Source organism: Oxyura jamaicensis, chromosome Z (genome assembly GCF_011077185.1).
Source record: "Oxyura jamaicensis isolate SHBP4307 breed ruddy duck chromosome Z, BPBGC_Ojam_1.0, whole genome shotgun sequence".
Lineage (NCBI taxonomy): Eukaryota > Metazoa > Chordata > Aves > Anseriformes > Anatidae > Oxyura > Oxyura jamaicensis.
The window spans coordinates 68194208-68333904 of NC_048926.1; the positions used below are offsets into that span (position 1 = coordinate 68194208).

The 139697-nt window shown below is 46.6% G+C and overlaps 8 protein-coding genes and 1 long non-coding RNA gene across 11 annotated transcripts in view; 7 read left to right on the plus strand and 2 right to left on the minus strand.

Moving 5' to 3' along the window:
- The window catches only part of B4GALT1 (beta-1,4-galactosyltransferase 1), a 22513-nt gene extending 14461 nt beyond the window's left edge, over nt 1–8052 (plus strand). Inside the window, exons 3-6 of the mRNA XM_035310503.1 lie at nt 2000–2187; nt 2749–2871; nt 3998–4102; nt 4659–8052. Coding sequence (XP_035166394.1) covers nt 2000–2187; nt 2749–2871; nt 3998–4102; nt 4659–4794 — 552 coding nt within the window. The 3' untranslated portion in view covers nt 4795–8052. The remainder of the gene's footprint in view (nt 1–1999; nt 2188–2748; nt 2872–3997; nt 4103–4658) is intronic.
- A 17611-nt stretch (nt 8053–25663) lies between these two features.
- On the plus strand, nt 25664–38464 carry SMU1 (SMU1 DNA replication regulator and spliceosomal factor). The gene is made up of 12 exons (XM_035310114.1): nt 25664–25772; nt 25949–26159; nt 26246–26398; nt 26962–27072; nt 27997–28125; nt 29347–29466; nt 29861–29977; nt 30173–30300; nt 33693–33819; nt 35115–35282; nt 35588–35740; nt 36385–38464. The coding sequence occupies exons 1-12, from the start codon at nt 25747–25749 to the stop codon at nt 36481–36483; spliced, it is 1542 nt and encodes a 513-aa protein (XP_035166005.1). The 5' UTR covers nt 25664–25746; the 3' UTR covers nt 36484–38464.
- A 4094-nt stretch (nt 38465–42558) lies between these two features.
- Nucleotides 42559–49447, minus strand: DNAJA1 (DnaJ heat shock protein family (Hsp40) member A1). Its single transcript, XM_035310955.1, has 8 exons — nt 49240–49447; nt 48952–49129; nt 47812–47916; nt 47477–47704; nt 45549–45663; nt 44405–44520; nt 43759–43859; nt 42559–43518 (listed from the first exon to the last, which is right to left on the minus strand). The coding sequence occupies exons 1-8, from the start codon at nt 49369–49371 to the stop codon at nt 43300–43302; spliced, it is 1194 nt and encodes a 397-aa protein (XP_035166846.1). The 5' UTR covers nt 49372–49447; the 3' UTR covers nt 42559–43299.
- A 400-nt stretch (nt 49448–49847) lies between these two features.
- On the plus strand, nt 49848–59904 carry APTX (aprataxin). The gene is made up of 7 exons (XM_035310956.1): nt 49848–50013; nt 50954–51000; nt 53408–53737; nt 55277–55336; nt 58088–58314; nt 59158–59261; nt 59554–59904. Exons 1-7 carry the CDS (start codon nt 49884–49886, stop codon nt 59706–59708), a joined length of 1053 nt encoding a protein of 350 aa, XP_035166847.1. The 5' UTR covers nt 49848–49883; the 3' UTR covers nt 59709–59904.
- Nucleotides 59905–61302: 1398 nt separating this feature from the next.
- LOC118156749 (actin-like protein 7A) lies at nt 61303–62783 on the plus strand. The gene has a single exon (XM_035310954.1). The coding sequence runs from the start codon at nt 61408–61410 to the stop codon at nt 62653–62655; it is 1248 nt and encodes a 415-aa protein (XP_035166845.1). The 5' UTR covers nt 61303–61407; the 3' UTR covers nt 62656–62783.
- A 9-nt stretch (nt 62784–62792) lies between these two features.
- ELP1 (elongator complex protein 1) lies at nt 62793–95517 on the minus strand. Its single transcript, XM_035310949.1, has 36 exons — nt 95296–95517; nt 94141–94293; nt 92322–92403; nt 90597–90677; nt 90171–90256; nt 88773–88872; nt 87831–87921; nt 87207–87330; nt 86473–86563; nt 85807–86037; nt 85545–85715; nt 85072–85171; nt 84234–84416; nt 83326–83432; nt 82727–82830; nt 81850–81903; nt 81643–81748; nt 80862–80977; nt 80056–80129; nt 79338–79416; nt 79106–79185; nt 78072–78212; nt 76865–76950; nt 76119–76267; nt 75154–75277; nt 74598–74695; nt 73235–73436; nt 71799–71860; nt 71221–71283; nt 71016–71076; nt 70124–70237; nt 69293–69404; nt 67996–68123; nt 67451–67605; nt 66178–66256; nt 62793–65196 (listed from the first exon to the last, which is right to left on the minus strand). The coding sequence occupies exons 1-36, from the start codon at nt 95446–95448 to the stop codon at nt 65132–65134; spliced, it is 4005 nt and encodes a 1334-aa protein (XP_035166840.1). The 5' UTR covers nt 95449–95517; the 3' UTR covers nt 62793–65131.
- On the plus strand, nt 66942–70408 carry LOC118156752. Its single transcript, XR_004746418.1, has 3 exons — nt 66942–66952; nt 70095–70100; nt 70299–70408. It is a non-coding gene; the product is annotated as an uncharacterized LOC118156752 (long non-coding RNA).
- Nucleotides 95518–97316: 1799 nt separating the features above from the next.
- On the plus strand, nt 97317–116716 carry TBC1D2 (TBC1 domain family member 2). Of its 3 annotated transcripts, none has more exons than XM_035310952.1 (16): nt 97317–97410; nt 98529–98616; nt 99142–99637; nt 100286–100418; nt 100911–101052; nt 102873–103009; nt 103659–103846; nt 104976–105362; nt 106171–106281; nt 107903–108087; nt 109202–109672; nt 110954–111074; nt 114469–114654; nt 115294–115415; nt 116119–116333; nt 116364–116716. In XM_035310952.1, the coding sequence occupies exons 3-15, from the start codon at nt 99227–99229 to the stop codon at nt 116318–116320; spliced, it is 2796 nt and encodes a 931-aa protein (XP_035166843.1). In that variant the 5' UTR covers nt 97317–97410; nt 98529–98616; nt 99142–99226; the 3' UTR covers nt 116321–116333; nt 116364–116716. The 3 variants fall into 3 exon arrangements, with proteins under 3 accessions (XP_035166843.1, XP_035166844.1, XP_035166842.1); XM_035310951.1 differs by lacking the exon at nt 97317–97410 and adding an exon at nt 97721–97935; XM_035310953.1 differs by lacking the exon at nt 98529–98616 and having other exon boundaries at nt 97318–97410.
- A 5641-nt stretch (nt 116717–122357) lies between these two features.
- Nucleotides 122358–139697, plus strand: part of CORO2A (coronin 2A) — a 44032-nt gene continuing 26692 nt past the window's right edge. The window contains exons 1-2 of the mRNA XM_035310437.1: nt 122358–122442; nt 123336–123568. The gene's annotated coding sequence lies outside the window, so the exon portion shown is untranslated. The remainder of the gene's footprint in view (nt 122443–123335; nt 123569–139697) is intronic.

A 139697-nucleotide genomic window follows, 5' to 3' on the forward strand; every position in this document is an offset into this window, starting at 1 on the left:
GCTCCCAAGCCTCACCGGTGGTGCCGTGCACCTGGATGGGGCAGCTGCCTGGAGAGCAGATTTCCCAGCTTTGCTTATAGTTTTTATTTCACAAAGTTGGGAGTCAGTCAGAGACAGGAGCCTGCAGCACCATCTTCAAGTTTTGAGATTTGGATCCCTGATACTGGAGATGTGCTGGTGCTCCTGAATTGCCTTAGGTTAAGAAACAGAGATTTCTGCTAAAAGAAAATGCTCTTATGGGGGGGTTCTGGGAGAAATTTAAGAATTAAGCTCCTGGTAGAATTGTTAATCCCTGAGTGTCCCCTGGATGAGTGAGAGGCTGCCATAAGGCATGGATTAAATACGGCTGAGCCTCTGCTGATCACAAAACCCGTGTGAAGCACAGTGCTCACCTTGCAGTGTTGCTACAAGAAGAGCAGCCAAGGGGTATGAAACAAGCAAGTGCAGCACCTGGTGCAGGGAGAGGCCCTGAAAGCCGTTTTTGAGGACCAACCTCTGGCATGACCCAAGATCCTCCATATGGGTCAGGTCTCCTGGCTGTACGGGCTCTGCCGGGGCTCGTAACTCCAGCTGCAGGACTGGGGAGCGCGTGGGCTCAGCAGCCCCTTTGCCGACAGCCAAAAACCCTCTGTACCCACAGCCGCAGCCGCTCCCTCTCCCCATACCCTTTGTTCAACTTTCCTTCATCTTCTGTGCTCAAGTTTTCACAGCTCTTGCTTATGCATGACGGTGATCATCTTCCCACCACCTTAGTTATTGCGTGAACCCTTTTATTTCAGGTGAGGATGCTGAGAACTGGCTCAGATCCTCCTCCACTAAAGCTCACTCCTCCCTGTGAAGTCATTTAAGCCCCAGGCAGGTGCTGAAAGCTTTTGAAAACCTTGGTTTGACACTTGCATGTTAAATCCTTCATTTGAAAGGTACTTGTGTCTGTTTCACAGTTAAATTCTTGGCTCTCAAGCCACAGATCCATTAACCAGATTTGGTTACTAATTATTAATTGGTTACTAACTATTAATCCAAGTGATCGGATTAATCAGTTTCTAAAAAGATTATTTATTAACCAAACAAAGCCATTCAGGAGAGGAGGTAAATGGGATACTAAGGGGTGCTTCTCTGTATTTTATCTATCCTTAATTTGTGTCCCACACCGTCATCTCACAGCAGGGTGGGGAGCCGATTTGCATGTCTACACGCACGCACACGCAGCAGGAGCCAGGCACGGCAGGGCAGTCCTTTGGCTTGAGGCTGTGGAGAGAGGAGGGTGGGAAAGATTTGGCAGGTTGGGTCTCCTGGCTGGCAAAAAACTCCAGTCTCCTTCAGCACTGCTCCCCGTGCAGGGCTTGGGTTCGGTGCTGCTGCGGGGCCAGGTGCTGGATGAGAAGCCACCCCAGGCCACCAGTGCCCCAGGCACACATGTAGGGTCCTGTTGCTGGTTTTTGAGAGCACCCCAGCAATCTGACAGCCCGTGTGTGTGTGCCAAGGCATGTGTGCTTCTGCCCGAAGAGGCTGGGCCGATTTCTTGCACCCAAGACATTTAGCCCCACAGTCTTTACCCTGGCCACAGCCTGAAGCACAGCCGTGGTTTCCCTTCGCGGTGCTCAGAGCAAGCACCTCCTTCCAGAGCAGTCATTTGGGTTATGTCGCTTCTTTTTATTTATTTATTTATTTATTTATTTATTTCTGCTGTGAGAGACTCCAGCTCCTCGCCCTGCAGTCCGTGAGCTTCCTCACAAAACTCAGCCCTGAAATGCCCATGTGGGGGGTGGGATGGGGCCCTGAGCCCCCACCAAACCATTGTCTGGCCATTTTGGCTGCCACTGCAGCTGGGACCAGCTCAGATGCCAGGTCCCAGAGCACCACAGGAGCACTCGGTCCCCAGCTCGGGATGCCAGAGACCTGCAAACCCAGCGTGGCAGCACCAGTGACAGGTAAGAAGCCTGCTGATTTCAACTGTTCAATTCAAGTCACTTAACCACGTTTGTTTGTTTTAAACCAGGACGGAGAAGAAGAATTTAACCGTGCTAAACTGCTGAATATAGGATTCACGGAGGCTTTGAAAGAGTATGACTATGATTGCTTTGTGTTTAGTGATGTCGACCTAATCCCAATGGACGACAGGAACACCTACAAATGTTACAGCCAGCCAAGGCACCTCTCTGTCTCCATGGATAAATTCGGATTTCGGTGAGATGCCGCTTGGAGGGGCATTTCCTTCCTAATTCTGCCGCGAGCACCACAGGCCAGGTGCAATGTTACACATTCCCACCCACCAGCAAAACCCTGGGAAAACATCTCTGGAAAAACTCTGCCTTGGCATGCACATCCTCGTGGGAGCAGGCGGCTGGGGCAGAGGGAGCAGGGCACAGAAATGAGCCATTTTCTGAAAATGTCAGTGTCTGGGCAGGCAGGTGCGGGGCTGGGAGGAATGGGCCGATCATGCTGCAAGTGCCTGTGCCCCGTCTTGTGTTTTGCAGTGTAAGGGGCTGGTGTTTCGTCCCAGCCTAGAGAGCGAGGCACTCTCACACGACAAGAACTGTGCATGGAGTGGCTGCAGTTCTCCAAGCAGCCAGGTGATGTTCAGAGCAGAAATGCAGGCCCTGGGGGTTTCTTCTGCTTGCTGAAGCAGAACCAAGCCCTGTGGTAGGTCTCGGGGGTGGGTCAATGGCCAGGCAGTGGGCTGGGGTGAAGGGCACCGTGACCCCTCCTCGGGTCCATCCCCTAATGGCCTGTTCTCCCAAATTCTAGGTTACCCTACAATCAGTATTTTGGAGGCGTGTCTGCCCTGAGCAAGGAGCAGTTCACAAAGATCAATGGGTTCCCAAACAATTACTGGGGCTGGGGTGGCGAAGATGACGACATCTACAACAGGTAAATGAGTACCCACCTCGGCACCTGGAGCCATGGGAGCGGGAGGGAGAAGACCTTCACCCACAGAGCCCAAGGCAGCTCGAGGCTCGCCCAGGTCTGCAGCCTGGCAGTGCATCCCTTTGTTCTCAGGAGGGATTTGTCTGTCAGGTTTTAAGCAGCTCCAAACAATGCCCTGAGCACTTGCTTCCTGCCTGGAAGAAAACTGAGCAATGCTCAGAATTGCAAAAGAGGAGGAAGGTATTTGCACAGGGCAGACCAGGCCCTCCTCTGCCTGAAGGTGAGGGCAGATGTCTGTGGGTTTGTGTTAACCTTCATGTCCCCAGGAAGGTGGGGCGATCACTTTGAGAAATCATTGTAGGAACTCAGATTTGAGAGTCTCCTGCTGTTTCTTGACTGCAGAGCACACCGTGGTCCTTTCCCTGGACTTTCCAAGCTCTCTTGAGCTTCATGGAAGTCTTGCTGAGGCAGCTGCAGATTCTCAGCACATTTTTTCAATAGCCCAATTGAGGGACAACTTCTGGTGGGGCAAGGCACTCCAAGGAAGGTGGTAGTTGCCTCTCTGGGAACCTGTGTTTTGAGGGGCAGGAGGTGCTATATAAAAATTAAAAGGGAGACACAGGAAGGAAGAGATCTGACATTGGCATCCATGACCTGCAGGTGCCTTGCAGAGAGCACACAAATGATGATGGGCTGCCCCCCTCCCTGTGCTGCTTCTCCACTGCTCGGTTCAGTTTCCACCAGCACAGCACCTCCTTGCACTTCAGCTTTCACATCTTGAAAAATGAATGCTCTTCTGGCTGCTTTCCAAATGGGTTAAAAACTAGATGTCTGCCATTCAAATTCCAGTCTAAAGCCTCAAGCAAGGTTAACGCAGGTGCTGGCAGAGCAGGCTGGGGTGCAGGGAGTTAGCAGGGCCCTGGTGCAGGCAGGGCCTCCTTTCCCCAGATGTGCACATGTGGGAAAGGACTGGCTGCCCTTCCCTCTTGGCGCTAGCAAGCCTGCAATGCACAGCAAGGTGCTCAACTATGAGAACAAAGCAGGTAGTGGCCATTAGTGGGGAGCATGCTGGAACAGCCCTTGTCCATCACCTGTTGCGGATGTTTAATATACTTTTTGCTTTTGACAGGCTGGTGTTCAAAGGCATGGGGATATCACGGCCAGATGCTGTCATTGGGAAGTGCAGAATGATTCGCCACTCGCGTGATCGGAAGAATGAACCCAACCCTGAGAGGTGTGTGCCTGCATCCCTGTGCCCACACTGCCTTCTGCTCTCTTCCCCTGCACCAACCTGCCCCACTGCCCTGAGCCTGGGCCATCTACTGCCCACCTTGCTGTCCCCGTGCTGGCTACACCCTTCCCCTCACCACTGTGTTTCCTTCTCTTTCTCATCTCTGCAGGATTTCACCATGGCACCAATGCCTCTCACCATTTTATTTCTTTACCCCCTTTTCTTAAATATCCTGTGCACATCAAAGTAAGCTGCAAGTGGTTGTTCCCAGATTGGTCTGGGGGAATAAAACCCTTGATTTAATTCAGAACTGAAAGAAAAAGTAATAATATAATAAATTTTAAAAAGGCTGTTGTTGTCTGAAAGCTTGGCTGTTTTCTCCTGGCTAAAAGCCATCCCCTTGGTCTCGCCAAATGAAGGGTCCGATGGGGCCCACGCTGATACCCACGCTGTTCTTAAGGACCGGAGCTGAGCTGCTGTCCGAGAGGCAATGAAAACGTCACACCGAGTGGGGGTTGTTTAAAGGTTTTCTTGTTTGTTTGTTTTTCTCCTTCCGCAGATTTGACCGAATTGCTCACACAAGGGAGACAATGGGCTCTGATGGCTTGAATTCACTCTCCTACAAGGTGTTAAGGACTGACAAGTACCCTCTGTACACAAAGATCACAGTGGATATTGGCTCGCCGAAAAGCTAACACCGCAGGCACAAGAGAGACCTTGTGTATGTTGCCTGGGACATCTGGCCTCGCTGATGCTTTATATCTTCTGGTTTTATAACAGTTGCAATGAACAACGACAAAAAAGGCCTCATTTGGTGTGCCAAAGCCTCTCCAAACTGGGTGGAAAAGTGCTTTTATTCTCTCTTTTTCTTTTTTTTTGGCTTTTTTTTTTTTTTTTGACTTTACACAACCTTCCAGCTCTCCATTGTTTTTTAAGTCCAGAAGTTGTACGTAAGAGCTGTAAATATTTACTTTGGTGGAAAACATTGAATGTCATTTATCTGTGACAGTGCTCTATGTTAAGTTGATTGCTGGACCCAAGTTTTACTGATTACAACTGTGGTGCATCAGCAATTACTGCCCATGACATTTTGGTATTTTAAATTGGGTGGATGAAACCATTCCTTTCAATTCATTCCTGGTTTTACTTTATGAAGGACTGTAAAATGCTGCTAAAATTGTACAAGTTTACGCATTTCATTAGATTTTTTTAATGGAGACAATATCATTTTTTTTCCTAATGGTGACCAAAACATTCTTCTCTGTGTGCAGACCAAGTTTTGAATAACCAAGTCTGGATTCAGTGACTGTCACTATTTCTTTCTGTCTCAAAGGAGACTTTGAGTGAGTTGAGCCAGAATCTGCCACTGAGCTAGCTCTCTGCATAGGGTGGGAGCTACACAGGTGGCACCTGCTTTGTAATCTGCCAGTACTGCTGGCTTCAGATAATCACACTTCTGGATGTGATGGTGATATTTTGCCTAAGCAGAACATGACACTTGGGGAATATTTTGTTTGGTTGTTTTTTTTGGTGGATTTTTTTTTTTATGGTGGTTGGGGGTGTGCTTTTTTATTCCCCTAAAACAAAGATTGAGTGGGTTAAATTGCATGTTGAAATGATGGCCTTAAAATTTGCTGACACTTCATAACAGTGGTAGAAAACTACCATGCTGTTCAAACATTGTCTGAAGACAAAGAATGAAGCTTTGCTTGCAAGGTCATGCGTAAAACTTGAATTCACTTATTACGTTTGTTGTTGTAACATTTTAATATCTTTTAAAGTAATTTGTATATCATAAGCAGAATATTTAATACCAGATTAAACTAGGGTGCAGCATAATAGGATATGCTTCAAGGACTCCTTTCTCTCCAGGCTATTAGGCTTTTTATGGATCATAATGTATAAGCCATGTATTGTATTTGCTCTGTGTACTTGTCCACGGAACCTCCCGCAGTGCTGAGATACTTGCAGGACAGCAGGTATCCCATTTTGTTTTTATTTTGTTTTTATTTTTTCCTTAAAGCCTGTCAAGACACATGTCCTGTGTCGGGTAGCTCCCCCGTGGCTTTTGAGGCGGCGAGGAGAATGCAGGCTGCAGAGCACTACCTTCTGCTTGTGCGCCAGGGCACCAGCAGCACCCTGCTTGTCCTTCCCGCAGCCCTGTGGAAACCCTCAAGCGCTGACACCCTCGGAGCTGGGTTAAGTGATTTTTAAAACTCTCAGCCAAAATGGAGAGCTTAATTCCTTCTGGTGAGTAGTTACTTACCAGCTGTGACCACAGAAATTTGCACTTCCTTGGCCTGTGCTGAAGGCTGTTGAAATCAGGGACACTTGTTGTATTGGGGATCATCTTCAGCACTGCCTCTTTTTTTTTTTCACGTTTATTTTTTTAAAAACTTTTTTTTTTCTTTATTTTCTTCTTTTTGGGGTGTTTTGGACCTGAAGATTTTGCTGAACGGTTGCACTGCAGGGGTGAGATCCTGCGGGGTTTGGGGGCTTGCTCTCTAAGCTGCCAGGCTATGGCCTTGACATTTCTTCCTAGGCCAGCAGCAGTTCAAAGTAAGAGCAGAGACTTTACTCACTAGGGAGACACCGAGCTGCCTTTCCAGCTTCATTTTGGAAACGTGCTCATCCCCTTGAACACCGTTGCAGCCAGACGTGCTGCTCCAGTTGCGCTGGGTGTGGAGCGAAGGCAGGCTTGCAGGAAGCTGGAGTGGGGCATTCACTGCTGCATTAAAAACGTTGACTCCTTTTTGGCAAGTCAGGCTCCAGTGCTTGCAGACACAATGGAGTGCAAGAGGAGGTTGTGTTACAGGTCAGACACCTACCTGCAAAATCTTGGCGCAGCTGCAGTCTGCACCAGTAGCTGAGGCATAGGCAAGGGCTTCTTTTTTATTTTATTTAATTTTTCCAAAGGTGCCTTACAAGCAGGGCCCCATTCCCACAGATGGCAGGCAGGTCAGCACCAAGCCTCACCGAAGTTCCACTGAAGATCCTGGGTCTCTGCAGAGAGCACCTGGGTTTGGTCCTTAGCCTTTCGTGTGCTGGAGAGCTGGGACTTGCGGCTATGGCTGTGTCTGTCTGATAACTGGCTATGCAAAGGGGCTACCTGCTGTATTTTAGTGATTCATTGTCTGGCTTTTTTTTTTTTTTTTAGTTTCTTTATTTGTTTCTCCTTGACTGATGATTCTCTGGGGATTAGAAAAAGTCAGTGTAAGAACTTGTTCTCCTGTCTGCTGGAATCATGGAGTATCATGCAGGTGGTCTGAGCACTTGGTTCTGGCTGTTGCAATCAAAGCTCTCTACAACTGTGCCTTGAAAGAAGGGAGAGTGGAAACTGGAAAACCAGGAAACCTGAAAAACATTTTCAGCACAGAGACATACGCCGGTGGTGCCAGAAGCTGCCTCTTAGTTTCTCTCCCAGTGCTAAAGCCTCAAGCCATGTCAGAGCTGAGGATGCTGCTTACCCTTCGGTGCTGAACCTTCATGTCCAGATCTCACTGCCCCTGCGTTAAGCTGTGCTGGTCAAACTGGTGAAACACTCTTGGTTCAGCCTGGCCGTAAGATCTCTCCCCTTGGGATATCCAGGGGCCTTTTCTACACATGCTCATGTTACACAGAAGTGAGTTTTGACCTGTACTGGGTGGTGCTCTTTCCACTCCCGTAGCGACACTCAAAGTGATACCGTGCGTAACGGTTGAAACCTGCAACAAATAGCTGCAAAGGAAACGCTAATGCTCGGTTTCTTTGGGACTGCTGTTTGCCCGCTGGGATGAGAGGGGGTGCTGGCATGCAGCTTTCCCCCCGGATCTTGCTTATGTACTGGACTGCTGCTCATGGGTCTCCTGCAGGTGGTTTTGCTTTCGCATTTTTATCATTTATATACCAATGGGTGTATAGTCCGATGTTCCTACTTGACTGTTGGTGTCAAATAAAGTATTTTCAGTTACGGCGTTTGGCAGCATTACTCAGATGAAGTGGGCTTCCCAGCCTGCCACCCTCAGGGTCCCCCAGAGCGAGTTTCTCTCCCTGCCCTTGCAAAAAATCTAACAGCACGGGAGGAACAGATCCAAGAGTTCCCAGGTGCCACCAAAGGACCACAATTTGCCCGTGGGTCAGGGGACAGCATGCCACCAGGCTGCCAGCTGCCCAGGGGCAGCAGGTCACGGCTTGCTCCCTGGGCGCTTGCAGGCTTGGCTGGAGATTTGGAAATGGAGAAATCATTGCTGGGAAACTGATGCAGAAGCCTGCCTGCCTTACTTGGCACTTTCTCATGCAAGCAGTTTCTGCAGAGGAGATTATTCGATGCTTGGTATCTACAAGCAAAAAATGGTCTGAAAGGGACACAGGAGAGTCAGTGGGCTTTTCCACTTTCTGCCAATTCTGTCCCCAAAGCATTGAGCTTGGGTGGCTGAGCAGCGGAGGCAGTTCAGTCAGGAAGCAGCCCTGTGTGGAAACCTTATCCCTTGATGAAAGAAGCAGCTGAGACGCCTCAGTAGGGTTTCACCCTTTTCCCCACTGGTCACTAGTGCTGCAAGGCCTCCCTGGCCAGACCAGCGTGTGACTTGTAAAGGATCCCTTTATCCTTTTGTTGTGAGAACCGGCTCGCTCCAGCACTGCTTCCTCCAGCTCCACCTGCCTGGAGGGACAAGGATGGTTAAACAGAGATCTCATATTGTGTGTTACACTTGTTTACCCTGCTACACCTTCCTGTTCTCCAGTCCATGGGGAAAAAAAAAAGCCCACAAACAAACAAACATAAAAAACATGATGCTGTTGTTAGAAGGTAGAAAAGGACTTGGCTGAAGTTTTCTCACCCCTTTCACCCCCTTGGAAGGAGACTGAAGAGCATGTGCTTGCTGTCTGCCTGTGCTCTGTGTCTTAGCACCGTGGGGCTGACATTGGATCTGTTTTTATCTGCCTGCCTCGTGCTGGCAGGGTGTCTGTGCCCTTCGGGTGATGCACCCACACAAGACCTCTTTTTATCTGCCTGAGCTGAGGCAGCAGCCCTGCTCCTGTTTTCCTTTTCTGCCCGCTGCTCTCTGTATCACAACCAGGGAAGCAGATAGTGCACAGAGACAAGATCTCCGTGGAGCCAGTGGTAAATGACTCCTGAAGCCTGGATTAGGTCCTGATTAGTGAAGGAACCGAGTGGGCAGAGCATGGGACTGGGGTTCAGCCCAAAGTCAGTGGGCTCTTATTACCTTCCTGCCCTTCATATGCTTGACAGCTATCTCCGAGAAGGCTTGCTCCACGATCTTTCTAACAGCAGTCACCATGGTATTTCACCAGGACAGACAGCCTCAGCCACATCAACCAGGACCATTAGCTCCCGTGGGTCAGTGCCATCCTTCCTGGTGGATATGAATATATCCCCCTACTCTAAGAAGCCCTTAAACCCTGCCTTTGGCCCTCCATCTCCTTTCCAAACTGTGCTGGTGAGTGCAGAGGCCTGGGAGCAGACTTTGCTTGCAGAGATGCTGCAGAATTCCTTTGCTCACTGTAACAGGCTTTCCTGCATCGCCCAGCACCAGGCTGCCAGGCCTGACCCTGAGGACAGGAATTCACTGCCCTGCTGCGGTGGCTCCGATGATGCCGGCAGGCCTGGGGAAGGAGCAAGCAGCCAAATGGCCACCTGTCCTTCCCAAACCCAACCAAGCCAGACCTCTGCTCCATGTTCACCACCCTGAGCACCTGCCCAGCCACAAGAAGTGCAGGGAGGAGTGGTGAAGCTCTCCATGCTTGGGTCCAGCTCACCCAGAGCTGGCAGAGGGACACAGCCCGCGCCCGGGAGCATTGCCTCTGGCAGTGGAGGTGCTGGCTGCTGGCACGCGGGATGCTGCAGTAAGAGCTTGCTGATTGATTTTTTATTTTTTTTTCCTCCACCCTTCTCTGGAGAGGGAGAGAAATGGCTTGGTCAAAAAAAAAAATGCAAAAAATTGGCAGGCTCCTATGCAGAACAGAAATGGGCCAGAAAGTTGTCCCTGCAGTATCACCCCACCTATCAAATGCCCCAGTTTTCTTATTTCCCAACCACAATCTGGAACAGAAGAAAAATCAAATGAGAAACAAAACAAAACAAAACAGAAAAATGGCATTTCTGTCCTATCTCCTTTCTGTGGGATTTAGTTATTTAGTGCTGGCTCTTAGGGAAAAGCAGTGATGGGCCCTCACAGGGAAGAGCACCAAGGAGGGTTTGGGTCACACTGCCACTCCTGGGGCAGGATGCGCTCTGCCAGCCTGGGAGGAGACCTCTGCAGTACCTCCAGTAACTTTATCCTCCTCTTTCCAGAAACACAGAGATCTGTGGCCCAACAAAGACTGTGAGCCAGAGAGGAGACCAGCACTGGAGACCAGCATGCCACTCCTGCCACGTGCTGCTGCAGGTGCTCCCTACCCACGCTCTGTCCATACCTGTCTCAATATTTCTACTGCAATCCTTTGCAGGGAAAAAACTGGCCGCGTATTTCAAGCACGTAGATAAAAGAAGTAAGGTCAATGGAACAGCTGGCCACTAATCCAAGTGCCAGTTTGGCACGCAGGATCAACAGGCTGAAAACTTCTGTCGAAGTCAACTGTGTGAGGCATGGTATTGTCAAACAAGCTTGTTTTTCTCTGTTTTTCTTCCTTTTAGAAAACAACAACAACAACAACAACAACAAAAAGCAACAACAACAACAACAACAACAACAACAAAAAACAGAATGGGATTACTGCTTCGATCAAATAAAGGGAATGGTGTTTCAGTTACATAATCAGATTTCCTCAATGCATTTTTGATTTATCACCTGATGTTTTGGTAAGACCCATGCTTTATGCAAAAGAAACAGAGCTTGAAAAGCGGCTTGGTGACCTTTTGGGAAGTGGCTGTTACAAAATCTGCACGAAGTTTGCAGATGGCAGAGACACGGTGGCATAGCAAATAATAGCTCTCTGTTATAGGAGGCTCAGGGTCTGAATAAATCATTGCAGTCTGATGAAATTTACTTTAATAAATAAATGACAGAAATGCAGCCAGGGCCAATAATGCCAGATGTGAGATCTGCCTTGGCGAGCAGGGCTGCAGGCAGGCCGCAGCGTACCCGTGGGTAACACCATGAGCTCTTTGTGCTGCAGCTGATGGGGATAAGGCAACCCCAGATGTAGGCAAGGGGGAACAACACTGCAAACAGAGGGATCCTGCCCGTGTTCACAGGTCCGGTAGGACAAGCGCCCAGCTGCTGCCTGCATTTCCAGAGGAACGCAGAAACATGCACATTCAGAGGCCGCAGGGAGGGTTGAGGAGTGCCACACGTCCAGGAGGAAGGAGAGAGCATCGCTGAGCCCTGCTTGGGGGGCACGCTGCAGTGAAAGGGGAGGTTCAGCCTCCATCCCTCAGTCTTTCAGTCAATAAGGTCCCTGCTTTGCTCCTTTTTTGCCTGACACTCGGCATGTCTCTGGGGATGTGGTATTGACAGCTTTGCAGGTAACTTTGGCAGCTCCGTGTTGCGACAGTCTGTAAACCACTGCCCAGGCTGCAGAGCTGGTTGCCAGCAGGGCCAGGAGCAGCATCCCCTTCTCCGGCTGATTGCATTTTCTGTTTTAAGCCCTGGCACCCATTTTACCAGGGCTGACGGTGCTGAGTGAGTTTGGCAGGGCAGTGAGCTAAAATGACTGATGTGCAGGATGCTTGAGCGGCACAGGGTGGACACGAGCTGGGATGGAGCTTGTCCTCTGGGCAGATAGTTTCAGCTTAGAGGACTCATGCCTATCCTTCTTAATCTCACCTGCCAGATCTCTGTGCTCAGGGCATCCCCCTTTTTCTGGGTGCTCAGCGTGAGCCCTGTGCCCTGTGTGTGTCCGGAACACCCAGCTGGATGCAGAGCAGCCCTGGCCCTGCCAAATCGCAGGCCTCAGGTGAGGCAGCCCCATCCCGGGATCAGCCCAAGTGGATGCAGGCAGACATCTGGTTTTCCCAAACCCGTTCTTCCTGAACTCCCAGCCCGGAGCTAAGCCACTTTCTCTCTCCCTGGGAGGAGGGGAACAGCCCCCATAAGCATGTCGGAAGTTTTCCAGCAGAACATTTACGCAAGGCCCTCCACAGCCTGCCAGAGCCGTGCCACGTGGCCGGAGAGATGCTGAACAGAGTGGGTCCCTGGGGACACGGGGGATCTTGGCAGCCCGGGGTGGGGAGGAAGGCAGATAAGCCCCAAAAATGCCTGCTGGGCTGGGGGGAAGGCAGGACAGCTGCAGGGCTTTTGGGGAAGATGTCTGAGACACTGTGAAACACCAGGCTGGTGGGAAGGCCCCCCGGCTGGCCCCCGACAGGAGGAGCTGGCACATAGAGCAGCTGGGGAGTGGGAATGGAGCCACCCCAGCCCCACTGTGCTGCTGCTTCCCCCAAATTTGCTGCGGAGCCGCAGGGCCCAGGGCCAGCAGGCTGCTGCGTCCCATCCTGAGCTGGCTGGAGCCAGAGCCAGAGCTTGCAGGATGCAGTTGTCAAGTCCTTATCTCTGCTGTGATTATTCTCCCCCCCCACACACCTCCCCTCCGCATTCCTCAAATAGCAACATTTGTTTTGGAAATTCCTCTCCTGAGCAGTTTCGGGCTTGAAATCTGGGAGGGTGATGGTGCGGGATGGGGTCAGAGGTTGCGCTTGCCCTGGTCCTGTGTGCCAGAGTCCCCGTGATGGCTGGTGCCCGTTGGGGTGGATGAGGGACCAACATTGATGTCCTCTGCCCCAGCCCCACAGCCACCAAGCACACGATGTACATTGCATGTCCAGAGCTGAGCGGGGAAGGGGCTGCTGCCTGGTCACACATCTTTCACCCCGGGCAGCTGCGCGGTGTCATTGGCCCTGGAGAGATGGCTGCAAGCGAGGCATGCAGGGAACGTCCTGACCCGAAGCAGACGTGGCGGAGGAAAGGGGTTTTGGCACAGGACTGAGCAGCTGCGTTCTTAACCCCAGCCTGATGGCAGCTTGTGGGGCTGGGGAGCAGATCACTCACTGGGTAGGAGGAGCCTCGCCACGTTGACAGGGAGCAGGAGGCACCCAGGCATCCTTGTGCACAGGACAGAGTCATGGCACAGGGTGTGTAAAAAACCTCCCTGCCTCTGAAAGCATGGGCAGGCTGCAGGAGGGGTGCCGTCAGCCTGTGCATGCACAGAGCACTCACCTCATGCTGGCAGAGACCATGGGGTGTCCCCATGCCGGGGAGCCTGGGTGCGCTGGGACACCTGAGACCCGTGCTGCTCCCAGAGGGCAGACAGCTTTTCCTTTAGCAGCAGAGGCAGCTCGCCCACAGGGGAGGTCTGTAAGGTACGGGGATCTGCAGACTGGCACTGGCAGCAAGCAAGAGAAGGGAAATGGCCCATGGCACTCCCAAGAAGCCGGACTCCAGAGGGTTGCATCAGAGGCTGGAAACCCTTGGTCGCACCCATGCCCTCACCTGCCCAAATGCTGCACCCTGCCCTGGGTCCACACTGTGCCTGGAGGGACATCTCTGGGTGTCTTCCTCTGGGTCTGTCACATGTGGCATGAGCCCAGGCAAACCTGGGTGGTGGTGGAGCGTTGTCAAAGGAAACAATACCCTGCACAATGGGAAAATCCTACGGCAGAGGAAGCCTGAGTTGCAACATTTCTTGGGCAATATCCAGGAAATAAATTAGCCTTGCTTCACTGCAAACAGGGAGTTTTAACAAAAATATTGCGAGCCAGCTGACAAGTCTGGGCTGTGCTGGGGAGAGGACCCTGGGCCATCCTGGCCCCAAGCACGGGCTCTGCCATCATTTGGGATGACTGGTCTGTGTGGCAAGGAGACTGCCACGGGTTACAGGCATTCAGAGCAACCTGTCCACAGCTTTGGGCACTGAAACCACAGGCTGAGCACCACAGTCGCTTAGAAGTGAGGGACTGGTGTGTTTGTAGGACAGGGCATGGAGCACAGGGATGAGAAGGGCGGTGATGCCTTGGAGGATGGATGCAGGGCAGGCTTGTGGTCATTTGGGCTGGAGCCTGCAAGCAGCCCTGTGATGCGCCCAGAGGAAGAGCAGGACCTCCCTCGGAGAAGGCTCACATTTCAAGCACACCAGTATTTACACAGCACTTACTGGTCTTGAAACAGAGCACTTAGAGAAACGCTGGGGGACTTCCCCACGTCCTAGCAGTGTCATTTGTCACCCAGACCTGCTGCCCAGGTGGGATATTCGAAGCTGTTCACACAGCCTGTGAGTGGGGACTGAAACGTACCAGCAGGAAACCTATTTTGCTGAGTGTGTGGCTTTTCTTCCAAACTGCAGACTACTTTGAATGCCAGAGAGGTTGACAGAGTTCATGCGGCTGGTGTCTCTGTGTCATTTCTTGCTCCAGGCAGTGGAATAGCCTCTGCCTGTTTTTTTTCTGCCTGTGCATAAGGAGAAACACCCAATCTCCCACAGAAGCAGAGGCTTGCATCCCTGCTGCTGCCGGTAGTTTGCAGCTCCTGACCCTGTGCAGGGCCCCACCTGCAGCAGGACAGGCGCAGAGCGCAGGCAGGTGCATGCCAGCCCTCTGCATGGGTGGCTGCTGCTCCCGAGCTGCAGCTGCAGAGGAGAGATAGCGCTGTGCCCGGGCAGAGCCAGCACCTCCTGCTGCTCTCGCCTGCTGCTCTGAGCCGGTGTTAATCTGTGTGCGGCACACCTGAGCAGCCCCAGCCAGCACCGGGCAAGGACACAAGCAGGCGATGGAGAAACGCTTATGGGTTATGCTAAGAGCAGCTTGGCCCTAAGGGAAGCATGCGTCCTTCAGGTGGGTTTCCTGCAGGCAATCTCCATTTTGCAAAAAGGGATTCCCACATTTATATGGAAAATAAAATAAAATAATAATAAAAAAAAGGTGATTCGATTCCCTCTTGGGCAGGCTGCCTGCTCCCAGACCTGCTGCGTGCCCCCCACGGGCAGCAGTGCCCTTCCCCGCGCCGTGCCCGAGGGGTGTGCGGGCTCCCCGCGCAGCGGCAGGGCGGTGCTGACTCATGCCTGCAGGTTGCTGTGGAAACTGCAGTCATCACCACTGAAATATGCTGTCACACGCTCACTTCTGCAAACCGTGCTCTGCCAGCCCTTGAAAAAATAATTTAAAAAAAAAGCAGCCGCAGGCCAAGCCCCTTGGTGGGAAACGGTGCTTGATCCCACAGCGGTGCTGCAGGGAGAGACCCATCCTAGCACTACTGTCTGCACAGGGTGGAAGCCCAGGCTCCACCGCCATCCTCCCCGAGGGTCCTGCAGGGTGGGAGAGCAGCATCCAGGAGAACAAGGCAGATCTGACCTTCAGGAAGACATTGTTTTTTTTCTGTTGGAAGACATCAGTTCTGTTCCACAGCAGCCAGATCTGAGTTTGGGGTTTGCGTGCATCGAGCAGGAGGTGCACTGGGGGCTTCCAGAGCTCCCTGCCCCTCTGATCCCTGCCAGTGTGACCAGTCAGTTGCCTCACCGTCACAGAACATGTGAAGAACTTGCCTTGTGGAAGGTCCCCCTGCTCTACCGCCGGGACTGTGGCTTACCCAGCTGAGTCATCCCTCCTGCTGAAGCTCGGCGGTGAATAAAGGTGGTGTGTACCCAGGAAGTGAGTCATCTGCATCCTTCCACGAAGATGTCCCAGCAACTGACAACTCCCTGGTCACCTCTGAGGGTGACAATCACAGCAAACCTACCAGGAGAAAGGACATCAAGAGAGGCATTGGGTTATCCTGGTGGTTTTCCCCTGAGAGAGAGAAACGAGAGACACCAGCTGATGTCAGATGACATTACATATCGCTGCATGGGGATGTGGCCATGAAGGAGAAAGGGCTGGAGAGGGCATGAAGAGAGCAGGGCTGGCTCCTCACCCTGAGGGGGGGGGGGGGGGGTATGCTAGCACATCCCAGGCTGAGCCATCCCCATGAGCAGGGACAGTGGCTGGTCCAGCATCTCCATGGGGGCATCGCCAACATTTCTCTCCCCTTTGCTCTCCCACATGCGTGCTTCTGGGTGCCCACCCCAGCAGGAGCCTCACCGTGCCCCTCTGTTACCCCACCATGCGCCCACCTCGACCCATCTGGGGCCAGAGACCCTACTGCCATCCTCCAGACCCTCTCAGCCACCAGGTACAGCACCAACATTTCTCCCTGCCACGTCTCCTGCCCTCCAGCCAAGCTCTGACTCATCACAGTTTCCTTCCCTGCTTTGCATAAATCATGACTTTTTGGGAGCAAGGCTAACAATGGACTGGGCAAGCCTATGCCTCAGGGTGTGGAAGAGGGCCACATGTTTCCATCCCTCTTCCTAAAAAGCATCACTTGAAAACCTTGGTGTTTCTGACGGGGGGAGGACGCAGCTGACCCCCACCTGTCCTGCCCCTGCTTTGGGCTCTATTTTCTGGGAACCCTGGCTCAGTTCACCTCTGGGCTCCCCGAGCTGCGCAGGCGGATGCTGAGGCTGGATGTAAGTCATTCCTCATGTTGATTACAAACTCCTGCTTGACTGAAATCTCTGAAAACAAACGCACATCTGTGTTCACATTTAAAGACAGAAGCACTTTTCAGACCTGGTGCTAATAAAGGTTACTGATTTGTGTTTGGGAAAAGCAGAGGAAAATAAAAGAGGAGAAAAGCAGAGGCAGTTCTTGAATAAGTGAATCTTCTTGTCATAAAATGCCTGGATAGCTCTTGTGATAGCTCTTGAGTCCTCTTGGCTCTCTGAGCAGAGAGGAGACAGATGTTGCCGATGCTCTGCTGTTTTAGCTGCTGGTCCAAAATTTGTGCCTGGACCTGATTAAACTGAAATCCTCATCTTATATTTTCTCCAAAGTATTCCATCTATGGTCATGTGAATGCACTACACAAACGAGACCAAGGAAGAAAAATCTTCCCCATTGTAACATTTTTGGATGAGGAACAAGCACCTATGGGAAAGAAATCAGGCCAAGGTCCTTGTTCTAAGACCAGTATCTTCTATCTTCCATCCCCCCACCAGGCTGCTTGTAATGGAGAGCAAATACAAAAACCAGAACAAAGGGAGAAATTTAGTTTAATTTGTTTTGGGATTTTGGGTTGGAAAAATAAAACAGAAAGGAGTTCCTTTGTTAGCAAAGGCTGTGGCTTATTTTGTGAGCAACTTCCATGTGGTCACTGGTTGCACATGAGTAAGTGATTATCCTGTTTCAAGTAACATCCAGGAAACTGAAAACGCACCAGACATAATGGCATTGCAATGTCTTAACAAATCAAATTTCTAACCCCTGCTGTCAGAGTTTTAGCATTGCTGGGGAGACAGCACAAAATAAGGGCAGAGCTGTAAAGATCCTCCTTCAGGGGAAATAAGTAACTTCTGCTAACGTTTAAGCCCGCAGGCTGCTGTCGCACCAGCAGGGCTGCTCCATCCAGCTCTGCAGCACAACACGGTACCGTGGCTGGAAGCTCAGCCGCCGCCACGACTGGCACAGAGGGAATGCAGCGTGGCCAGGGATCCCGGGCCTCCATGAGAGCATCACCCAGCAGAAGGAAAATATTAAAGCAAGCTGGCAGAGAGCAGATGATGCCAAGAGGCTCCCCTTTTGGCTGAGGAAAGAACAGGCTGTGTTGCCTAACGCTGGCCCTTCACATGTGCTGGGAGTGGTGGTCCTCAGAGGGAGCAGAAGAGGTGGTGCTGTCTGCACCGTGCACCTCAGGTTCCCTGGCAAAGAAAATATTATATTAAAAGCAACAAAAATATAAATATTCCAGCTCAATCTACAAAAAAGAAAAAAAAGGAGTCAACAGGAGTCAGATTTTATTATTATTATTATTATTATTATTATTATTATTATTATTTTGCCTGTATCCCTTGTGATGCTTATAAATAATAACTTCACTGACGAGTGCTACTTCAAACAGCAGGGGTGTTCCTGAGACACAATGCTGACGGAGATTTGGGCAAGCAATGGAGAAGCAGCAGGGCTAATTCTTTGTGAAATATTTACCATAGTCATTCCTCCAACATTTGATATAATGCCCTGAAGCCAGCCTGTAACTGATGAATATCATCACTGGATGCATTCCTTGAGCCCTGGGCAGGGTTTGTAAGAGGGTAGTGAGATGGAGAGGGCCCCAGCATGAGCCTCCATGTGGCCAAGTGGGGCTGGCAGTGAGGGCAGGCTCTCCTCGGCACACATGTCACACCAGAGGCACAAAATACTTCTTTAAAGCCAGCAATGGGTCTCAGGGACCATCCCCAGACCCTTGGCCGAGTCCATAGCTGGTGTGCACTGGGGCAGAGCCATGACCCAAGACCTGGCCAACAAGCCCGAGCAGCTCATTGTGGCTGAGAGGCTGAGAGACTGACAGTGGTGGGTGACCTGCCCCACCAGTGCAAACCAGAAGAAATTCTCCCAAGGTAGCACTTAAAGTCCAAAGGTGACAAAGAGTCACCACAGACGGATGCTGAACACACGCCCAGACAATTCTTGTGATACCAGCAGCACCAACCGGTCTGCTGAAGAGCACTGTCTCACAGGATGTTCCTTGGCAACCGATGTCCAGAGCTCTCTAGAACAAAGAGAAGATGACCAACGCAGTGCGTTCTCACGCCTTAGGATGCCCTACCACCAGCCTGACCCCAGGTCTCAGCTGCATGGTATTGGAGCTGGCCTCAAGCACAGGCAGCCAAGCCCACAGAGCTGGGAGAGGCTGCGGAGCCTGTCGGTGCTGTCGAGGCCCTGACAGTGGGGCCCAGGGCCCCGATAGCAAGACCCAGGAGCAGCTTTGTCTTCGCAGTGGAGCTCGGGCTTCAGCAAATCTCCACTGAGATTTGTCTCAACAAATTCTTGTTTAGAGAAACGAGAACAAAAGCCAAGCAAACCTGCAGCATCACAGGGAAACTCAGGTTGAAAGGGACCTCTGGTGGTTCCCGTCTCCAAACCCTGCTCACAGAAAGGATAACTTTGACAACCTCCCAGGTCTCCAGCAGGGCTCCTTTATTTGTAGCGCTGACACCAGACCCATGACCAGGGTGAGGCGAGTTGGTCACAGACAGCAGAGGCTGGAGATACTTTAGTATGTTACTGGAATGCAAAATTCAAGGTCTGTGACGCACAGGTGAGTGTGAGGGGAGTTGCTACTGTCCCACAGCCACCGAGTGTGTGAGAAGGCTCCTGGGCTCTCCAGAGGAAGGCTGCCTGCCACCTGCCTCGGTGCCCGCACCAGCAATCGCCCCTCCTCAGCTACTTCTCACATTACCCTACCTTGCCTTGTCTGTAAAAAAGTCCAGGGGCCCAGCCCAAGGTTATGACTTGGAAATACACAATGGCCTGCAAGATAATCAGCCCCACTTAATGTCCCCAAAGAGTATCGTTGTTCATTATTAGTCTCCAGTTACACAGAAATTAGTCTTCTCACAACTCTGCCCTGCACGAAGTCCTTAAAAATGAAACACACATGTCAAATCAAATTCTGCCTGTGAACAACAGCCCCTTCAGCCTGATTTCTAATTTCACTTCTACCGTTGAAGTGGTTTTGACATGTGTCACATGGTAAAGTCACTCAGACTGGCTGCAAGGTCCGGCTTTGGAAGTAAAGCTGCGATGTAGTCTTCCCCTCCAGCAGCTTCACAAATACAGCCTCAGTACATCGTGCCATGTCCTGATTTTGCTTGAGATGGCTTCCTCTCCTCTGCCTGCACCCAAAGAAATGCCTGGCTGTCCCTATGCCACAAATCATTTAGGATTTCAGTAACCAGGCAGCTAAAGGAAATTGTGCAGGGGTGTCCAAGACTGCTGGTTTCGTGCACCCCAGTGCCATGCACAGGTGAACAATTGCACATATAGCTTCTGCAGACACGTTTCTCACTAGGAAACATTCCTCCTGGTGGGAGCAAGTCAGGGCTTTAGGAGTAAACAAGTGCATAAGTACTGGCATGGGCTGATGTGCAGCTGCACTGCTGCCCTGCTGGAGGTCCCTGGCACATGCCAGAAGCTCCAGGCAAGCCAGAGGTGCCAGCACCCAACATTTACATGAAACAGAGCTCGGGCCCCATCACAGTGAGATTCAGGCCCTGCCCCTGCAGCACGTGGGTAGATTTGTTCTGAAAGAGGATGTGAAACCTCCAGTTCAAGTGCTGCAGGTGGCCCATGAGCTAACGGAGGTGCAGAAAATCTCTGACTGCACTTGGGTAGTCCTTTCACCTCTCAAAAGGAGAAGTAAGAGTGGCTCCAGCTCTGACCACGCTCTGTGAGCTGCCTTTTACAGCAAAGCCACCTTCCAGGGAAGCAGTGGTTCCCACGGCTCTCCTGGGATGTCTGGCAAGTGTGGAGGAAATGCTGGGCAGCTCTTGGGACACCTTGAACAGCCTCTCCCATCCTCAGAGCACTGGTACTCTGCACAGGTGCCTGTTGGAAAGGTGGGTTTCAACCCATTCCAAGAAAATGTGAAAAAAACATTTGCAGTTAATGTCTAACTGCAGGAGTGGCCACGGAGCCTGGGGAAGCAGGGTGCCACTCAGTGTGATCTCAGCAGGCTGGAGGAAAGGGCCAGAACAAAGTCTGCCAGAAGCAGAGGCAAATGCAAAAGCCTGTCCCCAGGACAACACATCCCCATAAACCAGTGCAGGCTGGTGGTTACAGAGACACCATAGCCAGGCTCCTCTCAGGGGTGCACAAGAAAAGTACACGCTGGGGAAACAGAGAGGGGAAATCCAGCTGGGCGTGAGAAAGCTCTCCCACGTGAGGGTGGTGCACCGCAGGGACCCGGCCTCCATCCCTGGAGGTATTCAAAACTCTGCTGGAGGAGGCCCAGCACAACTGGGCCCGGCTTGGGAGCTGGGAGCTGGGCTGCAGACATTTTGGAGGTGCCTTCCTAGCAAGGCCTCTCCACAGCCCTGTGTTGTGGTGGGAGGCAGGGAGGGAGGGAATGCAGTTGCCTCCCTTTGGAGATTTTGGCTGTGCTCTGGTCTGAAACATCCCGAATGCCTGGGGCAGATCCAAGACACTACGTGCCTCCTTCACCCCTCCTGGTCTGTTCTCCGCCTGGCACAACCAGGGCGGATGCTGGGTGTCGTTTCTGCATGGCCTGGCAGAGGCTGGAAGCTCTGTGTCCCAGCAGGCTTGTCTGGAAAAAAGGTCTGAAAACCCAGGGCTGAGCTGAAGCTGGCCTCCCTGCACTGTGCAGCGCTGTGGAGCAAGGACTTGACATCATCTCCTTCCCAGCCAGCCTGGGAATTAATATGACTGCTGCAGCTCAGAGCCCCTTAACACTCTTTTGGAGATTTTCTCTGCTGCCTCTTCAAGTGCTATTTCTGCTTGTGCATTCATGATTTTATTGATGCAGAGCAGTGACTGAGCAGGCAGAGGAACCTGACGAGAGAGGAAAATGACTGCAGGCGTGTACTAAAGCATTCAGCTTGTCCAGCTGAAAGAGATTTCTGCTAAGCGATTTTGTAAGGAATGAGGCATTTTACAGGAAAAGCAGAGCCTCTGCTCTCATTTCCTTTTCCCTCTTCTCCATGAACTTCAAAGAAAAGAGGGGTCAAAACAGAGGCCAGGCAACTGGAACGGAGTTCCTGAGCCCTACAGCCTAATTAGTCCAAGCTATGTTTCATTGGCTCACTCTCAGAGACAGGCCTGAATTACAAATCCTCCCCACACTGTCACCAAAGTTCAGATAAAGCCAGAATACGGCCCACGGCTCGCAGGACCCCAGCAATGCCAGGTCAGGGCGGCAGTGGCTTTGCAGCAAACCCCCTCCCCAGGACAGAGACCATCCCTGCCTCCCCGTTGTTTTGTCCCAGGGCTGCCCACCCAAACCTGAGCCTGCTGGTGGCACACAGCGTGGCTGTTGCCCCCCATGGTACAGGCTGGAGCTACCGAAAAGCATTTAGCCATTGGCAACTGCCCTCTAAGTGGTCTTAGGCTGGCGCTAAGCCCATCTTGCTGCCCCTTTGCCTTCCAGCCCTGCTCTCAGGCCATGTGCCCCTCGGCCCTTCCCATCCTGGAGCTGTTTACTGCCCCCCTCCAACCTCCCCACATCCCTCCCCGATGCCCAGCAGAGGGGATAACAACATCCCCTGACCTGCTGGCCATGCACCCCTCACACAGCCCGGCATGCAGCTTGCCTTACTAGCCGTGAGAAGCAAAGCTTGTTTTTATACAAATTTAATGAGTCCTTAGGACCGCATGCCAATTTCAAGTCACAAGCCTCTCCCTGCAAGATGCAGGTCTTGGGGTTTTCTTTTTTTGGACCCATTAAAAATATTCTCAAGAACAGAGAGCCAGAAATGACACAGCCCATTTCTCCTGCACAGTCACTCTCAAGACACTGGCCTCAGCAGGGTGCATCTTATTTTGAGACTACAGTAAATGCACTTTGGCGGAAGGACTCATTTCCGGCCTTGTGGTCTGAAAGCTGAGAAAAGCAAAACCCCCACTAGATCGTAACTTGGAAAGCAGAGAAAGGACATCATTGTCGCCGTAAGTTTATGTGGCCTTCTGATGCTATAGCACTGCTCTCAGCCGTAGGGAACTAAGCCCTGCAGCTTGCCGGGCAGTGGGCAGTCGCTCACAAAACCAGGGCTGCAGGGAAAGCAAGGCCCTCACATGCATACGGCTGCCTTGAAGCTGTGGGCTGTGACTCTGCGGTGCAGCAGGCTCCTGCTGCCCAGCCATCAGAGCAGACTGGGACCAGCATAAGGCACAGCTCACTGCTGGCTTGGCCCTCAAGCTGTTCTCCCAGGGAAGTGAGAGCAGGAGGAACGCTGCAGAGGACTGCACAGAGTCATAAGAGCACAGTACTGCCACCAAATCCCCCAGCTTACACATGACTTCCAAGAAACGTCAGTGTTTGTCAAAGACATTGCTTGCAGACAAACCGTGACTGAGCTCTTATTTGCTGAAGAAAGCTGGCTACTTTTGAATCAGGAAGGATCTGCGCGTTATTTTTTTAAACCTTCTGCCAGGAGAAGAGGTAATATATCTTCCTGTAATTTTTTTGTCTCCAGATCACATGCTCAGCTTTCACTCAAAAGAGCCATTCTGAGGCTCATGATGTCTGGGTTTAACTCCCAGTTTTACTGGGAGTTATTTGCACTGCTTAACTGCAGCAAGATTATTTACCTCCTTTCGCATCTGTTTCTCAAGCCAGACAATAAATTCTCAATCTTTCATTTTCTCACGTAACATGCTGCAAGAGCTGGCAGCCAGCGCATGCTGTCTGCAAGGACTTCTGGAGGTCTCTAGACAAGCCTCTCTCAGCGCAGCCCCGCTGCCAGCTCAAGATCAAGTTGGCTGCAGTGGTGTCTCACCACAAAGCCAAAGTCTGCTTCAGGGAGCCTGCACAGCCCGAGGTGCATGGGGACTGCTTGTCAGCTGAAGATTTCTGAGAGCTGTGACCCACCTCACAGAGAGGTTTAGCTGCAGTGTCCATCCCCATCTGCCGCCACCAAGGAAGGAAGGCCAGATGGCGTACATGCCACCACCATCACCCAGTCTGTTAATGTGTTCCTGTGCTGGCCTCACCTTTCAGAAAGACGTCAGCCGGAGGGCTGTGGCAGCCAGGGCCTGTCTGTCTGTCTTTTTCTGCGCTGGGGCAGTAATGCATGAGACAGGGAGGGTATCAGCCATTCCAGCTGAATTCACCTACAGAATTGAGTCAGACTTCTGTGTGCTGCCAGCACAAAAATAGCTGCCACGTTTGGATTCTACAGCTTGATGTAATTCAGCGTGGCTGTACTACTGACAGACAACTGGCTTTGCTTTGTTACAGCCTCGACCAGGGCTGTTTTCAAAACAACTTTAAGCAGATACATACCCACCTGTCATTGAAAACAAACATGCCTGGCATGATTAACTGATAGTTCTCTACAGTAATCCCCACACCTCTGTAACAGCAGCTATGACAAAAGAGCTGGGATAGCTGAGAGAAAACAGCAGCATGCAAAACATTCACCCTGTGCTTTGCTCAGAATTTCTTCAACTTTATGCTATTGGATTACTTTCTTAAGCACTCTGGGGACAGAGACAGTAAAGAACAGCTTTCATTGGCAAAGGCAAGCAATTTCTCACACTGTTCTGTTTTCCATGGCTCATCCAGCGAATTGTACACCAAGCCTAAATAAACAGCAAGGAACAAGTCAGTCTAAGAGGGGCTGACTACAGCAGATTTCACAAGCTTTTGCGCTGGCAGCCTAGTGCTGGTATCAGGCCCTCGCTATAAGTGGGTGGGAGTGCCCCACGCCAGGCAGATAAGGGCAGCAAGACCCTCGGTGTGGCCAGCCACCCATGTGAGGAGCTTCCTTCCTGGCAACTCCACCTAAGCCCACATGCAGTGAGGAGGGCAGAGTCAGCTTTATTTGCCTTTTAGCATTAACCGGGGCTTCGGGACTTCTGGCCTCGGTCACAGTCCAAGCAAGCAGCATGGATGGACTCCCAACCACCCTTTGTGTGCTTAGCATGGGCGTCTCGTGTTCCCTCTCACCACTGGAGGGCTCTGCCTGGCACAGCAGCATCATTTTTCAGCTCTTACAGTACTCCATAATTAAAGCAGTCAGGATATGCTAATCAGTTCCTTGCTAATGAAATACTAGTGCCTTATACAGCATCATAGTTTAGTGCAGGTTTAGTGGGTGACAGTGGCAGTAGGGCGATGGCTGGACCAGATGATCTTGAAGGTCTTTTCCAACCTCAATGATTCTGTGATTCCCTAACGCACAACCACGCTCTCGACATGCAGAGCTCTCACTCAGTTGGCTTCAGGTTTGCGAACAGTGAGTAAGACCCTTTATCTGACATCCCCAAACCGGCACACGCAAGCTGTCCCACACCCAGGACAGGCCTGACCTGCACTCTGCTATTTCCAAGTGCCACCATGGGGAAACCCTGGAGAGGGAAGGCGTGTGGCTCTGCGGGAGTCGCAGAATCATTAGGGTTGGAAACAACCTCCAAGATCATCTGGTCCAACCATCCTCCACCACCAGTGTCACCCACTAAACCATGTCCCTAAGCTCCACGTCCAACCTTTCCTTGGACACCCCCAGGGACGGTGACTCCACCACCTCCCTGGGCAACCCGTCTCAGTGCCTGACTGCTCTTTCTAAGAAATGCCTCCTCATTTCCAACCTGAACCTCCCCTGGTGCCATTCCCTCTAGTCCTGTCCCTGGTTATGAGCGAGAAGAGGCCGACCCCAGCTCCCCACACCTTCCCCTCAGGTAAGAGTAGAGAGCAACGAGGTCTCCCCTGAGAAAGGGCAGAGTTTTGTGCTTGGCTGTTAAAATGGCCGCACAAGGCTGTGGCCATGGGTAAGTTCGAGTAGGCTTCCCTGGGTGCTTCATCTGTGCATCAAGTTATACTTTGAGGGGCAAGAAAAAAGACACCACCAGCAGCAGCAGCAGCCCCAACACACCAACTTTGATTCCACAGCACAGCCCCCCCCTCCAGCCCCCCCCAGCCCCCCCCAGCCCCGCCGCCATGACGGGGCGCCAGGGGGCGCGCGCCCCCCGCCGCCGTTGCCAGGAGACTCCGCCCTGCCTCCGTCACGTGACGCCGCTCCCTCCCCATCCCCGTCACGTGGGGCGGGGCCGTCCCCGGGAGGCGGCGGCAGCGGCGGCGGCGGGGCCTGGCGGAAGCGGCGTCGAGCGAGGCCGGAAGCAACGTAGGCGGAGCGGGGCTTCCGGTGGCGGCGGAGAAGCAAAGATGTCGATCGAGATCGAGTCCTCCGAGTGCGTGCGGCCGGGCCGGGGCGGGCCGGGGGGGCCCAGAGGGGGCTCTGAGGGGTCCTGAGAGGGGCCTGAGGGGGGGCCTGAGAGGGCCCTGAGGGATCGGGGGGAAGGTCCCGGGGTGCAGGAGTCCCTTAGCCGAGCCCCCCCCGTTGATGGTGCGCGTTTTCCCCCGGCAGTGTGATCCGTCTGATCATGCAGTACCTGAAGGAGAACAGCCTGCACCGCGCCCTCGCCACGCTGCAGGAGGAGACCACCGTGTCACTGAATACCGTGGACAGCATCGAGAGCTTCGTGGCCGACATCAACAGTGGGCACTGGGACACGGTGCTGCAGGCCATACAGTCGCTGAAGTTGCCAGACAAGACCCTCATCGACCTCTACGAGCAGGTGAGACGGAGCAGGCATTGCACGGGGCCCTGTGGAGGCACACTGTGCTGTCCTGAGCTCACCCCGTGCTTGTCACCCCTCTGCAGGTTGTGCTGGAGCTGATTGAGCTGCGGGAGCTGGGTGCTGCCCGCTCCCTGCTGAGGCAGACGGATCCCATGATCATGCTGAAGCAGACCCAGCCAGAGCGGTACATCCACCTGGAAAACCTTCTGGCCAGGTCTTACTTTGATCCTCGTGAGGTAGGCTGCATGCTTACTCTGTACCTTGTGATACCGCGCTGTCTTGTGTGAATTCCTAGCCTTGCTCCAAGTTGTCAAAGCCTTACAGCATCTTTTCCTTTTCACTCTGGGAGTGGGAGCATACAGATTCACAGTTTTAGATGTCTTATGAAGTGTCTGGGAAATAATAGGTAATACCTGATCACAGGGCAACAAAACAGTAATTTTGAAGTATATTGAAGGTGGATTTTAGGGAGTTACTCCTCTGTCCTGCCACAGGATGATGTGCTCATCACTTGACACTTCGACGTCACTTTAACTGTCTTATATATGTAGAAGAAAATGTCTACTTTGTTTGCAAAACTGCTGCTGTATAAGAGGAATAGTAAGGAATTATCTGATTATGAAAAACTGGCATTCTTAATGAAGGCATATCTGAAATGTCTGAAAGGTTGAAGATAAAAATGGGTTGCTTTGAAGGGCCTGATAGAAAATGACTCTGGAAGGGGATTCAGAGAGCAATTTAAAATTTTTATGAAAAAACATTTTAGAGAAATTACTTCATAAAGATAATTTCTCCATAGGCATACCCTGATGGAAGCAGCAAGGAAAAGCGGAGAGCTGCTATTGCACAAGCTTTAGCTGGAGAAGTCAGCGTGGTACCTCCATCTCGTCTTATGGCATTGTTGGGGCAGGTAATTATTGGAAAAAAAAACTAGTAGCACTCTTATTTTCTGTAGATATTCACCGTATAGAATTAATGATGTTGTAGTTGATTTTCCATTTCTATAAAAATAGAGCTTAAATGTTGTATATTTGCAAGTAGAATAGTTAAGTGACCTTTTCTCCATGTGGCAAGGATTTATCTGTTGCAGCCAAAGTCAGCACTCCAGAAATAGATTTCTTCCCATATAGTAAATGCTCATTGTACAGAGAAGATGTTTTTTCAAAACAAGTTTTAACACACAGTATTTTTGCTGTTGTACTTATGACTCTCTTCTGATTCTCAAACTACTTTCATTTATGGTTTACGTAGACAGTATTTCATGTATTTTGTTGTTTTGTGGCTTGAATCTTAGTTTTAAGTTTGTAAGTATGCTAGTTAAATTCTCTTGGTATAGCTAGGTCCTGACTGAAGGTAGCTGTTTTCTAAAGGGTTTGTATAAGATTCTGTCTTCTGAACAAAGTTCATCTGTGTGTTACAAGAAGGCTTAGGGGCCACTTTTAATTTTAATTTATGAAGTTCTAGGCAAATAAGTAACAGGTCAGGTAGTTTAAATGAACAAAAGATCAAACTCGTCACACTGATCGTGTACTGTATACTGCATACTGATGATCTGAGAAGGGTGGTTGTGAAGTCATTCACACCTTCAAAAACATTTGGGGATAGCATTCTCTTCTGTTTGTGGTCACGACTTGGGAAGCGTAATCTTGATAAGACTTGTTTGTGCTGGTCTTGAGTAAATTCTAGCAGTGTACTTCCCTCAGACTGTACAGGTGTAACAATTCATGAAGGTACAAGAAAGTACTGCTGTATAATGCTTATTGTAACAAAGTTTTGATAAAGAAGATAGATATTAACTGATAAACTGAAAGTATTGCTTTAAACTCCTGAAAAGGCGCTGAAGTGGCAACAGCATCAGGGCCTGCTTCCTCCTGGTATGACGATTGACTTGTTCAGAGGCAAAGCAGCTGTGAAAGATGTAGAAGAAGAGAAGTTCCCCACACAGCTGAGCAGGCATATTAAGGTGATGCTTCATTTGCTCTATGTATCTATTGCCACTGTTTCTTTCCTGTGCTTTACTTTAGAAGCTAAAAGAATATGCTCTGAATTCTTTTGTTAAGTAATATCTCTTCCTTTCTTCCCCTCTCCCCTTCTTGTCCATGCTTTGTCTCATCAGAAGTCTTTCCCTGAGAGCCTGAAATGAGGTCCCTTAACAGGACTGGGAGTTCATAATACTTGTGGCTGTCATTAATGTATTAAGAGTTTATTTGACTCCACAGTTCAGAATCATTCATCCTTAAGAAGTGATTTCCTTAGTCCTCTTCTTTGTTTCTGGAGGGAAATACCTTCCAGAAGTGTCTTAAGTTAATATGCTTGCACAAAATTTCAGTAAACAACTGAATATACAATCATGAACTCTACCATGTATACTAATGCGTTCAGTATCTTCTTCTTAAGGATTTTGCCATGCAAATTTCAGAAGAGAAAGAAAAGTGTGCTGTAAAGACACAGTTGTCCTGCAGCACTTAGTGTGGAATAGACAGTTTCTTCCTGTGAGGGTTTTCAGCTTCACCGTGCAGTGAGAAATTTCAGTTCATTGTAGTATCTTTACTAGTTCTCACAGTGAGCAGAAGGTACAGTTTTTCAGAAGTTGTTCAGTGGCAGCTTGCTAATGCTTTATTAGAACTTGTTTTCTTTTCCAGCACTGTTCTTTGACTTCTGTATTGATTAGCAAAAATATTTTTATACTTGGTTGTCATGTTCACTTAAGTTTATTTTTCCACTGAAAAACAAACTGAACATTCCCTGTGAAAATTTCATCTGAGAAACATCATTGCAAGTGAACAAACTTGTACTACTTTAGGAGTCTCTAAAACCTGCCAAGGATAAGTATACAATGATACACATACTGAGTACTGTGAAGATGTTTGTTAACATTCACAGTTCACTGAAGAACAAGCCAACCAGTCCTGCTGCTTCTGTGAGCAAGAAGTGTTTGGCTTAAGCTCAAAAGATATTGCTAGATGAATTTTTTTGTTGTTGTTTTGTTTTTGTTTATTTGTGCAAGTGGGTAATGACAGGTCTTTTTGTACCTTAATATTAAATATGTGAATGCATATCTCTAAGGAAGCATTGTTTTTTTTTTTTTGTTGCCAGAATGAGGCTAGAGTTTTGTTTCAATGTCAATAGCTTATTTTAATTTAGGTTTCTTGCTAAGCTAAATTTCTGTTCTTCTATAAAACAGTTTGGGCAGAAGTCGCATGTGGAGTGTGCTCGGTTTTCACCAGATGGTCAGTATCTGGTCACTGGCTCTGTGGATGGTTTCATTGAAGTATGGAACTTCACTACTGGAAAGATCAGGAAGGTAAGTTTCTTCTTAAGCCAAATGGATATAGGCCAGAGTACATGGATTTATTCTTTCAGGGTAGTCTGCATGTTTGTTTTCATTTCTTGGAGACGGAAGAATGTCTTCTTGGTGATTCAAGTATTGGTCTGGAATGCTGATATGTGTTTAATTCTCTGTTCTGTCATAAACTTCCGTCTCCAATAACACCTTCACCACCACCACCACCCCCTTTCCGTGCCTTTGCCTATAAAGCAGCGACAACAGCACTTCCCTATTTTTATAAGACTGTGAGATCTGCTTGATAGGCTATAAAATATAGCTGAAGTTAAAACTGCTAGTACCTTGGTCTAAAATTAAATTAAATTTCATGTAATGCACTGTTTTGACTGGTGTGTTTTCTGCTTTTGTTTAGGATCTGAAATACCAGGCACAAGATAATTTTATGATGATGGATGATGCAGTGTTGTGCATGTGCTTCAGCAGAGATACAGAAATGCTAGCAACCGGAGCACAAGACGGAAAGATCAAGGTAGGAATCTTTTTGTAAAACAGTATGTTGGAAGGGCTGGTGACTAGAGAGAGTCATTTAACATTGCAATAACATTTCTGTTGTACATGGTAACAAAGTAAGTTTAGCATGGCCCTGAAATAGTGAGTGAGGTCTGATGTGTCAGATCTCATAACAAAGTAACCACCTCTATTTTATTTGCTGTTTCTTTTTCAGGTGTGGAAAATCCAGAGTGGTCAATGCCTGAGAAGGTTTGAACGAGCACACAGTAAAGGTGTTACGTGCCTCAGTTTTTCTAAAGACAGCAGCCAGATTCTTAGTGCTTCTTTTGATCAAACAATCAGGTAAATTGAGAAGGTGTCACATATGGTTCAGGAGAAAAGAAAATAGTGTTCACATTAGGGAATTAAACTTTGATCTAGAGTTTGATCCTTTTGCATTGAGTTTTACTACTAATAGGAGAGCTTATTGCTGAGAGATGGAGAGGAGCAGTTTGGAAGTTTGATCTTTCACTTTGCTTAACTTGCTTTATCATAGAATCATTGAATGAATCATAGAATGGCTTGGGTTGGAAGGGACCTTAAAGATCACCTAGTTCCAGCCCCCCTGCTATAGCCAGGGATGCTACCCACTAGATCAGGTTGCTCAGGGCCTCATCCAACCTGATCTGGAAGGCTTTTTTCCAGCCTCATGGGCAGAGTATTTCATGTGCTCTATTGGTGTTTAATCTGGCCTTGAGTGTTTCCTTCTGGGAGATTCCTAGGCTAAGAAACTATTATGTCAACCTTCAAATATAACAGTTTTTGTAGTAAGCTTAGAGTAAGAAAGATACAAGGATAATAACACAATAATGTTTTTTTGCAATGACCTAAATGGCTTAATAACAAACACACATTAGCTCCAAAAGAAGTGAAAGTAGTTGGTTCCATCCAGATTATTTTTCTTCATTCAGCAGTACAATGGCCTCTTCTTTTTCTTCTACTTAAAGAAATCCTCTGAGAGCATCTTTAAATCTTCTGCTGCATCTTCTCTGCTTCCCCTCATAGTTGGTGAAGAGAGTAAAATTTCCCAAAGTGTTGGGAATACTTGGGAATCTCAACTGGCAGTACTCTTGGCTCTCCTTTGGTCTGTGAATGAGTGCATGTGTGTCTCCATGAGTTGCATGTGCATGAGGGAAGATAAGGTGCATCCCTGTGCAGTCAGGGACAGTAATTTTTGCTGCTCCCTGTCTCAGTCATGCAATACAAGTCCTCATCCTAAAAAGATTCTTGTCCCATTGTCCCAGTTTACAGCCTGAATCCATGTTATCCTCAAGTAAGTAGTTCAGGCCCTTAGATCCATCCCTCTTACCTCTTTTGGATCCAGAGGCCTCCTTTTGGAATGGGAACAAGAGGAAGGAGGACCCAAATAAAATGTTTTCTGGGCGTCTGTTCTTCCCAGCAGTCTGACATGGAATAGCAGAGATCCAGTCCTGTAAAAAAGCCAGGGTGATAGACCCGAGAGCTACTCAGGCAGGAATTGGAATTTGTATCTTGAAGAGCCAGTACAGCCTTTCTGGTGCTTTAGCTTGCTATTTTTTTTTGTCTGAGAGTCTTGCCAAAAGCACATGATGCACAAGGAAAGACTGAGAACTGGCCCTGATCAGCCTGGAAAACAGAAGGCTGAGAGGGGCACCTAGCTGTCTTATCTAGAACTAGTCATAGATAAGATGATGCCAGGCTTTTCTCAGAAGGGCACAATTCTTAAAAAGGGCAAAAAACAGAAAGGGAAATTCAGATTGTATATAAGGAAACACTTTTTTTTTTTTTTTTTTGAGGAAGAAGTAGTGCTTGGACAATGTGGAGAGAGTTGGATGAGGTTGGGCAGGATCTTCACTCTCAAGATAATTCCCATTTATCTATGTTGTCTCTGCAGCTCCAGTGTTGGGCATGGGAGATTTTCCTTTCTCGTCCAAACCACAGAGTGAATCTGCTCCTGCACCTATCTGGTGTCTTCTGTGCTGTTCTTGTTGCTGAGTAGAATTTGGCCACTGCTGGGTAGATTTCATTGGCAACAAAACTCTTTTGTTGATACATAGCCACTTTGTTTCTGTAGAAAGCAGCTTAGATCAGTTTTGTCTATTTCAGTTATTTTTCTTCTTTGGAATTATTCTGAGCTATACTTATTATTTTGTTTTCATATCTTTTGGCTGCATGGAGGACAGCTGTCAGATGCCCCTGAACTCATGCCCAGCCCTCTCAGCCTCTCCTCGTGCATTTAGTCTAGAGAAGAGGAGATTAAGAGGGGATCTTTTCAACCTCTGTAAATATCTGAGGGCACAGTGTAAAGAGGATGGAGCCCAACTCTTCTCAGTGATGACCAGTGATAGGACAAGGGGTAATGGGTAAAAATTGAACCACAGGAGGTTTCATTGCCATATGAGAAACAACAATTTGACAGTTTGAGTGACACAGCACTGGAACAGGCTGCCCAGAGAAGTTGTGGAGTCTCCTTCTCTGAAGATACTCAAAACCTTGGATGTGTAACGTGTTCTTCACAATGAGTGCCAGGTCTCTTTTTGAAGACTTCCTCGTCAGCCAGTCAATCCTCAGTCAGTTCTGAAGCCTGAGGTTGTTCTGCACTTTGCATTTGTCAATTTTCAGAATCACAGGGTTTTTCTTTGCCCATCTGTCCAGCTTGTCAAGGTTTCCAGTCTCCTCATCTGTGTCTCTCAAACCTGTATTACAGGATATAAGACTTATAATATGAATTAGAGTGATCCAGTGCTTGACAATTCTATACATTTAATTTAATGAGATTATGTAACATTTAATAGATTTAGCCTCTTGCCTGTGCTGTAAACCCTAATGGTACTGCTGTAGATGGAAGAAATGTACGGGTAGAGATCTGGAAGCAACTTGACAATGAACAGGCACAACAAAACAATGAGAAATATTAATCTGTTTAAATCATAGTATGGGTGAACTATAGCATAAGCATTTTAATTGAGATTATGTAAGGATGGATGTTGAATCAGTGCCAGCAAGCTTCAGACAAAATTAGGGATTGTCAAAGATTCTAACTTATGCTTGAAAACTCTCTGTAGACAGAGGGTATTGTAATTTAGTGGTGAAATAGATTGGCAATATCAATTTCTCATAAATTACTGAGCACATACATCATGAATTTGCACAGCAAAAAAGGTAAGAGGCAATGGGAACAGGCTGTAAAAGAGAAAACTCTTCTTGGGTGTAAGGGAAGATTATTTTCACAGGAAAATTGTGAGTTTCACACAGTCCTGGGGTAGGTCCCAGAGAAAATCTGCATCTGTGGAGATTTTCTTAGCTGGTCAAGGCCTTGCTCAAGGACCAGAGCAAACTGACCTCACTTAAAGGTCAGCTTGGCTTTGAGGAGTCTGAGTGAGAGACCTCCAGAGATCACTTCCAAACTTAGATCTTTCTGTAACATTTGTTTTGTCAGCATCATCATTTCCCATTCGTAGTCCTGTCTTCTAGTATGTGTAGAATATATTTAGGGTCCTTAAAGCTGAACGTTGATGACATTTCTCTAAGCTTTTTACAGAAACACATACTGCCTTTGATGAAAGGGGGTTGTGGTAAAGAATTATGGTTTGGAGATTTAGCACTTCCTATTGTTGCCTGTTAAAAGGTAGCTCAGATTTAAAATACAGTGAAGCCAAGGGGTGTTTCAGACTACTTCAGCTGCTCACTCAGTTGTGACCTCTATTGTGTGACAGGATTCATGGTTTAAAATCTGGCAAAACTTTAAAGGAATTCCGTGGTCACTCCTCTTTCGTCAACGAAGCTACTTTTACGCAGGATGGTCACTATATTATCAGTGCATCCTCTGATGGCACAGTGAAGGTAAGATAGTGCTTACCCTTTGTAAGTAACACATTCAAACCGGTTGCATGTTCTAGCTGGTGTGTTAACAACTGCTGCAGACCTTGTAGATGTTGTTTTTCTTTTTTTTGCATAACATGTCTTACTGCTTGTGCCCTTTGCTGTAGCTTGCTGTAAACGAGAACTGATGATGGTTCATAGTCCCCTCAGAGACTGCTGCAGAGCTCCTTTCTGCTGTGTTTATGAAAGGAGAACATAAGTGCATAGTTACCTGCTGGTTACTGCTTTGTTCTAGAAGAAGAATTGTCTGTGACACCTCTTTTCCTAGAATGTGGGAATTTCCCTGTCTGAAGTAATAACATTTTCTTGTTTACTCTGTTGGACATCTCCTTATTTCTTACTGCTTAGGAGTCCTTTAGTGTATAAAGGAGTGTTAATGAAACTGATTGTAGAGGTGATAGGTTTGCCTTCTAGTCTCAACAAAGAACGTAACTATGCTGTGTAATGTTTAGGAGTAGTAAGGTATCGTTCTGTACAGTGCCCTAATGCAAAAAAAAAAAAAAAAAAAAAAAAAAGAGAATGTAGAAACAGCTACATTATGGAGTGTGGGGGGTGAGTAAAGGTAAATGGTTTATAGGTAGGGGGAAAGTGGAGTGTGATACATCTTGCTCATATTAAATGGGGTGTTACTTCTAACTTGCTCTCTTTGCTAGATTGCTCCTAATAATGGGAATAGTTTAAGATGAGTCTCCCATTTTGATTGTAGTAGTACATAAACTGCCACAATATTCCACAGATAGTGATTTACGCTTCATTTTGAACATTAAACAAGCAATTTCCCTTCCTGTTTCTAAAAGGCAGGAACAGACACCTATTGTGCGTGAAGCAGCTCTAAGGTGGGGTATCATTCACACTGATATCAGAGTAGCTTTGCTTTTTCAGCACATTTTCATGTCTGTCTTGTGCAGGGAGATTGCATGTACAGAGGCTACACATATTTACAGATGCCAGCTAAAACCATAAAGCAGGTGTGGACTCGCCCCTAAGGGCAAATGCTTAATGAAAGGGTGCCAGGCTTAATTCGGGTAGTGGAAATTCACTTTCAGGTCAGTCATACTGCAGTTGTTCATGGTGTTCACGTGGTGTTCAGAACAGATCTGGTAATTTTATTTTTATTTTTTTACAATATGCTTCTATTCATATTTCACGTTGGGAGTTTTAAAAAGAATATCTGAATCCTATATCATGAGCTATATCCAAAACCAGTCAATTTTGTTTACTATTTTTTATAAAGTTATTTTTGTTCTTTGTTCTAGGTTTGGAATGTGAAGACGACAGAGTGCTCAAACACCTTCAAGTCTCTAGGCAGCACTGCTGGGACAGACATTACTGTGAACAGTGTCATTCTGCTGCCCAAAAACCCAGAACACTTTGTGGTTTGCAACAGATCGAACACAGTCGTTATTATGAACATGCAGGGTCAAGTATGTGATCTTACTGGTGTCCTTAGAAGTCTCTCTGTCACTTTAAAGATGTCAGAAACCTAGTTAATAAGCTAGTTAATTAGCTAGCCTGGGCTTAAACTTGATTTCTCCAGTTCACTCTCATGGCAATTACTCTGTACACAGTTTTATAGGATATCTTGTGTTACAGAAAGTAAGTATAGATATGGAGAGATCCTGTTTTCTAAACAGGCCTAGTACTGCCTAAATGTTTTTTTACTGTAAAGATAGTAATTATGTGCACACTTTAATCCTGTGAAATGTTTTCTGGGGGGTGTCTTTTACAGATTGTACGAAGTTTTAGCTCCGGTAAGAGAGAAGGTGGTGACTTTGTCTGCTGTGCACTTTCACCTCGTGGTGAATGGATCTACTGTGTTGGTGAAGATTTTGTGCTCTATTGCTTTAGCACAGTTACCGGCAAGCTGGAGAGAACTCTGACAGTAAGTTCTTAGCTGGAGCTGTTGCAGAGTTTTAAACACAGGGATGATCTAAATCCTTGTTTTTTTATGAGGTCTGTAAGGAAAAGTTTTGTACCAATGGGGCTTTCACTTCCAGCAGCCCTAATTGGTAACAAACACGTTCCTTTTATGTTTCAAAACGTGGAACACTTGGCTGTGGAATGTGACTTTTTCTTAGAACCATTTTAATCTTAGAAGTTCTGAAAATGTTTGTCACCAAGACAGGAATTCTTGGTTGAAACTATTGTATGAACTAGAACACATTTTAACCTAGGATGCAGCTAGTGGAGAACCTGACCAAGCTGTCAGATTTAAAACTGTCAGGCTTAAATTTGTCTTGGATTAAACTAGAGATGCCAGCTTGAATGTCTAAATTTAATGGGGAGTATTTCAATATAGTGGATTTCAGTTGGTGTAGGTGACAAAACTGTCTCTCTCCCCCAATAAAAAGTAACTCCTGTGTCACAAAAATTGGAACTTAATACCGTTGGGGTTATATTTCTCTGCTTTTGCTGAATGCACAATGCATGTTAAGTCCCCTTCAAGTACTGAAGGGAAGATAATATTTGGCTTGTGTTACCATGAAAGGAAAACTGTCCTGATGGTTCTTTCTGCTTTTTCTCTAGGTTCATGAAAAAGATGTCATTGGCATTGCCCATCACCCCCACCAGAACCTGATTGCCACCTACAGTGAAGATGGCCTCCTCAAGCTCTGGAAGCCATAACTTGATTTGACTTTAAGCTATGATGTATGCCTGTTGGTTGCAGGGTGTTGATGTTTGTGCTTTTACAAGGTCGAAATACACAGAGAGTGATAATGTGTTCAATTTTCAGTTCAGTTTTCCAGAAGATAACATTTTTAATTCTTGGTCTGAAGTTAGCTAGATTTATGCTAGGTGCAGCATCACTTAATTTCAAATACTTGTATTTTTACCAGAGTAGCCAAAGTAACTCCTATGGGAGTGGCTGTTCTGCCTCCTGAAGTGTATACTCTTCTTAGGCTGTTTATAAAAGTGAATGAGATACGAACTATACATACAACAGGCTGCTGGCTTCCTATAATACAGTCAAATCTTTTTTTTTTTTTTTTGAGTGAACAATGTGGGATAAGAAGGCCGTCTTCTGCGCGGCTGGAATGAAGGCACAGTTTTCCTGAAATGCAGATGAAGCTACGCTTTCCTTAGTGGGAAGGCAGAAGCTTTTCTAGTTCTAGTCTAATGTGCTTTGCTGTGTTTGATTTTTTCATTATACTTTGTCCATTTATTTGTATTAAGCATTTTCACACAGCTTCCTAAGAATGAAACATTTTTTCTTCCCCATTTCCCAGGACTTTCCTCTCTAAAACTGCCTAGCATGGCAGTGAGAGGTAGTTTGGTTTTTTATTATTGTTTTTTTGTTGTTGTTTGTTTTCATCTGCTTCCAGGCTAAAAGGAATAACTTGGGCTCTCTTCCTACTAATTCGTAATGTCTTCAAACCAGTTTTAACTGAAACAGGCCTCAGGGGATCAATGTTTTAAAACAGGCAAAAGCCTGTTTTGCACACACCGAGTTCTTAGCAGGTAATGTTGCACATTAATACCTTGAATTTCAGCTTACCTTCCTCTCTTAAAAGGGCATGGCATACTCAGATGGGTCTAATTAATGGTAACAGTGATGCTTAGGTCCTGCTCTGTGATAGAAAAGATTCTAGACTCTTCAGTTTGGAAGAGATGATGATTCTGTCTGAGATCCTGGCTAGGGCAAACCATTGTGAATGATCACCAGAATCTTCTAAAATCCGACTATAATTTTTTCTAGGATGTAGCTATAATGGAAGCTTTGTCTATAATGATGGGACAAACGTGCATGTAGATTTGAGTCTGCCGCGCTTCTAGTTTTTATCTCTTGTAGAATGCTTTCTTTCAAACAGTAATAACTTTTCTGTGACTCAATAAATTAGTTCCAGTTCAAGTAACCTCACAGTCTTTTTCAGCTGGTGGGCTTGATCCTAGCACAATTATTGGTTGTCAGCCAGTGACAAAACCCTTTTGGCACTGACCCGTGTATTTGGCTGGTCTGTGCTCCTGTTGGTCTAAAGAAATGAGAAAAAAATTAGCATAATTCCTCACAAAGCATTGTTTGTTCACTACAACTCCAGAATTTCATTCTATGTTACCTGCAATGTTTTAATTCCTAAATTGTTTTTTTACTTCCTTAGATACGGCAATAAAGTTATTTTTTAGATAGCAAGAAGTGATTATTTTTCCTGCCTGAAAATACACTGTTGTATTGGAAACTTCTGGCAATAATACATATGACAAACTCTATCTGACAGTTAGCACTTTTGGTAAAGGAGAAGATTCTGACAAAATATTTTCAATATTATGTATCTTCTGATTCACTTCACTTTCAGGTTACACGGAACTACTAATCCTCAATGTAAATGATACCTTACGTTTTTTTTTAGAAGAAAAATAGTTGTATCAAATGTAACTGTCTGTCAGAATCCTGAATGTCTATAGATTTTAAATACATTTTCTAGCTTTAGGATATGAGAGAGAAAATCTGGCATTTCTTATCCTTTTTATTTATGAGTTTTAGAGTTTGTTGCCTCTACTACCCAGGATGAAAGTGTTTATGAAAGGGTAATGGTAAGACTTAGCGCCTTGGCTGAAGCTGTAATTCGTAAAATTGCTGGCATGCGACACAAAAATGCAATGGTAATCTTGAAAATGCTTTTTTTTTTTTTTTTTTTTTTCCCTAATGTCATCTAGGAAGATATTTTATCTCTGGAGAATCAGCCAGGTATTGTGCCATTTTACCTGAACAAGGCAACATTTAGTGCTTTAGTTAGCATTAAAGAAAAATTGTTTGGCGTTTGCCCGTGGGCCTTACTTTGTTTTTGAATCATTTTGCTTGGAGTTATCCAGTTCAGTGATACACAGATGGGTGCAAAATGTTTGGGAGGAGTGCTGTGTAATGAAAGTCTCACAGGTCAGTTCAGATCTGGTTAAGTCATAGTGATTTAATCTTCCTGAAGTGGGAATCAATGGATTTCAGCCTTGCTTAAGGTGGAAGCAGCCACCCGTACTCATAGAATATATGGGGAAAAGCTACTGCTGTCTCAGCAACAAATAAGGAAGCTTAGGTTCCTGTACTGTTTTGCAAGTGTGCGTGTAACTTTTTAATACATTATTGAGGGTAATTGTTTGTTCAAGTGCCTGCACTTGTCAGATACAGTTCTGCTCTGGTACCATTACCAGCATGCCATCTGCAAAAAACAAACAAAAACAACAGACCCTTATTTTGACTTAATAAGATTTAGAGAGAGACCAGTTGAGAACTGACAGTTCGATCATTTCTACCAAAAATCTCATAAGGAGAAGGTCCTTTGTGAATATTTAATACAGCAACTAAATTCTCAAAGGGTTAGAGAGACTAAACAATCTCCAGAAGTGGCAGACTGCCACTGCAAATCTAATTCTGCATATTGCACAGGATTTTGAACCATGAGCTTGGGTGAGAGGGCCTGCCTGTGATTTGGGGCAGCTTGGTAACACCTGTGTTCGGTCTGAGATACAAAAGGAAAACACTTTGCAGAGATTTATGGGGAAGATTACGCTAAAAATCAACTATAAATGATCAAGTACTGCTTTTCTTCACTTCCTGCCTAGTGTCTGTATGATTTATGAAGTCCTTTTTAGGCAGAGTTACTTCATCTCCAGTTCCTGTCGATGATGTGGGCTTCAGGAACTGTTCGTTGGATGGCAGAAAATAGCCCTTGTGACCTTCTGGATCATGGCAGCTTATGGGAGGCAGGCTGAGTGAAACTCAGATCTGAATGCCCAGGGGAACAGCCCAGCTTTTAGGTAAGCTTTCAAGGAGAAAAGTGGCTGTGTGCTCTATTTCTGGCTTAGAGTAGGAATCATCTGAGGGCATTCTTCAGCTACCTGTGGAGCAAGGTACTAGGAGCTGGTGTTAAGGGAGCATAAAAATATTTTATTTATAGCATGCTGTTCACACTGTGAAACTGGGAGTTTCATAATGCAAACAGTTTGAAACCCTCTTCAGTTTCATTTTGTCAGTCTTTAAAATTGCTCCCTATGTAGCAACAAATTCCTCTGATACTGCCTGTGCTTTGTTGGGCAAGAAATGTCTAGGAGCTGGCATGTGCTGTTGCAAACTTGTTAAGCTTTTCCCATCTTTCCAAAATGGGAGCTTTGTAAACAAAACAACAAAGAGTTCTTTCAAGTTTTATTCACAGAATGGTTGTGGTTGGAAGAGACATTTGGAGGTCATCTGGTCCAACCCCCTGCTTTTCTCCAGGCTGAACAGTTGCAGCTCTCTCAGCTTTTGCTAGTACTACCTAATTCTTTGCCTCATGCAGCCAGGATACAGACACTTGTGGTCTGAGCTCTGCTGTCTGATGTTCAACTTGATACCTGCCAGGCCTCCCAGGCCCTTGTCTGCCAAGCTGCTTTCTAGTTAGGACAGTCCCCAGCCTGTGTTGCAGCCTGAGGTTGTTCCTCGGGTGCAGGACTTGGCTCTTTCCCCTTCTGGAACGTGAGGTTCCTGCCAGCACATTTCTCTACCCTATTGAGGTCCATCTGGATGGCAACATCTGCTGTTCCTCACAGTTTCGTGTCATCCACAAAATTGCTGAGGGTGTGCTTTCCCACTGTTAGTCTTTTGTGAAGACATTAAACCCCTTAGAGATATTGATCCCTGGTCAAAGTAGTTACTGGCTTCTAACTAGCCTTCGTTACACTTACCACCATCCTCTGGGTCCAACTATTGAGCCAATTTTCAATACATCTCACTCTCTGCCCATCCAGCCCATCCATCAGCTTCTCTTGGAGGGTCTTGTGGTGGATAGCATCCTAGGCCTTACTGAAGTCTGGGTATTCATCCTCTGCTATTTACTCATCTACCAGGCCAGTCATTTCATCACAGAAAGATTATCAAGTTGGCCAGGCATGGCCTCGTTAGTCTCCAGTCATTCATGTGCCTGGAGCTGGTTTCCAGAATTAGCTGCTCCATCACCTTCCTAATGAAGAAGGTGAGTCTAACAGGCCGGTAGTTCCCCAGGTCCTCCTAGCCCTGCCTGAAGATAGGAGTGATGTTTGCTTTCCTCCAGTCTTTGGGCACTTCTCCCAGACACCATCATAGATCAAATATTACTGAGTGGCCTTGCAGTAACATCTGCCGGCTCCCTCAGCACTTGTGCATGCATCTCGTAAGGGACCATGGACTTGCATGTCATGTTTACTTAAATACTACATGACTTTATCCTCTTCCTGTGAGGGTACAGATTCCTTGCTCCACATTTTCCCCCTGAACTCCAGGACTGGCATTCCCAAAGGCTTTTTTTTTTTTTTTTTCTCCCTCTTCTTCCCCTGACTTCCTAACTTTGTATTTATTGGAATAAACCTCAAACTTAGAAAGGGTGATCCGTGAATATTAACCAGTTCCCTCTTCCTGCTGGGGCTTAAACCTGCGGGACTTTTCCAAGCAGGTACTTGAAGAAGTCCAGGGTTGTCAACTTGCTTTTTATCCTCTCCCCACATGCCAGGATCCCATCCTATCCAGCAGTCCCCCATCTCGTGATCACTGCAGCCAAGGCTGCCTTTGACCACATCAGAAATGAGTCCCGGGGTGGTGGTGACTACAAAGTAGAGTCACAGAATGGCTTGAGCTGGAAGGGAGCTTATGGACAACCCCGTTCCACCCCCCTACCCTGACCAGGGATACCTCCCCTTTTTTTTTAATTCATAGCCAGCTGAAGCAAAGTAACATCCTCTTGTAAACCTTTAGGGCACTGCACCAAGTTTGTCAGGCTTTTGATCCAGCAGTTGATCCGAAAGCAAGTAACCTATCACTGTGCAGTTTGGGCTTGAGACAGTTCTGCAGAAGTCTCTTGGCAGCGGCAGGATTAGGTTCTATTCCCCCCCTTGACAAAGCAAAGGCTCCTACTGGTTACATGTACGGGTAGAGCTGACTAATGAGCTCATGAGTGCAATTCACAAACATGTCGCCTACAGAATTTGATTCCTGCTGAGACAAACAAATGGAAGAAGATGTAGGCAAGACACAGGTTCTCTATTCTATGTGTACCTGAAAGGAAGCTCTAGCTGCAGTTCAAGAAACACCTCATGAGCTGTATTTATAAAAAGAAAACCTACCTGTAACACAAGGGCAAGAGGTATTGTCTAACCTGCTTCCAGAAATACAACACACCTACTGTCCCCAGAGCAGTCTTTTTTCTGGAGGAAAGAAACGAGACAGTTCTCTTACTACTTTTGCTTCAAAAGTATAGTGAAAAACATAAGCTGTGTCCTAAGCCAGATGGTAAAACAAGACCATGCTAGAGGTTAAATCTGGACCTGTCTTCTCAGCACATTTTGTGAAAGATGGTTTTTGCTAGGATTTTTCTGTGAATAGCTGCCTAAAAAGAGGGGTGTGGTATCTTTAAACCAACATCTGGTCTCAGAAAAGAGGCAATGAACAATTTTGTAATTATATTGGAAATGCTTCATCTACAATAATTAAAACATTCATACAGAATTTTCAAGAGTCAGCTTAAAATAATGCACACAATACATTAATTTCAGAACACCCTAGATGTGTCAGTTGGGATACTCACTGACAGTAAGTTTCCTTTTTTCTGCAGGCTCACATATAAACACCAGTAGGGACAGTACTGCTTTCCACGACATACCCCATAGGGTATCTAATTTCGGTAATCAAGGGCAAAGTCAAGCTTCACATGCCAGCAGGGTGATAAGACTCCAAACCCCATGTGTGCTGATAAGGCCTGGAGGTTTTACTCATGCACAGTAGTGAAGGAAGCTCCTGCAGCAGCCAAGCAACCAGTGGCTCTACACACAGTATCATGCAGAACAGCAGCCAAAGAGCAGCCAGCATGAACCGAACAAAGCTTCACATCTAGCTCCAAGGTCAAGACCAAAGCTGGCATAAAGACTACTTGACCTTAAGTGCAGAAACTTGAGAGGAGTTATGGATCATGTGGCTTTAACAGGCTTGTGAAGATTGACCACATCCTTGTCAGCTTCATGTGTTATGAGGCCGTGTTAGAGCGAGTCCCTACCGATAATCCCCAGCGCAAGCCCAGAACATTAACATGTTATCCTAAAAGGTACAAAGATTAACTATATTTTACTGTGACTTATAAGTACTTGTGCATACTTTATCAGAGTATAAGATCTAGAATACCAAAAAAGACCACCACAGAATCTTAGTCTAAGCCTCAGCAATTGCACACATAACAGGAATTACAAGGCTTGAAATAAAAGACAAGCAGGTGAGGGAGTTTTCTGGATCAACAGGCAGGGTTGAAGTGCAATCAACTTGATTTGAGCTTGCATCCTGGAGCTTTATACAAGTTCCAAGTCCGTTTCATTAGTTTATTTCTTTATGCTTTAAGAAACAACTATGGCTGGATATAACAACAAATAGCAGGAAGTGAGGGTGAACCGCTTGTAGTCCTTCACTCATCCACTAATGCATACAAAACAAGCATCACAAGTTATTCACTGGCCCTTTTATGATGTCTGACATTGAACACCACCTCTAGGGTGGTGCTCATCATCTTCGTAGACTTCTCCATTATAGTGATGTTTTCTTTTTTGAGATGGATCAAAGTCCACTAAATCCACTTGCTCCATTTCCTCAGTTTCTTCTATTTCCTGCCTCGTAGGTAGCAGTTTTTCAAGTAAGGACAGCTTATCTGAGGAGAGGAAGCCACTCTCAGGGAAGTTTACCTGAAATCATCAAGAGCTGGAGTTACTCAAATATTCCTGAACTTCTCCCCATCCAGCCACTGGTCAATGATCTGCCAAAACCTGCTACAACACCGCAGGTGACTTAAGCCCAGTGCTTATATATAAGATTATAGACATGGTTGAATGGTGGCACACAGAACTTGTTGTCAGAGCTCCCAGCATTAGGTGGATGGACATTCAGTGCTGAACTGCGCCCTGGAATTACGTTGACCCACTTACTCTGAACTCGATGATAAGGCGTCCTTTCTCATATGGTCTGCGATAGATTGGCATGCCCTCATTCAAGACACACTTAATAGCCCCATGCTTGACAACCTGACCTAAGAAAGGACAAAACAAGAAAAGCAATAAAGGAACAGAATTTGGGCAGGCAGCAGAAGCGGCTTTAGTTTTGAACTCCCTTGAGTATTTATGTAGCCTTTTACATTGTTTTAGACAGCTACACTGGTATGCAGCAGTCTAACAGGGACTTACTGCCTGCTAACTCCTGAGTAGAACAGGCTGACATCTACATTACGTTCTTGTAGCCTTGTTATGCTTCCCAAAAGAAGCATACTTACAAGTATGTTATGTGCTCCATCACTCCCAAGGCTGAAGAAGTCATTTTCAGAGACCCACGGCCTTCAACTCTGAGAACTAGTACCCTCAGGATATAAGCATGATATAAGGTAAGGTCTGTTACTATTATCAAGCAAAGAGAAAACTACTGCTGACTACTATCCCAAATCCATTTTTTGTTTCAAGATTTGTACCGTGAAGACCAAGGAAAAAAAGCCTGGTACCAGTGCACAACAACATGATGGGTCGTTTCTGTTCCTTCCAACTTCCAGCTTGGACTTCTGGCAGAAAGCAAGCCAACACTTACCAGGATGGGAGGTAATGATAATGGTTCGATTATCCAGCGTTGTGATAGGCTTTTGAAAGCCACATAGTGCTTCAACCAGCTGTATATCCATAGACAGAAGAAGGTCTTCATCTCGTCTGTAGAAGAATCCATCAAAAACAGTCACAGAAATGGGGAAGCAACAAGAAGATCATGCCTAACTTTATTAATTGACTAAGGACAAGCTTTAATAGAAAAGTCTGGGCAATTAAATTATGTTGAATATTGATGCAGCACCTCGAGACAGCATTATGGGAAGTGTACCAATGCTGATAGCTGTTACTCATCAAATCTAGCTATCCAAAGTGTTGAAGTGTTTATTAAAAGGAAATAAATACAGTAAGGCTCATCTGCATTCAGTTTCACTTCACCAAGCCTTCCCAATTCTAGGGAAGAGCTGGGACAATTAATCTCTTCCTTTTAGGTATATTAAAACTTTCTCTGGTGTATCAGCCAGCTATACCTATTTTCTTAGCCTTGCCTTCTGACAGCCTGGTACTAGGGAATTGTAAGCAGGCTACGGCCACAATGGGTTCTGACGAAGGTACAACAAGCCACAAAGCACCTGGACATTATAATCATTTTAGTTGTCTGTTCTGACTTCAGTATGGAAGCACAAGTGATGTCTACAGGCACTGCATGTCCAAGGGCTAAGAAATCCTCGAGCCTATTTAAAGAACTTAGTTATTTCACTCACCCTATTTTAAAGGTCTCTGGAATGAGACTTGCCTGAACAGTTAATTTTAGACTATGAAGGGAGAGGAGGAACATTCCAGTTGTCCCAGAGGCAGCACGACCTCAGCAAAACACCACAAGACCAGTAATATCAAGGGTTATCTGAGGACACCAGAACTGATGGCAGTGGGCAGAAGGATGGACAAAAATAAGCCAGAGTTTTGAGTTCAGGTCCCAGGTAACCACTCTGATAAGCACAGTCTGACACTCAAACCCGTGGCTCTGACTAACTGCACCAGGGTTTCTGCACACATCAGTACTCACAGGTGACTTCCAGCCACCTGATCCTGTCTACTCACATTTCCAGGAGCTAGAAAGTCAGCAGTAACCAAGGAAGCATGTGAACAAGCAAATCAAGAGCTAACACTAAGGACTAACACTAAGATTTTACCTTGTAAATACAGAGTGGTCTTTTTGATCCAAGACAATAATAATATCCCCTGGTTCTAGTCCTGGCTCTTGGTCCCCTTCACCATGGAATGTTATTTTCTGACCATCCTTCATTCCTATTGTAGAAAAGCAAAAACATTTTCCAGCTTTTTAACTGAAAGGCAGCAACAAGAAATACTTTTATAGGCACAAGCTGATACTGGGAGATCATTGAATCTTGAGATTAGAACACTAGGAACTTCTTCCCTTGCAAGATTACTTCTCCCCTCAAATCAACTCACATGTCCAGCGGATCTCACTGCTGCCAACCTGAGCTACAGCTCAAAATCATTCAGCCTAACTGTAGTTTGGAACAGCTACCTGCCAAGATAAAACCTTTAAATCTTTAAAAAGCAACTCTGTATGAGCAAGCACTACAAAGAAAACAGTGCATACAAAATTTATTGAGAATAACCAATCAACCCTAGTTTTATAAATGTATGTGACAGAGAGACTAACGATCTCAGTGGCTGCATGGTGCAAGAATCACTTTCGCTAGGACTACAGGGCAACCGAGATGGTAAAGGGTCTAGAGGGCAAGACATGAGGAGCAGCATAGGTCCCTTGAGCAGCCCAGAGCAGAGCAGGCTGAGGGGAGGCCTCATGGTGGCCTGCAGCTCCCTCACGAGGGGAGCGGAGGGGCAGGCGCTGAGCTCTGCTCTCTGGGGACAGCGAAAGGACCCAAGGGAACGGCATGGAGCTGGGAGAGGGGAGGGTCAGGCTGGGGGTTAGGGAAAGGTTCTGCACCCAGAGGGTGGTGGGGCACAGGGACAGGCTCCCCAGGGCAGGGGCCAAGGCACTGAGCCTGATGGAATTCAATAAGTGTTTGGACAGTGCTCTGAGATACTGGGTCTGATTTTTTTTTGGGTGTTCCGAGTCCAGGAGTTGGACTCGATCATCCTTGTGGGTCTCTTCCAACTCTGATGTTCTATGATTCTATGATCTAAAACACTCATATCACCTACACAGAAGTCACTATACATAAATCCTTCCTGCCTCATTCTGAGTCCTTTTGTATGAGGAAAAAAAGCTCTTTTCAATGGTTTCCTTGTTTAAAGTGCCAGTAATATATCCCTCCTGACCTTCAAGTTTAATGTTACTGTAGGATTTTCCCAGGGAAAAATAAAGCTGGGCAGTATGTATAGTGTGGTTATACACACATGTAAAATAGTTACAGATCTGCAACAAATTATCTTCTGTAGAAGCCATGTGCTTGTCAGCATGGCTGATCTTACAAGCTACACTACTTCCAAGACTTCTCCCATTACCTTTTGAAGAACTTCAAGTATTTGTCACTCAACACTGCATTCTCCTATCACTGTGAGGGTTTGTGAATTGCATTTTGCCGTGCAAAGAGCACCTGCACTAAGCAGCACTGTCAGGGTAACCCAGCGAACAGTTCTAAGCATTATGGGCTTAGCACTGTCTTGGCATCCTGTTTCTGTAGCAGACCTGGTTCCCCTTCTCACTGAAACACAGTAGAAGTGATCGGAGTCTGCACGGTTTCCCTACACACAAAAAAAAAATCAGGGAAAATTCATCAGGAAAACTGAACCAACAAGTGATGGATTTTAACTAGCCCCATTATCTCACCAAGACCGGCACTTACACAACTGCTCTAAATAAAAACAATTCACTGCTCACAATACAGCACATTTCAGCATTCATTCTTGGTTATATGCACAGAAAGTAAGGTGCTAACACAGAAGTGATCAACCTTCCCTAAAAGCAGATCTCCTAGGTTTTGGAGCCAGCAACAAGCGACTTCATTATGTATTCCAGAGCATTACCAAATCAACACTGTGTACTTGTTAAAGCTTCTATTTCAGTGCTGCAAAGGCAGTGTGAGTACAAGCAAGTTTAATGCTTCACCTTAGCAGAACACCTCACCTTTGTCAATGTGAACTTCTAGTATTTTCTTCTCTCTAACAATTTTCCTGCCAGTGCAGCTTTTACATCGGTCCTTGGGGCTGATGCGCTCCCCATGCCCCTGGCACTCCATGCACACGGACTGGATTTGCTGCACCATGCCTGGCCCGATCTGGTGAATTCGGATTTGCATGCCTGTTCCTCTGCAGTTTGGACAGCACTCCACCGCACCTTTCTTACCGCCACGGCCTGGCGAGAGAATCGGAGATGAATGCATTGCCAGAAGAAACAAGGAAGCAGAAATTAGTTTTGCGGCTTTAGAATCAAAGACTACATCGTTTCAACTCCACAGTTACCTTCACATTTGTCACAGATAACGTTCTTTTGCAGCGCAAGTTTCCTCGTTGCACCATTATACATATCCTCTAAACTGACTGATAACTGATGGACCACGTTTTTGCCTGTAAAAGAAAATATGTATTTACCTGAGTGTCTGGACAACTCATTCTAAGTTTTAGCATCTTGTTTAGCTATGTTGCTGCTATTAGTCAATTGCTATTCCCTATTTGCAATTATAATTAGGTAACTGTTCTAATGGCATTGTCTGCAATGCTTCTCTTATTAGGTTAAGCCAGAGACCCTTCTCCGAAGGCACAAATAAAACATTAAGTTTTATATTTAAGCCTCAGGTGCAAAATTTCAATTTTAACTGTGACTAAGGAAGAAGTTTTATCTGCTACAAGGAAGTATGAGGCACTGCTGAAAGCCCGCATGGTACTTTTTTCCTTTCACGAGGGAACTTCTCGGGACTGAACCAAGTAACACGTCGGGAATTGATCACAACTTTAGCAACTGCAGAGTTCTTTCTGTGGAGTATAGCAAGTCCTGGTTTACTAGGGATACTCTGATACAAAAATGTAACATTTTGACACGTAGCCTTTTCCATTTTTTGTCACCTTGGATATCGAAACTAAGAAGTACTGCGGTCAGCACTGCTCTGAAACAGTTTAGTTCACTTTATTCTTTCCCGGTGTGACCCATCTTAAATTTTTGAGCAGCATTTTACTGCAGCTTCAGCCTGATTCCCCCAAACATCACAAGAAAACAAAAGTTTCACGGATTGAAAATGATGTGGCCATCTTAGATATAGTTACTTCTAATTAAAAAGGAAATTAATGTTTAAGGACTAACTTCTACAATAGGTTACTGAAAAATCGTCTTAAGGCACGTTACTATTCCTTATTCAGCCTCACGCTGCTTATGCTCAGCTAAAGCTTGCCCGCGCACACAGAATCTGGTTAGACATTAACACGAGACAACGCTCAGCAGATCGAGCCGCCAGCACGTGAACCAAGCGCCCTCTCTGCTCCGGTTTTAAAGAGGCTGTGGCACATCATCCCAGCAGATTTTGAGGTCCCTGCTCTAACTTCGCTTTGAGGTTACTCGGAGGTTTGTTGTGACGAGAATATGCCCCCCAAACCCTCAGTGGTTGCTACCTCGCCTCTCCCTCTGCATCCTCCCGCCGCCGCCGAAAAACATGTCGAAGATGTCCATGGGGGACCCGAAGCCGCCCCCGGAGCCGCCCTCCTTGATGGCCTGCTCGCCGCCTTTGTCGTACAGCTCCCGCTTCTTGGGGTCCGACAGCACCTCATACGCCTGCGAGATCTGCTTGAACTGCGGGACACACACAAACACACACATAGCACACCTCAGCGAGCCGCCCTGACGGGACCCAGCCACGGCGCTGCCCCCAGCCCCCACCAACCCCCCGAGCCCCCCGCCACCTTCTCGCCCTCGTTGGGGTTCTTGTCGGGGTGGTACTTCAGCGCCAGTTTGCGGTACGCCTTCTTCAGCTCCTCCGCCGACGCGTTGGGCTTCACGCCCAGCACGTCGTAGTACGTCGTTTCCTTCACCATGATGCCGGCGGCGGCAGGCCCAGATCCCTGTCAGGGTCCCGGTACCGGCGGCGGCAGCCCCCAACCCCGCTCCTCTCCCGACCCTTCTGGAAAGTTCCGAGCCGGGCCCGCATCCGCCCGCTTTTGAGCCGGCGCCGCCCCGCCCCGGAAGCCGTGCTTGGCGGGCAGCGCAGCCAGTCACAGCGGGAGGCGGGGGGTGCCTCGAGCCAATCAGCGGCGCCCGTCTTGCCGCCGCCCGCCCTGCCCACCGCCTGCTCCGCGCTGAGGCGCGGCCGCGGGGCGGGGATCACGTGGTGAGATCGGCGGGAGCCCATTGGTGAGTCGGAGTTGCCATGGCAACCGGGCATACCCCACCGCGGCCTAGTGAGGCCTAGCGGGGCCTGGTGGGGCCTGAGGGGACCTTGGGGGTCCGGGGGGGCTTCAGGGGACCGGGGAGGTCCTCGAGGGGCCGGGGGGAGGAGGGCGGTGATCGCCGCCGGTAACTCTGCGCTTCGCCCCACAGCACCATCGCCATGCGCGCGTGCTGGCTGGTGCCGAGGGAGGGCCGCAGCCATCGGATCCCGCTGCCGCACTCGGCCGCCGTGGTGGTGGGGCGCTGCCCGGAGACGGGGATAACGGACAGGAGGTGCTCGCGGCGGCAAGGTGAGGGCGGGAGCGGGGCCGTGCTGCCTGCCGGCCGCGGGTAGTACGTGTGGGGGGGGAGCCCGAGGCACGAGCAGGGCACTCGTGTTTGTTGGTGGGCTCCGCTATCCCGCACGGCTACCTCACGGTGAAGGTGACGGCGTTTGTGCGCCTGCCAGAGCAACGTGCGGGTGGGGAACCACGCTTTTGTCCTTTCCAGGGTTCCCTTAGGCTTGTTCTCACAGTCACTGGCTTACATCCCGTATCCGCATGAAAAGTAGCGTTGCCTGATCCCTGAAGCCATTGTACTCCTACTAAAAAAGCTTATTATAAAGATATCTGGATCCTTAAAAGTTACAGCAAACACACACAAATAGGAGGAACTTCACCTTCATAAACCAAGGCACTGAGCCTTAATATGAGTCCAAAACCCACAGTTCTTAACCACTGCCTTCCCACGCACCTTGTGAATCGCACATCACGTCCCCAGTCTCCACCAACTGTATTTTAGTGTGACTTCTGGTTTTATAGGTACATTGGGTACATTTTTGGGTACATTTAGGTACATTTTTACACATAAAAATACTTAAAATGTATGAAATACTCATCACATCTTCCTGGTCTTATCTCCCCTCCCTTCTGGACAGCCCTGTTCATGCCTGTGAGATCAGCGAGAACACAGAAGGTTTCCATAGATTTCACCCTTATACTGAACTAATTTTGCTGAATCATGAAGTAGAATACAGAGGTGTGACTGACGTGCATGGGTTAGTTCCATTTTGCCTGTGCTTGTTTAAAAACAGAGAATGAGGCAGAAATCTTCTTTAAACATATTTGTAGAAGTCAGCCAGAGAAGGCAGCTGGCACTTAAAATTCAGGAGTGTTTTCTGCAAAGGGTGGTTCAAAACAGTTCTGCCTGTTTTGTTTGCATATTTTTTGACCCTTTGTTCTTTCTTTTCAGTTCAGCTAAAAGCCGACTGTAACAAGGGGTATGTCACAGTTAAACAGGTATGTTTTTAAATGGTTGTTCAATATTTCTGGTACTGATAGGGTTGTTACCCCTGAAATCCACAAATAGTGCAAGCGACAGTCCTCATTGCAGGGTCTGGAGGTTCTCAAGCTGTTTTTTGACCAAGAAGAGCACAATATGTGGTCCTCAGAAGTGATGTGTCTTTCATTTAGGTGTCTCAGTGCAAAGACTGTGCTGCTTCTTCCAGTTACACTGCAGTCTTGGACAGCCAGAGTTTGCAGCATCAGGGAACACTGCTGCGAATCCTCAACCTGTTCTTCCCAGCTCCACGCTTTACAGATTTTAGAGTTTTCCCCCTAAACTTGCTGATCTTCCTGAACGTTAGTCTCGCCTTTCTAAAGCTGAGCCAGCTCTTCGCCAAGGGTCAGAGCGGTCCCTGTACTAAAGGGTCTGGGCAGCTGTTGCGGGTTTTTGTTTCAATGGCTGATGCAGCCAAAGATGTGGCCGTCTCGAGGCTGGGATGTGATGTCAGACATCAGAGCAGACATCCTCGTGTTACGTACTGGATGTGTGTAGGACTCCTCTCGAACTCACAATGACCAGTGTCCCCAAGGTAGTGTGAATGGAAAACTCTTTGTCCTCAGGTGCTGTAGCACTTGCAAGTGTCCATGGCAGCAGCATGCGCGTGGACAACACGTCAGCCTGATTTGTCCCCTTACCTTCCATCAAAATGTCCGCCCGAGCTCAGTAAGCCCCAAGACCCTGCTGGTCTCTGGTGAATCCTGCAGAAATCTCACAGACACGCTGTCACAGAAGTCAGTCCTGACCACAACTTGAATGCGGTGCTACTGGTATTTCAGGGCCAGGAGTTTGCACTGCCAGCTCTGGAGTTTTCTCCCTGTACAGGGTTCCAGTGGTCAGTTAAACAGCCCATTGGCCAGGGGTGTGTGAAATTTACTTGATTTCAGTGAAACTCTGTGGAAGTGTAGGCTGAAAAGGTGGTGCCTGGGATCAGGCAGGCGCTTCATCAAAGCAGACACCAGGTAGTGAGAGGCATGGTACCATCCTGTGAAACAAGCGGGTTTCCTAGGACAAAACTGAAGAAATACTGTCAGAGTTTATCAGTCACAAGCAAGAGCCGGTTTCCTAAAACTTATTTATAAACATTAACCAAAAGCATTTTGCTGCAACCAGGGACTCCTGGCTTCCCTCAGGTCACCCTCTTGATTGGGCAAAATCTGTCTTCAACCAGTCACTGTTAGATTGCCCACACAACTGTGTTATTGGTTAAGACTGAGACAGAGGAAAAATGCTGCTTTTCAGTTATCAGATGGACTTCAGGTAACTTCTCAGTCTTTAAAGCACTGTTTTGGGTGGAAAATGGTTTTAGAGTTGCATAGATCCATAAAATGATGAAATGAGTAGGGCAAATACATTTTGATTGTGCTGTCCTGAGCTTCTGCTAGAACAAAATCAATAGCAGAACTGGTTTAGTGAAAGCATAGCATGCAAAATGAAAAGAAAGGCTTTAAAATACACATAGACCTGTATATGTTTTGTACAAGCTGAGATGGATGGAGAGGTTTTGTCTCAAAGCAATAGGCAAGGGTTCTCACTCTCTCTGTGTGAACACAGTCCTCTGTGGAGGGGGAAAAGTTACTACATCTGCCTTGGGAAACAAAAAAAAGCCAGGAGCAAGCAGCTTATCCCTGCGTAGCTGAGCCCTCTGAGTGCTCAAATAACCTACTTCCTGGCTTTTATTTTTTTCCTTACACTGGAGGGTGTTGAAAGCTAGCAGGGTGCTTAGTGAGCCAGCTGTTCTGAGTCTGAGCTCTTAAGAGGAGCTTAAGAGTGAGATTATGTATTTGAAGGTGCATGTGTTGATGGAACAGTTTGGTAGGTGCTGGACACAAAACAAAACATAGTAAAAAAGAGAAGAAAGAGGAAATACAATAATCTGAACTCAGGAGGCTTTCTGTGGGTTATCGGACTGAAATAATTTCTTAAAACCACTGTTATTTTTTCAGAAATAATTGCTACTAAATTTGTTACTATTTTAACAGTAGGTTGTGTATTTTTTTTGCAAAGCCAGACACAGATCTTCCTGTAACTCTGTAGCCAGTTGCTGTAGAGCTGCTGGTTCCCTTCCACACCATGCCTCTGAGGGTTGTGTGCCAAAGGTTGTGATTGCAAGACTCGTAGCAAGTCCAGCTTTGAACTTTCATGATCCTGGGAGTGAGTCGCTGTGCGGCAGGCATGGGGTGAAAACAAAGCACGTTTCCTTTACTGGATAGTGATGTTCCAGGTCAACTGAGCAGCAGTTGCTGGTGATTTCAATTGCATCTTCATCTTCTGCTTTTTCTTTTCTTTCTTTCTTTCTTTCTTTCTTTTTCTTTTTTCTTTTTTTTTTTTTTACTTCCTTTAATCTTTTTCTCTCTACCAAAGATAGGAATCAACCCAACTAGTGTTGATTTAGTGGATGTTGGCAAGGATGAAGAGGTGAAAATGAGGCCAGGCCAAGTTCTGCACATTGTGAATAAACTTTACCCCTACACGGTGCACTTTGCTGAAGAATCGGGGAAAACTGTTACAGAAGCACAAGAGAAAGTACAAACTGAAAAGAGGCCATGTGAGGAACTCTCTGAGAACGATGATATAGAAAATGTGCCCAGAAAAGCAAAGAAAACGGAGGTGGTGGATACACAAGGCAGTTCTGCAGAGCTCAAGCTAAGCAAGACCAGTGTGTCTCCACACGAAGGGACTTCGAGCAAAAAGGCAAGTCTATTGGTATTAGTACTTCTGCTGTTCCTCCTGGAGTTCTCTCCTCCATCAGAGGGCTTTGGTCTTCACTTTTGTGGGTGCTGTCTGTGGCACAGCTTCTCAACTTGACGTGGGTCCTCAGAGTGTTGAGAGCACACGAGCTGCTGTGTGCTAAGGCAAAGACTCTGCTCCTGACATCACACAGCTCCTGACAAAGCTGCTTGTATCCATGCTAACCTGAGCTGGTGAGTGTGTGTGAAGGGCTTGCTTTACCAAGTGAGGGTTCGTTCTCTGCTTCCTGCTGCAGTTTGTGCTCGAAGGGCAGATCTCCACAGAGCTCTGCATAGTGGGAGTCACACAAGGATAGTGTGTTGGCTCTTGAGATGAAATCTGCTCTCTTACAGGCAGAGCAGTGGTTATCTAAAAGCTTGCGCACAGAGAACAGAACATCTTGACCCCTTTTCTTCCTGCGCTCTCCACCCCTGCCTCCCGGTTTTGGTCATTCCTTATGGTAGAACCAGGTTTACATTGATGTTACCAGCCAAAATATTCTGAAAAGAACTTTTTAACCCTGCTGACATGGACAAAATAATAAGAAGAATAAAGAGCAATGGATGTCTTAGTGCTTCTGGAACAGCAAAACTGCAGTTGCTGGAGGAGAAGGCATAAAAATGAAACCCTGAAGGAAGTTTCAGTCTCATGGGTTCTGGTGGGCTCTCCCCTTATTTCTTTGGTGGCTTCAGGCTAGTTACATTAGGGCCATATTGATGGTACGGGCAAAGAAAAGTGACAATTCATTGGTTCTCTGTCAGCGCTGGAATAATGTTTGAACATCAGCCTCTGTAAGAACGTGATGAAGATCATCATTGGCAATGCTTGTGGAGTGCTTGGAATAGACAAATTCTGTATTTTCAAAAGGTGCAGTGAAAGCATCTTCTGCTGGGTGTTCAGTAACAAAATAGAGAGATTATGTGATAGTGTTGGCTTTATCCTCCAGAACCTTTAATGTTTTTTATACAGTCCACTCTGGCCTGCACAATACTGGAGGATAAACACATCCAAGTAGGGCCCAGCATCACAGCAACGCTGCTTTATTCTGTGCAGAGCAGTGTGTGACAGGACAGCGAGCAGAGACCCTTGTACCTCCTTTGGCCCCCGTGATGCATGAAGCAGCAGGGCTGTAGTAAAATGATCTGTCATCAGTGGTAACCAAGGTCTGTGCCAAAACGTGCATGCAAGTTACTAAGTTCAAGCAGGTACAAAGCACCCCATTGTAACATTTCCAGCTTTGAGTCCTAACAGCATCTTGTTAAAGGCTTTCAGAACTAGCTTTGTGGGGACAATTGGAGTACATGTGTTGGTGTTTGTAGAAAGGAAATAATTCAGGTGTCAATCAGCTTTTGTTTTTCATGTTACTTTGTTCATTCTGTTATTTTGTTGCTATAGTTCCAATGAAAGTACATAACAAAGTGCTTTAAAATGTATCATTATATTCTTAATTCTCTTACAAAAACGTTTTTTTTTTTTTTTTTTTTTTTTCCTTCTGTGCTTTAGGAACATCTGGGACACTGGAGTCAGGGTCTAAAGAGTTCCATGCAAGATCCAAAAATGCAGGTGAGAACTGTACACTTGTGCTTCACAGTAGCTCCTGTCCAACAAAGCTAAATGAGCTTTTTTCTTTCATTCTGCAGTTTACTTTAATGATCAGATTAACTGGGTGAGCATCACACAAATTGTACATTCATCTCTGTCTGTAGTAGCATTAATCTGGGTGTCTTTACAGTCCCTTTGAGAGCATGCAGAATGTCAGAACTTCATTATCCCGAAGCTCCCTATGCTGTCAAATTTGGCCAGCAGTTACAAAAAGGTTGTTGGGAAAGCAGGTGAGCAGCGTGGCTGCTTTGTTTTCTCAGGGAAACTGACAAAGATGGGACTGTGATTTGAAGTGAGCACGTAGTGGAGACCCCTGTTTTCTGGAAGTCAGTACTATCGTATCTCCAAGTGCAGTGCAGCTTCCTGGTTTCTAGTAAGCTTTAACTTTGCTACACCGGTGCAGCAGCTGGCAGGATGTGACCCCTGGCTCCAGCTCCACACCATTTCCTTGTGCCAGCAGGGATTTCCTGGGTGGCTTCTTTTAACCTTCTGCAGAGGCTCCTGATGCACCTCCCTTCCTCTGCTTCCCTGTGGCTGCATCGTGCTTTTCCTTGGGCTGACTTTGTCTGCTGAAAAAAAGCAGCAATCTGACAGTGTCTTTTGTGGCTGCAGTGTATACATACTTTCTCATCGTTGTATCCTGAAAGCCTGAAGGGAATATTCCCCATCCCTGAGTAAAGTATACTTTAATTTTATTTCAGAGTTTTGCAAGTATATAGAAACTCCTTCCTGAAAATGAGATTTATAGCTTATCTCCAAAAGAGATAATCTGCATCAAACAGTACTTGTGGTGGAATTTTTGCCTTGAGAGAATTATACATGAGGGTAATCCAGAAATTAATATTTCTCAAAACTGTGTACACATTCGAACCATTTGTAAACATGTGAAAGGCAGGAATTTCTCTCCAGATTCCCTGAGCTTGATAAAAGCAGAAAGAGAGTTGGGCTCCAGTATGGCTACTTGTTCCTCCAGCATTGTTGCCACGAGAGGCATCATTCTGTGTGACCAGACCACCTTTAGCAAGTGTTGGCCAACTGGGAGAAGTGGATGGTGAACCTGGAGGAGGAACAAGATCTGTTCCTGCTGTGTTTTGACTGCTGCCCCAGTGTGTGGTAGAATTCTTTTAGCTTGGGTTTGGGCTGACTGACTGCTGCAGTGTTGTCCTAATATTAGAGACGTGTTTTTCCTTGGTAACCAATCAGAATGTCCCAATGTCTCTTTTTTTTTTTTTTTTTTTTTTTTTTCCATTTCAAGTATAAAGTATTGAACTGCCTAGTGTTTTAGGGAGAATTGGATGCCCTTTCTCCTGTCAGCAGTTTCAAATGAGTCTATTGCGAATGATGAAGCTATTGAAATACTCACTATGAAGCTTCATCTTCATCCTTTGAGCAGAAGTTCCCATAACGCTTACACCAAGTCAGTGTTTTCTTGTTTCTGTTCTTGGAAAGTTAGAACACAAATAATTGTTCGTGGCTTACTGTTAGTTTGCTAGTTGTGGTTCAGAGGTAAACACACAAACCACAGAACTCCAACCTTTGCTTCTTAATCAATATTAAAGACACGACAAGGTGTCTTTTTTTCTGGAAACACCTTGTCACAATTGTCTTTCTCTCTGGCTGCGTATGCAAACACCAAAGTGTGTATATAAAGAAAGATAGGACAGCAGTGTTTCTGCTGAAAGAATTAGTCTTATGATTTGTGTGCTGACAAAATTTTAATCTTCCTTCCCATAGAGCAAGACTGATCAGCTCTTTATATAAACGTATTAAAATAATTAGCAAAGATGACAAAGACACCATCCATCTCTCACCAACAGACTTGCTCCTAAGAGATCAGAGAGACAGCTCACAGTTTCTGCTTCAGAACCTGACACATTTTTACTGCCACAGACATGCTGTCCTGCCCAGCTCTCCACATGCTTTGCTTCTGTTTCTTCTGATGAGCTGCATGGAGTTGAAGCAGAGGGCAAAACAAAATGAAAAGACAGGGAGGGAGGGCACGAGAGACAGAAATCAGTTCTCCCTCATGAATGAATGGTCTCACAAAGTAGCACAAACTGAAATAGCTCAGATTTGAAGATTCTGACTTTGTAGTGCTGGAGGAGGTCTACAGTGCTGAGCACTCTGTTTGTAGCACCCCTGAGGCTTTCACTCCAGAAATCTGCAGAGGATGAGGCAGTCCAGTGCATTCCTACATGCTCTGTATTCAGCACAGTACCCCGATTATGGTTCAGTGACCACACAGCCTGAATGCAGCCTGATGGAAGCAGGGTTTCCTAGACCTCATGGCTATGAGCCCAGGTGATTTTCAAGAGTTTTCACATCCACTTGTAGCAATGGCCACCATACTCCTTGCTACATAAGAACAGAAGGCTTTTTCTTTAGTGTATAAAGAAGGATGCTGGAATGTCTCTCTCCATACCTGCTTGGTGTGGATGAGGGAACATGCTGGACCTCATGGTTACAGTCAAAGTCCTCCTTGACGTGGAGTGCCCTGCTGCTTGATACTACTTCCTATGTAGGAATTTTTTTCCTGGCTCTTTTTCCTGGCAGTCCCAATTCCACTAGCAACACAAACATGTGCTTGAGGACTGCTGCAACTGTGATGGGATGTGCACTTAGATAACACCTCAAAATTCACTAACTACAAAGGTTATAGGCATAAGACATTTAACTTCCAGTCAGCATCTAATCAAGTTTCTATTTTGCTAGGTTTACAAAGATGAGAAGACTGTAGTCATCAAAGATAAATATCCTAAAGCACGTTACCACTGGCTTGTTTTACCATGGGACTCCATTCCAAGCCTGAAGGCGGTCACCAGTGAGCATCTTGGACTCCTGGAACACATGCATGAAGTTGGGGAAAAAATGATTGAGCAGTGCCCTGCTCGAGGGAGTCTGGAGTTCCGACTGGGTTACCACGCCATTCCCAGTATGAGGTAAGGCCTGGGTGAGTCATCAGGTGGAGCCCCTGTTTTGTATTTACAGACTTGGGGCTAAATCTGTAACAGTCTGGCACTGCCAAAGGATAACCAATCCTCCTAAACTCCAAAAACTGACTGGTGTCCAAGTCGCTTGGATGCAGCCGTGTACGTGCTGCTGTGTATGTGCTGGTGGGCTACATGCGCTTCTGGAAACAGGTGGGCAGTGCCCGTTGGGCCCCAGCAGAGTTCTGGGGCTGGGGCGTGGTACGCTGTGCCTGGCCAGTGGAAGAGGTGGCACTGCCATCAGCACGGCGCTAGGACATCCCCCCTCCCAGGGTGCTTATCTGGGATCAGAGTGACTCTTAAGCCTGTCAAGTGCAGCCTGACACAGAGCAAGGATTTTAATTTCACGTGTAAATAAGTCCAGGCATTACAGTGCCCAAGTGCCTGCAGAGGATCTGGGTGTTGCAGTCAGGGCTCCTGAGTTTTCTCCGATTCTTGGAGTAGGCCTTGTGTGCCATTGAGACCCTCTACAAAGTTTAATCCTTTTGCTTATTAAAACCACCATCTCTGCTTTTCTGGAAACATGCAGGTATACATACTGTAGTTATGTGCTACTGGAACGTGCAGGGTGGTAACTCTGACTGTTTAAGTGAAACGCTTAGCTTGAGACAGTACGTTGAACACACGGACTGTGTATCTTCTGTAGCATGATTATGGGTCAAACATGATGAAATAAGGCTGATCCGTAAGTCTGACAGCTCTTCTCAACTGAACCATGCTTTATCTGATACTACTGCAAAAAAACTGCGCATTAACGCTTTTCTTCTCTCTTATCTATATAATATATTGTTTTAGTCACCTGCATTTGCATGTAATCAGCCAGGATTTTGATTCTGCTGCCCTGAAAACCAAAAAGCACTGGAACTCTTTTACTACAGAATACTTCTTAAACTCCCAAGGTAACGATTAAAAAAAGTATTTCGTAACATAATCGTGTTTGTGGGTTCTAGCTGTGGACTTTTTTTCCCCACAAAAGTGTAAGCCATACATTCTATCACAGTTAGCAAAAGGTTTTGCATGCTTTCAGATATTGGGGAACAGCATTAATTAAAAGTCAACCAAATTGTGTGGATGGCTTAAAATAAAATTTAGTAGTGACTTGCTGTGCTTGTGGTGTTCAGATTTCTTCAGTGTCACGCTTTTCATGGTATTACACAGTCACAATATCTCCTGTCTCTGATTTTATTTCAGATGTGATAGAGATGGTAAAAAGCAAGGGAAAAGTAACAGTGAAAGATCATGCTTCTGAACTTCTCAAATTGCCCCTCAGATGCCATCTTTGCAAACAACAGCTATCCACTATCCCACAGCTAAAGGAGCACCTCAGGAAACACTGGCCAAAATGACACTGCAGAAAATCATCTGACAACCCATGTGTTTGGATTTCAGGCTAAAGCAATGACCTCAAAATATTAAGGGACATGTATGTGTTTTGTTAATTGCACTGAGAAATGTTAAAGGGAAGACGGAGTCTGCAAACAGCAGGACGATAACTTTGTCAGAGCTTAGACAAAAATTTAATAAAGTGACTTCTGAAATGAAGGGTGTTTGCAGCTTTGTTGCAACACTGCCACACTAATCTGTATGTGAATGGAAGCATGGAAGAAGTGTTTTGTTTGGATGAACACATTTATTTTAATTCAGAAGTTGAGGTGCTAAACCCAGATGTAGGTTTCAGTAGTGAAGGGGAAGAAGCAAGGATTTAGAGGTCTTTCTCTTGATGTATCCTGCCTGTCACTGAGGTTTTTCTGGACATGCGGTACTGGAGAGGCTGGTCTGGCTGGCAACAAAGCTATCATGGGAGTGTACTGAGAAGGTGGGGGGAAAGAGCATCAGCTGCAGCAACCCAACCACACAGTGCCCCAGCACTGCTCAAAGGTTGCAGTGCTGTTGAACTGCCATCTACTGCTCAGACTTCAGGAGGGGCAGGTCTGACTTTTTCATGTGCAAGGACATATTTAACCATTTTTATATAAAATGCAAGTACACTACACAATGATCAGCTTAGCTGTCCCCCAGAGCAGTATGCTCTCAACGTTTACAGACATTGCAGTGTGGTTCAATGCTGCCACGATTCTCCACGTCTGCTTTATGGTGAGTCTTTATCCTCCAGTTGTTGCTAAGGTGTGAACTCCTGCATAGGCAGCAGATCAGTAGCAATGGAAATCTGTTCCTAGGTCCAGAACCGGTTTGTGGTTTTGAATTTAATGCTAAGCACAGCTTTGACTTGTTAAGTAAGATGCCCTCTGGGTGAAATGGCTTTCAGTGAAAGAGCACACACAGCTCTTTCTATACAAGGAAGATGTTGTTTGTAAATCTTGATTTTATATGTTACTCTGGGAGAGGGTGTCCTTTCCTTCCATGCTGCTGTTGCACGGCACTGTGTTATGGCATACGCTGATGGGGCAGAGACTGGCCTGTTGCTGCTGGAAAAGAAGGAAGAAGTTCCTTTTGTGAAATGGAGGACAACAAGGGTGAGGGGATGGCTGTGTCCTGATTTCAAACACTGCTCACATTTCCTTTAGTTCTTGCTGACACCTGTATTAACATACCTTCATCTGGAAAACATTTCTTAAAAAAAGGCAAGAGAATTACACAAACAGTGTGAGGGTTCACTTTTGACATGGTCAAACTAGGGATTCACTTGGCCTCCGAAGTGAAATAGTGCTAAAGCTTAGCAGTAGGACCTGGTTTGGAACAACAGCAGTTGTAAATGCTGGAGAACTCCAGTCTTACATGCCAGAGAATCCAGAAGGGAAATCCATCTGCTTTCACAGTTAAAGGCCCAGTTTATGCTCCATGGCCCATGAGTCACCACAGGGTGGGTGTCACGCTTTTAATGTGAAGCACAAACACCTGCAATCTACCTGTAGAGAAAACAGTGTGCAGCTGTAAGTTACACATGGATGCGGGGCTCGGGTGCCTGAGGAACAAGCCTACGCCTGATGTCACAAATCAGTGACATCAGAACCACTGCCACCAGGCCTGTGGGCAGGAATCCCTCTGCTTGCTTGTGCTGAGCCCAGGTGGAGCCGTGGCAGAGCGATGCTGCTGAGAAGCACATCCAGCCCTAGCTGTAAGCAAGTCACAGCTGCGCAGGAAGGGCCTGCAGCAAAGGCAGCACCAGACAAAAGCCATTCAAAGCCGATCAGGAACAGGCATGCATCACAGACCAAGGGTTACCTAGAGGTGGTGAAGCGAACTGAAGCTGTAGTTATAGACATGGGCACGGGTTACTTTAAGTGTGGCTTCGCAGGGGAACCGTGGCCTTCCCATATCGTTTCACCAGCTGGTAACCACGTACAGGAAACCAAGGGCAAACAAGAAGAAACCTTTATTGGAAAAGTGCTTCAGAACACCTGCATACCCTTAAAACTCATCAGCCCATTAACACACGGCATAGTGGTGGATTGGAAGTCTGTCCAAGATATTCTGGAGTGTATTTTCCAGACGGAGATGCAGATTCAGCCAGAGGACCACGCTGTCCTGATGTCAGTGCCTCCCCTGTGTTCCACTGCTGACAACAAGAAGTATGTGGAGATGATGTTTGAAGGCTTTCACGTGCCTGCTGTACACCTTGCCTACCAGTCCCAGTTATCCATGTACTCTTACGGAAAAACCTCAGGTCTCGTGGTGGAGAGTGGCCATGGTGCTTCGCACGCGGTTCCCATCTACGAAGGTTATGTTCTGCGCAGCATCACAGGCAGCGTAGATTATGCTGGCTTGGACATAACAAATTACCTCATGCAGCTACTACACGAGTCTGGATACACGTTCACGGAATACCAGCTAAACATCATAGAAGATCTCAAAGAGAGGTGTTGTTACACTTCTCTGGACCTCACACAGGACTTGAATTTGCCTCTTAAGAAACAACAGACTGATTACGAGCTGCCAGACGGGCACGTCATCACAGTAGGCAAAGAGAGATTCCTGTGTGCTGAAGCGCTCTTCAAACCATCCCTGTTCGGATCACAGCAACCCGGGCTTTCACAGCTGACACTCGGCTGCCTCAAGAACTGTGATGATGGCATCAAAAAAAGGCTAGTGAGAAATGTCCTGCTGTGTGGTGGCAGCACCATGATGGAAGGTTTTCCTGACCGCTTCCAGAGTGAACTGAGCAGGATGTGGCCTAGTGACAACGTCCTCATAATGGCATCACCTCAGAGGAAGTCTTCTGTCTGGATTGGTGGGTCGATCCTGGCCTCGCTCTACTCTTTCCAGAAGCTTTGGGTTTACAGGAGGGAATATGAAGAAGAGGGTCCTTCCTGCATTTTTAAGAAGTGCTTCTGAGGGGGACACTGGCTATCCTAAAACTATTTCTGAAAAGGGTATGTGATTCAATTCAAGAGCATCTCCCCTCTATCCCTTGCTGTAGTTATATTAAGAAATCTTTGCTAGAGCTGTATTAGTTTTGACAGTGTGTCTACTTTTTTTCTTTTGTATTCAATGAAGCAGGGCAGCAGATTGGTGGAAAACTACTGCCTGATGAGAGAAGCAGGCTTCAAGAGTCATATTTACTCAGAAAGTGGAACAGTTCTTATATTAACTGTTTTTTGCTTTACTGACTTACTTCAACTGCATCTGTTTGCAAGAGCCTCCACAAAACCTAAGAGCAAATTCAATGCATATGTAAAGACAGATGCTAAGGCACAGTATGTTTTAAGGCGAGGTGCATTGCAATGAAAGCTAAAGAACAGCCAAGGAGAAACCCAGGGCAAGGAAACTCCTGGTTGCTGCTGAAGCAGAAACAAAGGTTCAGGGACTGTAAAAGTAGGAAGCAGGACGCAGGACTTCCCCTGTGGTATGTTAAGGTGAGGTGCTGGTTCCAGCTCTATCACTCCTTTGTTGAAGTTCACTCAGGACAGAGCAGGTAAGGCGAGACAACCATCTCAGGTATGAGTTATGGTATGAATGATTAAGAAGATTGCTCTTCCTCCTGCATGGCAGACTTGAATTTATTTTGCCTTGATGGGAGAACAGGAGATCATGTCTAAGGAAAGGGCCTCCAGCTTTTACTATCACCATGAAGGAAAAATAAAAGAACCAACAATACAGACTTTAAAGGAATTTTTATGTTTGGCAGAAACAAATCATCATCAAACTAGCAGAAGATTTCCTTCTTGGGATCCTTAAGAAGCAAATCTTTTTTTTAGGCGATAGATTAGGCTGAACAAGACCTAAGCACTTTCTAGCATCAGATTTAAGTGTCAGGGATCAGCAGTGTAACTACCACATTTCAATTGCAGGGCCAGAACTGGAGGGGACTGCAGACTCCTCATCACTTGATCAGAAAGTGGTTTCCATATGTCACTTTGGACTAGATTCTGCTACCTGTTTGAAGACCCAAATCCAGTAAAAACCTGCTATCCACTACAGCCGTTGATGTTTTTTTGCTATCTTATGGCTTTGTGTTTGGACAATCTCCTTTCCAGCCTCATCACAATGCTTGAAAACAGGCTTAAGCCATCCCCACACCACCTAGCAGAGGCCATGTAACTCAGAACAGCTGGAAATAAAACTATCCCAAAGCTTATATAACACTGACAAAGGATTGCTTTACCACTGCACTCCAACCATCCCAAGGCAGTGTGCGCACAGTGCAGGCTCATAGACACCCCAGCATGATGGAGTCCTTGTGTCAAGAAAACAATAACCTGCAGCACCAGACATTTTAATGCCATGCATGAAGAATGCAGCCTGTTGCTGTGTACCCTGCAGATACCACAGACAGGAATTACGTTGTTGGTGCTGGCATTCTTCCCACAGTGCATAACCGAACAGGCCTGCATTGAACACAAAGCTGCCAGGCCAAAATTAACTGAGAGGAAGGGCTGGGGTGGGTGGAGCAGCGCTGCTTCCACTGAAAGCACTCAGCCTCGTCTGCAGAGCTTGTCCCCTTTCTCTGCTCCTCAGACTGGTACTGTTACTTCTCGAGACAGACTGCAGAAGTATTCTGTAGTAAAATCTAATTCTCAGGTATGAATTTACACATCAGTTACCATCTGAAACGGTTCTGCCATAGCACAGAGCATTACTGGGGCACAGCTGCTCACCTGCCAGTGCCATACAGTAGCATCAAACACAGGTAACTGGGGTAGCATTACCCAGCAGTGTGCAACACCAACACAAGTATCCCACACCAGCTTATTTGCATGTTCTCATGTACCCAGGATGTCCCTGGTGCAAGATCAGCAGGGCAGTAACGGCTGTCAGTAATGCAGGGTTTACTCTGATGCAAGAAAGTGATTCTGATGAAAATCCTCTATTACCAACACTCAAATTCAGCAGACAAAATTTAACTTATTTGGTTAACAGCTGCAGTTTGCTATTAGTACAGACTTACTGGTGAGATCTCTAAACCAGGCTGAGCAGCTTAAAAGGTGACCTGCCCTCATGGCAGGTACTGTACCATCCACAGGAGGAAGGGTGATGAAGAGAAAAGCACCCACTGGGCACTCGTGGGTTTGCTTCACCTGGAAGGGAAGACACAGCGGTGGCACAAGTTGGATTCAGTCAGCAGCATTCAGATCTGCACAGCCTGCTACTCCCCACCCTTGCACACAAGCTCTGCTGTGGGATGCAAGTGGCTGTCACCATTAGCAGGATGCAACATGGGTCACAGTCGCAAGTGCATTGCCTGGAGGGACAGCCCCATGAGCAAGAGAGCAGGAATGCCAGGACAACAATGGTTTTATATAAGGGTGTAATGAAATGATAATAAAAAGTAACAGTTCAGAGTCCTCTAGGATTCCTTGGCTTTTAATTACTAGAGAAGATGCAGTTTCCACTGTAGATTTTTATTGAGTTTTGGTGGAATGAGTAACTCTGGATCTGAAAGGCAAAGAGAACAAATGTCAGAGCAAAGGGTACCCACAATACAGTTTATTTGGAAACTGTCAACTAATTAATTTGCTTTCTTTTCCACCAAACAACACTGAAAAGTCCCAAACATTGTGTTCCCTTTGAGTGACTGATCACCAGACTGCACTGAAGAGTGCCCAGCAGAACTGCTTACAGAAACGAATCCCTGGATCGAGTCCCCAAATCGGGTACCCTCTCCGTAAGTGTTACCACTCAGAATGAAGAGCAACAACCTGTGGCAGAGAGCAGAACCCAGTTCATCCTGCAGTATCTGGGGCACCTCTGCTGTGCTGTCGGACACAACAGCCAGCTGGTTGTGTGGCGTCTGCGACAGAGGCAGAGGGTTTTCTCTGGAGTCAGCCCTGTCAAGGGCAACAGGTGGGTCACACCTAGGAGTTTGCTGCAGCATTTTTTCTGGCAGTTCCAGGACTAGTAAGGGAAGATGAGAAGAGAACTGAGGACTAACAGGGAAAAGGGAAGACAGATGGGACCGTAATGGTGTCCTCAGCCTTAAAACTGTATTAGCTATACAGACTTCAAGGTGGCAAAGCATCTTGAGGGCTATAGCCTCACCTGGTCAAGAGCCTGAGGCTAGCCACCAATGTCAGACAGGAAAACAATCAGCAGGTACCTTACAAGCAGAATTACCTGACACACCCCTACAAAAACAGACTTCCAATTCCCTCACAACACACAAAGGCTATACACACAGGAAGCCAGGAGAACAATTCAGGCAGTAGTTTTAACGCAGGACTTCAGAGAAAATAAAACCTTATTAAGAAGACTGCTCACTTGCCGTGAGGAAGATGACACTGTAAGGTAAAGCAATAAACTCCTATGGCTGAAGAAGCGCTGCAGCTGTTGGCAGGTATTAATGCTTGAAGAGCCTCAGTGCTCGCTGGCCTCGCTGACATCTCACACACCCACATCTAACCCAGAGCCAGAACTAACCTTGTACAACAGGAGCCAGCATCTTCTTCTGCTGATAGGCAGCCATAATGCTGTTTGCAGTTGAATTGGGACCCAGGACCTGTATGGAGAAGCAATACACATGTTCCAACCTGTACAGAGAAAGGCTGAGAGCATGGATGCTCTCAAAGGAACCTGCTGATAGGCTAGACTCCAAGAGCAAAAGCAGGTGGCTGCAGGAGACCCCACAGCTCAAAGCGATCAGGAATACCGGATCAAATCCCAGAAATGTCTCAGAAAAGCTGGAAGAGAGGCAGAAAAAACTGCTTTGGGACAACCTTTCAGAATACAGAACTTTCATCTCAGCACCTGCTTCTTTACAGCACTTCACGTGATGGAGTCACTGTGCCTGGGTGTGTTCAAGGAAGGGTTGGCCATGGTGCTTAGGGACATGGTTTAGTGGGTGACATTGGTGGTAGGGGGATGGTTGCACCAGATGATCATGGAGGTCTTTTCCAACCTTAATGATTCTATGATTTTAAGTGTCATGAATTGGAAGGACTACTTTCATTACAGAATCAGCAATATTTAAAGTTCATTGGGGAGCCTCAGCTCCTAAAACCACATTCAGCAGTTTTAATCTCCCCTTAAATGGACAGATTAATCAGTGGTAAGGGAAAAGATACTGGGGGTATCTTGTGTTCACCTTGAATGCTCAGAAACAACTTGTTTTATAGAAAGACTTTTACTTTGGAAGGGACCTAGTATAGTCCTCATGATTTCTTAGTTCTGTGTTAAGCTGAAGCCTAGAAGCTTGGTAAAACTCACCTTTTTGCAATATACTTTTTATGATACTCTGGTTCAGACCAAATTGACCAATCTGTTCACTTTTCATCTCATGATAACGGTATGGACAACCACTATTCCACTACATAAAAGCTATGCTAACACTTCAACCATTAGGGCTGGAAAAGTGTTCCTTTGTTCTGGAAATTGCTTAAGGTAGAGCTTATGAAAAGAAGTCGCTACGAGGACAAATTAACACATGCCCTATGGGATCTGATCATGTCCAACATGGTATTCAGTGGGACAGACACAGCAGGCTGTATCTGTCACACCTATCTAGGGCATACTGATTCAGAAGCTGCAGCACTCCTATAATGTACTACACATAGTATCTACCTAAAGTCTGTAGAAAAAGGGGCAGATCTGGAGTGCCAGGGAAAGATTGTGTTCTTTGCTGAAGAATGCAAAGCACTACCAATTACTTGGTATTGTACAGCAGGCATCATAAGCATTGCAGATGAGCACGGACCGGGTTGAGAGAACTCTGCTGCACATCTGGAGTCCAGATTTCTGGGATCGAGGTCTCCATCAGCTGCAAAACCTCTTCCAGGACTTGCTGCAGTCCCACAGCTTGCTCATCAAAACCAAACAGTACAAGCTGCTTCAGAAGGATGTGTACATCTCCTGGAGAGTGAACAGAATACCAAGCAATGGTATTTAACATAGGAGTGTGAAATAAACAGCTATATTGCTCTGGTATCATGATACAGGACAGGGAGCAACAAAACAGAACTGGTTCTTTGTCCCCACCTAACTGCTAGAGTGCCTGAGTACAAAATGTGAGCTAAACCTGTCATGGCAGTGATAAGTCCTCATTTACTCGCTCCCAAAATTTCAAATGAGGAGAGCTCACACTATTAGTTATTCCTCCTTGCAGAGGAAGATGAACTAAATAAAAGTCCACCACAGACAGTCTTACACACCATGAAGCTCCTCTCCTCAGCATACCTATGAAGAACAGGAGGCTGACTGTGCTCACAAGTTGGAGAGTGGATGAAGATCACTGCATCCTACCTTTCACATTCTCAACAGCACGGATGTTTTCTCCCAGGACTTCCAGAAGGGCCACATCTTCAAAAGGACTGCCCTCCTTCAAGCTGTATCTCTTGCGTTCAGCCTTGCGCCGGTTCTTTGAGGATCGCCTGGAAAAGAAGGATGCTTAATTCTACTGTGTGCAACAAGGATTAGCTGTAACAGGGTGAATTTGAAGGAATGTCAACAGCATGCATGCAAGTTGTTACCTAAGCCCTTAATCTCTCCAGTAAAAAGCGTCTGTATGTTAGCTGATGTATCTTTGCATCAGTGTTTAAAACACTACTCAACCAATATACTTTGTGGTCTGAAACACAAGTCAGTAGTTGGGCTGGGAAGCTGTCCTACAGTTTCTCTTCTACAAACACAACTGCTTAGTGTTCCAGTAAGGCCAAAGCATCATTCTAAGCACAAAGTAGGGTAAGTTGTTTGACAATGGTTGCTAGCAGGCAAAGCTCAACTCCACTCAGAACAATTTGGTGCCATGGTCTGTGCTCACCTGTGCAAATTTTAATTTCTGCTACCTCCACAAGCTGTGCACTAACACAGTCCAGCTCCTGGTCCATTACCACAGGAAAACAACTTCTAATCACAGGCCAGTATTAGTTACCTAATAACCCAAAACGATCAGCACACTTGACACAGGTATGCTGAATACTATGGTTGCATTCTCAATTTCTTTTTATCTGGGCCACAAAATGTGCCCTAAAAAAACCGTGCTTTTTCCACAGCTGTATCTTTTCAAGATTTCAACTATGGAGTCCAGAAGTGGCCCCACAAACTACACCAACCTTTAATGTAGCCTGCCCCACACTGCACCTTATATTATGAAGAGCACTCAAAAGCAATACAGAAGCTCACTGTGGGAAGAGAACAGGTATGAAATTATATAACGAGCCCCAACTATTAAAACGTAAAGCTTAAGACAAAGAGCACAAGCTGTTAATGTTTGAGAAACTCTGCCTACTTCCTGTGTCAAAACTCCCACAGCCAGCTATTTTGGCAATGTGCCAGCTGCCTACAGAGCCAGCTCCTGCACAGAGCCTGTGCTCATAGCTCCTCTGCTGGGCATTCCGTTCCTGCTGCACTACTAGCTTCTGGCATTTTCTGCTGTCTCCCCTCCAGTAACAGTTAAAATAACCAAGAAATGCCTGTAATTAAAACAATTTCAAGGCATGCACAGCTGCTAGGAAGAGCATGCCAAACATGAGCAAACTGCCCTCCCAAATAAAGGCTGATGCCAGGGCAGCCACCATCTAATTTGGAGGCAGATACCTACGCTGATATTCTTGAATTGCTGTGTGAGTATTTGCTGTTCATGTCACTAGCTGTCACAACACTGCTGGTTTCAGAGAAGAGATCCAGTTCTGGGCAATTTGGCATTTCATAATCTGCAAAACACATTAACAACTGTCACAGTATGGAAAAAGGTCATAGTTATTCCAAGCATTCTCTATGGGTAACCTACGTGGCTTTCTGCAAAAGCAGCTTGGGCAGATTCGTTCTACCTGTCGGTGCACCGGAGCCCTGCAGCTCTTAGCCCCCTCAGCCGGCACACAAGAAGAAACAGAAATTGTGAGAAGAGTACTGCTCCTCTGCCTTGGCAGGGACTGTGATTATTCAATGGCACACTCAGAGGGATGACAATCTCAGTGCAGCAAATCTGGACCAGGACAGAACGTTCTACTTTCAGAAAACTTTCCCAAGCCAGTGTATTCTTGCAGGTGAGTATGCCTAGTAGGTACTCAGCACAAAGGATGTGCTGAGCACGGTCTGACCCAGGCAAGCTGCCATTGTGGAGACAGCGCCGTCTCATTCTGAAGTGCTCTCAGTTGTGTTTAGCATTTTTATCCCAGGAGAGCTGTGACACAGATAGCAGTGAAAATAAAGCTCTTTATGGAATGGTCAAGATCAATCAATTGCACTTCAACTACGGTGCAAGGGGTGAGGTGAGAAGAATGCTGTTTCTGTGGTGGTAGATACCACTGGAGCTACAAGAGGGTACACTGCAGCTCCACCAGGGTAAATTAAATGAGAACCCCAGAATTAAAAACAAGGGATGATCACAGTTACTTATGCAGAAGAAAGTCATATGCATTTCAATACAAACCATGCAGGCTCTCACTAGCCTTCTCCTTCAGCTCTCGGACCACCTGCAGGCGACTCTTGTGGCGAAGAAATGCTGTTTTCTGAGAATCTAGGAAAATCAGCTGACTTTTCTGGGCTGCTCAATAAAAAAAAATAAATCAGATCCAAGGTAAGAACATGAACATTGTACAGGGGAGCACAGTCCATCAAGCACCTTGGAAGTCAGGTGTAAAGCACCCAAAAGGACTCAAGTGGAATTCAAAGCTAGTAATGCAAGAGCACACCAAGCTTAAATGCACCTGGGTGCAGAAAGACCTAACTGGCTAGACAAGCATCTCTGGAACAAGAGTCTGTTTCTAATACAGGAAGAGAAGAAAGCTCTGTGAACACATCTCTTTACATTAATTAGGTTCAAGCTAACTAAAAATATCCCTCAGCTCAAATAGCCTATTGCCCATAGCATGAGAACAAAGAACATCTGACAGCTATCAAACATTTTTCTGTACTGAAGAGAGACTACAGGTATCAAATAATATTTTCAAAAGAGCTTCTATAACAAACAGCAGTTTTCTTAGCCCATAAATCTGTCACCACACATTTGTGTGCTGGAACAAGGGCTGTTTTCCTTGTTCATAGACATGTAAACACCTACTCCTTTGCAGTCTGTGACTGTCAAGTCTGAAAAAGCTCAAAAGCTCAACTAAACTAAAAAGAGCCTATAGAAACAGCAGAGCTTCAAACGTTCAGTAGAATGCTGCCACATGCAGCTAACTGGACAACATCAGCTGTGCAGAATCAAAGCATCCTTCCATACAGCTTCCAGTACGAGTGTGCTATGGCTTCCCACAGACCCAGATAAGACCTTCTTCCACTTCCACAGCACAGCTAAGTGTCGTGTTCTTGCACAGATTTACCTTCTAAGATGGCGGGTTTGAAGTTGGTCTCCAAGATATCCAATCTATCATACTTGTGAATCTGGATCAGGAAAAGAAAGTGAGATATTATTTGAAGATCTAACCTGGACTCCATCCCTGTTCTCACACTCCAAAAAAAAAAAATTATATCCACTTCTTGCAATCCAGACAGTATTTCTGGTTCTTGAGATTTGAAATGCCTTACCAGTCTTAAAGCTTCTTCCCAGAAAGCCCCTTCTAGAAGGAGGAGAACAGCCTCTTCGTAGTCCTGGAAAGACAGAGCAACTGCTGCTACTGATGCTAGTAATACACATTTAGGTAGCACCTACATGACACATGCTTCTACTTAGCAGCATCAGTCACAAAAACACTGCTGTGCCCCCATACTTTGGAGTGCTGACACAAACGAAAAGCTCTCATTAAAAACAAACAAACAAAAAAAAAACACAAATGCAACAAAAGCCCCTTTTGAACGGAAAGTGCCTCTGGAACTCAGTCTTCTTTATTCCAGCGCTCATACTTCAGCTTTCTGAACAGAAACCTTTTCATACAAAAGCAGAGTTCTTCATGAGCAGAAAACCTGGGCACACATCATTCAAATACTCCCTGATTGCTGCATCACCCAGACCTTCTCTGCCCTCCCAAAAAGAACTCGTGGCACAGACTGTTCTCTAGTCAGCACATACGGAGTCACATGTGGCCCAGGAGAACAGAGAAAATAAAAGATGGAGCATATCTTGGACAGAGGATGTTACTGGGGCACAGACAGAAGAGGCACATTACCTGAGTGTACTGCTCCAGGAGCATGGCTGCCTCTGCATGCTTTCTCTGTTCAACCAGTTTTCCTATGAGAAAAGGTGGAGTTCAGCTTTTCAGGAGCAGCTGGATTTTCTACTACACAACAATGAAGTAGAGGAACACCCCACTCACTGTAGCACCTTCTACCTGCTCAGACGCTTATTTAATTTGTATGATAAAAAGAAGGGCTGCCTGATGTCAAGAATTCATTAACCTGTATCATCATCAGCCAGTTGCTTGTGAAATTGATGATTCTTGTCTCTCACAGCCACTTGAAGAACCTCTCCCCTACAGTATTAGACAAAAATAGTGAAGAGTCTCCTAAGTGGAGGAAGGCAGGATGTAAACAGGAAATCTCTCTTGAAAGCTTCAGTGTATCACAGTCTCGCTATCTGCTAGGAGAATTGTGTCTGTTGCTCTCTGTGTGGTACAGACAGGAAACATCAAATCTATGGGATTCAGGGCTTCTAGTCCCTTAAAACTCAGGACTAGCTTTGGCACTGGCTTTTCTGCTAGGGTGTGAGAAAATGATACACAGGGCCAGGAAAAAAAAAAAAAGGAGGAAATTAGCTAAGCAAATTGCATTGAAGACAGCTTGTATGTGCTCATCCTGCTAAATTACAGTTGTGATTTAAGAGGGGCGCTAGAAAGTGTTAAAGGCAAGTCATCAAGGATCCAAACTGCATTAAGTAATAGAAAAAGAAAATACTGAAATATCTAAAACTGGAAGATCACTCCCAGAAGCCATTCCCACTGTTTAAGGGGCTCTTCATAAACTCTGCCTCCGAATATGGCAAAACCCAGGATGATGCTCCACGTCTCTTGCTGAAATACATGCGAGGCCCACAACACATTTAATGCATGAAGCCTCATGTTTCCTAGTGAGCACAAACTCTACGACAACCCATCTTTTTTTTCCTGCAGTAGGACTCACACACAGCTTTACGTGTACCAGCCTGTACTAGCAGGCATTAAGGAGAAAACATGAAGATGGAGCACCGAATTCTCCAACAGCCTTTAAGGTCTGTGACTAGGTGGTATCTGTGTCAATGATGTCTGGAGGCCTCAGTCATATCAGATGCTTTAAAGAATCTCCATTCCCTGAGGTTAACCAAGGAAGCAATTTGGAATAGCAGTTCAGGAACAGGTTGCAAGGAAAGTAAAAGAACCAGTCAGCTCCATGTAGACAAGGCCACAACTAGCTCGGCAACTCCAGGGTGCCAACCAGCTCAGCCCCAGCACCTTTTGGTTCTTGTGAGAAACAAAGGTGATGTGCAATCACACAAACCCATGGAAATTAAAGTCCTTTAAGAAAAACACTGAAGACTGAGGTTTTCTCTGATTTTAATGAAAAATCAGAATGAATGAGAAATAAGAGCTGCCAGTTTTGGTCTGCTCACCTCCACCCTCTCAAGACCTACCTGCCATGCTCTGTGCCAGGCTGGACAGCTTATCCGTCGTGTAACCAAGCCGTGAAGCCATGCACAGGGCTTGCTGCCAGCTGCCACTGTTCAGAAACGCATCGAGTGCTTTTGCAAAGATGCCAGCCCGAGCAAATATCAGTGCAGCCTGTTCATAAAGCTGCTTCTGAATCAAATACTCCCCATATGCATCGCTGATATCCTGCAGCACAGGGACAAAAGAGAAGTAAGACATCAGCTGTGGAGTCAGCAGCAGTCCTACACTAGTGAGAACTAAGTGGACATCAACAAAAGCCTCTCTGGCTTTTTATCCCCTTAGGAACCTCCTGGCACAATGTCCTAGCTTATTTCAAACTTTGTATCAGCTGAAGGGTTGTCGATCAGCACATGCAGACTTTTCACACAGTACTAATGCAAGAAACATGAGGAAATACCTAACTTCCCAAGCTGGGTAATCTACAAACTGCAGGAAATTAGCCCCTTCTTCCCTACTCAAACCAGTAATTTTCGTTATGTCTCCTGGAACTGTATCACCATAGGAGTCAACAACTGGGGCAAGGCAGGGTGTAAGCCCTTGAACTCTGTATGCATAGGCTGTTCAAAATCAATACATGCAGCTCCTCTAGGCTGTTCAAAGCTCACAATCTCTACCAACAAGGGGATGATATATTTGACTGGAATAATACAGAAAGAATAAAAGACTCCATGTTAAGCCAGAAACAAATCTCTCTTGAGAGAGACCTTTCTACTTTCACCCTGCTGCAGAAAGACAAGTTTCTGCATCACCCTTCTTACTTCATCAACTTCTTTTACAGAGGCTTGTTTGTTATGTATTTTAAAAAATCTGAATTAAATTAAATGCATCCATTTACATTTGACTATAGCCTTGGGGAAGCTACAGTTCTTTAGTACTGAAATATACAAGGGACCCTACATGCTACAAAACGGCATGTCTAAGAGTGCCTCAAGCTTTCTAACACTCTCCAGAATAGTTTACAAACAAAATGCTCCCATACAACCTGCAAGTGCCACACAGAAAACCTGTATCACAAACATCAAAATGAGTACACCACAAGACAGTGCAGCAGCAACCAAACTCCCAGGTGCTCTCTCGGACATGAGATCAAAGAAGTAACACCCACTCACTCTTTCAGTGACCAGACCTAGTAGGCTCAGTGCTAAGAGTAATTCCATGTATGCTGGAGAAGGGTCTCAGACAACAAAGGAGGAGCAACGCCCTACAAAACCTGAATGCAAGTGACTGTTGTCTCACTCCTGCCCTCACTCAAGGTGTGGGGGATATGCAAACAACTATGTGGGAGAACTAAGAATTTGTATGCTACAGGGTCACATGTTTACACACCTTGTACTCCTGAGTGCTGGAGGGGTACAGCTTCAAGGCTTCACAATACAGATTCTGATCTTTCACCAAGTTCAGAAATTCAGAAAAGTGTTCAGGACCTGCAGAGATTTTTTTTTTTTGTAGCAACAAAAGAAAGCACGTGACTCTCACGGACCCCAGCCAGTCTGGGTTCATTTTATTAAGAAACAACAAGAGATGCTTGGGTGCAAGATCATACGTGCACCTACTCTACCACTCTAAACCCAAGGGATTCACTTTCTTAAGGTTTGTTTCATTTTTGCCAGCAGAGTTAATTGGGGACAAGTCACCGACAACTGGAGGAAAACAAAGACTTATGTTTCATGATCACATGGCAGTAAACGCATGCCCACCTTTCTCCCTGCCCCAAGCTACCCTACAAAAACTATGGAGCATAAGTCAACCAAGCATTACCAGGAGAGATGACGACCTTGTGAAATTTTTCTCCTTCTTCTGCTATTTCCCCCCAAAGGTTCTTTGAAAAAGAAATGTTCTATTACAGAATTTCTTAAAGATGCCGCATGTGCAGGACACCTACCACATTTGCTGAGGTGTCCAAGAGCTTTTGCATATCTCTTCAAGTGTTTGTCTATTGTGTACCGCTGATAATTGGTCTCCATCTTCTGGAGAGTATTTAAGAAGGGTAAGTATTCTTTTGGGTCCTGTGAAGAATAATAAAAACAGCAGCTTAGTTAGTCTGGTAAGATCCTTACTCAACCCCATCTTCAACAGCAGACAGCATCAAGTTTTAAATTATATGATAATACACTAAAGAAGATTTCTTATTAAAATGTAAGCCATCCTGGAGAATCAATTCTGTGCATGTACTCTTGCCTTGTAACTTAAATTACCAGTCTCACAAATGAACTTCAGCAGTACTCAGAGACTAGTGATACTTAAAATTCCCATGTATTTGATATGTATCGTACTGAATATTGTTTACTATTAGCTATTATCATATGCAAATTTGCTTTTATAAAGCTGTCTAGTATCTTCCACACCAGAAGAGTCATGAAAATCACACTGCTGTGTTTTAAGCCTGTTAACATGAATAGGATGTTTTAATTGACAGGCAACAGGCTCTGCAGTAACATCAGGAAACTCTGTGAAGATCCTGATGGGGATTTTCAATGAGACTTAAAGTTACAGATGCTAGAAGAGACACACTATTGTTGTAGCCACCAGCAACTAAGCAAAAATTGAGAGAGTACAGAACTAGCATGCAGCCACTATGCCTTAGACCACAGTCCTCTCCTGCTCTGCAGTGCTGCTCTAGGACAGACCTGTATCACTGTCAGCACAAACAAGTTCTCTAAATTGTGCTCAGAAATGGATGCAGAGGCATGCTATATTCCTAGCGTCACCCCAAACACACAGAGGACCTGAGCAACTGGAATCCTGCCTGTGCAGAGAGCTACGACTAATAAAACACGTGGGCTGATTCAGAGACTACAAGAAACCTTTGGGAAAGAAAAATTATTCACTGAAACTGTAAACCAAGACCTTTTGAGACTTTTCTGCCACCATGATGACTAAATCAAAGTCATATGTGCCCAGGGAATAATCATACAATTCATTGACATCCACAAGGAAAAGCAGGTATTTTAGTGCTTCCTCTGCACTCACGGCTGTGACATTTGGAGAAAGTCTCTCTGTAATGAAAGAAACACAAGATCAGTCACATCATTAGCAGTGGAACACTGGTCTGAGGGATGTATGCAGTATCTAGCACAACCTTAACACCACATAAAGACCACCAAACTAATGGCTCATTCCATCTTGCAGGAGGGGTTACTTGGCTGTTTGTGGAGTCTTTCCCACACAACTTCAAAAAACATCCCAAGGGCAGTAATTTGTGCAGCGCACAATGGTGACAAGTCAGAAGTATCAGCACAGAATAAAAGTAGAGTCTAACAGTTTCAGGTATCAGGACCTAGAACAGGAACCTCCTGTTCCATGGAGAAACTGGGTTCTGAACTGCAAGACTCCAGATCTCGCCTATCTGCTGGCATACCTAGACAGAGGATGAGCCAAGGGTAAGTACAAAACTTACCAAGGATAAGTACAAGACTACTCATCTTAACCGATGAGCTGCTGTTCTATTAACAGCAGTTTCAACTTTCATAGTTTCAGAAACATTTATTTTTTCCTGACAGCCTCCACAAACAGCCACCTTAAAATAATTTTCAGGGTAAACCATGCTACATGCTCCACATATTTTCAATTCTTTTGGGTTCCTGATACAACACCTCGAAGATCATGAACCTTCTGGAGAGCAATTTCCAGTTCTGGAGGATTTTTCTTTACATGTGCTGTCAATATTGATAGGCAGTATCTAAAGAAAACAGAAGCAGTAGATGAAAAAGTGAGACAACACTTTCTTTAAAGAAAAGATAATCTTTAAAGGTCCCTTCCAACCCAAACCATTCTACAGTTCTGTGAAAGAAAAAAACTACTCACATATTCCAAGCTTTTTCAAGGAAAACACATAAAGAGAAAAGAACCAAAATATACCAAAGAAATTTAGCTTCCCCCCCCCCCCCCCCCTTTTTTTTTTTTAAATAGCACATTTTCCCAAACATATTACAAGACTAGAGGTGTGTTTTGGGTAGAATGAGCTTTCTTACTATGCCAGCCAGCATGAATGGAGAGGTAACATCAAAAAGCTCAGATTGCTGGGTGCAATTTTCCAGATCAGATTTGGCATTTTTTTTTTTTTAATAAAAATGAAAGCTTTCTAGGAGGTTATTTCCACTTTCCTATTATTCACATCTACCATTTCAAAATAGGTTTCCTATGTAAGGAAATGCTTTGATTACCCAAACTGTTTGCTGTAAAGTGTCTAAGTTTTCAAGGTACAACAACAACCCACTGTCTGCTGCTCCTCTATCCACTGTTTCACACATAAGTTGCCCAGGGTTTAACACTGTGCTTCACCAACCACTGATATCCTATTTTTCCACCCTTTTGTTTTGTCTAGTCTTGCTTCATCCAAAGAGGATAGTGACAAAAAGGTAACCATTCAGAAATACAGCTGAAGATTTACAAAAATAATTCAGTCTCAGACAGAACAGCTGAGGTTTCTCTGAAATGCCATCTGCTCCATAAAGCCAGCATTTCCCTGGGATGACAATCTTGCTCATCTCTCTCCATCCCCCATGTCACACAGTGTTCCTAAATTCGGTGCATTTTTTAAACCCTGGTAGGCGTCCTGCCTCTATTACTTTAATACTTAGGGGAAAAGATATTTTGCTCTCTCTGGAATTATTAGATGCTGTGCTTTCCAGAAGGGTATCCTCAGCAGATAGAAGGTACAGTGATATAAGCTTCGCAGAGCACAGGTTCACCTCAGAGGATCCAAAGCAAAATAACTGATATTAAGGACAGCTTTGCTTTTCTTCAGGTGATTTAGCAGAAATCTCTCTAATGGTTCCTTCACCATAAGCAAATGCTCACTTTTCAGGGTCAATGCGTTCCATGGCAACTCTCAACATATCACATACGAGGTTTACTTTTTTCTGATCGAGATGCTGACGTGGTTGAGCATTACTGCTACCATTCAGAGACGGGTACATGCTCTTTGTGAAATCTTCTTCTCTAAATAAAAAGACACGAATACCAGCCTGGTCCATCACATAGCTCAGCACAAAGACAGTAACATCAGAACACAGAAATGTACACAGAAAGTAATTACTCAACAAAATAGCTCATATGTCATTCAGTACAGACACGCAATCTGCCACACTACCAGAAAGCTCTCCAACATCTCTTATCCATCCCAATTGATTCTTAGCCAAATGAGGTACTGAAAAAAAAGAACTGGTCGGAACTACTGTAGTTACACAAAACTTTGAAGACAGTATTTTCAAGATACAGCTGCATTCTACTAAGTCCACTGTGGAGACGTTGAGCAAAGAACACTTCCGAAAATTAAGTAATTTGATTTTACTTATAGACAAAGATTTAAGGTCAGGTCAAAACTGAAAATAAACACAGAGAAGATGCGTGTTAGCTCTAGTTCCCAAACAAATTACTTCAGCAAGCCTGAGAAATCTTTAAGCTACCAGTACCTTAAAAGCTCTTTGTCACTCAACCTCTGAGAAAGAAATCAGGGGGTCTGATTTGGGAATCTAAACAACTATACTGGCCTCAGGTCTCAGATAAGCAGGGCTGTCATGTCCCTCTTTACAGGGATACAAAACCTTCTCTATTGACATTTATCCTTGTACAGAAAGCCAGAAGACAAGTCAAAGCAGTCAGATCGTGTCCTAATCCCTTAGTGGAAAAATCTAATTATGGCCTGCAAGTTGGAATTCCCCAAAAGATACACTTACTTTCCTTGAAACAACTGAGCTCACTTGAGTTTTTATGACCCAGCACATCAGATTTCTGTCTGAGTCCTTCCAGTGAAACTGAAAAACTGCCAATACTTTGGCAAAACAATCCACCATCAATTAAATGCATGCTTCCATTTGCAGAATTATACTCACTTCAGTTCTGTGAAAAACAAGTTGATATGATTCACAGAATCTATTTGCTTGATAAAGGTTTCTACATTTTCCAGAAACACCTGAAATGAAAAAGAGTATTGCTACTGTTATTCTGACAAGTACAGTAACTACAGGAGCAAGTTCAAAGACCTTCTTTGAATGTACAAAATGAAGGAATCCAACCAGACTAGATGGATACGGAAAAGGACACAACAGAACTGTGCATACTTGCCTTGGGATTGTGGTCATAGAGAAGATTGAGGTTGATTCTCAGCTTCCTCATACACTGAAATGCTTCCCTGAACATAAGCCTGGGGGCATGAGTGAAGAGCGATAGTTTACATATTGGATAAGTACAATATCCACAAATAGAGGCAACTCACTAGAGGTAACTACAGACCCGGCTGGAGGGGAACAATAGCCTAGGCAACAAGCCATATAGCCTGCCTTCCAGAAAAACTCTGTGAGGTCAATCCTGTTCACTGCCAGCCTCTGCAGTTGAGCTGACCAGTAGATCAGGTTGCAATAGGTCAGAGACAGGCTTTGCATTTTTATATTCCTCTCTTAGAGAACTACATTTAAATTTAATGGAAAAACTTCTGTTTCAGAAAACTTGAACATAAAATTATTTAACAAATACAACATGAAAAATAGCAATCGAAGTCACAAAGAGGTCAAAATGTCTGGAGAATGGAGCAAGCCAAGATCTCCCCCAACCATGCAGTCTCAGTACACCCTAAGTCCTTCAATGGTGAAATGTGAGGCAGACAGGACAGATGAAATTTGGGTTTCTAGGTGGTAGACCCAGAAACAGTTTCATTCCTACCTAGAAAGCCAGTTCCTTTGAGTCTAGACTCCCATCCTTCTGCAGCACTACAAGAGATGGGCATCCAGCCTCTAAATAGCTCAGCATGGGGGAGGCAAGACCAGAATACGCGGGTGCCATTTACCTGTCTAGCCACTTCCGAATCTGGGCAAGAACCAGAGCTCGGTGGTGAACAGTCTCCAGATTTCCTCTTGGCATCTATAGCATAAGATCCACATCATTATTTCTCGTAGCTACTTAGTCTACCTTGAAGACAAAGTGAGGACAGGCTAACTCTTCTAGGCTTGTCTGCTATTTGCAGTTTCACGTGCCTATTTGTTCACTTCAAAGAACAGTTTCAATTAACCTGAATCATCTGAAAATTCTCTCAGCTCAGAAACATTCCTTCCTCAGGCCAGACTCCCCACAACAGGACAAAACACAAAGCAAACTGAACTAGTTTTCAGGTTCTTGTTGCTCTTACAAGGATGTTAGGCTACAGACCTCCAGAGGTCCATTACAGATGAATCCTTTCATATTCTGTGAGCCTCTGCTGGTTCTCAAGAGCAAGCGCAGAACTCCAAACTCTGGACAAACTTAATGCCAAATCTAATGGAGGGCTGCTAGAACATACAGCAAGTACTAAGAGGCAGGTCTGAGATTCACAGGAGAGGCCGCAATACGTAACATTAGTCTGCTTCAGCCAGTAGGAATTTAAACAACACCCCCAGTTTGGTACGCACACAGTTGCCTGTGCTCAAACTAACTCCCTGAGACATGTTCAAAATTGCTCTTTATCTAGCCTGGAGATTGGAGGTGCTGTGTTGCAGCAGGACAGGAGATCAGCTTTGTAGTGCTTCGTGCATTATTTGCAGTTTGATCTGCAACTTCCTGAGACAAGCCCTCTACACCCCGACAGCAAACCTCAGCAGACATGGGCAGAACACTGACCTGCAGCACAACCTTTGTGTCCTGAGGCACAACGGTGACGATACGCGAGCCTCGCTCCACCTTGCGCAGGGTCTCACTGTTAGGGGCTGCAGCACTGCTCAGGCCAGCCTGAAGGGCTGAAGACATCAGAGTTATCAGCAGACACACACACACACCACTGCACAGTGCCACCTGGACAGCTTTCCTGTGTAGCTCTGCAAGGTCTCCTACTTCACCAGCTCAGTCAACAATACATCAATGGTCCTTAATGGCTGCAAGCACGTTGAGAACCTTTTAGTGCTGAGCACTGTGTACAAAGTAGAGATACGTCCTCTAAACACCAGGATCGTAAAGCTTAATGCAGCAGAGAGGAGCACTGAAAGGTGTAAAGCACCAATAACCTGTCATCCTGACCTTCATGAGGGCCTCATCTTCCTAATGGACAGAAACCTCCCTTCTCTGCCACATGCCCTTGAATACCAGAGCACCTTTTCCTTTTTTGAACTTGAAGGGAGGGAGGGAATGCAGAGTTAAGCTGAATGCAGAGCTAAGTTGGAAACAGTGAAGGAACAACTCCATATGACAAATCCTGTCCCCTGGGAGGAATGCATGACATTTAGAGTCAATCTCCCGTGCTCTTCCTCTCTTGCAGATTTTTGCAAGTGGCTCTTTTCCTCTGTCTTGAAGTAGCTGCTTTGAATTACCTAAATACAGCAGGTTTGGATGTGGAAAAATGGGGACACATTGCAGTTCCAAGACAATGGCCATGAGCTGCCAGCAGACAGGCAGAACTGGGATTTACCTTTCACTGTTATGTCCTTCAAACAGAAGCACTGACAGGTGTGGGAGTTGGTTGTCACCAACAAAAACTCATTGTATGTTGCAAATGAGGTGATGCTGGAAGCAACCTGTAGAAAAATTACTATGTTTACTGCTGTATACAGCAGAAAAGGAAGTCTGCCTTTGGCAGAGGAAAAGGGGACAAAGTAATGGTCAAATGCTTTGGTACCTCAGTGTCATTAACAAAAAATCGGCATCGATCTGTGAGGCCCAGGATCACCTCCTGTAAATGAAAAGGATGACAAGTGTAAGGAATCAGTGTCACAATCTCCTGTGTTTCACCACAGTGACTACCAATGGGTTCAAGTGCTTTACAACTGAGTACCAACTACCTCATGTGAATGATCTAGAAAAGCTGTACAGGACGTCAGGTAATCTCTATTCCAGGAGGGCTTACCTAAGTGTCTTTAAATACTTCTGGCTGGAAAACTAGCTTGGTTTACCCGGTCACAGAAACATAACAAAAGCAAAAGCCACACCAGACCATTTAGTTTATTTTATTTAGCAGCTTTTGGTGCAAAATAACAGAATAGACACTAGTACAGAGAAGAGCATAAAGCAACTCCATACAGCATTCACCTGGATACCCACTGAAGCAAAGAAACACTAAAAGTAGCAGCAAAATAGCAAGTAATTCCTTAAACTGTTTTAACTATCAAGAAACCATCACCAACAGGTAACACTAGTAGCAGTAGATCTGCAGTAACTCAGAGCAGATGTATTTGCTAAAAGGATAACTTCATATATAACAGAGCAAAATGCTGCTTTCACAGAGTGCACAGCAGTGACTGACAGAAATCTTAAAATTGAAATTTCTTGCTCTTCAATCTTATTCATGTTATTAACAGGAAGGGGAGATTGGATGTTACCTGCAAGCCATAAGAAATGCTCTAGAAGGCACAGAAAGATGTGCAGTCAGATCTGCATAGGGCCTTATGAAGAACCCAGTTAAGAAGTATCATTGGACCCCGGGCAGAAAATTATGGTGTACATTTGACACAGAGAACAAGTAAGTTGGAATTTAAACTGCTCACAGTCTTACTTACTTCACCACCGATTGTTGTGAGAGCAGTCTGCACGCAAAGCTGGGGGAACTGGACAGCACAGCCACCACTAGTCTGCCAGGGCTCAAGCACTGGAGGAGAAGCCTCTAAAGAACAAAGAAGATCAGACTGTTTTCCAGCCAAAGATTCAGACATTACAACCACATAATGTAAATCTCAAGAAAACTTCAGCTGTGAGTGTCTGACACAGAAAGGAGGAATGATGAAATGCAAGTCCACAATATGGCAGAAAAGAAGGTGGTAACTTTTAGGGGCTTGGAAGCACCTTTATTCCACTACAGAACAAGAAGTGCCAAGGATGTGGCATCCAGTCACCCCTTCAGAAGCCTCTAAATCAGTTGTCATATTTTCAAATCACAAAGTCAGAGCTATCATTCTCAATGACATTAACTGCTTTCAGACAAAAATCAGTAATTTTAATCAATTTGTGGGACCAGAAGGAGCATGAAATGCAGCACTAACTACTATCAAGGGTCACCCATGTACCTACAAGTCAAATCATCATTAAACATTAAGATATATATATATATTTTTAAACAACTATACCTTAGGCCAGCGGGCCTTAATAGGGTCCAGCTTACCCCAGAGGTACTTCAGGATCTGTCCATTGGCCAGCTGCAGAGCTACAGTTTTGGTCACCGGGCTGCAGCAGAGGCTTATCACTTCTCCATCTACAGGCACAGACAACCTGAAGCAGGGTACAGAAGACACAGAGCATCAGACATGGTAGATACATTTAACACCCCAATCCTCCATTTCCTGAGGCCAGATCGAAGGGTGCACATCTCCAGAACGGACCCATATCTTCATCATTGAAATATTTACATCCTTCTTCAATCTTTTCATGCTTACATGAGCTGACACTGGCAAAAAAAAAAGCACCAGCAGCTTGAGTCAATTAGTGTTTGCCTAGCTGTGCTAGTCACTGTCTGCACACTTAAAGTATTCTGCAAAATCCACTTCTTTTGTTCTGCTCTACAGTTCATATGCAAATTACGCTGCCTTTGCCTTGTAAGTGCTGCAGAAAGTGACTCTCAGTATCTCTCTGTGAAGCAGATTTTTGTAGCCCACTTGGCTTCCTTTCATGCTGACTGCACAAAGCCCAGCAGTTAGCTGGAGGAAGACAGGAGTAGCAACAGCTGCCATTCCTCTCTGGACTTTAGTAATGTGGACAGTGGACAAAGGGTAGAACGGAGAAACTTACTCCACGGGCCTGGACTTCAGAGAAAGCAACAGAGATATTCTGTACTGACATAGGCATGCTGGCATACCACATCTTGTCAGACTGGTTGCAGGCATTACGACTACATGCAGGCACTATGCAACATGCAGCTTCATGAGCTGTTTTGTTCTCCTGCAGGAAGACAGCCAAGTCCCCCAAGGCCAGTCCCCAAACAGCCTCCAGGATGCACTGCATGCAGGAGAGACTTAATTCCTTCTAAGCCCAAAGGCACTCTCAGACCTCACCCACAACTGAAATCTCTAGTACCGTAAATTCAGGTGCTCTTCTTCAGTTCTGGTCATGTGAGGTGCTGCAATCAGATGGTGAAGGACAGACTGAGAAGCATGCTGATCCTGACTGACCACGAGGAAGCTGTCATCTGGCAGCCAGGTCAGAGATTGGAGCCCAAGAGGATGCATCATCTCATTGCTGTTGCTGCCAAGATCAACCCTGTCATGAAGTAAGAGAGACCATGAAGCAAATAGAACTTGATTTTAGTTTTCACATCAAAAATCTCACTGCAGAAAGCCAAGATCTTCCTAGGCACAGCCTTGCTGTAGAGACACACAGCATGGCTAGGAGTCCAGTGCAGAAAATGGAAGTCACTGAAAGCACAAATCCTACCACACGCAGAGGCAGGAGATGAAGGATGAGAACCAGGAAGCCCCACCAACCTTCCCTAGACTGTACTGTCTCCATGCCACCTCAGTATAGGAACAAATGTAGAGCAAGGTTTTTGTTTGTTTGACCTTGTCACTGGCCTTGCTATACAAGCTGCTTGGTTCCTATGCGTTCCTTCACAAGCCTGGGCACTGCACAGCCCTTCCTGTGGCTCTGGGAGCTGGAGAAAGCTGCAGCACCACAAGGCCAAGAGCACCAGGCACAGGAAAAGCCACTTCAGTGCTGTCACTAGCAGTCGAGGGCATTTCTTGGGATGAACTGCCCACTGCATTCTCCAGTCCCTAGCACTAATTGAAGATACAGCCTCAGCACAATAAAGCCACGTTAACAGATGAGCACTCCAAAAGACAGTGGTCACAGCAGTGACCGTCCAGCCAGGCACTGCCCTTTTCTTCCCACTGCAGTTGCACTAGTTCTGTATTACCTGTATGTTTTATCCAGGTGTGGTGTTTCCACATCGGCTTTAAATCCATTTCCACCCACAGCTCCTAACCTGATAGTGGGGTCCTTCACTGTCCTCTGTCCTAACAAACACAGAACAAAATAGAGTTCAGACATTCTGCCAACTTAGTCCCTTCCATCTTTATTCTTATTAAAAAAATAGATGCTACAGGAAGCAAATAAAATATACCACCCCTACATGTACAACCAGCACATCCTCCTCCTTATTAACATTTACCTTGAGGAACAGAACTACCTTGCAATGTCACAATGTATAGCTGAGAGACTGCAACAACGGTCTCTTGTCCAACAGCACACTGAGTATTACCCTGCTCATAGGAGTGCTTCGGAAAGTGCTGGGTAGCTCAAGTAGACCCTATATAGCTATTCCCAGATTGACTCCAGGTTTCAGGGACAGAGTTTAATTTAAAAAACAACACTGAAACATACTCTCACCGTATCTGTATAAGGTGATCTTGTTATCAGCATCCAGGACAGCCATGTCTCCACTATGTTTAGGATCTGTGTGAAATGCAACCTGATTAACTGCTTGTTTGAGCTGAAGCTCATAGGTACACATGGGTGGAGGCACCACAGCATGCTGGAATGCTGTGACAAGCACTTTATCTGTGGAAGAAAGCAGAAAGAAACCAAGCTGTTACAAATTTCATGTCATAAAGTCTCTTATTAGGTTCTTTACTGAAAGCAGGAACCTTACCTCCATCTATGACAGCCACATTTGCCACGTGCTGGCTGTTCTGCCCCATCCCATGGTCTGTGGTCCAGTGCCAGTCATAGCAGAGGTACTGCCAGCCCTGGCAGAGTACATGCAGTCTATATGGGATCACTGGGTCCCACAGCAGTGACACCAGCTTATTTTTTTCCAATGTGCCAAAATGCAGACTTTGCTTCAAGTACCAGTGATAGTTCCCTGTGGTCCATAGCTGAACTATAGATGAAAAAATAAAAAAATAAGGATACCAGAGATTACTACTTGAGACCCATCTCAAACCCTCCCCACTGCTCTTCTGCAGGTGATTTAAGTTTCACCCTCACTCAAGACCATGGGCTCTATCATACAACACCCAGCACAAGAAAACTGTAACCCCTGAATTTGATCAAAGGACTCTTAGAATTCCTCTATCTCCCCTCTCTGAGAAGGGAAGGGATCACATCCTCAATATTCCACGTAATACCACCTCCAGATACAGCAACCTGGAAGATGCTTTGAGCTCAAGCTAACTAGCTTTTCTTCCTAACCTGCAGAGGGATCTCAAAGCTGTAGATAAGCCAGCCCAAAGTCTCCTATCCTGCAGAGGAATATCCACTGCTGACCACATTCACAGGTAAGTGTAGAATCCAAAGCCTCACAGAGTGCTCTCACCATAACTGTTAGCGTTGGAGTTTTCAGTCTTCAGCTCTTCCAGCCATATAGCCAGGACCGTGGAATCTGCATTCCAAAGGAGTTCATTAACCTGCAGAAACAAAAGATGGCTCTTACTGGATACTGCCACCTCTGCAAAGAGCGGGTATTTTCCAGATCAGTTTTCAAGACGATGAGTTGCTCCTTATTTTCAACAACATAAGGTACACGACTTAATGTACTAACACAGTACTTGCATACTGCAAAATTCCTGACAGTTGGAGCAAAGTGCCCTGAAGCAGAACCCATCACAGCAGTTGTACACAACTGAAGGGGACAGCAAATGGGACAGCAGAATTCTGTTGACCTTGGCACTGAGAAATAATCTGCCAAAAGACCTCTCAGCATCCAAAGGCAGAAGTTGAAACAACGCCTTAGTAGCAGATTTTCACTTACATTATTTGGGACAATGCGAGTTATTTCACCTCACTCCTGCATGAGCTGACATCCTAAATTGCATTTTTGAAGCTTTTGCCTAATATCAAGTATACAGAGGCCAGCAATACCCTAGGGGTACAATACCCCAGTTTTCCTCTGTACTGAAATCTGCAGAAGGCATTGCATCTTCACTGTTCTCTCTTCCACTAGGACCAGCACTAAGTGCAAAGTCAAAAACTTCCTCTTAGAATCTGGATAAAGATCTAGTCTTCCTCTTCACTACAGTCTAATGAAAGAAGCCCAGACACAGCACTCACTTTGACCTGCCCTTTCTGGAACGGCAGGGTGAACTCCCCATGAAGAAGTCCATTCTTCTCCAAGAAAACCACATCATGTCTGTTGGGTTTTTCTTGCGTGGACGCTATCAAATTTCCAGAGGGCCTTAAAAAAAAAAGTAAAAGAAACAGTGGTTGCTCACACAATCACTAACTGTTATTTTAAACACCAATCATCTTCCCTCTCTCCAGAGAGGAAGCTTTCACATGAGACATGAAGAAAAAGGCAGTAGGAGATCTGTTTTCCTCAGCACTGTTCAAAGTCATAGGTGCAGCACAAACAGGGCTCCTAACATCCTCAGGTGAGCAGGTAAGTGTAGGCACAGGCAAAGGCACCTGTAATACTCCTTTTTAGACAGTTAAATCCCAAACCACCTGATACTGAGACAGTGTAGAGAATCTATCCCTTCTTCCCACATGTAATGCAAGTATTAGGTTTTTCTGGTCTTAAGGGGCTACCCCTCCACGTGATGGATCAGAAGATGGCTTTCTTCAAGTTTTGAGAAAAATAAACACAGGAGAATGAAATTAATGCTAAGCAAAGGTAGTGGCTAGGGAATAAAAACAAGCGCTCTGCAGCCCTCATGCAGGTTCATTGCTACTCACTTCCAGGCCAGTGCTTGTTCTAATCCCGAGATAGGCTCACTTGTTGACTGCAGCACAAGCTCCCTGTTCCACACCCGGACCTTTCGAGCACCTAGAGGTTGAGGAGGCATGGAGAAAAGGATGTAAGAAAATACCAGGAAGAGAATCTTAATTTTCATGAGGGTGGGAGCGCAAATTTGGATGTTCATGAATAGATAGGAGATTGCTTTTGTATACCTTACGGGTTAACAACAGCACATCACAACTTCTGTCTCAGGAAGTTCTTCCATAGCAATTGAGTGACTCTACTCAAGTAGAGTAGGAATTTCAGTTCAAATTAGCTCAGTGGTAGCCATTTTGCTCTCCAGTAAAACATTTAAATTGTCTTGTATATGCAATATCTTCCTAATCCGAAGTACTGAGGGTCAAAACCCAAACTAGTAGAAAAATAGGTCTTTGGTACAGTTCAATATACTGACCAAATACATTTGAACTGCTCAGGAATATTAATCATGGAAGACAACAATTACAAAACCTGGGGAAAAGCATTAACAATACTTAAAAGTCTGCAAGGACAAATTCTTACTATGAGGAACTGTGGTTACTGCAAGAGACACATGCACTTGGTATTAGGGACCTGAAAGAGATTGCTTACAGCTCAAGCAGTGGCTTAGAGCTGGTGAAAAAAGCAGTTCAGTTAGTAAGTACTCAGTAGTAACCTCTCCTGACCTCTCACTGGACTGAAAACCAAACTGACAAGAAAGCATTTAAAAGACCATATCTACTAAATGCTTTTGTGAGCCTTTGAGATCAAAATAGAGGAAGGAGCAATTAATTAGCTCAAATCCTCAGTTTTAAGTGGCCAAGAGACCATGAACACTAGCCAGTTCTTGCCTTGTCTCACTTCCACTTAAGAACAAGTTTTAAACAAGTTGGTTATTTCAATGAAATTTGGTACCATACCTGTCTCTGGACAGACAGCACTCACAGCAACAAATTGCCCATCCCCTCTCCATGTCACCCGAGGCCTGCTGTCATCCCAGGCTGAAGTAGGTGATACTTCCTGAAGTCATACAGAAGAAAACTGCATCAAAGCTTAGGAAGGCAACTGATGGCTTTGTCTAAGCAGACTGCGTTGCTAAGACAGCTCTTTCAAGAGGCTCAGCATAAAATCAACCCATTAAACAATTGCGAGACTGCAAAGTTTAGAATTCACTACTCAGAATGTTATTTTAGGAAATGCTAGCATTAAAACTGTCTTTCAATTCAATCTGTTCCTCCTGTATGTGCATATGACCATCTATTCCATGATCACATGATATGTTTCCCTTTCACCTCAGTCTCCTTACAGACCAGCTGTGCCCAAGCTGGACATGATGCAAGGGTGAGTCAAGGTTTGTTCATGACCAGCACTCAAGAGTCAACATCCCTTGGGAGAAAGGCATGCTGTCCAGACAGACTGTGTGACGGACAGAAGTTGGGATGAGAAGTAGCATTTGTCAAAGCAAAGAGGTTCTTCACAGAACAAAACAGGAAAAAAAAATATCTCAACTGAATACACATAAAAAGGCAGCTGCTCAGAGGTTTAACTTGGCCAAACTAGGCATATTTTTCTAGATACATCCAAATATTATCCTGGTCCATCTTTCCTAATAGTAAAGCTAGAGCTGGACACATTTCATCTCTTCCTGTGGTAGCCTATCATGTTTCAGCAGGACTGTTTTAAGCTGGGAGACACATTTTCCCGTAAGTTTTCACTTCCAAAATACAGGAATGGTATAGCCTTAAAAAAAAATAAAAAGTAGAAAGAAAAACGCAGCAGTGGAGTTTGTTAGCTACCTGAATTTTCATAAAAAGGAAAAAAAAAGAAAAGAAAAAAAAGACTTAAATGAAGAAGAGTCAAAAAAGGGAACAAAGACCTAGAACTTACAGGCCCAGAGAGAATCACCTCACATGATCGGTGGTGGTCAGTAGCCCGTCCTTAAACTCTTGCCTTCACGAAGCAAACTGAACTACATGTTATAGCTTTTGGATATATAAATGTTTTGATATATAGAACATGTTCAGAAACTTCTGTAATGCTGATTCAATGGTGGCTTTACATCAGCAAGCACTAGCACTTCCAAATCTTGCTTTGAGCTCCATATGAACCAGCCCTAAGTACTTCCAGCTACTGTTGTGATTTAGGAAGAGGATAAAAATGCTGAATCCCAAACAACAGAAACAATCAGAAGGAGACTACGAAGACAACTACCTGGAAAGGCAGTGTCAAACTAGCAGAGCAGAAACAACAGGAACTTTCTTTATACGTATTTTCCCTCTGGAGAGTATGGACCTGACGTAAGAAAAATAACATAATACCGTTTGCTTGCGATGTGCTGCCTGTTTTCCCTCTGATCCGTGGAACTGTGTCTCCTTTTTACCCCAGCCAAGAGCAACAAACTTTCCTGAGAAAGAAATAATTGTTGTGGTAGAAGATTTACAGAGATAAGTTGCACATTGTGGTTAACAACTATAGCATCACACCACATAATCCATCCACCCAACTTTAATTCTAAAAAAAATGGAGGAAATTGACATAGCCCAGAAAGTCTTCCAGTACAGGGAACTTGTTTGAATTTCCACTGATAAATACAATACTGGAATTCCCTTCCAGCTGCCCAAAAGAACTAGTCTAAAGTGTCTTCTAGTGTTTAGGAGGCACTCCACTCCATTTCTTTACTTTATACATGCTTACAACACACCAATGAAAACAGTCCAAGCAACTTTATTTCATGCACCTCTTACCTTCTCCAAACTCATCTTGGTGGATTTGCTTTTCAGTAATTGGCTCAAAATCCCTTGTCATCATGATGAGAGTTTGCTGACCTGCAGGGTAGACATCAAATATGGCATTAGTACTGAGATCTCCAGCAGATCAAAACGTTTTCCTATATTATCCTATTATTTTGTAATGGACTTTGTAAATATAGAAGTATTTCTAATGGTAGCATGATATAAAAGGGAATGCATCCTTCAAAGCAAAAAATCTCAAACTGTAATGGAAGGACATCTTCAAGTCTCTTCAGAAATATAATTCCTGAACTAACCTTAAAGAGTTCTTTTCACTTTAGAAATAAGTACCTAGCATTTCATAAACATTTTTACTCAAGGAAAGAAGGTGACTGACAGTAGTCGGCATGGATTTATGAAGGGGAAATCATACCTGACCTATATGATTGCCTTTTACAGTGAAATGATTGGTTTGTGGATATATGGGGAGACCAGTGGTTGTTATTTATCTTGACATGGAGGAGGCTTTTGACACCATCTCCCATAACATCACAGACAAACTCACGGAAGATTGGATGGATCAATGAACAGTGACTGTGGACTGATAACTGGCTGAACAGACAAATCCAAAAGCTTGTTGGTGGAGAAAAATCCAGCTTGAGGCTGGTCATGAGTGATACTTCACCACCAGTGGACCTGTGGACCTAGGGCCAATGTTGGTTAACATCTTCATTAGTGACCTGGATGACACTAATAAACACCTCAGCATGTTTGCAAATGACACAAAACTGGGAGAAGAGGCAGGTACAGCAGAGGGTTGGGATTCCATCTAGAGGACCTTGTTATGTGGAACAGAGAGGGTGACAGAAACCTCTTGAAGCTTAACAAGGACACAAGCCAAGTCCCACACCTGGGGAGTGATAATCTCAGGCAGTAGGACAGACCTGGGGGCCAACAAGCTAGAAAGCATCTTGGCAGAAAATGACCTGTATGTCCTGAGGCATGAAGATGAACTGGCAGTATGCCCCTGCCACACAGGATGCCAATAGCAGTGTGAACTGCACTGCAAGTGATGCCATCAAATCAATGGAAGTGATCCTTTTTAATTTTTTACTGTGTGGGTGGTTAAAGACTGGAACATGCTACCCACAGAGTTTGTGGGGGTCTCCATACTTGGACAGACTCAAAACCTGACTGGGAACAGTTCCTAGCAACTTTTTCTAGGTAACCCACTTCGAAGAGAATGGTTGGAATACATGATCTCCAGAGTTTGCTTCCAACCTGTGATTCTGTTTTGCTTGAGTCTAACTTTATTGTCAAGCAGAGATATATCTGTAGTAAAGCTTGTAACACAAGTATTTCTTACCAGAGGACAAGAAGCAGTATCTATTAAGCAATCAAATGGGCTTATTACACAGGAATATTTACATTTTAATGCAAGATCAAAAATATATCTCACTGGAAGACCTGAAAGACTAATGAAACATCATTTTCTATAAAAGTCAGCTTTTTTGGTCTGAACAACTTCAGCTAGAATCACTAAAGCTCCTCATGGATTACGAAATCAAACAATATATAGGATCAGGAGGTTTTTTTTTTCCCTCTTTTCTTCAAAGTCTTAATCCTAGTTTCATGACTTTGTATCTTGTTTTCCTTATCTTAATATTATCTGTATTTTACACTTTGGTCATAGTGAATTTCAGTCCTCAGGGTAGAAAGCTTACAGGTAGTTGTTAATACCTGTTACAAGCAAAACGAGCTCTTGGTCGGGGCTCCAGCTCATGACACTCAGGCCGCTGTCCACACTTCCGACACATTCCACCTGTAAGACAGAAGCAGTATCAAAGGTGAGCAGCAACACCAATGCAACACCATCCTGGCATCAGTCACTGACTGAAGGAAATCCTCACATTCCTAGAAACGTCACAAGAGTTATTTCACCCTTTGTGTTGAATGAAACAAAAGAAACATTTGCAACCAAAAGACAGTTCCATGCTATTTATGTATGTGAGCCCAATTAACCTACAGATCAGCACATAGCTTTTCCAAGAGTTTTATTTTGCACCTCTCAGTCTTACATTAGCATGTAATAGTCTTAATAGTAATACTACCACAGATTGGGTCTGTGGTTCTATTGGGAAACAGGCTGATGTCACACAACACAGACACAACCGTTCTTTCCTAGAAAATTCCAATGTGCAGTGAAGTGGCACTATATCCATTCAAAACCTGACCCTGAAAGCTGTTTGTAAATGCCAGATGTGACAGCTGCATTACCTTCAAAGAAGGTTATGAAAAACTAAGCCATTCCACTGAGATATTATGAGTATATATATAATACCGTGACAGAAGTTCCCTGCCCACTGCATTGTTACCCTGATTTTGCAAAAGGCCAGGGAACAGAACAATCATAATGAACAGCAAAATAATGTGATTCAAGTCATTAAGCCTGGATTTTTTTTTTTCAGGTAAGAGTAGGACCATATACTGTTGTACAGTAACTATTATCCACATACAACAGGTTTCAGAAGAAGCAGAGTAGCCTTCAAGACTTCAAGTGCCCAGACTGCACCAGAAGTATACAACTTTTTAAACTCAGAAAGTAAGTCCTAAAGCCTTGAAATACAGAATTTGAAGTTAAATATGAACTCTGACCCATATACCAGTGCAATAAAAGTCCCATATATCAGATCTTTTATCTTTATTCCCTTATGACATATGTTGAGTTGCAATGAAAGGCGTGTTTTTCAGATATAGTTGGTTTTATATTTAAGTGGTTATTTGCAAATCAAACTCAAACAAGAACCCAAACAGGTGAGCTGCAAATAACCACAAAGTGGCAGCCAGCCCGGACAGACCACTGTCATCCCGTATCTACATAAACCTGCATGGTTGGGCCAATACTGTGGGAGGTGAGGCAGGCTTCAGAGGATGCTACTGTGGTGTTTAAGCATTTTACCGAAGATAGTACGAATTGGATAACAAGGAGGGAACAGAAAGCAAGTGTCTCAGTTCTGCCCTATTTACTCAGCTGGGATATATTGGTCTTTCCTCAGTATTTTCTTTTTTCTTTTTTTTTTTTTTTAAATATTTTATACCAAACAATTTTCAAATCTTAATATCTGTTTGTTTCTTCTCTCTTCAGTTAACTCACGTCTGCACAATTTTCTCAGCACAAAGTTATGTAGTGACTGATAATAAAACATTAACGAACCTGTGAGTTATGGATTACATTATTCTGTATGGAGTTTCAGCAAAATCCTATTTCCGTGAGACTGTTTGTCCAATGGATCCAGTGCTGCTGACTGTAGGCCAATAGCCCCCTGAACAAGCATGCAGGACTGAGACTGTGGACATGCAAGCTACAGTTTAGATTCTGGTTCATTTATGGTGTGTATACTCTGTCCTTAATTCTGCCCAAGGCTTCCACAGAAATCATCTTATCTATCCAAAAAGTGAAGACTAACTGCAGCTCAATGTAATAAACATGCAACTGTCCCCCAAACTGTCAACTTCCTCTTGAAAGCTCTCTGTACTGTTCTCTTTCCTGACATATTACCTGCTTTGTGCTGAGATTGCACAGTAGGATGTCTCCAGCTGCTGTAGCGACACACACACATTCTTGCTCTGGAAGATCTTCAATACCAACAATGGAGCCACTTTCATCCTCTGGCATAAAACCCTCCGCAGTCAAAGAAACTTCTCTTGTCAACTGGACATGGAGAGGCCAATAGCTTAATAATTGCACATCGCTGGACATTTTTACAAAAGCAACAGAGTAACAACTAAAAGTATTTCATCTACTGCAGTTACACAAAGCATTGCACGTCAGAAGCTAGCACATGGACAGCATCAAGAAACATCTGATGTGCAAATACTTCTTTTTGCTTATCCATAGGGAACTGTGAACGTCCTCCCATGTTAAAAGCACTAGTTAGACAATGAAAAAACTCATATAAGAAATGACACAATAAATGACCATACTTCCAATTTGTCTTGCTAACCATCTTTCAACTGCCTTTACGTGCTTCACACACTGTTAACATTAAGAAGTAAACAGGTGGCTTCTTAAAGCGGCCCTTTATTTTTAAGGGATCATTCAGACTTTACAGAGACACAGCACAGAAAATTTCAGATGAACAATTTGGATGTGCATTCAGGTCCAGCAAAACAAGAAATAGATTTTTAACTGTTGGCTAAACCTGTTCCTTCTATTTAGTTGCACACGTGTTTTGCACATCGAAACATCATGAAAAAAAATTAGCGACACCATCATGTAAATCACATAGACTGGAAATAAGAAGCCCACAAAATTTGTAAAGAAATGAAACTGATATATTAAGCAACTTCACTTGGGCTTTGGGGTATTTTTTGAGTTCTAGAAGCATTTGAGAGTTGATAACGCTCACAGAGACAAGAGTGAGGATTTTTAGAAAGTCTCCTTTTTAAAAATGGAAAAATGAAAAGCTCAAAGGAAAACCAAAAGCCCTTGTGCCAATTAGTTTCAGAACTGAACCCACGAAAAGGATTTGATGCCTCAAAAATTTCAAAACACTGCTTAATAGGATTTTTTTTCTCAGAGATGTCCCCCCCGAGCTCCACCGTAAGGCGCCGTGAGGACGCAGCGAGCAGCCCCGGCCCCGGGAGCCCCCCGCGCCCTCCCCTCCATTTTCCAGCCCCCGAGCCTAACACCGCCCCGATCCACGGCGCTCACCGGCTGCCCGCCGGCGCCCAGCTCCACCACGCCGCACGGGGAGCCCACCAGCACCACATCGGGCTCGGCACCGAGGCAGAAGCGCTGCGGGGCGCCGAGGGGGATGGTGGCGGGCCGGCGCCTGACGGCGCGGTGCAGCCGCAAGTTCCTCATGGCCAAGGGACGCTCACGGCGCCGCCATCTTACCGCGGCACGGCGGGGCGAGGGCGCATGCGCCGGGAGCAGGCGTGGCCCCGCCGAGCGCCACCTGCCCGGGGCCGGCCGTGGCGGCCATCTTGTGGGCGCTGTGGGGCTGGGCGGCATCCATTGCTCCCTCCTTCCTTCTTTGGGTCAAACGAATTTTGACTGGAAATTTGCTCAGTTTACTTCGTCAGTTCGTGATTGCTACAGTATGGGAGCTTAGGCCATTTAAATGATGTCCCACCATACATCTGGATGATTCTGCTTCTTGCTTGAGTGTTAAACTTGGTTAACGTCGGCAGTAAACTAAGTGAACTTTCACAGGGGATTTTCTTGACACCAGAGGCTTAGGGTCATATAAGCATGGCTTAGCTATCACTGCACATGGATAAAGTCAAGCCAAACAGGCTTGTTACCGGGTGGTGTGGAGAAGAGTGTAAGAAATGCCTTCCTGGGCCAGCGCAGGTCTGACAGTGCTGGCAGGAGGAGTGTCGCCCATGAGGGTGGTCAGACACTGCATCCCAGCAGCGTGGTTGGTGCCCCAAGCCTGTCAGTGTTCAAGGGACATTTGGATAATGCCCTTGATAACATGCTTAAACTATTGGGTATCTCTCAAGAGGTCATGCAGCTGGACTTAATGATTTTTGAAGGACCCTTCCAACTGAGTGATTCTGTTCTGTTCTAGTCTATTTCACCTCTTTATGAGGCTTCTTGGGGGGTTGGTCTACTCTAGCCGAGCATCCGGCCTCCTATGGCACCAAGTTCCATGTTTATTTTATTTATTTTATGCTTTATCTGTTTCCTTCCAGTCATCACTGCAGCACAGCTGTTCTCACACCGCGGGGCTGGGAGAGCAGCAGTCCCACATCCACTGCCCTCGCAGTGGAGCAGAAGGGCAAAAGCTCACTTGATTTTCAGTACGAATGCAGATCGTGAAAGCGGGGCCTCACGGCCTTCTGACATTTGGGGCTTTGCCAGCTTAAAGTGGCCCTGTATTTTAGTGGTCCTGCATGATATTCTAAGTGTCCCCCCTGCTCCATCCCCTCTCCTGGGCTGAGACGAAATCCCTCCACACCGGCGCACCAGCAGGCTCTCGCGGCGAATCGCTTCATTTCCGATACGCAGCTCGGACCTTTTCATTTAACCATTTATTTCTATTTTTGTTTCTTTTTCCCTCCCGCCTCGCAGCGCTCTCCCTCCGCGCCGCCCACGGGCGCCGCCGCCCGGCCGCTCCCTGCCCGCCCCGCCCCCCCCCCCCCCCCGCCGAGCCGAGCCGTGACAGCGTCGTGACACTATCGCGACACCGCCGTGACACCGCCGCGGCTTGTGGCATCGTGCTGCGGAGCAGGTACCCCCCTGGAGCAGGTCGTCTCCCCTCCCCAGACAGGATATTTATGTGTGTGTGTGTGTGTCCCGTCCCACGCCGGCTCCCCGCCCCGTGTCCGCTGCACACCCCGTGTCCCCCCACCCCGCCGTCCATGCAGCCGCCCGGGTCCCCCCCGGGCTGTCGCCGATGTCCCCCGCCCCGAGCCGGGCGGTGCCAGCTCCCGCTCCATCTCCCCGCCTCGCCGGGCAGTGCTGCCCGGTGCCAGGCGCCAGCCCCCGCCGCTGGTGCTCCAGCTGGGCTGGGGCTGCTCTGCAGGGCTGCCAGGGGGCGGGGAGGGCTGGCACCCGCAGCTCTAAAAACATCTGGGCACGGTCCGCACTGATCTTCCCTTTTCATTGATGAGTCAGTGTCAGAGCTGCTTTCAGCTCAGTATCTCTTTCATACGGTTCCCAGACTGCGAGTGAGCAGAGGGAAGCTCGAGAAGCCCCTCTTTTGCTGTCGGATCTGTTTTGGAGGCTGTGGTTACCTGGCTGGTAGTGCCTGCAGCAACAGCTCTGTGCCAGTAGACTGTGGCTTCCCAGGGACATCGCTCCGCTTCTCTCAAGGAGGTGAGATCTCCTCTAGAGTACTTTGCAATGCAGGTCTAACCAGATCTCTTATAACAGGGTGCTTGAACCTGTGGTGTAGACCCGTGGAGTGTCACACTGGCAGGAGGAAGAAGTGTGCTGGAGTCTTCAGACAATGCAAGTCCCTGCGCTGATACTACCATGAAAGCCCCGGGGTCTGTTAGGGAAATTTGAGACTGCTTCTTCCTCCTGATAATGATTCCTTTGTGCCAGGCAAAAATAGCTCGGAAATGAAGTTTCCAGTTGTTTCAAAAGCTTTCTTGCAGTGGCACCTCCATGACGGGAGCATGTTCCTGGCACTTGTGAATGTTTTCAGCAGCAGGATCTGTAGTTGCCAGGGGAGTGGACTGAAAGAAGTTCACTGTCTTTCAAAAAAAAGTGAGGATTATCTATACTTATTAAAAAAGTTTACTCGTTTCTAAAAATGAGGGAACAGCAGGAGGCAGCAGTAAACACGATGGGGTATAGCCAGCACTAATACCTGTAAGTATTCTTTCAGTCATGAGGGTAAGTTGTTACTAAAAGTGTGAGCTTGGGCAATGCCTCTTTGTGCTTCACGGTATTAATCACCATTGACCTGTTGTTGTCGTGGTGCTGGCTGCTGTGTTCAGTGGTTTTGTGTCTGCAATTGGATTTCCACTGACTTAACATTGCATCAATTTCTTTGTTTACATATTTGCTTCAGATACCATAGTAACTAAACTGAAGCCTCTAGTAGTCCTTTCACTAGTTGAGGTATAAACCATGCTTTTAGTTAAGGGAAGAAAAAAACAAAAAACAACAACAACAAAACAGAAAAGCTTGCAAATTATTCATAGGTATTCTCAGGGGTATTATTTTTCTTTATACAAAGGCCATTGTTGTGTGCAGCTGTGGGCAAAAAATCAAACTGGCCTCACAGTGAAGCTCTCCAACAAGTGTCCAGAAATGCAGCAGAGTTGCCATCTTTGCAAGAGATCAAAATTTACATGAATGAATTTTAGTGAGGTACAGCTTTGAAGTCAGCACCTTCTCTGAGAGGGTGGCTAAACTAAGAATCTCTACAAATGCCTTCCAGCCTTATTTTTCTGTTTTTCTCTTGCATGTTGCATTCCTCCCAGCAACCCAGCAGGGTACTTTGGCCTCTGAGCTACCTAGTCCATTCTGCAAAGATCACAGAATGTCTTTTTCTTGTGCATAATCCATCAGGTGAGGCCTGCTGGATGGAGACCTGGCACATGATATGCCGGCTTTTTAACAGCAGTCGTCAGCTGGCACAAATACTGTGTAAGGATGCTGCTGCATAAGGTGGGATTTCTTCTCCAGACACTGTAATTTAAAGTACCAGTTGGACACACACTGGAAAGCTTACCTGAAATCTCTTGACCTGAATACATGTTCCTTCAGAGCTTGTAACCATGTTTTCTGCAGCTGATACTTAACATTGTTGTCTGGGTCATCGGATCCCCCATGTATTGCTATTGATTTGAAATGTCCACAGACTTACTTTTCCCCTGAGAGACTGTGGTACTGGTTCTTGGCTGCTAGTCTGGACTGGTTTAGGAATTGAAAAGAGATAAAACAGATACGTAGACGTCATCTGAGCACAGGAAGGGAGAGAGTGATGGCTAAAAGTAGAAGGTTGGGACCTTGGCTGGGTAGTTGGAAAGCTAGGGAATGTTTGTTATCATATGCTAGACCTGAACTTATTCTTCATTTTTTCATCATCTGCAGGTTGAGATAGTTGGGATCTGCTGTGGGGTACTTACCTAGAGAATTTACTGTTTCAGTTTGATACTGTGTATATCTCCTGAAAGAGATGAAAAAAGGACCAGAAGGTGGAACTTGGCCCCTTGCTGGAGTCCCAGGCAAGCTAGCAGAGTCAAACCCAGACAACAACAGGAGCAGTGGAGCCTCATCAAAGGAGAAGGTCATGCTTTCCTCTCCTGGAGAACTAGAAAATGTGCAGTTGAAACCCAGCAGAGAAACACCCAGAAAAAAACTCTGTGGCTATTTAAATAAACTGGGCATCAAGGGTCCAATCAAGACTTGGAAGTCTCGCTGGTTCATTTATGATGAAAATAAATGTCACTTACTGTACTACAGAACTGCACAGGATGTGAACCCTTTGGGGTCTATCGATCTCTCCAGCGCCAGCTTTGACTGCAAGGTGGAAAATGGTGAAGGGGTTTTTGAGATCAGAACACCAAGCAGGGTTTTTACTTTGAAGGTAAGGGTCACCATCTTCTTCTGGGGGCTGGTACAGAACATTCCCCATCGGGACAGACACATCTCTGCCAACATACCTCAGCATGAGTTTGACTTTAGTCCTCAGCCTGCGCTGTTGCCTTTTGGACCTAAATTGTTTGCACTGTTTTTGTGAGGCTGGGGTTCCACTACCTGTGAAATGACTTTTCTTTAACAGAATAGGAGTAAAAGTCAAGTTGGGTGCTGAATTGAAGTTATTGAAGAGTCCTGCAGTCCACTTTGAAATTTACTGAACAGAAATGAGCTTCCTTGTATAAAGTGGCTCCTCCAGCAAAGAACTTTGTTAGATTCTTATCTCCATGAAAATCTAAATCGAGAGAACTCCATGGGTGATTCCCAGTTAAAAGAATTGTGACATTTTTGCCTTGCCTTGGAACACAGTAAATGAAAAAGGGTTACAATAAGGTCAGCTGTCCTCTGGGGTTCTGTTGCAAAGGCCGTGCTGCAGATCTATTCAGTCCTTCCAAATCAGAGGCTGTAGCATAGGCATGATGCAGCTGGCCTTTATTTCTGCAGGCATGGTCAGAGCTGTAGTGATCATCCCTACAGGATGCTGATGATCTTATGCTGATGAGATTGCCCTCTTCCTTCCTGTTCTGTGTTATCTTAGGCAATCAGCAAGCAGGCAATGATGTACTGGCTGCAGCAGCTACAAGTGAGACGTTGGGAATTTTGCAATGCTCAGAGCAGATTTCCTGTGGGCAGCTCCCAGCTTGTGAATGAAACTCTGGTTGACAGAACAAGTAGGTGTTGCGTGTGTCAGGCCTTCGTTTGCTTTCAGCTCTCCAGTGATGAATGGTGCTCCTCATCTATAAGTGGACAGAGGCACTGGCCAGGTTTTTAAATGCAGTTGCTAACTATCAATGCTTGGAATGATGCTACCTACACATGAAAACTATCAAACACTGTGTTGGGAGAAAAGAACAGCAACAACTCTGTTCCTCATTCCTTTGGGAGGTTAAAGGTTGATTGCTTAGAGTTAGTCATTCTCATGTACTGATGGTTGAAGTCACTTGGTAGTCCCTGAGTAGATAATGAACTTCTACCTGGAACCTTCTGTAATTTGACCTTAAATACAGGAAGCATGCTTTGCTGCCTTTGTTCTGCCTGGCATGTTGTGCACAGAAGGTCTAGTCGTAAGAAAATGTGGCTTTTAAGTTAAGTGAAGGAGCCAAAGTCTACTGCAGATCTGTCTTGCTCACTTGCCTCTTGTGTTCTGGTTTGTTTTTACGTAGATGTTGTCAGCACTGAGGACTTTATGCCTCCAGTCAAAACACCAACAGAAGTGGTGGGTTTAAAGGCAGCCTCTTTGCCTGCACCCCAGACATCTACTGCTTTGCAGAACATCTCCCTGAAGCACCCTTGGACAGAGATACAGTAAGTGCACAAGAAGAGCTGCAGTGCATGCTGGCCTGCTACTTTTTTCCTTCCTTGCCTGTTGGGTGTTTTGTGAAATGAGACGCTTGCATAGGGCAGGCAAACCATGAAGCAGCTTTATGGAGGATATTCCATGCAGAAATAAATTTCCTGCTGGAAGCTCTTTCACATCCCTCTGTTCCAGTGCATTCCACGTCATTTAGCTGTCTTGGTTGGTCACTAGGTTTTTGCTACAGCTTGGTTTAGCTTTCCTCTGCAGCTGGTTGTTAGCATGCCTGCCGTGGTGCATCCGAGCATCACTCCTGGAAGGGCATGTGGGCAGGTTGAGCTGTACTCTGTAGGCCAGCAACAGAAAACCATTCCGGTGGTTTCAAAGGACTGTGAATACTCTGCAAAGCAGGAACTCCAAGCACAAGGCATTTGAGCCTGTAAAATGGCCCTCACACTGCACAGCTTGATGCCCCTGGCTGAGTTTCAAGAATGCGAATAGTCAGTCACACGACCTTCACTGACACAGCCGCTGCCACTGCAAGGTGTGGCTCCATCAGGGCTACAAATTACAAGCCTTGGGCAGCTACTGTTGCTCCAAAACAACCCCTACCAGTGTCTCCTTAACTGTAGTGTCCCAGTTACTTATTTACAGATAACTGAAAGCATGCAAGTGGTTACAGGTGCAGTAGGTAGCCTGGCACTTGCCAAATGTTTTTGGTGGGGAAGTTGGCTGTAGTTTTGTACCACCACCACTCTGGCTACCATCTGATGCTGTTAAGAGGAAATATCTTCCATGAGACCAAAGAGTATCAATCTCAGCTATGCTTTTTGCAGGCTATGCATTTGATCCTCCCCACTCTAACTAAAAGTACTGTAATCATAACCTCTCTCCAGCCTTACCTTTGCTAGCCTGAGTAACAATTGCTTCTTTTCAGCTTCAAATTATATTACTCCCCTAGATCTGTGAATGTTTCTGCAGGCTCTGTTGCTTCTGGACCTGGATCTTCATGAGTGTAGTGTGTCTGATTTCAGCCAAGCCCATCAGATCCCTCAATTACTCCTGTTTCATGGGAAAAACACAGGGTAGTGTGAGATAGAGATAGGCAAGTGCCTCGCTTTCTTGTATAGGTTTTACAGAAAACACCAGCAGGTTGCTGGTTCTGCTTGGTCCCGTAGAGTCATCTCCTAGCTCTCCTGGCAAAATCTGAAAGCAGCAGCTGTAACAGTCTTTTTAGGACTGGTTCTGGGTCTGATTGCAATTTTCTTCCTGAAACTTTACTGTATCAAAGGCTATCAAGTCTGTTGTGGCAAGGGCATTAAATGAGCAAAGCACAGGACCAGCGTTAGTTTCAGCTGTGATCATTGTGGCAGTTTTGGCTGTGCTGTAGTGAATTGAGCTTCTGTTGGCACCTGGGGGTTTCTGCAGTGAGCTAAGGAAAGTGTGGGAGGGAAGAGTGAGAGAAGGAAGGGAGGGAATGAGTATGGTTGCTCTACTGTTGGCTTTTATCCTTCTCTCCAGCCTGATGCCTTTACATACAGGGCTCAAGGACACGGGGGAAGATCCCCACCTGACTGACACTGCTGTGCTGGTACCAATACTGGGGCACCTTCCTAATACCTGCCAGTTCCACCCTTGCTCCCCTTAGATCCACTGCTGCCATGGACAGTTCATTTTTTTTAGCACATGGTGGAGACATGTTCTTGGAGGAGGGGTAGGATGTAAGTGTGAGATATGACGAGGGGTGAGGCACTGACTAGTTTGCATATGCACTGGCTGCAGTGTTCATGACTTCTATTCACAAGGCTGTTTTGATCTCTTCCTGTTTCAGAAACACTGTCTACAATATGTGTGTCTCCAAGCAACCCCGGGGGAACAATGGGAATATCTTTAATTTCGGTGAATTCCAGGAGCACCCTGAGAGCCTGGATGAGGAGCAAGAGGCAGAAGTGGAGGCAGGGTGTGCAGGTGCCTGTTACTGAACTGTGTGAGCCGGTCGAGTATGACACCATTTACCAGGGAGTCAGACTTAGCAGGAAAGGGAAGGACAGAGTGGCAAATAGTTCTGGGACATGAAAACTTGCTCACATTGTCTCAGGTTCCTTCCAGTGCTGCTAGCACAAGAACGACACTTTTTGCTCGGCTTCAAGCTGAATCTGCCTATCTCCTACTTCTGGAGTCTTCCGCAGAGGCAAAAATATCATCCACGATGCCAGTCCATACTAGTATTTCTTTGAGTTGGAAGTTAAACTGCTGCACAACCACATTCCTTTCAACCCTTTTCTTCCCAAACATGTGGTGGGGCTATGGAGTTTAGACTCCACAGATGCTAACTGTGCTCTCCACAGATGCTAACTTGCATTTGCTGTGTGCAGGGTGGGTAGGGTGCAAGGAGAGCTAGCAGGTACCATAAAGCACCGTGGCTTTGTTTATTTTGGACGTACCTGTGGTTGATCCCTACTGTCTGTGCTTCAACCCTGTGGATCCCAGCAGATCGATTTTTCTTGTCCTGTGTGTCAGTCTTCTGGGTGGAGCTGTTGTGAGTCCCCCAGTAGCAAGATGCGGGAATCCATAGCAGCAACCCTGTTCTGTGTAAATTAATTCTGTTTCCCTTCAGTTAAGGAGGAGATCCCGGAGGATGGGAGGCTGGAGTCTAGGGTGAACTGGGTCAGGAAAGCCAAGTGGATGAACAGTGGCTTCCTAGGCTTGGCTGAAGAGCTGTCCAGGGAGAGGAGCTCAATGGATAAAGTGAGTGTGCTACAGCAACAGATCCTGACGCTCACGGAGGAAGTCAAGTCACAGAAGGTGAGAGTGATGAAGAGTCTGCTACTTTTTAGGGCAGGACCCTGAAACTGGTCACGGGAACTCCCTTGGACTTGGTGTTAGGCTGAGAAGTGCTCAGCAGGCACTCAGCTCAAGATCCTTGTGTTACGCCTTTGTATGTAGCCTGACTGTGCCCAGCACAAGGGTAAAAGGGATGTCCTGCAGCCATTGCTAGGAAGTACATCTAGTAGATAGGCTGGAAAAGGGAGGTAGAACAAATCCAAGTGTGTTCTGCAGATATCAGTCATGCTGGTGTGTCTGTTGCTCAACAGATACATGAAGTACAGTCCTGGATAAGGTACCATGATGCTGGCAGGAACTGCAGGGCTGAGTTGTGCTTTTTACAGGTCACACTTTTTTGAACAGTGATCCACTATTAAGAGATGACTTGATTGGAGAAGCCCAGTGCATGGGTCACTGCAAGGGCTGTCTCTCCTGAGTGATACTCTTCTCCACATGCACGGAGCAATACTAGGCTCCCCTGTAATGATGCTGGTAGCTATTCCAGCAGAAGAGGCAGCAGAGCCAGGTTCCCAGGTCAAGTTACATCCTTGATTTGACTCCTTAAATATCTGAGACAGCGGAGCCTGAATCAGCAGCACGGTGCTGGGGCAAGCTTTTGTGCCTTTGTGTGGGATGGAGTGAGGGAGGACTCTGGTACAGGGCAGGTCGAAATTAATACATAAATTTCTATCTGGCAGCAGAGAGAGATGTATACTGCATTATTTCCCTCTCTTACATTTTACCACACTACTGACCAGGCCTCCAGCTACTCTGGTTTTCTGCTGCGTCTCCCAAAAAGGATGGCTTGTTGAAACCCAGAATGCAGGCAGCGTAAGCAGCACGTCTCTTACTAACAATGCACCTAAAGCCAAGTTGCTTGCAGTCTGCTGCAAAGACCTTTCAGGCCTAACTCTGAGAACAGAGCTCCTCTGCTAGGGGGATGCTGTGATGTCAAGCTTGCTGCATTCACTTTTGCTTCTGAAAGGAGTTGGTTTTGAGATCCTGAGAATCTTTCGCTCTTCACTCGCTTCTGGTGGGGTTTGTATTCTCCATGCTGCCAGTATCCTGGGCAGCACTGTGATGTGATGGCTTTGCATTCCTTTTCCAGGAGCTGGTTAAACTTCTTCACAAAGCCCTGGAGGCAGCCCAGCAGGAGAAGCGAGTATCTAGCATGTATCTCACTGCAGCAGAAGATAAGGACAGACTGGAGCTGGTGCGCCACAAAGTGAGACAAATTGCTGATCTCTCCAGTCGCCTGGAAGCTCTTGAGAAGGAAAAGAAGGAACTTGAGCAGATGCTTGCTCTGAGAGACAGCCACATTCAGGAGCTCAAAGAGCACGTGCAGCATCTGATGGAGAAGAACCACGCCAAACAAGAAGTCATCATGGCCTTGACAGAGCAGATGGCCCGAGAGCTCTCTGATCCCCTGCAAGAAGCCAACACAATCACTGCAGAGACGTTGTATAAGCAGCAGGAGGAGATTGAACATCTGAAGGTGTGTGGAGATGGCACAGGTCATTTGGGAGCTCCCATTTCTCTACCCTCTGGTTCAGTGGGAGGGTGTTCCTTGGGGAAACCAGAGAACATGTTCCTCTAGATGTTTTGTCTGTCTTCACATCAGAGACGGGATGGGCTTATGTGGAACTAATGGGGTTTTTAAAAGCATCCTGGTTAGTTTCAGCTTCAGCCCACTGTCTGTTTTCTTTGACTTCATGTTGCTGTTGAGTGCTCACCTCTTTGTTCACTCTTCTGTTTCACTTGCTGCAGTCTCACTAGCTCTTTACTGGCTCTGTTAATGTATGTTTCACTCTTGCCAACAGTTTCCTGACACATCCTGTTTTTTTCAAATCCAGCCTGTTGTATTGTCACCATTTGCACTGTTATAATGAACTGTTAGCCTCTGGCGGAGGATTTATAGAAGAGTCACTTACTTTGTTGTGGGAGAGTGTTTTGCTGCCAGCCATGGGGCTAAGATCTGTATCTGTTTTTTGTTTGTTTGTTTGTTTGTTTGTTTTTAAAGTACAAAACATCTATATTTTTAATCTTATTTAGGAGTTTCTCTGTGTTTTCTAAGCATATACATACAGTGCACTTAGCATTTTCCAGGTGTCTATGTATGACATTTCTATTTAGTGTTGTGCCTTGATTTCCTTTGTAGGTAGTATTTGTCCTGGGAAGTCCTGTCTTCTTCCCAGAACATGATATTTTTGAGATATTTTCTTGTCCCTAACACACTCCACACCTCAGTTCCCTTGTGGGATGCTCAAAAACTGTCCCTGTGTGACTGTTTTGCTTTGTGGCAGGATGATATTGATGCATACAAAACCCAGAACCAGTTTCTCAACTCAGAGATCCACCAGGTTACTCGGCTGTGGACAAGTGCTGCTGAGAATGAAAAAGCTCTTCTGATGAAGGTGAGGCAAAGTAACTCTTTTTTCCTGGGGAGAGCTTTTTTGTATTTCTTTCCAAAGAAGACACTGGAATGGATATTGATACAGAACACACCAGGAAGAAGCTTTCTTCCTAACATTTTTTCTAGCATACTGTTTTCTCTGCTTTGTGTTGTTCCCAAATTAGGTATTATAATTTTATTTTTTTCAGTCAAATACTTGCAAAACTCATTCTTAGGGATGCTGAAATCTAACCCAGATTTCTGCATTTCAGCTATGCTTTTGGAAACAAATAAAGAAATTACAGCATGCCCAGGGAATGAGAAAAGTTTCCTGAGAGCTGGCAGGCTGACTACACACTGGCTCCATCCAGTTTTGATTTCTCTAGGAGGCCTGGCACTGTCAGGTGTCAGTACTCTCAGATCCTGCAGCTAGTTCAGAGTTCGTTTCCTTAAGCTTGATTATTATTGCATAAGCTGGTTACTCTCAGACTTGTGTAACCAACTGCTAGTTCTGAACCAATTCCTGAGTCTGGCGTTTGTTCTCTGAGTTTTCCTTCCTGGGTTTCAAGGGATGTCTCCACAGTCTTGGATTCTAGTACAGGGCAAACAGCTGCCTTTGGGCTGTTAATTGTCATGCTTATATCTGTTTGCTTCTTAGTCTTTTGAAATGCTGTCTGCCTCAGCTTACTGCCCTTCTGTGATCCTGTGACCGCTGTAACCTTCAGAAGGGGTTAGACTGATAGGCTCAATTTGAGGCAAAAGGATGATTAGAGTGGTAGCATGACAGTATCCTGCACTCATTTCTGTCCCCTCTATATGCAGCCTAATTCTTTCTATGATTTCTTTTTGTTTTGTTTTCAACTGCTGCTTCCCACTGAGCAGGAATCTTCACTGTGGTTCCTGTGAAACACTAATTGGGTGAGTCTTGTCACCTTTGTGGCCTTAGTTCCTCAGTTGTGAGTTAACAATCACAATAAAAATAACAATTGATAACAATCCTCATTTCTCTCTCTTGCTCGCTCGCTCTCTCTGTCTCCGTGCCCTGGAGTATGATGGCAGCAGGGACTGTCTTGCTCTGTTTGAACTCAGTTGAGCTTCCTGTGCTTGAGAAACTTTCAGCAGTGTGATGGGACTGGGGTTGCTGTGGGGCATGTGTTCACCTTGTCTGTGGTGCTGCTGTGTGTTCTGAAAATCGCATGGTCCCAGCTCAGTCCCTTGAGTGGTGTATTTTGTCAGGGTACACCTCAGTTTGGGGTAGAGAACCTGTCTAAGAAGCAGGGGAAAAGCCTGCGGAGAACTCTGCGGCAGCGGTGTCTCTGAGCTGAGCTGCCTGGCATATGGCCACCCATATCCCAGGCAGTTCATGAAGTAAGTGGGTGATGCTGTATTAGGTCTCTCACTCAAAAAGCCTCAAAAAGCAACTTATGTTGTGTGCTTGCTAATGTGGCTTGTGCTTGTTCATTGACCACAGTGGTCCATTCCTGGCTGCAATTTCCATGGCTGTAGAAAACTTCTGGATGTGTTCTTTGAGGCCTTGTTGTTCAGGAGTCTTTGCTCGATGTGTGGACAAGACCAGTAGAGAGTGGAGGCAATAAAGGAAGAACATCAGTGAGCCAGCTCATTCCCTCTTGTTTTCCCATCAGTGTGCCTGCCTGCAAGCCCGAAACTGCCAGATGGAGAGCAAATACCTGACGGTCTTGCGGAAGCTGCAGGAGACTGTGCCTGGCCTGCCCAGCTCCGATGCTGAGCTGGTGAGGAACCTCATCCAGGAAGCACTCCAGTGGGATGTCAAGGAAGGAGCAGAAGGTCTGAACCTGAACCCTGTGAGGTAATAGGCAAGAGCACGGGGACCTTCACAGGAGTCCAACATTGGAGGGGAATGTGCAGGCAAGAAAGATCTGGGGGCAGCTCTACAGCATGGACTTGGAGCCAAGACCTGTGAGGAGAGGTAGAAAAAGCTCATTTGGTTTGATGATGTGGAAGCAATGGACATCTATTAGCAGCATATTGTTGTAGGAGGGCAGTTTCTTTTGTAGGAAATGGAGCTTTTTTGAAGTGCCCCAGTTTTGTAGCAGATTCTGTTACATTTGGTTGAACAAACTGTCAGCTTTGCCAGGCAGCTTTGGAGCTGAGACTCCAATACCAAGAATATGATACCTTGCAGGTATCCCAGCATGCGGACTGACTAGAACAGAACATAATAATTCAGTTGGAAGGGACCTTCAAAGATCATCAAGTCCACCTGTCTTGACCTCTTCAGGGCCAAATAAAAGTTAAGGCTTCTTTTTGAGGGCATTGTTCAAATAACTCTTGAACACTGACAGGTATGGGGCACCAGCCACCTCACTAGGAAGCCTGTTCCAGTGTTTAACCGTCCTCACAGTACAGGAATGTTTCCTCATGCCCAGTCTGAATCTCCCCTGGCATGGTTTTGTGCTGTTCTCTCATGTAGTGTCATCACTTACCAGGGATGATGCACAAACCTTCAACAAGCCTTACTATCAGCACTCTTGGGGTTTTCTGATTAGTAGGAGATTTGCATTGTGCACAGGGAGACATCTGAAAGGACTGTGGATCTCTGTTCTTTGTTCTGATGCCCTGAAGCCTTTGCAGTCTCTCCCTGAAGAACTCCCTCTGTACTAGGGCATGGCAGGGAGAAGGTACGCAGGTTAAGCAAGATGTGGGAAGGAGATCAGACAGGGTGAGAGAGGTCTGATGGGGTCAGGCTGTAGCTCAGAGCAAAGCCACACCTGAGTTCATATGCCTGTGCTGTTGCTGCAGGCTCCCCTCTGCCTTCATGGCCCTCAGACAGCAGGCTCTTCCACCTAGCTGCCAGAAAAGCAAAGGAGGAGTGCCTGTGCTCTGGTGACAGGAACCTGGCACTGGGTGGCCTTGACACAGGAACTGGCCTTTGAAGTAACCTCTGCCTTGTGCCCTTCCAGTGAGTATGATGAGTACGGGTTTATGACTGTGCCTGACTATGAAGTCGAGGACTGGAAACTTCTGGCCAAAATCCAAGCCCTGGAGATAAAGTCCAACAACCTGCGGAGCCAGGAGGTGGTGGAGAAGCCCCTCCGCGACAGGTGGAACAGTGTAGGAGAGCTGAGCCCCTCTGCAGAGCTGAAAAGCCTCATTCGAAGCGGCATTCCTGTGGAGCATCGGCAGCGGGTCTGGAGGTGGATCGTCAGCCGGCACTGCAGCCGTCTGCCGGACCACTACCAGCGGCTGTTGAGACAGAGCAAGAGCACTGAGCATCCTGCCTGCCGGCAAATTGAGCTTGACCTGCCCCGGACACTGACCAACAACAAATATTTCTCCTCTCCCACCTCCCAGCTCATCCCCAAGCTCCGGAAGGTGCTGCTGGCATTCTCCTGGCACAATCCTGCTATTGGGTACTGCCAGGGATTGAACAGGTGAGGAACAAGGTATGCTGCTTCTTTGTGGGAGAGCACTGAGAAGGTGTAGGCACTTACTCTAAGCTGTGATTCATGCAGTCTCAGGCCCATGTCTCTCTCTAGATCTGTACTGGCTCTAGGTATTTTCCTGCAGAGTTCTGCATGTGTTGTCTTTTTTCCAGCCAGAGTTGTTGCTGGGATGTAGCAAGCAGCAGGATGCACTTGTTTGGTTTCTCCATAGCTCCAGAATAGGAAGGAACAGCTATGGGAGACAGAGTGAGGCAGTCCCAAAATAACAGCAGGAGGCTAGGACTAATTTCCAACTTGTAATGTGCTCAGCAGAACGCCCTCTTGTTCCCTTTTTCTGAGAAGAGTTGAAGGAAATGGGAAGCGTTAGGACTGAGGGGGTTGGGGCACATGACATCTAAGGAGGAGCTGATAAAATTGGGCTTGTTCTGTCTGGTGAAGAGAAGGCTCGGGATCTTCCACTTCTTTTACTTACCAAATTATGGCTACAGAAAAGATAAAAATAGATTTCTTAGAATTGTGCATCTGAGGAAGAAGGACATCAGACAATAGCTGCAAGAAGGGAATTTCTGGTTGGATCTTCACACATGAGGAAAGTCTGTGTAAGCTATTCCTATTGCTCTTTGGATGGTCTTCAGAAAGACACTTTCCATGCTAGAGATCCCTTGATATTAGATGAGATTAGATAATATCCCTAGATATTATAAAATGATTTAGGTTGGATGGGACCCTTAAGATCATCTAGTCCATCCCTCCTTCCATGGGCAGGGACATCTTCCAGAAGATCAGTTTACTCAAAACCTCATCCAGCCTGGCCTTGAACGTTTCCCATCTGGCTAAAACGGGGTAAGTCAGAACTGAAGAGGGTTAGGGAGGATGGATAGGAGCGGGAGGTGAGCCATGTCACATAATATGGAGTATCTACATGTGAGCCATTTCCCACACTGAAATAGCCATAATCAGCACACTTTGCTAACTGTGAGGGTCTGCAGAACATCCTGTTAGCTGGGGAGTCTCATTTTGTCACAGCAGCTCTATATTTGATGCTTCATGTTTGCTGACAGAGACACACAGGAAAGAAAATCACAACCCCTTGGCTTCTTCAGAAACCCACAGAACAGATCACTGTCTGACCAACTGTCCTCCTACACCTGATGTTTTGGATTCTCAAGGAGCTAGAGATTCTTGGATTCTTGGATTCCCCTTTACCTGTGCTGACCTATGTCTCATCCTGCAGTGCTGCATTGCCTCACTGTGTCTTGTCCATCACAGATTGGCAGCTGTTGCCCTCCTGGTCCTGGAAGATGAGGAAAGTGCTTTCTGGTGCCTCGTCCACATTGTGGAGAACCTAATGCCAGCAGACTACTACAGTGACACACTGATAACATCACAGGTGAGCCGGGCTTTTACACTGATGCGATGATTTACAGTAGAGGTTTAAAAGCCATCTGTTGACTTGTTTCACATGGGCACCAGCGATGCAGCCAGAAGCAGTCTGAAGAGGAGGGGAACCTCAATCCATCGTGCTCCTCCCAGTTTGATACCCGGAGCCTGGAGAAGGGTCATGGGTCAGCAGGAGAGCACATGAAGGGCAGCACAAAGGAATCCCAGCCACTCCAGCCAGTAAGTCAGCTTCATCAGGGCCTAGCTTAAATGTCTGTATGCTAACACATGTAGCATGGGGAGTAAACAAGAGGAGCTAGAGATGTGTGCACACCTGCAGGGCTGTGACCTCTTTGGCATTATGGAGATGTGGGATGGGTCCCATGGCTAGGGTGTTGGAATGGAAGGACTCAGGCTCTTTAGGGAAGGCAGGCAGGGGAGACCAGAAGGGGGCATCACCCTCTATGTCAATGAACAGATGGAGTGCATGGAGCACCTCTCCTGTGAAGACAGGCTGAAGGAGCTGGGGTTGTTCAGCATGGAGAAGAGAAGGCTCTGGGGAGACCTGACTGCAGTCTTCCAGTACCTAAAGGGGCCTACAGGAAAGGTGGGGAGGGACTCTGTGTCAGGGAGCGCAGTGACCGGACAAGAAGTAATGGCTTTAAACCAAAAGAGGGGAGATGTAGGTTAGATATTCAGAAGAAATTCTTCACTGTGAAGGTGGTGAGGCACTGGCACAGGTTTCCCAGAGAAGCTGTGGTTGCCCCATCCCTGGCAGTGCCCAAAGCCAGGCTGGATGGGGCTTTGGACAACCTGGTCTGTTGGGAGGTTTCCCTGCCCATGTTGTGTGAGAAAAATCTCAATAATTTTCTTCAGACAGGATCTTCTGTGAAGCTATTTTATTCACGATTGCAATGGCGGGTGTCTTGCAAGCAGGAGTGCACAGTAAAAATTTATCATAACCCTGTATTCCCTATTACCTGACAACTGATTTCTCCCATTTCCTCATTGGCTGAGGACTACAGGTTCACAACCTACTCGATGCACTTCTGTACCATATATTACAATTTTAGTATACTGTACTATACCATATAGTACAATTTTATTTGTCCAACCATTTATTTCTCCTTTCCCTTTCCTTCCCCTTCTTCTCTCCTGACTAGAGGGCCCATGATTTTTGTTTTTACTGATTTTGTACTGCTTATCCTGTTTTTCTTAGCTGTACTCCTTATTTTGGGACAGTGGGACCTTCCCCTTAACCACTTAACATACTCCCCACTGCTATGCTGCACACGCACTTCTGAATATGCAAGGTTAGTGGAATTTTCCACTGCAAAAGCACCTTCTATTGCAAAAACACAACTTTGTCTCTCACAGTTGGAACTGGATGGTCTTTAAGGTCCCTTCCAACCCAAACCCTTTTACAAGTCTATGATTCTGTGAGCCTGCAATGTGTTTGATTTCTCACAGGACAGCTGACATCACCTTTCAGTTCCTTCCATTACAGAGATACAGAGTGGTTAAGAAACTGAGTACTACTCCTGAATAATAACCTGGAGGTCAGGTTAGTCAGAAGAAAGGTGTCCATTAAGTGTACTGTTATTTATTGTAAGGAGGGCCCAGTAAAAGTGAAAAAGTGAAGTGGCAAACTCTGACCCATGTAGGACCAAACAGAAAGAAAATGCCATTCTGGAGCCCATCACATTTTTCTTTAGAAACCTCACCCTATCTTTTGGAGTGCCCTGTGTTTCTGGTATTTTTATATACTGTTATTTTTATATTCACTCTGCTTCAGTTCGTGATCAAATGCAGTGTTAATTCTGGCTTTGGGGCTACATATCAGTTTTCTTTTTTTTTTTTTTTTTTTTCCTTTTTTTTTTTTTTCCCTGCATATCAAAAGCCCTGTGGCCATTTGATATATAAAAAGTTTTATAAGTAACTCATCCTCCTGGTTCAAAGTCCCTGGATTTCAAGGTTTTCAAGGTGTGTTGTCTTGTATCGGATGTACGGTGTCCTCCCAGATGGGCACAGAGCCAGGATAAATTCCATTTAGTTTGGTGGAACTGTAATAGTGTGACCATAGCACCCACACCCAGCAGTGCCCAGTCTGGTGCGCCTGGCCGTGACCTTGGTCTTGTTATTGTGTGTGGTATTTTCATAGAGAAAAGGGCTTCTGCTGTGGGCTCGCAATAGAGGAGGCTGCAGGCATCAGTAGTAGAGAGTGAGTGACTGTGCCACTGAATTGACTGATGTTTACTGGGACATTGGTGTGCTGGTGAAGAGGCCAGCCCACAGAGACTTGGGAAGCAGCCAAATCACTGTGCAGGCAAGAAAATGTCTATGCTGTAGTGATCTGGAGCAGGTAGGGTTAGCAGTGAGATTTAATAGACAGCACTTGACACTCAACCCAGTGATTGCTAGGGAAAAAACGGCAGGCTGGAGGACACAGAGGCTCCCCTACATTTGGTGATAAAAGACCATCAGCTGAGTGAGCCTTTTGTTTCATAAGACTTCCTGGGCTCACGTTTGGCCTTTGAAAGTCTATCCAAGAAGGAAGTGAAAAGGAAGGTCTAGGGTGATGCTTTGTGGATTGGCTTGATAAAGTGAAAGCTGGCTGAGAAAATTAAAATTTAGTTCTTGTGGGTTTTAAAGACCAAAGCATATCACCTTGTCTGGGTTGTACTACAGGCTCTAAGCTAACTGGGCTGACAGAGCTGGGGCAGTAGTATGTTGTGCTATAGGGAAGGACCTAACTCTGTTCTTGCTCTGTAGCACTTCCTCTCACAAAATCATAACTTCCTTGAGATGAAGCCTTTATAAACTTGAGTCAAGGATCTTGCTGACTGTGTTTCTGTGTCTTGGCTCATGCAACCAGAAGCAAAGCACAGACAGTAGTGAGCCCAGAAAGAGAAGCTAAGTGAGAAGATCAGCTCCTGCTTGTGAAGGCAGAGAGGTATCTTAGGTATTTAGTCTGCACATGGGCCATATGCTGTCATTCAGACCTGGGCATGCTTTTAGTCCCCATCAACAGGACACTCATAACATTACAGAAAATGTCAGTAAGACCAACGTGGAAAGATGTGGCAGCATTTTCCTTATTAACTTTGAGATTGGGAAGGACTATGGTCCTCTGTGTGAGAAGAGCACATCTGTACTTGTATTTCAGCCCTCTTTCAGCTCCATGTCTTACACTGGGTACAGTATACAAGCACACTGCCCAATAATTTTGAAGGACTGAGGGACAAAGGATGCTGTGCTCTTCCGAGGGCGTACCCAGGCTGGAAGACTGCACCAGTGATTACTGTGGCATGTGTGGGCAATCGTCCTGCTGCATTGTCCCTTTCCTTCAGCACCAGGACTGCTTTTAACAGATAATTCAATGTTTTCTTTTTTGTCAACTGCAGGTAGATCAGAGAGTCTTCAAAGACTTCCTGGCAGAAAAGCTGCCTCGCCTCACGGCTCATTTTGAACAGCATCAGATTGATGTCTCACTCATCACGTTCAACTGGTTTCTGGTGGCATTTGTGGACAGCCTGGTCAGCGACATCCTCCTGCGAGTGTGGGATGCCTTCTTGTATGAAGGAACTAAGGTGAAACCCTGAATCTAGGCCTCCCTTCCTTCTGCACTACTTCTGTGACATGACAGCAGAGTGAAGGATGTCCACATGTGTCAAAGAGATGGGATGTTGAGCCTCTTGTCCTACCCTGTTTGGTGGGGTGCCTTGGTGCCTCCTGGTCATCCGATGTCATCTGTGTAGTTGCTGCCTGCAGGCAGACCTAGCCCCTGATAATGTGTGCAGTGCCCCTGACATTTTTTAGCATGTAGTCCTGCTAGAAACAGTTTTCTGACAGGCCACTGTGTCTTCTGCTCTGCAACTCGGACATAGCTGAGAGGGGACAGATGCAGGGAGCAGAAGATGAATGTGAGTCTTGTGTTGGACCAGTGTGTAGGGAGAACTGGAGAATACTTGTGAGATCCCTGTAGGGTCCTTTTGGAGGGTCTGGTGTGCTCTGGAGCTGTAAATTAGCATACAGAGGGTCATTCCCTTGGGATTAGCTCTGGGCTTTTTTTAGGCCCACCCTAAAGCAGCCTATAGAGTACAGGAGGAGCCCAGCAACCAGCATGTACTTCAGTGTTATCTTCCTCACCCCATGTTTTAAGCCATGTTTTAAGCTGATCCCTCAGCTGCCTAAGACTTTGTCAATTGAAATGCCTTTCAACTTTCCAGGTGATTTTCCGCTACGCTCTCGCAATTTTTAAATACAATGAGGAGGAAATCCTAAGAATTCATGACAATGTGGAGATTTACCAGTACCTGCGTTTTTTCACAAGGATGATTGTGGATGGCAGGTAGGACTGTGGGTTATAGTCGGCCTCCTGCTCTGGGCCTGTGCTTGTTTGCCTCTTAGGTCAGCCTGAAAAGAGTTGTGACCAGCCTGTTAACAGAGATGGCAGGTAAACAGGACGTTGAACAATGTGCCTCTTTTCTGACTTTTTCTGCATGCTGTTACTTAAAGCCTGTTTGGCTAGGGCGAAGGCATGCTGCAGCAGACCAGACCACAAAGTCTGGGCCAGACCTCCTTTGTCAGCAGCAGGAACTTTCTCTGTCCCATGTTGGGTTTCTCTCAGATGTAGCAGTTGGGGTGCTTGGGAGCACAGAGCTGCTGTGTCACCTGTGGTGACAATGTGCACGACAGGAAGATTTACATAATCAGAAGAGCTGAACAGAGAGACTGTTCCTACTCCAAGGGCCGTCAGAGTTGGCTTCTGGTAGCCCAGCTCCTCGCTTACTGCTGCATATTGGTACTGAAAAGATATGCCTGGGCTGGTGTTTGTGTTAGAAGCAGTCGCCTGTGATTCAATTACAGTTCTGCTGCTTGGTGACTGTTGAGCTCAGAGCTGAAATATGAGGCTGTGCTCTCTGAAGCCTCCTGGGGCAGCCAAGTGCAATCTGCAGCAGAGGGTCTGGGAAACCTCCTGCTCTTAGAACTCTTGGGTATCTGTTACCATCTTATCCAGTAACTGGGGTCACCAGGCCTCTTTTCTGTTGCAGGAAGCTGATGAACATTGCCTTCAATGACTTAAACCCCTTCCCCATGAAGCTGCTCCGGAACCGGCGGACAATGCACAGGGAAGAGCTAGAGACAGAGCTGTGCGAGCTGGAACAGATCAAGGCAGCCTATGTCAAAGAGAGAGCAGAGCAGGGGCCTCAGGACCTGCAGGAAGTTGTCAGTGAAGAGGAAGAAGAGATTTAGCAGAAACAGAGTTCTTCGTCACTCCTCTCCTCACCTTGCAGAAAGTCTCCAAAAGCAACTGTCGGTAAGAGATGGAGACAGTACAGGTGATTACAGGTGGAGTTCATCTGCCCCAGGAAGCAAGGCTGTAGATACAGGACCATTTGGGGATTGACCCGGGCTTTGTGATGTTGTAGGTGTTAGATGAGTTTCATCCTGTCCTGTACTTCTCCCCCTCCTGCCCACCCTGTCCTGTGCAATGCAGGAATGCAGCTGGAGATCTGTAGGAAGCAACAGTAACAGCACCCTGACAGAAGTTGACATGGTGCAAGTGACACAGCCAGGCAGGGCTTTTCCACCTTTTCTGATGGAGGCTTGAAAGAGATCTTTCTGTACATGTAAAATCCCCAGAAAAAAGCATAAGCCAAGAACAGTCTCTCACTGATACTTGAAGCTGCTTAGCTGGTTAGGAGGGGAACCTGCTCTTTGAACACATCAGAGGCTAACTTGCCAGGAAAGTACTCGTTTAACATTGCAGCCACTGAGTTACGCCACGCTCTCCAGGTGACTGTGGGGCCCGAGGAAGGCCTGGGAGCTGGAGGACATCTTCCCATGGGGCTCAGACTGGGACAATGAAATGAGATGTGGGAGTGTGGAGTCTCCTCTCCAGTTCATTTCAGTTCCTGTGGGAGCCCATGGGAACACAAGGTGTGTCTTCTGCCCAACTGGCAAATTCTGGGAGGTGCCTCTCCTCTCTGTTGAGATTTGAGCAGAGCCATCCATGGTTTGGCTGGACCCTGGCAGCACTGTGCCTTCCAGGGCTGAGTGTGCTCCAGGCAGGAGCTCTCAGCGTGGTGTGAAGCCAGCTGCAGCCTGGCTCGTGGCAGGCCTTAACACTAGAAGGAATACAGGGACACCTGAGTCTTTTGGCTGCCTCCAGTTGACCAGGAGGAATGTGTGGTCCTCTCCATCTGCCTCACAGGTACGCTCCTTCTGTACCAAGTTTTTGCACTGATGTCCCTGTCTCTGACTCGTGTTCATAATCCACATGATTAAGTTCCTTCTGACTTGATGCTGTGAGGTTTTGAAGGGGATCCATCTTTTCTCTTTGCTGTGCCTGCGTTTCCAGTGCTGATGGTGCTTTGACCCCATGGGACGTAGCATTCTGGGGGTGGAACCATTTGGCCTAGGTCACAAAAGAAAAAACATTAATATTTCCTGAACTAGCAGCTGGCCTCCGTGTATCAAGTGCACAGAAATGCCCTGCCTGCCTCTGGAGAAGGGGGTCTAGTGGCCTTCCTCCCCGCCTCCTAGGGCAGCCCTGTCCCCAGGCTGGATGCCCAGCTTGCAGCTCAGTCCTCTGGAGATGCAGGTTGATCCAAGCACTTGAGACAGATATGGACGGCTGCTTTTCCCTGGGCTGATTCTGCTGCCCTGCTTTCCTGCTGAGCGGTGTGTTGTTCAAGGCGTGTCCATAGTGCAGGCACTTGCAGCACACAGCTGCAAGGGAGACCTCTGCTCTGTGTTTCTGGTGAGCCCACTGAGCAAATTACACCTCATTTAACCTGCCTGTGGTGTAAGTCACCTGTGCTCGAGGAGGAAGGGAAAGGAGGCGCTCAAAGCCCATGCTGCTCTCAGCCAGCTGGGCTGCAGCCAGGATCACAGACCCTGGTGGGCACAGAGCTGGCCTCTGCTCACCTGAGACACGTTGTTTGCCTCAGCTCCACCTGAGACACTGCTGGGCCAATCAGCCAGGCTCAAAGAATGATAAAGCCTGAGTTGGCAGAGACCTCTAGAGGCCAATCACACGGTGTGAATGTAATCCAAGTAGAGATGAGGTTCTGGGAAGGTTGGGAGCCCTGAAGTGGGTTAGATGGGCAGGAGCGAGGTAAATCCACCGCGTGCCATTGACAACTGTGCTCACTGAGGGCCTGGGGTGAGAAGAAAATGTTACTTGAGTCTTTCCACAGTATCTCAAACAGAAACATTGTTTTTAAAAGGATGCCATGTAAGGATGCAAAAGGATGCTAGAGAAGCTCAGAAGGCAGAAGGTTTTTCTTTACAGGTCATACTGCTAATCCAATTAATGCACACTGCTATGTGTATGCAAGTGCACACATACAGGTTTTTGTTACTGTTACAGAGTTTTGAGAGGTATTCTCTCTTAAATCAAGACATGAAAATTAGGACTATACTTACAACTGTATTTTTTCAAGAGCCTTTTGCAGCAGCTGATTTTTCTTTCTTCCATCCTGTCCCTATATTCTTTAAAAAAGGCATTTTAAACATACATTATTAGACCAAACCCTAGTCTGACATATCTATGCGGTGAATGAATGTGCACTGGTCTATTTGTGTTACATAATGACCTATAAAAAATAAATTAAACTTTTCTAAAGAAGATGTAAGCACCAATGTGTTCAAGTGTAGCTTGTCCCTCATAGGAAAAACTGAAAGTAATTTTTAGTTGAACTTGGAAGGAAGGAAAGGACACCTCAGGGTTGTTAGCAGTTTCTCTTCTGTTTTGTCTCAGTCTTTCTCCACGTGTGCATTTACTGAGGGCCATTTCCTCTGGTCATATTGCCAATCAAGTATTTGTGGTGCTTCCTGCCTAAACTCTGGTGGAAACAGGAATATCTTCACAGCCTCTGCAGACCTGCACCACAAACCTGCTCCACAAACTATGGGGCTCATGAACCTATGCACTCCGGTCACAAGATGCCAGCTGGACCCAGAGGTAGGCACCAGTAAATCCTGTGGTGTTCTGAGCAGAGGTTACCTCTGCACCAAGTGCCCAAGGATAATTTGTGCTGTGACAGCCAACTGTTGTGGCTGGAAACAAGCGTCTGACCTGTTTGCACAGCCCAGTGGCTCCAACTGCCTGTGCTAGCACCTGTGAACAGAACGGGTTTCTTTCCACACCACAGTTAGCCCTGGCTTTGATGTACACACATCACTACTTTTTAAATGAAGCCTTGTTTCAGCATTAATCTATAACCTGAGATACCAGCTTCAGCCTAGAAAATAACAGTTTAGATTTTTATTTATATATTGTCCCAGAATGTGCAATTAATCCGTAGATCCATTGCAGGACTTTGAGGCCACCACATTTATGTTTTTGAGGGGACAGACTGTTGGGAGGGTGGCCAACTACACAGAAATCTATTGCTGCCTCTCGAAGTCCCTGAGTAGATGCTGGGAAGCTTCCCTTGTCCCCCCTTGATGGCCCTGGTGGCATTGGGCTGGAAGGGTCTTTGGTCTGAGCCACCATTACCTTCGTGTGCTGCAGCTAAAGCCCGTGATTGCAAAAGTGTTAGTGCAGAGCAAAGCCACTCGATCCACTCCTGTGTCCCAGCCTGCTGGCCAGGAGGTTGTTCTGTGTCGGGTTAATGTTTATCCCAAGCTCGGCTGGATGGAGCTGAGGGACAAGGCATTGCCTGTGAGGGAGCAACAATGCCCTGCTGCAGGATCTGTCCTCAGCGCTGAGCCCCTGCAGGCTGGGCCTGCCACCTCCTGCCACCATCATGAATTAATTAGGCTGTCTCTCTGCCCCCTTCCCTTCCCTTCCCTTGCCTTCCCTTCCCTTCCCCACCTATTTCCCAGTGCTCAGACCTCCCTTGCAGAACATCAGCTCTCCCTGGCCTAGTGAAATGTCAGGTGCAAGAAGACAAACCTCTTTCCCACAGCAGGGCCACAGTGGTGGAGCTGACGTAATTTAATCCCCTCAGAGGTAATTTCAGCCCTTTCCTAGAGTTCAGTGAAAGGCTGTGGGCCGTGCTTAGAGGCTCAGTCATGAAACTACCTGTGTGCTGCCTGCCCAGCCTCAGGAGCTTTGCAGAGAGGAAAGCAGCACACCTGGTCAGTCAGTGGGGGACGAGGTACCAGCAGCTGGCAAGCACTTTTGGGGTGAGGGGTCCCCTGTCCCATCACAGCCAGTGAGACAAAGTTCCCATTTCTCCTTGTTGTCAACCAACGGCTTTCTGCCAGCTGCAAAGTCTCACCTTGAGTTCCCAAAAAGTTCCCTGGTGAGTCAATATCTGCTTGGGTGTTAGGCTTAATTTAATAACACAGCCCCCCTTGCTGGTGTGTGCTGGTGCCAAGGTGGTAGGAAGCTTTGAGACAGAGGTAACGTCCAAGGTAAGTAGAATTAGAATTCAAGGTCCCTTGGGAAAAACAAACAAACAAACAAACAAAAAAACAAACAAACAAAAAACAATACTCAGCCCGACTTTAGAGACTACTGCTGAAAATATTTTTTTTTCTTTTATACAGATTCTTTCAGTACAAAATATTGTTTGTGGCATTTTTTTTTGGTGTGTGTGTGTGGGGAGAAAAAGCTCCAAAAGCAGATTAAAACCAACAGGCATTTTTTTTTCTTCATTTTCTGATAATTTTTTCAATTTAAAATCTCTGCACATTGAAGGGGACTGACAACACCACAGACGCTGAGAACTCTACCAGTTTTGACAATGCCACAGTGTTTTAAATCAGCCCCTGAAGCCCATCCTACCCCTTCATGCCACCTGCCACTGCACCTGTGGCACACACAGCCAGTGTTGTTCAACTCTGCAGGGCTGAAAATAACTATAGCAGGACAGGTGGGGTCCAGGGAGGTTCTTGTTAAATGTGATGCTAACTGTGTATAACTAATGAGAGTCCATCCAAACTTGCGCCAGGCCCCTGGTCCTCAGCAGGCTGGGGTGCAGCTGTGGTTACTCTAGCCTGCTTTTTACCTGATTTCTGGTGCTTAGGGATGTGGCATGGCAGAGTTACAAGACAACGTTGCTCCAACTTTTGCTTTTGGATCCTGACAGAAAGCACTAACAACAGCATTTTCTTTGGGGCTGCTGGAGGCTCTTTAAAGAGCACAACAATTGCAGTCCGAGGGTGCTCTTTGCCACCAGCCACCTCTGTGGACACAAGATGTCAGCGGTGGTTGCTCAGCCAGGCCCTTGCTGTTGGATGACCTGCTGAGAAGTCTCAGGAAAGAAGACAGCAGAGCTCCCAAGGACACTGCTGAGCAGTCCCTGCTGTGCAGGCACAGGCTGCAAAGGGGAGGGGGCTTCAAAACCACCTAAACGAGCTCTGAGGACGTGGAAGAGGTAAAAGTGCGAGAACTTGTGGGTAAAGCTTGACAGGTAAAGCAGAAGCTGCGTGTGCAAGCAGAGCAAACCAAGGGATTCATTCACTGCTTCCCCTCACAGGCAGGTGTCAGCCACTCCCAGGAGAGCAGTGCCCATTGTGCCTGACAGTTCCTAGGGCAGACAAACACTGTCAGCCCCAGTGTCCCCAAATCCTCCTTCTTTAGCCCAGCTTTATTGCTGAGCATGATGCCACATGGTACGGGACATCCTTGTGGTCCATTTGGGCCAGCTGTCCTGGCTGTGTCCCCTCCCAGCTCCTTGTGCACCCTCACTGTGAGAAACTGAAAAGGCTTTGGCTCTGTGTGAGCACTGCTCTGCAACAACTAAGACATCGGTGTGTTATTAACATTATTCTCATCCTAAATCCAAAACACAGTGATGTGTGAGCCTCTACGAAGACAATTAACTCCATCCCAGCCAAAACCACGACACCACCTGCTGCTACAGAAAACCCCCATGGCCAGCACAGCTAAATGCCTACAGCGGGCTGGGCTGCAGTCAGTAGCAACGTACCCCGCCGATAACCTCAAGCAAAGAGGTCTTTGTCCCCCTTTCAGCCCTGGGTGCAGGCTCGGCTGGAGCCTGAGTGAAAGGGAGCGGTGGGGATGGTGTGTGCACCAGCACCCGACCTGTCACGCACTGCTCTGCAGTGCTGTGTGGATGCTGAGGGCTACAGAGGGTGACCCGGGACAGCTGTTGCACGAGCAGCCACACTCGGTGTGTGCAGCTGGATGTCTCCCCTGGACGGTGCTTCCCAACACCCCCGGGGCAGGTGACAGCGGGGCCGCGACGCTCTGGGGCTGACCCCAAGGGGACCGGCCCCATCCCTCCCCGCTCCCACCGGGCACCCAGGGGTGCCAGCCGCCTGCGGGGCGCGGCGTGGGGGGCGGGCCGGGGCGGGGAGCAGGCCGGGGCGGCGCGGCACGGCTCGGCACGGCTCGGCACGGCTCCCATGTGCACACCCTGCGGGCTGCCGGACCCCCGGCCGCCAGCGGAAAGGTAGGAGATCGGGGTGGAGGGCGGCGTGGGGCCGGGACACGCGAGGGGAGGGCGCGCCGCGGCACCTGCAGCATCCCCCGGCTCCCCCTCCGGCACCGGGGGCTGCCCACGGGAGAAGGGGACCCGGGTGGGAGCATCGCGGGGGGGCGGGGGCTCCGGTGCCGCGGTGCGGGGCTGCCGCCGGCCCCACCCGGCTTTGTGCGGAGCCGTCCCTTTGTGTTGGGGCCGGGGGGTTTGGGGTGGGAGCTCGCAGGGCACGGTGACAGCCACGCCGCCGGCTCTGGGGGCTCCGCTTTGAGCGCTGCCCCCTGCCGCGGGGAGGGTTTTGGTGCCGAGGCTGTGCAGGGAGGAGGCAGGCCGGGGTGTGCGGTGGTGACAGCGCTTTGCAAACAGGTCCCCCCCGGTGGGCAGCGCTCGCCGAGCATCCCTTGTTCACCCTGTTCACCCTTGTTCACCCTGTTCACCCTTGTTCACCCTCCCTGCCTGGCTCTGGAGAGCAGGAGAACGCCGCAGCATCCCTGGCTGTCCCCGGCCCCCTGCTCACTGACAGCCCCCAAGCAGGCAGTGTGCTCTCTGCAATCCCCCTAAAGGGCATTCGCCTGGACAGGCTGAACCACTTCTGGCCTCCTGGGTGCTGTAGGGAAGTGGTTTCTGCAGTGGTCTCAGGCAACCCTTGCTAGGGGTTGGATGTTGGCCGCCTTTTACCTTCCCAAGGCTGGCTCCTTGGAGGTTTAACAAAGGATAGGATCATCCTGCGTAGCCCTGTTGTTCCCTTTGTTCTGCCACTGGCTGTGCCCTCTTTGGAGAGATCTGATCCCTTGCGGTTTGATCGGAGATAGGGAGTGACTCATGGAGACAAGCAGGAAGTTCATGTTTTGGTGTCTGCATTTCAGGAAACTAAAGCAAGGCTTCAGGAGGAGAGGTAGAGGTGAGCTGATTGCTCCTGAGAGACAAGGCGAGAAGGAGGTGTTTCCTTCGGTGCTGAGGTTGTTTGCTGGCTTAGCATCATTGCAGACGAGCTGTTACTCCATCAGCAGAAGGTATTTTATGTTTGTTCAATCCATTAGGCCACAGCAGCAATTCAAGTCCCATCATCTGCCTTTGCCTGGGGAAACTGGAGGCGCAGGTACCGATGGTGTTTGGACAAAGAGCCAGACAGCCCTGCCGCCAGCGCCACGGCTCTGCCTCGGGCTCCTCCTGTCCTCCCTTCCCGGGAGGCAGAGCAGCCCCGTGGGCCTCTGCCAGCTCGCGAGGGGCACAGAGGGAGGCTGCGTGGCTCACCTCCGTCCCACTGATCATCCCAGCTCCCGGCTGTGTCTCCACAGCAGGTAGATTTCCTGCCAGCAGCTCGGGGTATCTGAAGCTGAGATTGGTTTCTTGCTTTATGCTCCTGCGTAAATTCTGCCTTCCTCTTGGATTAGTTGGTTTGTCCACCCATGAGCAGATTTCTTGGGGAACATTGCAATGAGTGGACAACATTGTTTCTGCATCTGCTAAATTTGTGAGTGGCTGGATAACGAGTGGAGGGGGGATGTCTAGCTCCATGGTGGGTTTCTGGGGGTCTGCTTCCCTGTGAGTCTCTAGGTGGCTTGGCACGGGGACTGCTGCTGAATCGTGGGGCCTGCGCCAGGGCCATTTTCACTTTCCTGTGGGATTTCTGGGCTGCCTGGTGCCTGGGTGCTGTCCGACGGTGTGCAGGGGGGATGTAGGCAGAGATCTGAAGGCCTTGTGAAATGCCCAGAAGGAAAGGTGATGTTCAGCGGTGAGACGCAGCTGCCTCAGAGGCAAGGTAGATTTCATGTTCTGTGTCACCACGCAGGATCCTTGTGCTGTGCTGTGTGCTCCTCTGATGTTTTTGTGTTACTTGCCCAGTGTGAAGTCTTTGCCCCAGCCTGGTGGGCCCTCGTTTCCACAGCAGGGACTTTGGTGGTGGTGGGGGAACCCTCATGGGATGTGGCATGGTGTGCGAGGGACCCTTCTGTAAAGAAATGGGGTGGAGGCTGTCCCAGGATGGCTGCCCACAGCAGTCCAGGCCTGATGCTCTGCTTTGGCACCTCAGGGTACAAGGCAGGGCTGCATCTCCCTCTGCCATGTCATGGAGAAGCCAGGGCGATGCTGTGGCAAGGATATTTCTCTGGGCTTCCTGCAGGTGCACACGTGGCTGTGCTGGCTGCAGAGAGCTGGCTGGGGCAGGCAGCCTGCGGCTGACGGCAATTAGGCCGGCGCGCCTTCTGCCCCTCCATGGAAGAAACAGGAAAGACCTTGAGATCATCCGGGAGGCTGCGTGGGCCAGGGGGCTGCTGACACACACAGGGCTACACAGGCTTGTGAGCGGGAGCCACACTGGCCTAGTATTTCCAGGGATTTCCCCTTTGCGGTATGACAGGCTTGTCAGCAATTTTTTGTTTTGAAAATACGCCCTACAGGGCTGTCTTAGGGTAATGCTGATGCTTACTATTCCCAAGGCACTTTGAATAGGACTTTCTGACCCTCAGCCAGGCCCAGCTCTTTCTAAAGTGCCAGGATGTGCCCACAGCAGGAACACCTTGCAGCTCCAAGCCCTGTTCCCCTTGTCCCTCTTGACCAGCTGCCTGCTTTATTTCACACCGCTTCACATTTCTGTGGAGCACAGCCCAGAGCCGGGCCTCTAGGTCTGTCCCTCTCCATCTGGAGCATCCTTCGGGCCCTGGTTTGCACAAGGGTTTCTCTCCAGGCTGGAGGGTTGCCGTGCTCTTTATCTCTGTGCCAGGAAGCACGGAGGCTCCCAGCTGCAAGGAAGTGTCCTTCTGCTCACCGCTGTGTCTGCACTGCCTCCCTCCCTCAGTGGGACAAAGTCACCCAGGGAGATGATAAGGAAGGAGAAGCAGCAGAAACTCACGGTGTCTGTGGTATTTTTATGGCCAACTTTGAGGCAAAGTCCAGGGAACCCAACTAGATAACTCCCAGGGAAGCAGGGCAGCCAAACTCCATCCTGCTCCTGCCGCAGGAGGCAGCGCCAGGGGAGAGGCTCTCCCAGGAAGAGGAGGCGAGCCAAGGCCACCTGGTCAGGGTTACACCTGTGAAAGCGAATACGAGACCGGCCTCCTGGCTGACAGTTGGAAAAAAGGGCACAGGCAGGAGCCAAGTACTGCGCCTACTCCAGAGAGCAGAAATTAGGCAGTCCTGGCTCTACAGATACTGTGATTTTAACCCTCCATGCTGCATGTCAGTGCAGGGGGCTGAAATCATCCCTGGAAGGCTTGGGGAGCTTTGGATGCCATCATGGCTTTTAGGTGAGCCATGGGCAGTGTTGGTAGATGAGCACCTTTTTTTCTGACCTTGCCCTCACTGTGGGATGGCATATGGATGATGCAGGAGAATTTGGAGCATCTCCAGGCATGGGACTGGCATGGCAGATCTCCCCTGAAGCTGCCTGTCCTGCTCCAGCTGCACCTGGGGCTAAAGTGGCCACAGAGCATGTTTGCCCATCTGCCCAAAGCACCCCTGAAGTGCTGCTTCCCATGAGTCAAACCCAAAAAACCACAAAACCTTAGGAAAGTGTAGCTGCCTTCAAGCCCGAGCTGCTGGCACAGCTGCTGCACTCCTTTCTAAGGAACCTCGTATTAACATTGTTGGAAACACTGTCTGGTGACACAAAAGATGTCAGGAAGGATCGATATTCCTTGTCATCCTCTGGTTTCTTCCATTTGATCTGCCCCCTAAAAGGAGCATGTGCTGGCAACAAAATTGCAGGGTAATAGGCACAGAAAACCCAGACAGATCTTTAATTGCAGTAGTCGGATAGAAAAAGTCAAAGATTGTCTTGCTAACATCTACTTAAATGTAATTAGTTTGCATTATTTTCCTCTGCCATTTTCTCTAATTTAATTTGAATACCAAAATACATACACAGAGGAACAAAAACAAAATCAGAATAGCATTGCTTCAAGTTCCTGTTCTCATAACATCTGGCTCCTCCTATGCGTAGAGGCTTTTTTCCTTACAGTCAGGGAGGATCAGAGCCTCTCACCTCACCCCTCCCACTCCACTCGTGGTGGTGGCTCATGTTTCTCTTCGAATTTACAGAGGTCTTGATGTCAGTAATTGATGCCTGAAGTCTTAATTGAAAAGATTGATTTTGCTAATGATGGCCTGGCATCTGACGTCTTCCACAGAAATCAATAGGAGTTTCAGTGCCTCACAGTTTTAGAAATCATGGCACTTGTTTAAAGGTTTAGCCGAGGTCTGAAGGGCTTGGCTTTATGGCCCCTTACATCTATTTGAGACTTGTGCCACCTGCCACACAGTAAGCCTTGTGCAGTAGCGATGGGTCTGGTGCAGCCTGCCAAGCAGACAAATTCCCCAAACAAGCAATCCCAGCCCAACCCCTCACTGAGAGAGGTAAATCCTCAAGTGGAAAGTCAACACTTTCATCTTTGTTGGCATCCGGGTTGTGTTTTGGTGAGCCCTTGGTTTGGGTGGAGAGTAAAAGACCTCAGAAATCTCATGTATCTTTGTAGATAACAGATTCTTCAATCTGGTTGACAAATCAGAACAAGATCCAGTAGCTGGAGGCAGAAGTTATTATTTGGAAAAACTGAGAGGTACTTTGTGTTTTCAGCAGCAGAGAGGGTGAATCACGGGGAGAGCTTTACAGGATGATACGTAGCTAACAACTTGAACAAGGTGATTTTCTAAATAATGCCATCCAGCGCAGACAGCAGCATTCACTGGAAGCAGGCGACATCGTGCAGAGGTCACACTCAGGTCAGAGTTATTACCTGGACAGGGATGGCTACAAGGACAGTTTGCTTGCTTGTAGTACCGCCACCTTTTGAGATTTTCAGAATACACCTGGACACAGCCCTGAGCAGTTTGACCTGATGCAGGGGCTTTGAGCAGGAGGTTGGGCTAGGGACCCTCAGAAGTCCCTAGCAGCCTAAATTTGTCTGTGGCTCTGTGAGGACAGTAAAAGAGAAAATAAAATAAAATAAAAATGGAAATGCTATTAGGAAACAAAGTTCCCAGGTGTTAAACCAAGAAAACCCATACTGGGTCCCTATCTCCTGTGCATCTTTCTAAGTGTATTGCTGAGTGTTGAACTTCAGAGAGTGGCTGAAATCCATAAATTTCTGCCACAGCACATGTATCTGCTTGTGGGTCTGTCCACTGGATGGAGGCAAAATATCAAAGGGTGTCTGTCCTTGGGAATGTTGTGGTCAACCATTCTTTGAAACATTTCAAAGAACGTTTCAATAAACCTCTTCTTGCTGCTAGTTTGGGGAGTTTCTTAGTGCTGAGCACTTGCTTTTGGTGCCCAGCCCTTTGTGGGCTGTTAGTGGAAGAGGACTTCTTAAGCTTAATCAAGAGCAGGTCTTTCTGATGTGTAAAGAGGGAACTGAAGCAGCAATTTCTTTACCTTCTTTTTCCTCCCATTCTGAGAAGTCGGTGAAACTAAAGTCATTATATTGTGCACAGTTTTATCTGTTTCTGAGGAGTTTTCAGGTGTCATTCTTCCTTCCCTGAAAGCATGACTTGCAACATGGACTTTTTTTTGTGACTTCAGGACAGCTTGTGATTTACGTATTTAAATAGTATATCAGTGTTTATACTCTTGTTTCTGCCTGTCTTATAGTCAGGCTCAGTTTGGAAGATCAGTGGCACAGAGACCGCATGTGGCACTGAAGGGTTTTACAAGCCTGCCAGTGCTATGGGGCTCTGCCGTCACTGACCACCGGCACTACGGGCAGATGATTGCATGGTGTCTTTTGGTATGTATGTCTGGAAGCCTGCAAGTGTCTTAAACTCCTGCAGAAAGACAAGAATTCCAAAGGAATTATGGAAGCTCTTTCTAAACTCTGAGCTCTTTCTAAAATCCCTCCCCTTTCTTTACTGCCATATCTGCCTGTGTCATTGCTCTCCTTCCTGTGCCTAGAGTTCCCTGGCATTGCAGGGCACCCTGCGTGTCCCACCTGCAGCCCTCAAGTCTACTCAGGAACCTCTTTATGGGCTGTTCCTGCTTGGTGTTGTCTCTCTCTGAGCAGATATGGGGACCGGACTCTCTTCTGGCTTTGAGTAGTCTGCAGAAGTTTCCTGGAGCCTGAAGATTTTCTCTGGTGCTGAATAGCCCGAGAATATAGATACAATTCCAGGAGTGCATTTAAGTCACCCAGGGAACACTGCATACCCAGTCAGGTGCAGTGTTGCCCAGTGTGTCCTACCCAGAGTTTTTCTTCTCACTCTTCTTCACATAGACAGTCTTTGTTTCTGCTGCCTAAGGAAGCAAAATGGAATGGAAATCACATTCCAAGCTGCCTGGTCTGCATTATATCAGAAGTTCAAATGCTGCTTTAATTCACAGTCAGACTTCAAGGGCTGTGCAACCTTTCCTTTCCTTTTTTTTTTTTTTTTTTTTTTTTTCCTACTTGTACTTTTTGAAGATCAAATACTGTCTGGATACACCTACTGTGCAGCCGTGTGCCTCATGCGATGCTAGCTTTCTGCAGGCTCATTGAGGAACGAGTAGTGCAGGAGAAAAGGCAGCACTGTGACAACTGTTTACCTTGGAAAAGGTATGCCTGAGGAGGGATATGAGACGTGGCCTTAGACATATGGTAGGATGATGGGATGGAGAGTTCAGATAGGGAGTGATTGTTCCTCTGTTTATCACTGCCGAGGAACTACAGGATACAGATAAACAGTGGAACTCATTGACACAGGATGTTGAGGATGTGGTTCAAGAAAAGCCATTAGATGAATCTGCAGGCGGAAAATCCATTAGGGCTGGCTAAACAGACAGATAAGCCTTTGGCTCAAAAAATCCCTAAGGCACAGATGCCCAGAGCTGACTCAAAGGCAGAGAAAAGATTGTTGGTATGGATATCAGTTAAGCTGGAGAAATAGGCTGGTTTGGAAAGCAGCAGTAGTAGAGAGAGAGAGAGGAAGCCTGTAGGGTGGAGCTTGGCTGGAGGTTGTGCTTGGGGTGCTCCTCAGCTCAGAGGGCTGGAGAAAGGTGGTGCAGGAGGACAGAGCTGGAAAATGGTCAGAACTGGTACCATAGGAGACGTGCAAAGAGGTGGGCACAGGCATGTAGGAAAGCATGTAGGAAAAAACTGCTATATTGGAAGAGAGATTGGTCTTCACTGCTGATAGATGGGAGGTGTGGAGGGGGGACTGGTCACAGAGGAGAGCAGTGGCTGGGTGGTGATGCTGAAGGAAGTGATCAGAGGTGGAGTTACACCCAAAAACAATGTCAAAGAACATTACTTGGAGGAGAGGAGGTCAAGAAAACAGTCACATCTGAAGATGGACATGGCTGAAGGGCAGAGAGGCATGTGGAAAAGCGTGCAGTGACTGAGCTCACCTAGGTCACCTCTGTGTTAACTACAGCCACGTCTACAGTGCAAGAGAAGTAGAACTGTGGCATGAAACAGGTGGTTCCAGGACCTTATATTCATAGGCACTTTAAATGTTTTAATTTGACCTTGTTTGTCCCATCAGCAGATAGAGTTGTGATCCTGGAACACCCTTATTTCATCCAGAGTGCATATTGTTTGCATGCTCCAAGACTGCTTTGTAATGCAAGCTGGAGTGTGGTAAATGGCAGTGGTGGGGAGATTTGCTTCAAAAGTGTGCTCCCAGTCTGAACCAAACACTACTCCTGCACCTGCTCTAATGGATTAGGCTCAGAGTAATGCCACTGTTTTCCCAGGCACTGTGCATTTGCCAAGCCCAGTGGGCACAGCATCTTGTTTCTCTGGCAGGGAAAACATAGGTAGCCCTCGTACTTAGCCAGCATAAATCAAAGCTGGAATAAGAACTGAAAAGAGCTAAAATGAACTGGCTACCTCTGCTCCCGATGGTGAATTGATTTTCAGACTTGAGATGTAGCAGAAGAGAGCCTTTGCATCTGTTACACCCGCCTTTGCCACACACTCTTGCTGGCTTGTCATGCCTCAGATAAATGGGACCTAGAGAGCTCAAAAGAAATTTGGGAATTTTCCATAGAACAGAGAGATGTCAATTTTGATTTAATCAGACAGTCAAAGAGAAAAGCCTCAACTGAATTTTATATATTTTATAGATATTAAAAATATATATTGTATTTTATATATAACATTATATAATATATATTATATAAAAATATAATATATATAAAACATAACATATTATATATGTGTATATATATATATATTATGTATAATACTTTGATTTAATCAGACAACAAAGAGAAAAGTCTCAACTGGAATAATAAATCAATTCCACAGGTACTGTGTATGTGTGGGAGAGCTCCCCCCACTTCTTTTTTCTTTGGCACCCTGAATGTTTTTCTATGCAGATGATGCTGTAAGGAAGGGGGAAGAACTCTGCACCTCTGGGCTTCAGAGAAGACCTCTGATGCTGTTGGCTGCCTTTCAAAGAACAAGATTCTGCTGTCATCATTCCCAGAGGGGCAGGGAATGTTTCCCTTTGCTGCTGGCTTATGATTTGGAAATCCATGGCAGGTTCTTCTCTATTCTACTAGGTACCTGTATTTGTTGCTGCCAAACTGATTTACCAATAGTAGAATATAGTAGTATACAGCTCCTGGAAGAGTTACAGAGCCAAACTGTTCTTGGCAGTGACCGTGTAACAAGAAGAAAAGGATGCTGGCTGCAGCTGGAGGGAAGTAGGTCAGACACTCGAGAAAGCTTATTTCTCAGAACAGTGGTGAAGCCTTGGGACCAGGCAGGCAGGACCCTTCATCCTTGCAAGGTTTCACATCTTCCCTAATGTAGGTTTGTGGGCAGGTTTGCTGTGAGTTTGGATTGGAGACTCCCAGAGGGCAGGTCCTGTAGGCTGTCCCCTTGCATCTCTGCTTGTGCTTTCCTTGTGTGCCAGGCTGCAGTACTTCTCCTGAGCCCTCCTGCCTTCAAGTAAGGGCTGTATTTCCGGACATGCAGTTGAAGCATGTAGCCTCCAAGCCCCCACAGAACTCAGGAGAAACATCTGCACTTGCATTTCCACTGCCTCACAATCCCACTGACCACTTCATGCTTCCTCATGCAGCCAGGCCCTAATGGCAGCCACAGCTCTTTGGCTAGGCAGAAAAGATTTGGGAAGGTCTCTAACCTCTTGGACTCCTTTAGACACTAACCAAGGCCTTGGGATTCCGTAAATGTGGCCAAATCCCCCAAACCAGTGACAGCTTTGCTGCAGTGAAAGTCTTCTGTACTCAAGTGGGCATACCTGAAGAACCCATGTGCCACACGGTGTCTGCAAGCATGCTTAGACCTCACGATAAAGAGCAGTAGGATCAGACATCCCTATCTTCTCAGACAACATGGCAGGCTCCTGAGACGCAGCTGTGGCTTTTCAAAAGGGAACTGAGCTGTGGCTCCTGAAGCTCAGAGGCCGTCCTGGACTTGGACAGCAGGAAGCTTCTTCCAGTGAAACAGAAGAGCAAGAGCACAGTGTTTGGGTTTCAGGAGAAACTGCTGAGCTTGCAGAAGGTCAGATGATGAGTTTTTTCAAGGCTGCCTTTCCGCCAAGAAATGTGGCAATGGCTCTTAAAGTTCGTGCATTTCATCACTTCCTTTTTACACTGAGTTTTTTGGTGGGGGTGAGGGGGGCTTGGAGATTTTATTGCTCTTTGAAATGGGATTGTTGTATTTGCTTTTCTTTCGTAACAGAGCAGGTTCTTGCCAGGGTAGAAAAGCTCTGTGAGGTGGAATTTGCCCTCTCATTGAATTCAGCAGCACATTAGTACTCACAAGGAAGTTGATAAGCAATAATATTTTCTTTGCTGCCCAGGTAACCGGCAAAGTGAAAGAGGGTATTGTCTCTGGAGAATGCAGGCAAGTTGGCTTTATCTTTCTGTTGTAGTACACAGGCTATCTTGGTAGGCTGGAGCTGAACCAGGTGAAGGAGGGGCTCCCTCTCCCAAGAGGCTGGGCTGCCCCCCCACCCCCCTCTGCCTCACTCAGATCGCCTCCTGCCCTTCCTGGGAGCTCTGATAAGTGCAATGCTGAGTTTCAGGGTCACTTTGGTTCTTAAGGAACATGTTCAGTGGTGCTATTTGTGTCCTCATCTTTCTTTTCTGTGAGAGCTTTCAGGATAGGGGCAGCACGTGCAGCAAGCATGGGACATCTGGTGAAGGGGGAGGTTGGTCTGACAGAAAATGTGCTCGTGCCCACAGTCCCCTCTGGGATGCACAAACTGGCTTTGCATCAATGGAGCAAAAGTGTCCTCCTGCTCTTTGGAGGGTGGGCCCCGCTCTTCAGCGTGATTTCTGACTGACACTGGCTTAAAAATATCCATGAAACAACTTCTCCTGTGGCCCGGGGGAATTCATGTGCAGCCAGGCAGTGTTTCGCTCCCTGTGCCTGAGTGAGAGGAGTGAACCGCTGGGAAGTGGAGCTCCAGGCACCATTGGCAGCAGAGTGGCAGCGATGGTGCCACTGGGTGATTCATATAATTGCTCAGACTAAAAGTGATGCTTGTCTGTAGTCATTTCATTTCTGGGAAGGATCAGTCCAGGATCTGTCAACAGACCCTCTGTGGGCAATTGCCAGCCCCGTGACCTCCTACACAACCTGCAGGCCACATGGCCAGCTGCATGCCTCTCCGTGGCCTTGAGGAAACACAGCCCTTCATGAACCTGAGTGATGATAAATGTCAACTTCTGCACCTGGTTTGCAGCAGCTCCCTGAAGCAGTGAATGCTGTTCTTCATGACATGGCTTCTCTTTACAATGTGCTGGGGGATCCTACCCAAAACAGCCTGAGCTTTCTTGTGGCAGACTCTTGGTGGCTGCCTGAGGCTGTGGTCCCTGGCAGTTTTTCTCTTTCATTTCCTTCCTGCTCCTGGCCTCTGCTGCTAGCTGTGCTGGGATGACCCAGTTAAAAATAACCTGGCTGAGCTATTTCTGTGAGGCACATATGCTCCCTTGCCCATCTCCCTGCTCTGCCAGCCTGACAGACAGGCACAGCCACAGAGTAATACCGGGTGGTGGGGATGTGGAAATGCTGTGACATCTTCAGGGAGCTTTTATCCTCGACCTTGCTGCGCATTTCTGCCTGCCTTGAGGAGTCCGTTGGGGTTTCCACCGTGACTGAAGACAAATGCAGCTGAAAGCTCATCCAGGAAGGCTGTGCTTGGGATTTTGCTGTCTCTACAGTGCATTATAGAGAATGGTTTTGTTTCACTCTTGGCAGCCCTAGCCCATCCCTGGCAATATGTGCTTAAAATTAATTTGAAGTCTGCATTACTTGGTGTACCTCCTACCATGAATAAAATTGTTGCCAAGTCTGAGGCTCTGGTTATGTCCCTGGCCGATGGCAGGCTGCCTGGGGCCCCTCACTGGGAAGATGCTCTGAGGTGAGGTGGCACCAGCCGTGACTGTGTGTGCAGGGTGCAGGGCTGCAGTGTGCTGCTGGTCTCCTCCTGTTCAGTGTGGGCCAAGCCTCTATGAAATGTTTTTCTTCCCTGGCTCAGATGTATATTTTAGTTGGCTAAGGGGGCAGGCAAAATTGTTGGAACCCCCTTCTGCTTGTGGTCCCAGATGCCTCTGTCAGCAGAGGAGCTCCTCTCTCACCTCTCCTGAGGCTGTGTCTACATGGTGTCCCACTGCATGGGAGCTTTTGGAGGAGTCATCTCAAGAAGTCTGTGCAAGCTTTGAGCTGCTGCTGGCATGGGGGAGGATCTGACATGCCTCCTCCCAGAGACATGCATCAGAGCTGGTGTCCTGCCCTGGCCAGCGTGCATGGGGCAGGAAGGCCTTCTCCTGGGGTGGCTCTGCTCAGCAGGGCTGTGCTTAGCAGGAAGAGGACTCAGGCCTCACTGTTTTGTGAATGAGGAAAGAGCTTACTTCCTTCTTGAGTAACTTCTTCACCCTCCACTTCATGTTCTCTGTGTTTGTGCAATGTTTATACTACTGGCACAGAAGTGCTTTTTTCAGAGCCAGGTTTCCAGGACACTATATTTAAGTATCTTTTGTCACATGGCAGAGCTGCTAATATTTTGCAGGGTTATTTGGAGCTGGACTTTTCAAAGAAAGATCTGCATCTCTGGAGTATAGTTTACTCTGGAATCTTGCTAGCTGTTGTCCCTTTTTCCCACCACCACCTCTACAGACCCTAGCCCACCCACACCAGCATTAAGTCCTCCCTTTAGCCTGCAGGTTGGAGGTGACAGAAGCAGATCCCATGGTTCCTGGTGTGCTTCTGGGGAGAAGGGACCCTTGTGCTCCCGCAGAAGAGCGATGCTCAAGCTGGTGCTGGGGATGGATACGTACAAAGCAGCCTGCTTTCCCTCTGGCAATCCAGGGGTTTGCACAGATGGCTGAGGGATGCTTTGGAGAAGGTTTTTGCCCGTGCCCCCGGTGTCAGGGAAGGGTATTTTGATCATGGGGATGCTTTACAGCGTCAGGAGAGGCATGCTGTGTGGCACTGTGCAGCTGGCGGGGATGGAGAAGGAGCTTGGGCAGGCTGCTGCCGGTGAGCTGCTGCATTTTGAAGCAGTGGGGAGCACATGTGCTTCTCCAAAAGTGCACCGAACCCTTAATCTGAGTCTTCTAACAGTGGGTGCGGATCTTGTAGGAACAAAAGGCAAAGGAGGGCAAGGCAATTGATAAAATCAGGGCCCCTCAGGATGGCTGATTTAACGGCTGCTTCCCAGCTGGCTGCTTTAAAAGGCTTCCAGCTAGTGAGGCAGATAGGGTTGTTTTTCCTAGAATATGCCTCTGAGCAGCTGTAAAAGGGTCCTGCTGCCTGACAGAAAGGCGTGCTGAAAGGTTTTTATTTGCTACTGTGGATGGATTGGAGTACAGATGCTCTGGAGGATGTTCTGCATTATTCATGTGGTAGATACCTTTGCTAAAAGCTAATGCACAGCCTGGAGGCTGTGAGAAGTGGTACAGTCCTTTGTGTGGTTTTGTTGATTCACTGGAGAGCCTGGACTACTCTTGAACCTTTACTTTTTTATTTTTTTTCCCTGAATACTGAGATTGATAAAACAAATCGAGGAATGTGAGATCACTTAGCTAATGGCTCTCCTCCTTCTTTCTTGTATACAAACATTTGCCATCCAATATAGTTTTTTTTTTCTTTCTTTCCTTTTTTTTTGAATGCATTATTCATACAAAACTGCCTGCCAGACTGGTCCTGTTTGTGAGACTTCACCCGTAACTTCGTTTTCTTGTGGCACAGAACTGCTTCCCCGAAGGGGCTCAAGTGTCTGAGGTGAGGTTCGCATGCCAAGACACGCTTTGAAAACCGAGCACGGCAGTGACAGAGCCCCACGCGGAGCTCTCTGCCAATGCAGATGCATTAGTTTTATCTGTGAAGATTCTCACTGGTGATCATGGATGTTGGGACACCCACCTCCAGCCACAGGACACAGTGTCTGCATTTCTGTGCTGGGGTGGAGGGACCTCAGGCAGGGTCTAGGGTGCTGTGCTCCCAGATATGGGTCCCCCTTGTAGGAAAAGGCACAACTGCGGCATTTGTGCTTGTGCCTGGAGTGGCCAAACCCCTGGAGAGCCCCTTCAGAGCTTCAGGCAATGTGCTGGCATCTTTCAGAAACAGCCCTGAGTGGTACTGCACACCCAGGAGTCAAAGATGAGAAGTGCTTTTGCTGCTTGCACCACATCTGGTGTGGAGGAGACCCTGAGGGAGTCAGCAAGGTGGGTTGGGCTCCCAGGTGAACCTCCAGGGAAACATCCATGCAGGAAGGATTTTGCTTTTCCATCTAGAGTTGTGGAAGAGGAAACTGCCCCTGTTTGCCATGTGTTAGTGGAAACAGGCTGTGAACCAGGAGGTGAGGACCTTTCTGTCTGTGCTGCGTACTGCTCTCGTAGCAACAAATCCCTAGCCCCTCAGTTTGCAGCAGTGTCCGAAATGACACACACAGCTGGTATTTAAAGCTTTGGGTTGCTGCATAATCACATTGTCTGATCGACTTTGGAACCAAAGTCATTTCTTCCTGATATTTTCTCCGTGATAGCACTCTTACTCAGCGGAGGTGGAATTTGGACAGCAAGGTGTGCCAGGGTGTGTGACCTGCCTGCCCGCGGGTGGGAGCCTGCCTGGGAGGGGGGCCCAGTGTCAGCTCCACAGCTCACAGACCTTCTCTTGCAGCAGGGCTGAGATATGCTGGGCCAGGAACAGGAGGGCCCGTGCTTACTGAGGAGATTCAGGAGACGTGGGCAATGTGAGTTCTGGTTTTGTCTTAGAGCTGTGGTTTGACACAAACCATGATAAAACACCTGTAAAGGCAGGAGGCTGTTTCATGTGTGTGTCTCTTACAAATAGTGCTGACATTTTCCGTTTGCCTGCAGGGTTACCTTTCTGAGGATGTACTCATCTTACCTTTTAAAACTTGGAGGCTGGAAGCCTGTGGGCAGGCCTTTTTTTTTTTTTTAAAAAAAAAAAAGCAAGCTCAGAAATGTAAACCTGAGCACCTTGAATCAGTCAGGTTAGAAAAAACGTTGCTTGGATGAGGGTGAGGGGACTGGAAGCCAGGCTGTAACATGCCTGCAGCAAGTCCATGTACAGGGGCAAGTGAGCTGCCTAGCACAGACCAGCAGGACCATATGGCTTAGCTTCTGTGTGCATATGGCCGGGCACCGACTGTGTGGCCGGCTGCAGGGAAATAACCAACAGACACGCTGGACCTAAGCCGTGGATGACAGAGTACTTTCTAAAGCAATCAAATTGTCAGGAATGCTGAAGCTTTCCATGCTGGAACAGTCCCCTCTAGTAGCTATGTTTGAACAGAGTCCCCTCTAGTAGCTATTCCCACCCTTCCATTCCTGTGCAGGAAGAGAAAAATTATATTTTGAAATTAAAGGGGGAAAAATATCGATTGATGGTGAATAGTATTATCTGTTGAGATGCAAAATGTGATCTGTGATAGCTCTCTGGCTTTCTAGAACTTTCCATGTACTGCAAGGAACCTTTAGCCACCATTACTTGTCCTGTTATTACCACTGGGCTTTCCAGGCCTATTCATGTGGGAATACTGTTTCAGCAGAAGCTAATGCACGTACTTAAACTAATACAACCACACCGGTGTTGGTGGTCAGGTTAGGCTCCATCTTGGCAGGCAGAAAGTAATCCTGAAGGGTCCTCCTCACCCCTGAAGTGTGGTGTTTTGGGTGAAGAAGCTCTTCAACCGCTTGTTGCCTATGGATGCATACATAGGGGCATTTCATATGCCTATGGATGCATACATAGGGGCATAGGGGCATCTGCACAAGGGCATTTGTTGGTGTGCTGAGCAAACCCAGTGCAGATGGCAGTGTAATGCAGCCTGTCCTGTCCATCACTGCAGCCTTGACTTTCCACAGGAGGAGCAGCATGATTCTGTGTAGCCAGAGAGGATGTGTTATGACAGGAGGCGTCCTGGCTGGCTGGTTTGTAATCAGGACTCCTGGGTGTTGCTCCAGATCCCCAAGTCACAGACAAGACAGGAGCTCTCCTCCTACTGCAGATAAGATTCTACATGAATGATCTGCTGCTTTGAAACTGGTAATGATACAGATGTTTGGTGTGCTCAGTCTCATGTATTGGAAAAAATCTGTTTCCAAGCCTTGTGAGAACAAAGGCACAGAGATCATGGAGAACTTGTGCCCCTGTCATGAACAGTTGAATTGTCCTATAAGCATAGAGCCATTAACAGGTTGTCTCTGAAGGCACTGCAGAGGGTGGAGGAGAGCCCTGAGTTTGAGGCGAAGGGAATTGTAGGCCTCTCTGTAAAGAGATTATCAGAACAACATGAAAAAGTGGAACACTCCTGAGAGAAGGTGAATGGGAGAAGCAGAGTGATCACGGCAATACAGTCATGTCAACACACTCTTCTGAAGGGTGGTGATCCTGGAGGACAGCGAATAGCAGGATGTGGCATTTATCTTGACTTCAGACAAATGTTCAGTGCGGTCCCAATTAATCAACATGAGGGAGCATGCACTAGATACACCTGTCTGCAGTAAGGTACAGGTACATCTGGCGAGGGAACCATACAGGAAACTATGTGACTACACAAATAACAGCTGATTATCAAAATGTGAGAATTTATTGAGAAAAGTTTTGCAGGATTCTCCCTGACATCTGGGGCTGTTTGGTATTTTAGGTAGCAATTACGACAAAGGAAAAAATAATAAACAGGAACCAGGAGGAGCAGGAAGCTTGCAGAAGGCAGGGCTCTAGCTTGAAATTGCCTTGATGAGCTGCAGGCATGGCATAGGAAAAACAGGATGCAGTTCAGCAGTGACAGGTTCTGGTCTTCGGATGACACTGTACAGGCAGACCCAGCACAGATCTGCAGAAAAGCATCCAGGGGCTGCAGTTTGGCCCAGGATGAGCACAACCCAGTGACACACTGCAGCAAGAAACTGATAAATAAGAACAGGAAAGTATCTGATAAACTATAAAGGAAGCATCTGTTCACCCATGTTAGTGAAACAGAAATGTGCCAGTTCTAGGTGCAACTGCTCTGGAAAAATGCAGATCAGGTGGGAGAGAGTGGAAGCGAGGAGGACAAATCCATCAGCTGTTGGGAAAATGTGGCTGATGGAGAGCGAAAGAGGTGTTGCTTAAGGAGACTGAAAAGCTGTTTATCAGCTGCGTAGGAAAGCTTGCTGAATGAAAGGAACAGTCTTCTTCCTGTGATCTGGCTGAATAGGATAAGAAGCAAGGGACATGGTTACACGAAAGGAGATTCAGTTTTGAAAGCAGGGAAAAGCTCTGTAATAGTAAGGGCAATTGAGAACTGGGTGAGATTCGTAGATAGCTGGTACTCTGTCTGTCACTGGAGGCCTTTAGACAAAGATCTTTGGGTAAGTATGTAAAGAAATGAATGAGAAGAATAGTGAAAAGATGGACTCCCAAGACCTGTGAAGATCTGCCTCTGTTGCATGAATTTATCCTTCCTGGGAGACACGTAGGTGTATAAAGAGGGTGGTGAGAGTCTATTTAGATCTCAAGCCTGCAGCACTCAAAAAGTAGAATTTTCCCACTTTTCTCAAATCACATCCATTTAAAGACCTTCTTGCTAACCTCACGCTGCATATTCACTTTTGTGAGGAGCTGTGCTGAGTACTGCAAAACCGAGCGCACCGTATCATGGGGATTCTGGTGTGTGAGACCTGGCTAGGATCTACAAAACTTGCGCTGACTCTCCCTCTGTTTGAGTTCTTTCTGTGTCTGCCAGTTTTGTTCCATTTTTTATTTATTTGATCTCATTTTCCTTTCCTTTTCTCAGCCTTCCCTGAGAACCTCCTAACATTGCTTTCCTGC

Bases quoted from the DNA above. Each gene is read 5' to 3' on its own strand.
- SMU1 (XM_035310114.1), top strand. From the start codon at position 25,747: ATGTCGATCGAGATCGAGTCCTCCGA. The intron at 26,160-26,245 runs GTGAGACGGAGC...ACCCCTCTGCAG, and splicing joins TCATCGACCTCTACGAGCAG to GTTGTGCTGGAGCTGATTGA. The intron at 27,073-27,996 runs GTAATTATTGGA...ACTCCTGAAAAG, and splicing joins TTATGGCATTGTTGGGGCAG to GCGCTGAAGTGGCAACAGCA.
- DNAJA1 (XM_035310955.1), bottom strand. From the start codon at position 49,371: ATGGTGAAGGAAACGACGTACTACGACGTGCTGGGCGTGAAGCCCAAC. The intron at 47,917-48,951 runs GTAGCAACCACT...TTTCTTTTACAG, and splicing joins GATGCAGAGGGAGAGGCGAG to GCAAAAACGTGGTCCATCAG. The intron at 45,664-47,476 runs GTGAGGTGTTCT...TTTCTACAATAG, and splicing joins AGAAGTTCACATTGACAAAG to GAATGAAGGATGGTCAGAAA.
- APTX (XM_035310956.1), top strand. From the start codon at position 49,884: ATGCGCGCGTGCTGGCTGGTGCCGAGGGAGGGCCGCAGCCATCGGATC. The intron at 50,014-50,953 runs GTGAGGGCGGGA...CTTTCTTTTCAG, and splicing joins GAGGTGCTCGCGGCGGCAAG to TTCAGCTAAAAGCCGACTGT. The intron at 55,337-58,087 runs GTGAGAACTGTA...CTATTTTGCTAG, and splicing joins TGCAAGATCCAAAAATGCAG to GTTTACAAAGATGAGAAGAC.
- LOC118156749 (XM_035310954.1), top strand. From the start codon at position 61,408: ATGCTGCTGAGAAGCACATCCAGCCCTAGCTGTAAGCAAGTCACAGCT.
- ELP1 (XM_035310949.1), bottom strand. From the start codon at position 95,448: ATGAGGAACTTGCGGCTGCACCGCGCCGTCAGGCGCCGGCCCGCCACC. The intron at 82,831-83,325 runs GTAAGCTGGACC...TTTGTTCTTTAG, and splicing joins GATCCTGAAGTACCTCTGGG to AGGCTTCTCCTCCAGTGCTT. The intron at 79,417-80,055 runs GTAAATGGCACC...TCATGCCCCCAG, and splicing joins ATTCGGAAGTGGCTAGACAG to GCTTATGTTCAGGGAAGCAT.
- TBC1D2 (XM_035310952.1), top strand. From the start codon at position 99,227: ATGAAAAAAGGACCAGAAGGTGGAACTTGGCCCCTTGCTGGAGTCCCA. The intron at 99,638-100,285 runs GTAAGGGTCACC...GTGTTATCTTAG, and splicing joins GCAGGGTTTTTACTTTGAAG to GCAATCAGCAAGCAGGCAAT. The intron at 114,655-115,293 runs GTGAAACCCTGA...TCAACTTTCCAG, and splicing joins TCTTGTATGAAGGAACTAAG to GTGATTTTCCGCTACGCTCT.